Source organism: Pinus tabuliformis, chromosome 1_2 (genome assembly GCF_031772625.1).
Source record: "Pinus tabuliformis cultivar Carrire ecotype Pingquan chromosome 1_2, CPIR1, whole genome shotgun sequence".
Taxonomy (NCBI): Eukaryota; Viridiplantae; Streptophyta; class Pinopsida; order Pinales; family Pinaceae; genus Pinus; species Pinus tabuliformis.
In genome coordinates, this window is record NC_142298.1 from 412761400 (window position 1) to 412905578 (window position 144179).

Below are 144179 nucleotides of genomic sequence, written 5' to 3' on the forward strand. Positions count from 1 at the left end.
TGCTAAGAATATATCCTTGAAACAAGGGATGCCTTTGCATGTTGCCTTGGGAGAAGAAGCCCATGCATGCAAGTCTGTTTTGCTCAGTCTCGGAAGAAACCGGTCAACTCAGCTGCACATGCAAGAGATTGCTGGAGAAAAATGTGCATTTCTGGCTGGGAGTTGCGCTGGTTGGCCAAGAGATTTACGCAATTTCTGGGCAGAGCAGCTGACTGCTACCCAGATTTGTGCAAATCCTGGGCTGAACAGCCTGCTGCTAGGAAAATTTGCCCAAATCCTACTGGGCGGGTTAGCTGGAAGGATGGCGCAATCCTGGAGCACAACAGGTTGTCAGAGAAGATTGCACAATTCCTAGAGGGAAGGTTGGTTGCCCTCCAGACATGCGCAATTTTCAAGGGGAAGCTTCTCAGCCTGTAGCTGGACCAAGTCTGAGTGAGCAGCCTGTGAGGAGAATGGATCAACTGTGATCGACAGGCTGCCTTTGTGCGAGGAAAACACTGAAGCTTGAGTACTTGATGAAGCAAGACAAAGTGTTGTGTAAGGTTCGTAGGGAGGATCCAAAATAGGCTAAGGAAAAATTTTGGAGGGTGGTTGTAGCCGCTACAACACTTAGCAACACACTGGAAGAACTCCAACTCTCTGAATGGACCTTGTTCGTGAAACGCAAGTCTAACACCTCCAGAAGTATTGTTCAGTTTTCAGCTCATCTTGGTTTCACACTGACTTGATTGTAAGATGTAGCATCTACCAAGTCCTTGGTCGATTGACACACATTCCAAGACAAGGAAACACAATTGTTTCGATTAGGGTTGAGGGGTATATAGGTGCACGAGCAGTATAGTCATCAAAGTCTTAGTTTCATCTCTTGTGTTTCTCCACTACCAGCAGGTCTGGATAATACCCCGGTGGAGTCTCATAGGAACACAAGCATGGATCTGCTACCAACAAGCATGGTCAATACCCTGGCGAAGTTACTTGAATCACCTCCCTCCACAAGAAGCCTTTCTTTTCTTTCGCCTTATTCATTTTTCATTTTGATTTTTTTTTTTCATTTTCATTTTCACTGTGCATAGCACTTATTCATTTCAGAGGCGGAAGAGGGATCGCGACTTATTGAGAGAAGAGGAGGTTGTTCCAGTAGAGAAGTAGTTTATTATATCTCTAATGTGCCTATTGAGGATTTCCCCCTCACCTTACTCTACTTGACTGAGCTGACAAGGGTTAACCCAAAAACAATCTACAAGAGAAGGTGACACTAGTTAGCATGCAAGTGTTGTGTTTACACCAAGGTTCACTTCGAAGAGTACGTATTTTCCTTTGACGTATCACAAACTAAGAGTAACAAGCTTATCATACATAGGCAAGATGATAGATAACCAAGCAGTGATAATTGTAGAAGTCCTCTTGTATTTTACCTAGCTCGCTTAAAGAGTCATACATGGTTTCATGCAAGGCTAACCTACAAACGAAACAAACAAACCAACAAACATCAAAGAAAAGCAAAAGCAAAAGCTAAAGTGAAATAAAAGCAGGTAAGTAAACAAGCAAGCAAACAAACATGCAAACAAAGCATATAAGCAAACAAGCATGCAAGTAAACAACTAAAAGCAAACACTACTCCTACTCCTATACTAACGGTGCATGGGCCTGATCACGTGAAGTGATACTTCCAATGCAGCCACCGACGCATTGGTAGACCCATGTTGGTGAAGGCTTGGTCCGCGAGCAACCCAGTGGTGCGAACCAACAAGCAAGAAAGATATAACAATGAAGACAACCACACTTCGTGTTTCAAAGTGCCCACGTGACATAAGTGAGTGCAGGAGCATGATGGACAGTCTGTGGACTTCTCATGGTGCTCTGTGACACTACGCGCAAATTTGAAGCATAAGCACACTCTTGACTGTGACATTCAAGCAAACGAAAGAAACAAAGAAAACTTGTGTCGCGAACAAGTGCTTGCAATGTAAGACACCTCCAAAGCATGAGCAATGGGATCATGCAGTTCGAGTGGAGGAAATGTGAACTATGTGTGAGAAGGATCTTCAATGCATACAGATGAGTGACGAGGACCCTTGTGTGATTGAACGATTTCATGATCAAAAGTGAGAATAACCTCAAGAGAGTGAGGGCCTGACATAACCATCAGCTCAAGCTGAAGTGCCTTGACAATGTGTGGGTTTGTGACTTCGTTCATAGATGGATATTCGTAGATCAATGGATTAGACGGATTAACAACGAGTGAATCAACGTCGTGATCAAATGATGAGGTGAAGAGATCACGACAACCAATATCAGAAATTCCAGGATGTTGGTTGGCATCCTCATGGTTGGATGAATCACATAGAGGGGCAGATGAAAAGTGAACAAACTCATCCTCTGTGTTTCCGGAAATGACAGATGGAGGATCAAGTGGATTTTCAACGAGTAACTTATCCTCTCCGTTGTTGAATGATGGACTAACATCCAGTGAGTCATGCGAGTGATCAACAATGGGTGCATCCTTGGATGAAGATACACATGCAAAATCATGGATGGTAGGTTCACTAAAGAGGTTAGGAAAGAACAAAGGGGACTCGGACGGAAGGGAGTCATCCTTTGCCGAGTGTTGATGTTCAAGCTCCCACTCATACTATTCATGAATGACAACGCATGTTGGTTGTGCAACACCGACTTTGTCAGTGAGTTGTTCCTCGTTCGCAACAAGTGAAGAGTCGGGAATGGATGAACACAAGACAACATCACCCGAAGGAACACCTGAGTGTAAAGACTAAGGTTGAAGAAAAGAATGCATATGAGAGATCAAAGGACTCATAACCAAATCTGCGTGAAAATCGAGTAGAGTGATGTTGGGAGAGTGTGAAGGATGAACAGGTGTGTGAGCATGATCCTCAACATCACTGGGCAGTGGTGGAGCTACTGAATGAGAGGGAGGCGGAGAGTCAATTGAGACAATGCCCGCTCCCACATGAGATTGCGTAGTTCCATCAATGAAGAATGTTGAGCGAGGCTTGATATCAATATTCCTCTTGGGACGGGCAAATTTCTTAAGACAATACTCGAACCAGTTCCAAAGATAAGCAAATTTCATCTGGCTCTTCGAAGCTTGAAACTGCAAGCCACGGAAGCACTGCCAAAAATCAATAACGGATTCATGCGGAGCCCTCCATTACTGTAACAGTTTCCAGTCAAGATTATCTGGATCAAAATGATAGAACATGTCTTTAATGAGACCATAGAAGTGCTCAAATGAGTGCACGGTGTCAGTCGGTAAGTTGAGCACCCAAGGAAATGGAGATTCGCGAAGTGTGTATGCAAGCAACAAACGACCTGTTCATCAGAAAACTCATCTTCCTCCTAAATCATGAAAAGAAATTTATATAAGTGCTCAAGCCAGGCCACTTCACCTTCACCATCATATGTGTGAGTGGACAAGAGATCAGAAAGCTTCCCTGAGATGGAGACATCTTCACGATTCGAAAAACACCTCGGGGGAAGTAGAGTGCAAGACTCCATGAAAGATATCCAAAGGTTCAAAACTAGATGAGAGGACATTGCTTGTCATCAACCCCTTCTTCTAGCGCCAAAAAGGTTGACGGTGCTGGACTCGCCAACATGTTAAGGGGATATCCCCGGTAAGAAGTCCCAATTAGACCTCAAACCATTTGGTGTAGGAATCCCAGCAGTGGGTCGTAAGGTACTGGCTTAACCGCGATGTCGTACAAAGGCAAGTAGGATAACTCTGTCAACAACAAGGGTGTGACTGGTGAAGTGAGTCAAGGAAGGTGTATGAGAGGTTCCAACACTTCAAAGGGGGAAGGAGGTGGAGATGAGTTCTAGGTTGAAAGGGATCAGTCCCAACTTAGCTAGGAACACACAACACAAAGGACATGCACAGCTTTCGGCGGAGCAGTCCACTTGGATGTGGCAGTCACATCATACAAGGTAAGATAACACATACAACACTCATGGATCAGTCCGAGACAAGTGTGACGGTTGTTATAGCAAGGTTCAAGTGAAAGGTTTGTCTGATGTCCGACAGAGCAGTCGACACAAACAGTGACAACATTAACAACATATGCAACACATTAACAACAAGATTCATATAATTGCATGTGAATTAGTTCATACACAAGTACGTAAGTTAAACAACACATATCATTAAAACAACCGATGCAGTCCAACTACAATAACAAGATATGCATGAAAATGTTTTGGCTCTTATTATATAAATAAGTGTAAGTCACAATCATACGATACATCCATGTAAACCTGCTAGCCCCAACAGTGGAACGTTACAACCACATCCGCCTGCTCCTCCAAAGTGATGTACTAGCTCCATGCAGTGGAGAAGCTAAGGCACGTTACAATATTGTCCAACCCTTTTTGAAGATAGTCTTAATAGAAGCTTGGCTAACCAAAGGCCATTACAATGAGTTATGAGAGACTATTTATAGCAAAGGGTGGGGTGACCCTTGACATTCCCCTTTGTGACAGTTCAACTACCCTCATGACTCTTCACCTACTCTATGACTGTTACATCCAACCATTGACACTTGACTTACACTTTAAATGACTCAACATTACAATGCACATGTACTCATTGAGACAACATGGCTTGAGCAAGCCTTGCAAGACATCACTGACTCTCGGTCTGTTGTGATGAGACCAACTCTTTGATATGCTTGTGATGGTGAAGGTAGTGAGTTGATTCCGAGTTTGGTCGTCCGTGATGGTGTGCATGCACCTCATGGTGACATCTTGTTGAAGCAAACTTTGCCTCCGTTGTAACCTGTGCATTGGTTCGGCCCCTTCATCCAACTCGTCTGCTAACATGCACATGGTCTTCTTGGGTACAGTTGGACCGGCAACACACTGATGCATAGTGTCTGTGTTGATCTTCAAGTGTGTGTTGGTGGTCCTACGCATCAACTTGTCGAAGTACATGTTTAGCCCCAGTTGGACTTGCTTCTTGTCTTCGCCTTGGTGAGTGTGCTGAATGGGTTGGATTACATGCATGCGCTCAACGACATGCATGCTGCTGAATCCATTGCATGCGATCAACAACACTACTCACCATGTTTGCTCTATGTCAGCTGCTGGGATGGATCCTTAGCTTGTACGGGCACAGTTTCATCTGTGAGTGCATGTTGCGCCCACTGTTGTTCCTGCTCCTGTTGTAACTCATTCGTCTGTCTGTGTAGCTTCATGTTCTTCCTGAGTTGCTGCTTCAGCACATGCAACTCCTTCTTTGTTCCATCTTCTGCCTTCGCGCAATCTTCATGTCACATCGTCACCTCATAGCCTGAGTCTCCAAAGTTGCCTTCATTATCAGTGGATCCGCTTGATCTTGGCAACTTTGTTATGCCTCTGTGTGTCAACAACCTTCCTCTTACATTCGTTGCATTCGCTGCATTCGGTATGTTGCCTTAAGTTGTTGTTCATGATGATGCTTCTTATGATGTTGTTGCTTGGTGTCCTTGCCTATGAATAAATTCATGTCTTCGTGAGTAGGCAACCTCATAGACACTTGATCGACTACATCCCCAAGCATGCTCTAAACGGTGTCTTCGTCTCTACTCTCCTGGAAACCATTGTACCCATACTTCTGAGAGGCAGATGAACACCTGCTATACTTGGAGACATGGAAACACTCATAGCAAGCAATCTGTCAGTTGAAAACCAAAATGAACATGAGAACTGACTTGCAACATACCTGGTTAAATGATCATGAAGGTTGCGCAACTTTGGTTGGGAGGTTGGGAGATCGACTGCCAAGACTGCTCAAGGCACAGTCTGGGCTACTTGGAGACTGGCTGACTGTTGGAATTGCGCAATGCACAGTCCAGTCTAGCTGCTGACTGTTGGGATTACGCAATGCGCAATTCCAGCTGGTAAGGACTACTAGCCTAGGGACAAATTTGCGCAATTTATTGGGCCAAGCAGCCACTGCCCTCTAGAAATGCGCAAAACAGTCATGGAGGCCAGTGCTGGGTAGGAATGCGCAAATCTGGAGAGGAAGGTGAGCCTTCCTTCCCCAGATTCCGCAATACAGCCTTGGTGAAGGTAGAGTTTGGGCTAAGGTTGGCCCAACTCGCCGACGGGTAACTAAAAGCAACTAAGACAGTAAATGCATGTCGACACTAAGTGATAACAGAAGTGATTGATAATGCATGCAAAAAATGAATGAAAGATTCAACAAACAGATCAACATGCAAGTGGATGAGGGAGTTTGCCAGTTGGGTGAACGTTCGCGCAAAACAGTTTCATGCATGCGACAGTAGTGAGATAGCAACGAAAATTGAAACAGAGCTAGGACAAGCTACTATATATGTAAATGATAGAAAGCGTTCAAAGAAATCAAGCAAACAATACTCCCACAAGCGAAAACACAAAAAGCGACAAAAATGCAGCACAAGGCATGGGAAGCGGGCTTACCCCAAAACAACTGAGTTGAATGTGCCGACTGCTCCTAGATGTGATGTGGGATGTCAGAGCTACAAGATTGATGTGAGGAATGAGCTCTGTAGCGTCTGGTTGATGAGTTTTGATAACATCAAGGTTGTGACGTGCATGCCACAAATCTAGGGGAAGCAACACTTGGTGGGAGGTTTATGAATTGCTCCTTGCATGTAACCTCCAATTGCTAAACATAGATTCCTGAAACAAAGGAAGACTTTGCATGCTACCTTGGGAGAAGCAACCCATGCATGCAAGTCTGTTTTTCTCAGTTGGGGAGGAAATCGGTAAACTCAGCTGCACATGCAACAGACTGCTCGACTGCTTGAGAAAAATGCGCATTTCGGGCTAGGAGTTAGGCTGGCTGCCTAGGAGATTTGCATAATTTCTGGGCAAAGCAGCTGACTGCTACCCAGATTTATGCAAATCCTGGGCTGAATAGCCTACTGCTAGGAAAATTTGCGCAAATCCTGTTGGGCGGGTTAGCTGGAAGGATGGCGCAATCCTGGAGCCCAGCAGGTTGTCAGAGAGGATTGCACAATTCCTAGAGGGAAGGTTGGTTGCCCTCCAGAAATGCGCAATTTTCAAGGGGAAGCTTCTCAGCCTGTAGCTGGACCAAGTCCGAGTGAGCAGCCTGTGAGGAGAATGGATCAACTGTGATCGAGAGGCTGCCTTTGTGCGAGGAAAACACTGAAGCTTGAGTACTTGACGAAGTAAGACAAAGTGTTGTGTAAGGTTGGTAGGGAGGCTCCAAAACAGGCTAAGGCAAAATTTTGGAGGGTGGTTGTAGCCACTACACCACTTAGCAACACACTGGACTAACTCCAACTCTCTGAATGGACCTTGTTCGCGAAACGCAAGTCTAACACCTCCAGAAGTATTGTTCAGTTTTCAGCTCATCTTGGTTTCACACTGACTTGATTGTAAGATGTAGCATCTACCAAGTCCTTGGTCGATTGACACACATTCCAAGCCAAGGAAACACAGTTGTGTTGATTGGGTTGAGGGGTATATAGGTGCATGAGCAGTATAGTCGTCAGAGTCTTAGTTTCATCTCTAGTGTTGCTCCACTGCTAGCAAGCCTGGATAGTACCCTGGTGGAGTCACATAGGAACACAAGCATGGCTCCGCTGCCAGCAAGCCTGGTCAGTACCCCAGTGGAGTTACTTGCATCACCTCCCTACGCAGGAAGCCTTTCTCTTCTTTCTCCTTATTCATTTTTCATTTTGAATTTTTTGACTTTTATTTTTTATTTTTTTCATTTTCATTTTCATTGTGCATAACACTTATTCATTTCAGAGGCGGAAGAGGGATCCTAACTTATTGAGAGCAGAGGAGGTTTTTCCAACAGAGAAGTAGTTTATTATATCTCTATCGTGCCTGTTGAGGTTTTCCCCCTCATCTTACTCTACTTGACTGAGCTGACAATGGTTAACCCAAAAACAATCGACTAGAGAAGGTGATCTGAAAATCACTCGTGAGTGATCTCAGTTAATTAATTAATGAAGGTATTACAAACTCATGTGCTGGTGTGTGTCTATGTTATCTTAGGCAACAGATCGATCAGATTGTAAAATACACAGACACTGGAAAATGGAAAATAGTAAGAGAAACACAGTAAACAAATACAAGAACACAACAAATTAATAAGGAGTTCACCCAATCCTCCTAGGCTACGTCTCGAGTCCAGCTTTCAGTGGTGGCCTTCTTTTATTATGTCTTTAAACAGAGTGCTACAATGAGGAGCTCAATTTGAGTCTCTGGGAACAGATGATGCTTAGTATGGTGGTTCTTGGATTCCCCAAGCCACTAGAGTGCACAGACTCTTCCTTACCAAGTCTCGACCTCGACTGGTCTTAATGGAATGAGTCCAATTTGGTACTCAGTTCCCGACAGATATCCTCACAGGGATTACTTGAACCTCTCAAGCCTTCTGTCTGCTCGATGTTGCCTTAGCTTCGCAGGTCAGCTCGACTCTCTATTCTCTGCTTCACTTTCTGTTCGGTTTCTGTGGCTCATTGTCTCCATCTCTGTTTCATTCTTTGTCTGTTCATGGCTTAAGGCCAATTCGTCCCTTTGATTGTTCGCTTCCTCTTCCACCTCTTCGGATCACCTGCTGATGTTCGCTTAGAATTCCCTACCTCTGCGTCTTCTCCACTGTGTAACGTCTCACAGGGAAGTGGCCACTTGTCCTTTCACGAACTGAGCTAGCTCTTCCTCAAACGGTTTGGTATTTCGGTTAATCTGTGTAATGATTCATCTGCCAACTCAGCGATCAAATCGGACTTCAGACTTTTATACGTCGCAGCTTGATTCTCCCTCCAAATCCGGTCATTCATCAGGTGCAATCTCCATTGTTAGATCTGGAGCCCCCAGATCCTACGGTGTTTGCTCTTATTGCGCGGTTGACTTGCTCGGATGTTAGCTCGCGATGAGAGGTGGTTTTCTCTCTCATCCGTCGGACACGCGTCGTTCGCTGTATGGAATCGTTGGGTCTCCTGACAATTCCGCTCACCGCCCAAAATGCCTCCGATATTCCACCAGTTTTGGAGCATGGGACCCACCTGTCATTTTAGCGCTTTTCCCACAGTTTTTGGCTTTCCTTGTGACCGAGCGCTCGGGGCTATTCCTTGTCGAGGGGTTTTTCCCAGCGATGCAGCGCTAATCGCGCATCAGAAACGGTCTTCGTTTTCCGATCCAAACTTTCTAACTGCTAGTTTGCGTCCTGCGCGGTCTCCATGGGCCTTGGTCAGTGCGCTTTGACCAAGGTCCTCGTCATTCCTTGCTGGCTACAAACTGCCATTGTCCAAAAGGTCCTTCCTGATAACTCTTTGTTCACAAGTTTTTGAAGTCTGTCATGATTTAATACAGTCATAAAACTTTGATAATTTTCCATGGATCCAATTCGGATCACGACCTTCCCACTGAAAAAGATTTTGGACCAACAAAAGTTGGTTTTCAAGCATCGACTAAGTGAGGGTACAATTGTCTCACTTGTCCAATCTCTATCCACTTTGCACTGCTCGACTTCGAACCCTTGAGCCCAACTCTGAGGTACTCAACATCTCCCCTGCGTGTCATTCTCACCTTCCTATCCAAAACTGTGTCTTCCTACAATTCATTAAGATATTTAGGTAACAGGTCATCAATAGAAGGCAATTGACTCTACTCTCCGGGATCCTCAATTAGTGAAGGTTCAAACAATCTCAAGCGATCTGCATTCACGACTGAGTAGATGTGCATGTAAGCTGGTAGATCAAGGCGAAAAGCATTCTCACCAATTTTCTCAAGTATCTTGAAGGGTCCATACCTGATAGGCTTTAGCTTTTTACCTTCACCTTGCATTCTTTCCTAGTTGATATACAGCTAGACTTGGTCAGCAACTTGGAAACTATGCTCCATCCGATGCTTGTCATGCCTTGCCTTGTACTTGGCTTGGCTCTTTTCCAGCTATTCCTGTACTGCCTGGTGGATCTCTTAGATTTGTTCATTGAACCTAGTTGCCCTGTCCACATCACTGTGTCCCTCAATTGTGGTGTCTTTACCAAAGAAAAAATCCAAAGGAGATCTTGGTGTGAAACCAAAACAGGTCTCAAAAGGAGATCTCTGTGTAGAAGAATGTTTTGCTCGATTGTAATCATGTTGGACATAACACAAATGTTCATCTCAAAGCTTAGGATGTTTGTTCTAATATCCCCTGAGCAACTGGATCACCGTCCTGGTTACTACTTCTGTTTGGCCATCGGTTTGTGGATGGAAAGTTGTGCTTTTCTTCAGTTTGGTTTCCATCAATTCCCACAGACTTGACCAAAACTTTCCCACAAATCGGGTGTCTCTATCAGATACAATGGAAGTGGGTAATCCAAAATGAACCCATACATGTTGAAAGAACAGTTTTTCAGTTTGTTCAACTGTAATCTGTTTATTACAAGGTATCAAAATACACATTTTGTTGAACCTATCCACAACAACATGCAGATAATCATGACCTTTCCTAGATTTAGGTAGTCCTCCAACAAAAGCCATGGAAACATTTTTCCAAGGGTGAGAAGGAACTGGTAATGGAGTGTACAAGCCTAGTTTTCTATTGCTAGGTTTGCTTTAAGCACACATAGTACACCCTCTTACATATCTAGAAACTGTCTCGTTCATTTTTGGCCAATAACAAAATCTTTGCAGCTGTGTAACTGTTTTACTTACCCCAAAGTGACCTAATATTAGAGAAGTGTGTGCTTCTCGAATTATCTTTACTCTTTCAGTTTATGGAATGCATAGCTTCCCACAATGATTTAAGAGCCGGTCCTTTACATGATAATCCAATTCTTCTACTCGTTTGCCTTGACTTAAAGTTGCATATACATCTTTGAAATCTATATCATGAGCATATTGTTCAATGTAGCTCCCATGTAACACAGAATTATGCTTAAGTATAATAGATGCATTTATAATGGTCTAGATAACATATCTGCAACTTTATTTTGTATGCCCTTTTTATATCTGATGACTAAATGAAACTGTTGTAGAAAACCCATCCACTTATAGTGTCTTGATTGCTGCAACCTAGTTTGGGAGTGTAGATATTGAAGTGGTTGATGATCAGTATGTATAACTGTCTCTTTGCCCATTAAGTAATGTTTCCACTTTTTCACACTTTGTACTAATGCATACAATTCTTTATCATATGTGGGGTAGTTAACTACAGCAGAATTAAATGTCTCAGAATGATAACATATGGGTTTACCGTGTTGTGTCAACACTGCTCCCATGGCATAGTCACTGGCATCCATTTGGATCTCAAAAGGTCTTTGAAGATTAGGCAGTGCTAGTACAGGAGTTGTACTAATCTTTTCTTTCAAGGTGTCGAAGGCTTTCTGCTGTTTGCCTCCCCACTGAAACACCTTGTTCAATCCTGTTAAAGCATGTAAGGGAGCTACAATTAAGGAAAAGTTAGAAATGGAACTTCTCCAATATTGTGCTGCTCCTAAGAAGCTCCTAACTTCTGTAGCAGATTTGGGTTTGGGCCAGTTTACAATCACTGCCACCTTAGAGGGATCTATCTTCAATTCACCACTCCCTACTATATGTTCCAAATAATTCAAAGATGCTTTGCCAAATTCACATTTTGAGAGTTAAACATAAAGTTCTTCTCTTTTCAAAACATCTAGTGTCTGCTTAACATGCTTTAAATGTTCTTCCCATGTTTTGCTAAATATTAGGATGTCATCCAGATACACAATAACAAAATCATCAAGAAAAGGTCTGAGTACATCATTCATTAATCTCATGAAAGTAGTAGGAGCATTAGTTAAGCCAAAAGGCATAACCAGCCACTCATACAATCCCTGCTTTGTTTTGAAAGCAGTCTTCCATGCATCTTGTTCTGCAACTCTAACCTAATGGTATCCATTATGCAAGTCTAACTTGGAAAAATAAACAACGTCTTTCAATTGATCTAAGAGATCATCTATGCGAGGAAGGGGATAACGATTTTTGATTGTTATCTTATTCAGTGCTCGATATTCAATGCACATTCTCCACGAGCCATCTTTCTTTCTCACCAAAACGATTGGTGATCCGCATGGTGATGTGCTAGGTCTAATGAACTCCTTCTCGAGCAACTCCTGCACCTGCTTCTTGACTTTTTCATTCTCTAAAGCGGACAACCTGTACATTCCAACGTTAGGCAATGGAGCATCTTGCTGCAAAATAATATCATGCACTATTTCCTTTTTGGGTGGCAGACCTTTAGGTTCTTGAAACAAGATATCATACTCTGAAACAACCTTTTCTAAATCAGCTTGCTGTTTAGCATTACAGCCCTCAAATACATTGGTTTTATCAATTTTCTTTTCCTTTACAACCATCAGTAAGAATTGTTTGCATGAATTTATCATCCGTTTCATCTGCCCTGAGTTTATGAGAGTATAATTATTTTTGAGCTTATGAGCTCTTACAAAGTATTCAATTCCATCTTTAATGAGTAGATACTTGTTTTCAGCTCGATAGAAGATAGCTTTTCCGTCATACAAGTAAGGACTTCCTAAAACAATTCCACATATATCCAAAGGAATTATGTCTAACTCAACCTCATCTACAAATGTTGATCCAAAAGAAAACTTGAGTTTGCATTGTCTAGTCACTTGTAGTTGTGCTTTATCATTTAACCATCCTAATGGGTATGGTTTCTTGTGAGGTGTAGTCAGTAATCCCAACTTCTTTACAATTGCTTCAGAAATTAAATTTACTTGTGAGCCACTATCAAACAAAGTATCAATCTTTTGATGTTTGGAAATAACTCGAATATGGAAAAGCTCATGTCTTTTTCTCTCATTTTCTTCATCAATAGTAGATTGTGCAGAATTACTAGTAGATGCTTCAGAATTCTTACCTTTTATACCTGTGGCTGCAATGGTTGTTTCATCTCCTGAGTCTGACCCCAAATCTTTTTGAATAGTTGCAACAGTCTTCTTCTTCTTGCCCTCAAACTTCTTAGGTCTTAGCTCCGAATGTAGAATCCAACAGTGCTCATCATCATGCCCATCCTTCTTATAGTGAGTGCATGAAGCCTTGCTTTTCTGTGCAGTGTTAGCCTTCCTTGCTTTCCATTTCTATTTTCTTTTCTCCTTATTCTTACTTGCAGTGGATTGGGATGATCCCCCAACTTCTATATTTCCATACTTTCCTCTAGCTTCTAGATGTGTGGCTTGAACAGATACCTCATCTATACTAGTGGGATTAAACATAAGGATAGTGTGCCTCATGTAGCTGTGTAGACCACCAATGTACTTCAACAGAGTCTCAGGTGAGTCTAATGAGATTCCTAGAATCAATGCTCTCTTTCTAAATTCTTGGGTGTATCCTTGTACACTTTGCCCTTTCAACTGTCGAAGAGTTTGCCAGCTCATCATGGCTTGCTGCATGTAGGCCAATGGATAGAACTGCTTTTTTATTGCAGAAAAAAATTCACTCTAGACAGAAATAGTCTTACCATGTCTCTTCATGTCAACTTGGGTCCTGCCTTCCCACCAAACCAAGGCAGTGCCTCCAAGGCGTAGGCTTGCCAGCTAAATCTTGCTCTTGTCTGAATCAATACTCTGCACTCTGCAATAAACATCAATTTGTCTAATCCAATTGTCCAACTTTTCTGCATTCAACTCTCCATCATATATTGGTAAATCAAATTTAACATCTAGTTTAATCAAAGATGTCTTCTTTTTATGTTCAGGGCTATTAGGAGGTGTGAGAAAGCTTTCCTCTTTCCCTTTGCCTTTTGAGTGGTCATGGAGGAAAGAATCTTCTTCTCTTTTATCTTGTTTAGAGCCTGATGAGTCTTCATCTTTATGTTTTCTAAAATCCTTATACATTTCCTCTACCATGGACCTTATGGCTAGGAAACTATCTATAAATTGAGGTTCTGGCCCCACAAAACCTTCCTTTGACATTGTCTTCTGAGGATAGACTCTCCCAATTTCAGGATTAGTTTCGACCAACTCTCCTTCTCCTAATTTGAGCTTTGATCTAGTTAGCATTCAACAGCTAAATCCAACACAAGCTTGTCTAACCTTACAACCTAGAGCTCTGATACCACTTGATCTGAAAATCACTCGTGAGTGATCTCAATTAATTAATTAATGAAGGTATTACAGACTCATGTGCTGGTGTGTGTCTATGTTATCTTAGGCAACAGATCGATCAAATTGCAAAATACACAGACACTGGAAAATGGAAAACAGTAAGAGAAACACAGTAAGCAAATACAAGAACACAACAAATTAATAAGGAGTTCACCCAATCCTCCTGGGCTACGTCTCTAGTCCAGCTTTCAGTGGTGGCCTTCTTTTATTGTGTCTTTAAATAGAGTTCTACAATGAGGAGCTCAATTTGAGTCTCCTGGAATAGATGATGCTTATTAGGGTGGTTCTTGGATTCCCCAAGCCACTAGAGTGCACAGACTCTTCCTTACCAAGTCTCGACCTCGACTAGTCTTAATGGGGCGAGTCCAATTTGGTACTCAGTTCCCGATAGATATCCTCACAAGGATTGCTTGAACCTCTCAAGCCTTTTGTCTGCTCGATGCTGCCTTAGCTCCGCAGGTCAGCTCGGCTCTCTGTTCTCTACTTCACTTTCTGTTCGGTTTCTCTGGCTCACTGTCTCCTTCTCTGTTTCGTTCTCTGTCTATTCATGGCTTAAGGCCAATTCGTCCCTTTGACTGTTCGCTTCCTCTTCTGCCTCTTCGGATCGCCTACTATTGTTCGCTTGGAATTCCCTGCCTCTGCGTCTTCGCCACTGTGTAACTTCTCACCGGGAAGTGGCCATTTGTCCTTTCATGAACTGTTCCAGCTCTTCCTCAAACGGTTCGGTATTTCGGTTACTCTCTGTAATGATTCATCCGCCAACTCAGCGGTCAAATCGGACTTCAGACTTTTATATGCCGCAGCTTGATTCTCCCTCCAGATCCAGTCATTCATCGGGTGCAATCTCCGTCGTTAGATCTGGAGCCCCCAGATCCTATGGTGTTTTCTCTTATTGCGCGGTTGACTTGCTCGGACGTTAGCCCGCGATGAGAGGTGGTTTTCTCTCTCATTCACCGAACACGTGTCGTTCGTTGTATGGCATTGCTGGGTCTCCTGACAATTCCGCTTACCGCCCAAATGCCTCTGATATTCCTCCAGTTTTGGAGCGCGAGACCCGCCTGTCATTTCAGCACTTTTCCCATGGTTTTCGACTTTCCTTGTGATTGAGCACTCGGTGCTATTCCTTATTGAGGAGTTTTGCCCAGCGATGCGCGTCGTGCATCAGAAACGGCCTCCGTTTTCCAATCCAGACTTCCTAACTGCTAGTTTGCGTCCTACGCGGTCTCCATGGGCCTTGGTCAGCGTGCTTTGACCAAGGTCCTCGTCGTTCCTTACTGGCTACAAACTGCCACTGTCCAAAGGTCCTTCCTGATAGCTCTTTGTTCATAACTTTTTGAAGTCTGTCATGATTTGATATAGTCATAGAACTTTGATAATTTTCCATGGATCCAATTCGGATTAGAAGGTGACACTATTAGTGCGCAAGCGTTGTGTTTACACCAAGGTTCACTTCGAAGAGTACGTATTTTCCTTCGACGTATCACAGACCAAGAGTAGCAAGCTCATCATACAGAGGCAAGATAACAGATAACCAAGTAGTGATAGATCTACAAGTCCTCTTATACTTTACCTAGCTCGCTTCAAGAGTCATACATGGTTTCATGCAAGGCTAACCTATGAACGAAACAAACGAACCAACAAACATCAAAGCAAAGCAAAAGCAGAAGCTAAAGTGAAAGCAAAGCAGGTAAGTAAACAAGAAAGCAAACAAACACACAAACAAAGCATATAAGCAAACAAGCATGCAAGCAAACAACTAAAAGCAAACACTACTCCTACTCCTATACTAATGGTGCATGGGCCTGATCACGTGAAGTGATACTTCCAATGTAGCCACCAGCACATTGGTAGACCCATGTTGGTGAAGGCTTGGTCCGCGAGCAACCCAGTGGTGCGAACCAACAAGCAAGAAAGATATAACAATGAAGACAACCACACTTCATGTTTCAAAGTGCCCACGTGACATAAGTGAGTGCAGGAGCATGACGAACAATCTGTGGACTTCTCATGGTGTTGTGTGACACTACGTGCAACTTTGAAGCATAAGCACACTCTTGATTGTGACATGCAAGCAAACAAAAGAAACAAAGACAACTTGTGTCGCGAACGAGTGCTTGCAATGTAAGACTCCTCCAAAGCATGAGCAATGGGATCGTGCAGTTCAAGTGGAGGAAGTGTGATCTGTGTGTGAGATGGATCTTCAATGCATACAGATGAGTGATGAGGAGCCTTGGGCGATTGAACGATTTCATGATCGGAAGTGAGACTAACCTCAAGAGAGCGAGGGCCTGACATAACCATCAGCTTGGGCTGAAGTACCTCGAGAGTGTGTGGGGTTTCGACTTCGTTGATATATGGATCTTCGTAGACCAGTGGCTTAGACAGATTAACAATGAGTGAATCAACATCGTGATCAGATGATGAGGTGAAGAGATCATGACAACCAAGATCAAAAAATTCAGGATGTTCATGGTTGGATGAATCACGCATAGGGGTAGATGAAAAGCAAACAAACTCATCCTCTATGTTTCCGGAAAAGACAGATGAAGGATCAAGTGAATTTTCAATGAGTAACTTATCCTCTCCATTGTTGAATGATGGACTAACATCTGGTGAGTCCTGTGAGTGATCAACAATGGGTGCATCCATGGATGAAGATACACATGCAAAATCATGGATGGCAGGTTCACCAAAGAGGTTAGGAAAGAACGGAGGGGACTCGGACAGAAGGGAGTCATCCTTCGCCAAGTGTTGATGTTCAAGCTCCCACTCATACTCTTCATGAATGACAACAAATGTTTGTTGTGCAACACCGAGTCTGTTAGTGGGTTGTTCCTCATTCACAACAAGTGAAGAGTCTAGAATGAACAAACACAAGACAACATTATTCATAGGAACACCTGAGTGCGAAGACAGAGGTCGAAGAAAAGAATGTATATGAGAGCTCGAAGGACTCACAACCAAATCTGCACGAAGATCGAGTAGAGTGATGTTGGGAGAGTGTGAAGGATGAACAGGTGTGTGAGCATGATCCTCAACATCACTGGGCAGTGGTGGAGTTGTTGAATGAGAAGGAGGTAGACGGTCAGTTGAGATAGTGCTCGCTCCCACATGAGATTGCGTAGTTCCATCAATGAAGAATGTTGAGTGAGGCTTGATATCAAGCTTCCTCTTGGGACAGGCAGATTTCTCAAGGAATTACTCAAACCGGTCCCAAAGATAAGCAAATTTCATCTAGCTCTTCGGAGCTTGAAATTGCAAGTCACGGAAGTTCCACCAAAAATAAATAACAGATTCATGGGGAGCCCTCCGTTATTGTAACAGTTTCTGGTCAATATAGTCTAGATCAAAATGCTAGAACATGTCTTTAATGAGATCACAGAAGTGCTCAAATGAGTGCACGGTGTCAGTCGGTAGGCTGAGCACCCAATGAAATGGAGATTCACGAAGTGTGTATGTAAGCAACAAATGACCTGTTCATCAAAAAACTCATCTTCCTCCTAAATCATGAAAATAAAGTTATATAAGTGCTCAGGCCAGGCCACTTCGCCTTCACCATCATACGTGTGAGTGGACAAGAGATCGGAAAGCTTCCCTGAGATGGAGACATCTTCATGTTTCGAAAAACACCTCGGAGGAAGCAGAGTGCAAGACTCCATGAAAGATATCCAAAGGTTCAAAACCAGATGAGAGGACACTACTTGTCATCAACCCCTTCTTCTAGCGCCAAAAAGGTTGACGGTGCTGGACTCGCCAATATGTCAAGGGGATCTCCCCCGTAATAAGTCCCAATTAGACCTCAAACCGTTTGGTATAGGAATCCCAGCAGTGGGTCGTAAGGTAATGCCTTAATCGCGATGTCGCACAAAGGCAAGTAGGATAACTCTGTCAACAACAAGGGTGTGACTGAGGCAGTGAGTCAAGGAAGGTGTATGAGAGGTTCCAACACTTTGAAGGGGGAAGGAGGTGGAGGTGAGTTCTAGGTTGAAAGGGATCAGTCCCAACTCAACTAGGAACACACAACACAAAGGACATGCACAGCTTCTGGTGGAGCAGTCTACTCAAATGCGACAGTCACATCATACAAGGTAAAATAACACGTACAACACTCATGGATCAGTCTGAGACGAGTGTGACGATTGTTATAGCAAGTTCAAGTGAAAGGTCTCTCTGATGTCCGACAGAGCAGTCGACATGGACGGTGACAACATTAACAACATATGCAACACATCAAAAACAAGATTCATATAATTGCATGTGAATTAGTTCATATACAAGTACGTAAGTTAAACAACACATATCATTAAAGCAACCGAAACAGTCCAACTACAATAACAACATATGCATGAAAATGTGTTGGCTCTTATTATATAAAGAAGTGTAAGTCACAATCATACGATGCATCCATGTAAACACGCTAGCCCCAACAATGGAACGTTATAGCCACATCCTCTTGCTCCTCCAAAGAGATCTACTAGCTCCGTGCAGTGGAGAAGCCAAGGCGCGTTACAATATTGTCCAAGCCTTTTTCAAGATAGTCTCAATAGAAGCTTGGTTGACCAAAAGCCGTTACAATGAGTTATGAGGGACTATTTATAGCAAAGGGTGGGGTGACCCTTGACATTCCCCTTTGTGACAATTCAACTACCCTCATGACACTTCACCTACTCTATGACTGTTACATCCAACCATTGACACTTGACTTACACTTGACATGACTCAACATTACAATGCACATGTACTCATGTGAGACAACATGGCTTGAGCAAGTCTTGCAAGACATCATTGACACTCGGTCCACTGTGATGAGACCAACTCTTTGATATGCTTGTGATGGTGAAGGTGGTGCGCTGATGCCAAGCTTGGTCGTCCATGATGGTGTGCATGCACCTCATGGCGACAACTTGCTGAATCGAGCCCTGCCTCTGTTGTTACCGGTGCATTAGTTCGACCCCTTCATCAAACTCATTTTCTAACATGCGCATGGTCTTCTTGGGTGCGGTTGAACTGATAACACACTGATGCATAGTGTCTGTGTTGATCTTCAAGTGTGTGCTGGTGGTCCTGTGCATCATCTTGTCGAAGTACATGTTCAACCCCAGTTGGACTTGCTTCTTGTCTTCGCCTTGGTGAGTGTGTTGAATGGGTTGGATTGCATGCATGTGCTCAACGACATGCATGCTGCTGAATCCCTGGCATGCGATCAACAACACTGCTCACCATGTCTGCTTTGTGTCAGCTACTGAGATCGATCCTTAGCTTATACAGGTGCAGTTTCATCTGTGAGTGCATGTTGCACCCACTGTTGTTCCTGCTCTTGTTGTAACTCATTTGTCTGTCTGTGCAGCTTCATGTTCTTCCTGAGTTGCTACTTCAACACATGCAACTCCTCCTTTGTTCCATCTTCTGCGTTTGCGCGATCTTCATGTCGTGCCATCACCTCATATCCTGAGTCTCCAAAGTTGCCTTCATTATGAGTGGATATGCTTGATTTTGCAACTTTGTTCTGCCTCTGTGTTGTCAACAACCTTCCTCTTGCATTGGCTACGTTCTTTGCATTCGGTATGCTGCCTTCAGCTAATGTTCATGATGCTGCTTGGTGTCCTTGTCTATGAACAACTTGATGTCTTCTTGAGTAGGAAAGCTCCTAGACACTTGATCAACTGCATCCCCAAGCGTGATGTGAACGACGTCATCGTCTCTGCTCTCCTAGAAACCATTGTACCTGTATTGTTGAGAGGCATATGAACACCTGCGATACCTGGAGACATGGCAACACTCATAGCAAGCAATCTGTCAGTTAAAAACCAAAATGAACATGAGAACTGACTTGCAACATAACTAGGTAAATGATCATGAAGGTTGCGCATTTTCGGCCGGGAGTTTAGGAGACCAACTGCCAAGTCTGCTCAAGGCACAGTCTGGGCTACTCGGAGACTGGCTGACTGCTGGAACTGCGCAATGCACAATTCAATCTGGCTGTTGACTGCTAGGATTGCACAATGCATAATTTCAGCTGGGAAGGACTGTTGGCCTAGGGACAGATTTGCGCAATTTATTGGGCCAAGCAGCCACTGTCCCCTAGAAATGCACAAAACATTTATGGAGGCCAATGCTGGGTAGGAATGCTCAAATCTGGAGAGGAAGGTGAGCCTTCCTTCCCTAAATTGCGCAATGCAACCTTGGTGAAGGCAAAGTTCAGGCCAAGGTTAGCCTGACTCGTCGATGGACAACTGAAAGCAACTAAGACAGTAAATGCATGGCAACAGTAAGTAATAGCAAAAGTGATTAACAATGCATGAAAAACATGAAAGAAAGATTCAACAAACAGATCAACATGCATGTGGGTGAGGCAGTTCGCTGGTTGGGCGAACATCCGTGAAAAACAGTTTCATGCATGCGACAATAGTGAGATAGCAACGAAAACTGAAACAAAGCTAGGACAAGCTAGTATATATGTAAATGACAGCAAGCATTCAAAGAAATCAAGCAAACAATACTCCCACAAGCGAAAACACAAAAAGTGACAGAAATGCAGCACAAGGCATGGGAAGCGGGCTTACCCCAAAACAACTGAGCTGAATGTGCCAACTACTCCTAGATGTGATGTGGGATGTCAGAGCTGCAAGTTTGATGTGAGGAATGAGCTCTGTAGCATTCGGTTGATGAGTTTTGATAACATTGAGGTTGTGACGCGCATGCCACAAATCTAGGGGAAGCGACACTTGGTGGGAGGTTTTGGAATTGCTCCTTGCATGTAACCTCCAATTGCTAAACATATATCCTTGAAACAAGGGATGCCTTTGCATGCTGCCTTGGGAGAAGCAGCCCATGCATGCAAGTCTGTTTTGCTCAGTCCTGGAGGGAACTGGTCAACTCAGCTGCACATGCAAGAGATTGCTCGACTGCTGGAGAAAAATGTGCATTTCTGGCTAGGAGCTGGGCTGGCTGCCCAGGAGATTTGTGCAATTTTTGGGCAGAGCAGTTGATTGCTACCCAGATTTGTGCAAATCCTGGGCTGAACAACCTGCTATTGGGAAAATTTGTGAAAATCCTACTGGGAGGGTTGGCTGGCAAGATGGCGCAATCCTGGAGCCCAACAGGTTGTCAGAGAGGATTGCGCAATTCCTGGACGAAAGACTGGTTGCCCTCTAGAAATGCACAATTTTCAAGGGGAAGTTGCTCAGCCTGCAGCTAGACCAAGTCCGGGTGAGCAGCCTATGAGGAGAATGGATCAACTGTGAGCGATAGACCGCCTTTGTGCAAGGAAAACACTGAAGCTTGAGTACTTGACGAAGCAAGACAAAGTGTTGTGTAAGGTTGGTAGGGAGGCTCCAAAACAGGCTAAGGAAAAATTTTGGAGGGTGGTTGTAGCCGCTACAACAGGCTACTATTGACCCTTAGTTCGAACTTCTTTGCACCTTTCTCACTCAGGTTGCTTTGACCGAAAATATTGTCTTTAGTGAGAGTCGAGCTACCTATTTATAGTGATCTACTCATGAATATAAGCCGACTTGACTTGGAGACTAGGCCAACATGCCTTTTGGAGATCATCTTGAGGCCGACTTCTTGGAGGAACTTGAGATTGGTCTTGGAGGGTCTCTTTGACTCTTTCAATGACTTACATATATTGTAACATGCCCAAGAAGGGTCCTTCATACATGAAATTGATTCAATTTGACTTTTATGACTAGATGACAAAACCTAAAGGTTCACAATTGGAACCTTCACTAAAATAAAATTCCTTGATCATGAAACCAATGATTCAAGTACTACAAAAATAAATTTATTTTCTTCTTTTCATCAATTACATAAAATCACAATTACACATGTCATTATGAAGACCGAACCTAGTTACACTTGTTAACAAAATCAATTTGCAGAAGAAAAACATGTCATGAGTAGGATTTGAACTCAAGTGGGGAGGATAACAATTTATCCTCTCAATCACTTGAGTCGAACGTAATTAACATGCACATAAACACACCTTTTGAAGTGGGATAAAACTAATCACATCCTACCTCATCCATTGACTACTTGAGGTAGGGTGGTCAAGAGTTTGGCCTTTTTTTAGTCAAACAAGAGTTAAAATCACCATTGGATGCCACAATCATATATTGTGATAAAAACCACTAGAGTTGTCATCCTGCAATATGAGGAGTAACACCTATCTAAAGAGCTTAAGCAAGAATGAGATTGATGTACCCTCACCAATGTAAATCAACCCATGAAAGGCATACGTGATATGAGTAGGATTTGAACTCAAGTTGGGAGGACAACAATTTATCCTCTCAACCACTCGAGTTGAACACAATTGACACACACACAAACACATTTTTGAAGTAGGAGAAAACCAATCTCATCCTACCTCAACCTTTGACAAATGTCTTTAATGCAATGGCTTGGGAGGTCATTGGAATCCTTGGAAGCTTGGTAAATGTTTGTCCCAAGGTCATTAACACCCTTTGGCAGGTTACCACTCTTATTAGACGGCCAGTGCCTTGTGAGTTTTTTTGACCCTAGTAAGCCTAAATGTAGTCAACCAACCAGAACAATTTATAGACTTACTATGGTCAAGAGTAGATTCAGTGCAATCACCATGTTAGAGCCCTTTATTCCTCCCCAACCAAGTCATCTTTGAGGCTCCCTAGGTTTGGATCTCTTGCAAGTTCCAACTCAATTGAGCTCAATGCCACACTTGACAACAAGATGCATAACCTTCGTTGTAGTTTAATCTCTCTCTCTCCCTCTCTCTCTCTCTCTCTCTCACACACACACACACACACACGTGCAACTATTGTGATTTTTAGAGGCATAACCTTTGTTGTAGTTTAATCTCTCTCTCTCTCTCTCTCTCTATATATATATATATATATCTCTTTCTCTCTCTCTATATATATATATCTCTCTCTCTCTCTCTCTCTATATATATATATCTCTCTCTCTCTCTCTCTCTCTCACACACACACACACACACACACATTATTGTGATTTTTAAATTGGTTTGAAAAATAAAAATCGATTTTAAGAAAAAGGTAAACTAGCTTTATATTGATCTTAACCTTAGGTCTATCTAATGTCAATGAGAATCAAATTCCTCAAAGTGAAAAGTTTATGTTTTTGTACCCTCAAAAAAAGTTTGCACCTTGAGAATTTGATCTCTCCCGAAATGTGATATCTTGAAAATAATAGCAACAACAACAAAAAACAACAATAATATATTTTAAAGATCATATCCTAATCAAATGCCATATTGATATAAGAAATGATCATGTTTATAAAATTAAATAAATTAATAATCAAACTGCTCACTTTACAAAAATACACATCTTTCTTTTTCACGTGAATTGGTAACTTCAAAGGATGATTTTGGGTAAGACCCAAAATTGAATTACAACAGCTGTCACTATTCACCTCAATGTCAAGATATTCAATTTTTTTGCCCCTTCGAGTTTATTGGAATTACCTTAATACCAAGATATTCAATTTTTTTGCCCCGTCGGGCTTATAGGAATTACTCATCATGATTTTCAACTTGTTCAAAATTTTGCAACAAAAACTAACATGTCTATAGAGAATAGAGCCCTAGTGGAGAGGGAATTAAACTCGCTAGCTACCACTAAAGCTATTATCCTTTTACTATAAAAATACACATATTATAACCCCCAAAACTCGTTTTAAAATAACACATCAATTAATTAAAAAACAATTCTTATTAATGATAATCACTAAGGAGCAAAGTGTGCCTTGCAACTTAGTACAAATGATGGAATATATATATTGGCCTAGTCTAACTTATAGACAAAACGATATTTTTTCACGGAATCTCGCTATAACATTTCAAGCAAGATTATGGTATTTTGTTGTTTAAAATACATTTTTGAATGCATAAATGGATTTAATACCATGAAAACCCATGGGACATTGGAATTCTATAGATTAAACAACTTAAACTCAAGTTTTTAAAAATCTCTATATCCATGAAATATTTGTACCAGGTAGATCAACTCAAGTTGGGAGGACAACAATTTATCCTCTTAACCACTTGAGTTGAACACAATTGAACAAACACATTTTTGAAGTAGGAGAAAACCAATCTCATCCTACCTCAGCCATTGACTACTGTCTTTAATGCAATGGCTCAAGAGGTCATTGGAATCCTTGGAAACTTGGTCAATGTTTATCCCAAGGTCATTGACACCCTTTGGCAGGTTAACACTCTTATTAGATGGCGAGTGCCTTGTGAGTTTTTTATGACCCTAGTAAGCTTAATTGTAGTTAGCCAATCAAAAACAATTTATAGACTTACTATAAGTCAAGAGTAGATTCAATGCAATCATCATGTTGGAGCGCTTTATTCCTCCCTAACCAAGTCATATTTGAGGCTCCCTAGGTTTGGATCTCTTGCAGGTTCCAACTCAATTGAGCTCAATGTCACACATGACAAGAAGAGGCATAACCTTTGTTGTAGTTTAATCTCTTTCTCTCTCATTCTCACACACATACACGTGCACACGCAACTATTGTGATTTTTAGAGGCATAACCTTTGTTGTAGTTTAATATCTCTCTCTCTCTCTCTCTCACACACACACACACACCCCCTGCGATTATTGTGATTTTAAAATTGGTTTGAAAAATAAAAATGGATTTTAAGAAAAAGGTAAACTAGATTTATATTGCTCTTAACCTCACGTCTATCTAATGTCAATGAGAATCAAATTCCTCAAAGTGTAAACTTTATGTTTTTGTACCCTCAAAAAAAGTTTGCACCTTGAGAATTTTATCTCATGCGAAATGTGATATCTTGAAGATAATAACAACAATAACAAAAACAATAACAATAGTATATTTTTAAGATCATAACCTAATCAAATGCCATATTGATATATAAAATGATTGTGTCTATTAAAAAATAGTTTTTTAATAATCTAACTGCTCACTTTACAAAAATACACATCTCTCTTTTCACACGAATTGGTAACTTCAAAGGATGATTTTAGGCAAGACCCAAAATCAAATTACAAAGGTTGCCACTATTCACCTCAATGTTAAGATATTCAAAATTTCTTGCCCTTTCGAGCATATATGAATTACCTTAATACCAAGATATTCAATTTTTCTTACCCCCATTAGGTTTATGGGAATTACTCATCATGGTTTTCAACTTGTTCAAAATTTTGCAACACAAGCTAAAAGAGCTCTAATGTAGAGGGAATTAAACCCGCTAGCTATCACTAAAGCTATTATCCTTCGACTATAAAAATACACATTATAACCCCCAAAACTATGTTTTAAAATAACACATCAATTAAATGAAAAATAATTCTTATTAATGTTAATCACCAAGGAGCAAAGTGTGCCTTACAACTTAGTACCAATGATGGAATATATACATATATACTGCAACTTATAGACAAAATGTTTTGTTTTGTTTTGTGTTTTTTTTACGAAATGACCATATAATTTCAAGCAAGATTATGATCTTTTGTTGTTTAAAATACATTTTTGAATGCACAAATGGATTTAACACCATGACAAATCTCTAATACATTGAAATTCTATAGATTAAACAACTTAAACTCAAGTTTTTAAAAGTCTCTAATAGACTGAAATTCTATAGATTAAACAACTTAAACTCAAGTTTTTAAAAATCTCTATCTCCATCAAATATTTGTAATAGACAGATCTACTCAAAATAATCACTTCCTACCACGTCGCCTAACCCAAACAATTAAACCCATAAAGACTATTAATTCAACTAACTCTCCCACCTATTTTTATATTCACAATAAATATATATATATATATATATATATTTTTTATATTCACATGAATCAGGAATTTTCAAGCAGGAAAATTCAAGCAGGAATTTCCGTTAAAAGGAGAGAAATTGAAAGTTGAAAAACGGGATTTTTTTTCCTTCACGAGCATCGTGTAGGGTTTTAGAGGATTTCTGTGATTTTGTTTTCCTTTGCTTTGTTTTTTCGCTGAAGCAAAGGTCACTCCCCTCAGCCATGGCAGGACTAGTTCGCAACAAGCGAAAACCTGGAGCTTTGCAGGGTCAGCCCAAAGCCAAGGCCAAGAACAAGAAAAACAACACTGAACACCATCACATTGATTCGATTAAAGTTCAGAACAACCAAAACAAAGACCTGTTCGACGACGAGGACGGCACCTCACCCTCGGCGAGCGAAGAGGAAATGCACGGCTCTGGCTCTGCTGATGATTCCTCCGATGCAGAACCGCTTAGAGACGATTTCATCGAGGGGGACTTGCCTAGCGATGACGATTCAGATGAAAGCAAGTTCTTTGAAAGCAGTTTGTATTGGTCTTGAGAAGAAACTCACTGATTTAGTTTTGAAGAAGCTGAACGTTTGTCAATTAATGCACAGGGGACAGCGACGAAGAGGAGGAGCTTGACATAGAGAAAAAATCTCGTATTCTGGACGCTGAAAAGGAACGAGAACAGGAGGATGCAGACGCCGAATTACAGTTGAATATCCAGGAAGAGCCTGATGATTTTAGATTGCCTACTGCAGAAGTAAGTAACATTCACGCGAAGGTCTCCTTTGAAAATTGATCTGTTCTGGCTTAAGCAATGGCCGCCGAGGTGAAATTAGGGTTTAAATTGTTCATGGAATTAGGGTGATAACAGCCCTCTTCTTAAAATTTATTTCTGTATGAACGGTTGACTGATGTGCAGGAGCTGGAAGAAGAAGGAAAGCAGCCGCCTGATCTTCAGAATCTGAAGAGGAGAATAAAAGAGAGTAATGCTTTGTTTTAAACTATTATTATTGTTATTATCATTGTATTTTTATGTAGTTTACAGGTGTCCATTTATTTCACCTGGTTGGGTTCACTCTTTGATGTTGGCTCTGTTACTGAATTGTTCATTTTGGCCAGTTGTTCGAGTTCTATCCAATTTTAAAGCTTTAAGGCAGGAAGGGACTATGCGCAAGGACTATGTTAACCAGCTTGTTGCAGATTTGTCTCTCTACTATGGCTATAATGAATATTTAATTCAGACTTTCCTCGAGGTTGTGAAGCGGCCTCTGAGAATTTCCTTGGCTTAGCATTTTATTTATTTGCTAGTAGTGCAGTTTAGTAACGTTTAAATGGCGTTAAATCGTTATTAAATCTTTGTGAACCGTGGCCTCTGAAGTTCAGATGTTTCCTGTTGCTGAGGTGGTAGAACTGATCGAAGCAAACGAAATTAGCCGTCCTACTTGCCTTCGTACAAACACTTTAAAGGTAAACCACGTGAATCGTTGACATATAATTTTGAATGAACCGCTTTTTGCTAGCTCGGATTGGGTCAAGGTTAGAACTGTCATCAATCGTTTCTGTTGGGAGTATATCATCTGGAAATTCGGAAAATCTTTTGAATGCATTGTAGAGTCAATCATAGGTTGTATCCTAAAGGATGTTGCTTGGAGAGACTTAGTTTTTATGCTTTTGGTAAAGCATGAAAACTTTTCACACTTGCAGCATGTTAATTTTATCTGGCATATCTCATATGAATAAGCTGGAACATATCTACAGACTAGAAGGCGTGATCTTGCTGGCGTTCTGATCAATCGAGGGGTGAACCTTGATCCTCTTGGTAAATGGTCCAAGGTAAATTCTTCTCAGTTTTCATTTGTGCTTGCATTGAGTGTTTTACTTTCCATGTAAGCTGATGTTACTTGGGTTCAGGTTGGGTTGACTGTATATGATTCTCAAGTGCCTATTGGTGCTACTCCAGAGTACATGGCTGGCCATTACATGGTAATGATGTTGCAGTCATAACCGCAATGTTAACTTAGTTGCTTTTCTACTTCTTTAATGACTACTTAAGAGTGGAAAACTTATCTCTTGTTAATGAAATTTAATAATTTATATTGGTTGAGCTAATTCGTAAGTTTGCTCCATGTCAACAGCTGCAAAGTGCTAGCTCATTCTTGCCGGTAATGGCACTGGCTCCTCAAGAAAAAGAGCGAATTTTAGATATGGCGTAAGTACAATGTTTGTGGTAGTGTAAAAGTTTAGCTTATACATTCTTTGCTGTACATAGATACTTGTTACGTTCTGCAATTATAAATTGTTTGTCAAGCAAATCCTTGAATGAGAACGTTGATTGCAGTAAGTTTTCCTCTTTTATTTCCAACTCAATTTATTTACAATGGAAGCTTTTCCATGTGAAGTATACAAAGATGTTGAGCATTGAGTGCTTGAAGCCTAGGATAATCCATCACCAATTTGGTAGGACATTGCATTTAAGATATGATAATACAATAGTTTTATTCATGTCCAATATAAGACTGCACAATTATGTCAAAGGAACTAAAAAGGTACATCTAGTGTTGGTACAAAGTACCAACATAGAACAGTGCTAAAAGTAGAAAGATAGTAAGATCTAAGATCTAAGAGCCAACTAGAGACTCGCTGTTAAATTCTAGCTAAAGAAAGCAGAGACTTGCTATTAAGTTCTAGCTAAAGAGAGCTTAGAATCCCCCATAAGATCTTTACAACTATTCTTCCTCCCCTTTCACAAACTCCCATTTTGCACTAGAGCCAGAGAAAATGAGTGGCATAAAAATTGAATCACTAACTAGAAAAAATTCACATGGTTAGTACATAGACCTATGTCATAGGCACTGTTTTAAGAAACGACCGAGTCGAAACCGAAACGACTGAGCCAGATCGAGCCAGTGCCTGGTTGGGTTGGCTCGGTGGCCGAAACGATTCGTTTGGCTAGGTTGTTACCGAGCCGGTGACTGACTCGGCCAGCTAGGTCACCGTGGCTAAATTGCGGCTTGCGGAGTTTTTTGGGGGGGGAAAAGGACCCCACAACCAATTCTAATTTGGCTTAGGGTTATTTTGAGGTCCATTTACCTCTCCCAACCCTATAAAAGCTACCCAACCCCTCTCATTTCCTCACAGCTATCTCATTGCATTTGTGTGAGAATTTGTGAAGAGTTGTGGAGTTTGTTTTTGGAGCAGTAGTGAGGAGTCTTGGGCAAGCATTGGAGCAGCAGTGAGGAGCTTCTTGGGCAGCCATTGGAGCAGCATTGAGGAGGCGGTTTGTGCCTAGAGGTATTTTTTTTCACTTCTAAAATCTGTTTTTGCTTATTTTTTTTTTGTGCAAATCTGGAAATTGAAAAGAGTGTTTTTTGTAAAAGAAATGAACATTGAAGCAATGCTATTTTTTTTGTTTTCATTTTCAGATTTTTTCCTTTCATTTCCAAGTCAAAAAATGGCTCCTAGAGTGAAAGATGCTGCTTGGGCATATGCTGAAATGGTTGATAATCAAATGCATTGCAAATTTTGCCATAGAAAAATTAAGGAGGGTCCTGGGGGCATTCATAGGTTGAAACAACACTTGGTAGGTATTAGAGGCCAAATTACTCCATGTGAATCACCACAAATTGGGGAGATTAGGAAGGAGTTGTTAAATAGCTTTGAGAAGTTTCAGGAAGAAAAAGCTAGGCGAGGAAGAGGAGTATACAACAAATGATGGCTACTGTCAATTAGGAGGTAACTCCTCAAATGTAATCATATTATTCATTCAGGTTGTTTATTATTATATACAAGAGGGAGTGACTGTTCAGTTCATCTCTCGATGACTCTCCATTTCCTATATTATTTATTTACACTAATTACAGTTGTTCACCCAATTCCTATGATTAGGTGTCAACATTCCCCCCTTAATCTGAAGGGATGTTGGTGAGTCCAAGCATCGTTCTGAATCTTTCAAGCTTTTCTCTTCCAAGCGCTTTGGTGAAGATGTCTGCAATTTGCTCATTAGTGGAACAATGGCGAAGATGGATTGTTTTGGCCTCAACATGATGTCGAATCAGATGATATTTTGTATTGATGTGCTTTGTTCGATCATGGAACTTTGGGTTCTTGGCCAACTTTATTGTCGAGGTATTGTCAATCATGAGTGGAGTCGATTGTACTTGTTTTACTTGCAAATCTTCAAGAATTTTCCTGAGCCACACAATTTCTTTTGTTGCCTCAGCTGCTGCCACATATTCTGCCTTTGTTGTGGAATCTGCTGGAACTGATTGTTTGCGTGATCTCCAGGAGACAGCTCCTGATCCAAGACTCGTAGCATAACCCGAAGTAGATACCTCAGTTTCTTTGTCTCCATCGAAGTCTGAATCAGACTATCCAATCAAGCTGAAGTCACCCACCTGTGTATGCTTGATTCCCAAATCTTGAGTTCCCTTCAAGTACTTTAGAACTCTTTTTGCAGTTGACCAATGTCCCTCACAAGGCTTTTGCATAAACCCGGAGAGGATTCCAACAACAAACGAAATGTCTGGTCTGGTAGTAGTTAGGTAGTTGAGACTTCCTACAAACTGTCTATACTTTGTTACTTCCTCAAATTCTTTTCCTTCAATGGATGTGAGCTTTAAGTTTTGTTCCATTGGAGTAGTCAGAGGATTGCATTCAGTCATGCCAAATCTGTTCAACAGATCTCCAATGTACTTCTTTTGAGAAAGGAATATGGACTTCGGATGTTGAGTTATTTCAATACCAAGATAGTAATGAACATAGCCCAAATCAATCATTTCAAAACCTTTCCTCAATTCCTTCTTTATGGATGCAATGTAGCTCTCATTGTTCCTTGTCATCAAAAGATCATCTACATATACCACAAGATATACAATTGTTTTGCCAACCTTCTTGATAAACAAAGTCACATCATCAAGATCATAATGTTTGAAATTGAATTTCAGAAGATGCTCAGTTAGTTTTTCATACCAGGCTCACGGTGCTTGTTTGAGGCCATACAAGGATTTCACAAGTTTGCATACTTTATGTTCATGTCCTTTTACAACAAATCCTTCAGGCTGGGACATAAAAACATTCTCTTTTAGATCTCCATTCAAGAAAGCAATTTTTACATCCATTTAATGGACTTTCCAATTGTTCTGAGCTGCTAGGGCAAAGAGTGTCTGGATGGTAGCCCATTTTGCTGTGGGGGCAAAAGTCTCCTCATAATTGACCCCTTCCTTCTGTGCAAAACCTTTTGTCACAAGCCTGGCTTTGTGCTTGTCAAGTGAGCCATGCTCTTTATACTTGTTCTTGTAGACCCACTTGCAACCAATTGGTTTGGTTCCCAATGGAGGATCAACCAGCTTCCAAGTGCCATTCTTTATCAAGGCATCATACTCCTTTTGCATTGCTTCTTTCCATTCATCATGAGAAGCAGTTTCTTTGAAGGAAGTTTGTTCAAAATTTGTAGACAAATCCAATTCACAATCATAAAAAACATCCATATTAATAGTTGAATCAGAGTCATCTACATCACCTCCATTTTGCCAGGTTGAATTTATAGTTCCTGTCTTTCCAACCTCATCAGGATGAACACTTTCAAGTGTCTTTGTCAGCCACTTTGGGGGACCTTTCTGAGATGGTCCAGGCTGCTCCGTTGATTGAGTTGGGATTGAATCAAGATTGAGTCTCCTAATTCTGTCAATCACATCACTCAAAGTATCATCCATTGTTGGAGTTTCATGCAGGGGAGAGAGTGCTTCAGAAGAAGATTCCACAGGTTGATCTAGTATAGGAATCCCCCCTTCAAGATGTGGAATTTGATTATCAAATTCTTGAAATGATTTTGCATTTGCGAATCTATCCAAGCGATCAAGTTGCCGCTCAACAACATTGTCAGTTTTGGATGATTCAAGAAAGATTACATCTCTAGATACAAAAAACTTTTTATTGACTTCATCATAGAGACGATATGCTTTGGAGGTGTTTGAATACCCCAGGAAGATACACTTACGACATTTTGCACCAAGTTTGTTTCTATGTACCTTTGGTATCAAGGCTTAACATGTGGAACCAAAGACCCTGAGATGCTTTACTGAAGGAATGTGCCCATACCACATTTCATAAGGAGTCTTGTTTCTAATAACATTAAATGGACATCTATTATTTACATATACAACACATAAAACTGCGTCAGCCCAAAACATCGATTTTACATTTTTGAAAAACATCATGGAGCGCACCATATTTAAGATTGTCCTATTCATTCTTTCAGCTACTCCGTTCTGTTGGGGATTATAAGGAACAATTGTTTGATGTTTGGTCCCATGTTGGCGAATATAGTTTTCAAATTCATTTGAAGTGTATTCTTTTCCATTATTAGTGCGAATAGAGCCAATATGAGATTGTGCATCATTTTCAATCCATGTATGAAAGTTCTTGAATGTTTGAAAAGCATCAGATTTGTTCTTCAATGAATAAGCCCAACACATTCTGGTGTAGTCATCAATAAATGTCATCATATATTTATTTCCATTTGCAGAAGGAACATGCATTGGACCATATAAATCTGAATGAATGTGTTCAAGTTTTCTATGTGCTCTGGAATGTGAATCATGAAAAGATTGTTTGCTATGCTTTCCTAGAATGCAAGGATCACATTGCTTAAGTTTCCTAGGAATTGTAGGCAAACCAGTAACACCATTTTTTTCAATAAGCAGAGGCTGTCATAGTTCAAGTGTCCAAATCTAACATGCCATAATAAACTTGATGGAAATGTACCTTCTTCACAATGAGAATTGTATGAGAAATTTTGTGCATGAGCAGAGGTGCCCTGCAGCTTGAGAAGCCTTTCTTCTTCTATCCCCGTCATGACAAGTGAGTGGTCTGATGCTTTTCTCACCTCAATCTTGCCATCAAACATATGAATGGAGTGTCCTTGCTGGCGGATGTGGACCAAGGACAACAAGTTTCTCCTCAATTGTGGGAGATATAAAACATGAAGCAGAAGAAAGTCTGGAAGACTAGGCAATTTAAGCCTGATTGTACCAAAGCCCTGATGGCTTGAGTTTTGATTTGTCTGCAAAGTACACTGCTCCATCAACATTGTCAGTAAATTCTTCAAAAAAATCTCCTCTAAAAGTCATGTGGCAAGTTGCTCCTGAATCAAGCAACCAATCATTTTCCCAAGAAGTAAGTGAAGCATTAAATGAGTCTTCATTTACTCCAATATTACAGTGTGCCACAACATAGTGAGTGGATGCAGATGCTTTACCTTTCTCTTTGTCATTAGTTTTACCTTTGGGTTGGTTTCTTTCATGCTCAATTCTGTCCCAAGGCAACTTGCATGTGGATGCATCATGTGATCCATCTCTTTTGCAGCGTATGCAGTGCAAATCTGACTTTTCTCCTTGAGAGTGTCTGTCCCCCTGCCTTTGAAATTTCTTCTTCTTCCTCTTCGACCACCTCTTCCTCTGGAAGAATCTTTTCTCTCTATGTGCACGGCACACAACCTCTTCAGAAGATTGAGGAGTTGTCTTCTTCCCAAAAGCTTTCTCTCTTTCAACGAATTTTTTCACAAGGGAGTCAAAGGTAATATCTTTGAGGTTTCCATTTGCTTGCAATGACTCAAGATAATTTGAGTAAGTGGGATAAAGTGCCTTGAGAAAAGCTATCAGAGGAATGTCCAGTTCAACATTAGTGACTTTGATATCATGCATAATAGATTTTACTTCTGATGCAAGAGCAAGAGGATCATCATTTTGTAATTCAAGGGTGAACAATTTAATCATGAGTTGAACAACTTCAACTGCAGAGTGTGAGTCATAGAGTTCCTTCAGTTTTTTTAGGGCTTAGAAAGCATTTGAAAATGGCGAAATATGGCGATTCACCTCTTCATTTACTGACGTTGCAATCAATGCATAAGCCTTATTGTTGTTATTTTCTCAAATGGCGAATTCCTTGTCTGAGGTACGTTGTTCTGGCTCTTTATCTCCGTTTCCAACACACACTCCTTTCCACAACTCATTAAAAATGAGAGTGTGTTTGATTTTCTGAGACCACTCAGGATAATTTTCCTTCCCATTCAGGACTACTCCCACAATTTTCCGAGACCACTCAGGATAATTTTCCTTCCCATTCAGGACCACTCCCACAATAGATATTAATGAGTGCATTTAAAAAAAAATATACTTTTGCTGCCAATAAGCTGTAAGAAATTGCAGTTCTGTTTGTAAAAAAAAAAACTACAATTTTAATGTATATAACAGAGGTATGGACATGCTCACAAAACCCAACAGGTGAGTACAAATGTAAGGCTTCCACTTCAGAAGGTTTGATTTAGAGATGGTCCACACAAAAATTGAACCTCAATGTCTAACTATCAACAAAGCACACATTCAAGACCTGTATCTCTGATGAAAACAAGCACATTTTTGACAAAATAAAATGTCTCTTTCAAAATTCACCAGTACAACCCACTTAAAAACATCCTATACAGGACTCAAATAAAATGCCTCTTTCAAAATTCACCAGTACAACCCACTTAAAAACATATTAGAATAGATAATAAGGCATGTAATCTACAGGTTTTCTTCACGGTCAATCTGAGAGTCACAGTCTAAAACTCCGTGTCAAAGCAAGTACCCATGAATTTTTTTAGGGAAGGCAGAGGGCCAATACCATGGAGCAGTTGCCTCACATAACCAACCGAATGTCTGCAGCAGTTGCCAGAGAGGGGAAAACCTGCAAAACGGTTATCAAATTCTTGATAGAGGCACACCTGTGGAGTGGTTACAAGAGGTCAGTTCTGCAAAATAGGCAGAACATAGGCAGAATAGGCAGAAGGGAGTTACAAAGCAGAGAGGGAAGCCAAAAATGGCGCTGGCTCTGATACCATGTCAGACCAGGAGGTAACTCCTCAAATGTAATTGTATTATTCATTCAGGTTGTTTATTATTATATACAAGAGAGAGTGACTGTTCAGTTCATCTCCCGATGACTCTCCATTTACTATATTATTTATTTACACTAATTACAGTTGTTCACCCAATTCCTATGATTAGGTGTCAACAGTGACCAACCCCCATTTTGATTTTGAGAGCTCTTCTTCTATCCCTTGTATTGATGCATCCAACCCCTTCCACTATGTTCCTCCCTCTTTGGAGTCCATGCAAGAAAAAAAGGGTAAGGGTAAAATGAAAAAGAAGGGTGATATGAATATCAAAAGTTATTTCACTGTCACACTCTCCTCTCCATCAGATGCACATGGTCCTCAAGCTAGTAGAACTTTTGTAGAACTTTACAACCCACTTTAGATGACCATTGGAAGAAAGAATTGAGGGAGATTGCTTGTGATTACATAGCTAGATGGTGGTATGATGCTGATATCCCCTTCAATGCTTCCCGTTCACCATATTATGAGCCTATGTTTGATGCCATATTTGCTGCTGGAAAGGGCTTCAAAGGCCCTACTATGCATGAATTAAGGGGGTCTTTTTAATTTTAGGTATGTTCTATGCTTAGAGCAATTGTTGGACACCTAATCCTCAATGGGTTAGTGTGGAAGCCGAATGGACAAAAGGAGTTCAAGAGACCTTGGGATGTGGAACCCAACGGTCACATATTGTACTATAAATGTAAATCATTTGTTAATAAAAATTGTACTATCATGATTTATCCTTCATATTCTATTGCTGTCCATGTGTGTTTAACATGGTATCAGAGCGGGCGATCTCCTGCCCTGCTCAAATGTGAGCCGCTTGTTTTTCTGTGGCCTTTTATGTGCATGTCAGTCCTGCACCTCTACCCATAATCCTGAAATAGTAAAATTGGTGTGCTAGGTCTGCAAATTCAAATGTTTTATATCAGCCTGGTCTTCATTACCTGTGTCTGAGCTGCCTTGAATAGCGCTGACATGGTCTTCATTACCTATGTCTGAGCTGCCTTGAATAGCGCTGGCCTAGTCTTCATTACCTATGTCTGAGCTGCCTTGAATAGCGTTGGCCTGGTCTTCATTACCTGTAACGTTCCATGCATACTTGACGCTACTGAGCACCTTGCCTTCCTGCGGCCTTCCTGTGTGTCAGAACTGTCATTACTATTCCTGGAAAGACTGATTCCAGTGCTAGAAGAATCGCGCAAGAAGAAATCTTCGTTGGATATACAGGACATTTTTCTCCGCCTGAATTTTGATATCATATGTTTTGCTATAGTCGGTAAAGACGCCGGATTCCTGCTACCGGATCTTCCAGAGGTTCCTTTTGCCAGAGCCTTTGATGAAGCCATCGAGTCGGGCACTTACCGTCTCGTTATTCCGCCATTTATAAAGTGATGAAGTTTCTCAATGTTGGATTCGAGAGAAAACACAGAAGAGCCAAGGGTATAATACTTGAATATGCATTCTCCCGCAACTCTTTGTTGTAGAGACATTGCGGCAACTTTCCTGGGTTGTGTGCATACCAAGGAACCTTTGTTGGCAAACCCCGTGTCTGCAAGATACTGTACCAACTCAGTACTCTTTCCAGAACCTGTCTTTCCAATCAGTATCGTTACCTGGTGCATGTGGACTCGCTGAATGGCTTCCCATCTGCTAAAATACATGGGCAACGCCGACTCGAGATGACTGCACTCCATAAAATTGGAAACACATTCCAGAGCTACTTTGCCGTTTTCAATTTCATCAGGTTTGGGCCTTTTTTAAAGTTTGTATAGTAGCCACCTGCAATCTTTTGTAGTGAATGGAGGGCCCAACCGGGTTTGAACCGGTGTCCTCTTGACATCGAGATATTTTGAGGTATTTTGATTGATCTCTTGTCAAGCACTCTGCCACTGAGCTACAGGCCCTGCGACGCTACCACCCATAACCGCATATTCAGAAACCGGAGAAATTCCTTCGAGGTGCTCAAACCCAGGACCTACTGCTCATTCTTGGACACGAGAACCGATCTGGAGCTGGTGAATCAGTTGCCGGATTGCTGCCCAACTGCATTCATTGTTGTAGTGACAAAGAGGAGTAATAGAGGCAAGTGTATTTTTGGCTTGAACAGGATTTTCTATTTGTCCAATGATTCCATTATGTGACTGCGTTTGAGATTTCCTGAAAAGATTTTCTCATTCACTGTGGCATAATAACAAAAGAAAATATTTACTCTCGTCCGACTGTGTCTAGTAAATAATTTTGGGACCATTCTGGCTACGAAAGGAGGAGAGGTGGATTTGATTTTGGCATTCAGAGAATGTGAAAAATTTGATGGAGTAAAGGAAGATGATTCAGTACTGATTCTTGTTGGTATCATGCTGCTGGAACGCTTTTAGAACGCTGTTGGTGTCAGAACGCTGTTGGAACCTCCACCTTCCTTACCACTCTCACGCTGTCCTTGGTATCGTTATTATTGTTTGTGTGTTGACTGCATATACGTTGTTTGTACTACACATATGCTGACTCTCCCATAGTCCCCGGTGGTATTCCCATATTTCATCGTTGAATATATATATGTATTACCCTATTACGCTGTTCATATATCTATACGTGTCCACCTGTAAAATCAATACATTACTTGCTTCAAGTTTGAGCCAACCTGGACGTAGTTTAATACCACCATTCTGAGTTAGACCGACACCGTTCTAATAACACTAGTTTTCAAACAACTCCCAAACTAGTCATACGTTCATCGTGTTACCAGAGTCTATCAAATGCTCGACGAATTTTACCAAGAAGCATATTTTTTAGAATAGAAAATATGCACAAAACATTAGCATTTGGGGGCATGACAGGCAGAGAGCAATTAAAATCATGATAGAGCGCAAAGGGTTCTAATGGAGCTTCAATATCCGAGAGCTTGATAGCTAGAGGCTCAAATTAAGATTCATATTGACACAATGTTGTTGTGACTATTTTGCAAGGGTGGCAAATGTGTTCCTGTATATCTCGTGTGGAAAATGTCCATGCTAAGAACGCTGCTCCAGCGACAGGAGGAACATGACCAGAGATATGTGCTCCACCATTTGAGTTTGAATTGGAATTATTCTCCATGTATGTGAACCGAGAAGGGCAAGAGGCATCTTGTACTGCTGTAGTTGCACTTGAAGGAATGCTAGTAGATGCAAGTTCTTTTGGCTTTTGATCATAAAGATCCTCCTTTGGCTTAGTTGTAAGCCTTTTTGACACCAAGCTCACCAGTTTTATTTCCAACAATTCTCTTTGCTACCAGTGGTTTTTTAACTGTACTTGCAATAGCTGGAGGTGGAAGACCTACTTCAGCTTTAGAAGGAACTGCTTGAGGTGCATCAATTTCATCATTGAAAAAAAAAATCAGTTGCTAAAGTTGAACTCTTCCCAACATTGTTTTTGAGTTATTTTGGATATAACTGCAAACAAGTTGTATGATTGTTTGGTTCTTTTTCAGAGACATTGCTGCAGTTTTTTGATATTCTATAAGACTTATATTCAAGAGATAGTTTTGATGAGCTAACGAAATTGGGTGCCAGAACTTGGTCTATTGTAGATGCTATTACTGAGATTATATGACTATATCAGGTGTTGAGATATAAAAGTTTTCAATAAGAACCAATCTGCATTATCTAGTTTGTTGACTCCTTGCAAATTTTGAGAAAGAAAGAATTATAGTGTTGAATGAATACTTAAGTTGCTTCCTGGTATGCTTCAAGACTTTCTTGGCCTACTGTAAAGCAATTCAAGTTGATCCGGTTTCAGCATCTTCGAATTCTACCTGTTGCTTCTTGTTGCACACTGATCATTTGCTGCACATTTATAAGGATATTGCTGTGTACTGTGAGTGGGTATTACTTTTCTGCATTAAGTAGTAGTTGTGATCAGTTTTTAAGGTATAAATGGCTCTAATTGGTGAAGTATTAGAGTTCCTCAAAACCCTGATACGATGTACTGTTGAAGACACAGTAAAAATCAGCAAAGTCAATCTTGCTCATGTTCAAATATGTCTACAAAATGCACAAGAGAAAATTGATTTTTTACAGCTTGAATCTCAGCTTCAGCAAGAAGAATTAAAACAGAGGAGTCATCATTCTGAACATGTTTCTGTTCAGAACATTGAGACTGCAACCCATCAAAAGCAAGTCATTAATGTTACAGTTGGTTCAGATTTAGATGCAGATGCAGAAACTCAGTCTGCACTTCCCAAGCCCATCATCAGACCTTGGGAACAGCTTGTCCACAACAAGCACAAAACTGGTCTTGGATATGAGAAGGACTTGTCCTTTCATATTCCAGACTACTCAAATCCCATTCAGTTTCAGAGTGCTGGATTCATTCATGACAGTTCACCTGCTCTTCATGACAGTTCACATCCAGCTGTTCCAGACTCTGCGCCTCTTCCACAGCAAGAACAACAACAACAACAGATTGTGAAATGCCAACACTGTGACCGAGTTGGCCATTTGAAAGATCATTGTTTTGATCTTCATCCATGTAAGCACTGTCATAAAACCAATCATTCTTCACACAGATGCTTCAGAAATAAATGTCCTGCAAGAACAAAGATTCATCTTGGATGGATCGCTTCTTGGCAATGGGCATCAACAGCCAAGAAGATATTCCAAACACATGTCAGAATTTGTTCCAGAGTATTGAACAGTCTTGCAGTTGAATTTTCTCCGTCATCTCACCTTGTATTTGACAGGGGGAAATGATGGTCATCTACAAGCTTCAAAGTAACATCAAGCGAGCCTGAGCCACAACCTGCCACACCAGTTTCAGAGTTGTAGCCAGAGACAAAGATGCCCGTGAGCATGCCTTCAATTGGCAATCTGGGACACTTCCTCTAGCAGAAGATTGCAGCTTCTTGCCAGTTTCGGAAGAATTCCAGGAACAAAATTGAGGACACTTCCTCTAGCAGAAGACACCAGCTTCTTGCCAGATTTGGAAGAGTTCCAGGAATTGCATTAAGCATTCCAGAGTTGTTGGTCATCCTTAAACCATCACAGGTTGAGACTTCCCTTTTTAGGTTGAAGTTCTCCCTTTTATGCGGGGTGAGACCTCCCTTTCATGGTTGAAGGTTTCCCTCTTCAAAACAATAGGAGCACTTCCTCTAGCAAAAGACTTCAGCTTCTTGCCAGTTTTGGAAGAGTTTCGGGAACTGCACTAAGCGTTCTAGTGTTGGTGGTCATCGTTAAACCACCGCCCTTTATAGTATATACCAACATTTCAGAGAGCATATTCAACCTAGTGTTGCCATGCATTTTTGCAGATTTTGAATTATAGCTCTCTTCTTGGACTCATACATAACCCTTTGGATTAAGGGGGGGAATGTTGGACACCTAATCCTCAATGGGTTAGTGTGGAAGCCGAATGGACAAAAGGAGTCCAGGAGACCTTGGGATGTGGAACCCAACGGTCACATATTGTACTATAAATGTAAATCATTTGTTAATAAAAATTGTACTCTCATGATTTATCCTTCATATTCTATCGCTGCCCATGTGTGTTTAACAACAATTTATTTCAATTTTCACAGTTAGCTCAATATCTTTTCCAGATTAGCAATCACATCAGCATTAAAGTAAATTGCAGATAGAACATAAACATAAATTGCAGAAGACAAGCCAAGATAAGAGGACACAAGATGTGGCGCTAGCTAGGGACAAACCCCAATGTAGGGAAACCCTTGATCAATTCTTCTTATATGTTCTTCAATAGTTCAGTAGAGAGAGAGAGAGATAATACATTTAATAGATCATCTTGAAGAAGATGATATGTGAGATCAGTTGAAGACACGCCGCTTCAACTGATTCTCCAAGGTGATTCCTTCACCTATCATTGCGCTGAGTTTCGTCATTATGTTGCACCTCACCATGCTGCACCCATCATCACTATGTTGCATCTCATCATGCTTCACGAATCATGACTGTACCATGTACCTGCTGCACCAAGCATCATTGCTGTCCCAAGTACTATTGTTGCACCTAGCTGCACCATGTACTTGTTGCACCTTGCTGTTGCTACTATCCCATTGTGCCATTGCTGCACAATATCATTGTTGTCCCATTATAGTTCTGTCCCAACATGTTGCTGTCCCATCAATGTCATTGCTGTCCCATCATAGTTCTGTCCCAACATGCTACTGTTCCATCATTGTCTGAAGCTGATCATGTTGCCACACAACTGTCTGAAGTGGTATGTTGAACCATGTTGACACACAACATGTCTCATGTGCTTGCAACACCATGCTTGCCTTAGCATTCCTTTGCTGTCCCATTTACTATACAGTTGTCCCTTGCCACTGCTGCCTAGATATATAGGTGTAGCTGTTGTCCCTAATAGTCATGCTATACCTTGCTGCTATCCCATGTGTCTTAGCAACACCATGTAGCCTAGCTGTCCCATTTATTAGCATTGCTGTCCTGGGCATGTTTGAGTCCTCAAACTCTCATGCTGTCCTTGTTTTGAGGGTCACCTACAACCCACCTTTTCAGCCGTATTAGGCCTGCATCTAGGGCACCGTAGGTTAGCGTTAGGGCTCCCTTTAGACTACGTTAGGGCTGCCTTTAGACAGCATTTAGGGCTGCCCTTTAGACAATGTTTAGGGCTGCTCTTAGACTGCGTTTAGGGCTGCCTTTTGGACAGCGTTAGGGCCTCTCTTAGACTGCGTCTAGGGCTGCCTTTTGACAGCGTTTAGGGCTGCTCTTAGACTGCGTTTAGGGCTGCCTTTTGGACAACGTTAGGGCCTCTCTTAGACTGCGTCTAGGGCTGCCTTTTGACAACGTTTAGGGCTGCTCTTAGACTGTGTTTAGGGCTGCCTTTTGGACAGTGTTAGGGCCTCTCTTTGCTGTGATAGGATTCTTCCAAGACTTCGGCTAGGGCATGCTTCCTTGACAACATTTTTGATTTCTTCTTTCACAGCGTCTAGGGCTAGGGCTTCTCCTTTAGGGCAGCTCCCTTAGTCTTTTTTCCTCCATCGTCTAGGGCTTCCACTCCTAGATTTCTCTTCCACTAAAACCCAAGACAAGTAGAGAGAAATCAAGATAGAAGTGTGTGTGAAATGACTCTCAAGTCATCTCTTTTTATACTAAAATGTTGAGCACATGTGGGGTTTATTTGGTTGCTGGCCGACCTTGACGAATTGTCTTATAACACAAATAAATTCATAACTCCATGAATACTTATCGGAATCGGATGATCTTTAGATCAATCCTACACCCTCTTGATGAGAGGGATCCAAGAAAAATATCAGTTGCCATAAATAAGATGACCACATGGAGTTTGGCTGGCCCTAGTTGCCAATTTTAATAGGTCTCGTTTGCAGAAAGAAATTTCCTCAATTGATGAGTATTTGAAAGATTTCAAAAACTCATGGGCAAAACAGGATGTACCATCATGTCAGATAGATGCACTGATTTAAGGAACCGTACCATCATAAACTTTCTTATCTTTTTGCCCACATGGAACCATGTTTCTAAAATCAGTTGATGCATCTGATAGGGTGAAAGATGGACAATTGTTGTTTCAGCTATTGGATGAGGTTGTTGAGGAGGTGGGGGTGGCTAATGTTGTTCAAGTCATCACAGATAATGCCTCTAACTATGTTCTTGCTGGTAAACTATTAGAGGAAAAACACAAAACCATCTTTTGGACCCCATGTGCTGCACATTGCATAGACCTCATGCTTGAGGATATTGGCAAATTAGATTGGGTCAAGAACACTGTAGATCATGCCAAAAGCATAACAAAATGTATCTACAATCATTCATGGATTTTGAGCCTGATGAGGAGACACATAGGGGGCAGAGATATTATTAGGCTTGCCATCACTAGATTTGCAACTCATTTTTTGACATTGCAATCTATGCTTTCCCAACATAGAAACTTGCAAAAGATGTTTTCCAGTGATGAATGGAATCAAAGCCAGTGGTCTAACAAATAGGATGGCAAAGATTTGAAAAAGAAAGTTAATGAAGAAATATTTTGGAAAAAGGCAGCAAAGATTGTGAAGGTTGCTGAGCCACTGGTTAAGGTGTTGTGGTTGGTGGATGGGGAAAGATTGGCTATGGGCTTCATTTATGAGGCTATGGATCAAGCAAAGGAGTAAATAAAGAGGGCATACAAGCATAGAGTGGCTAAGTATGGTCCCATTTGGAAAATCATTGATGAAAGATGGAACAATCAACTCCATCGCCCTATACATGCAGCTGGGTATTTTTTGAACCCAAAGTATCATTATAAAGCTCTGGAGGTAGGAGCTTTGGGTGGGGAGGTTAGAGATGGATTGATTGACTGCATTGATCGCATGATCCCATTGGAGAGTGATCAACTGGAGATACACCAACATGTCACTTGTTTCAACAAAGCCACAAGTACCTTTGGCAAGAACCTAGCAAAGATTGCAAGGGAAGCAGATGAGCTAGGTAAACAAAAATTTCAATTTTCAAATTCTTATTTTGTTAAATTGTTTATAATTTGAAAGTTGATTGTTGGATATAATTTGTTGAGCTAACTCTTTACACTACTATGTTTTTTGTAGCACAATGGTGGGAGGCTTTTGGTAGCCATTATCCTCAATTGCAGAAGTTTGAAATTCCTATTTTGAGTCAAACTTGTAGTGCTACTAGGTGCGAGCACAATTGGTCTGCCGTTGAGAGGATTCAAACGAAGAAGAGAAACCGTTTGGATAAAAAACGGTTAAATGATCTAGCCTATGTCCAACACAACCTCCGACTCAGACGCAACCAATTGCTGAACAAAAGACCTGATTTAGATCCCACTGTGTTGGAAGATATTGATCCAACATTAGATTGGTTAGTGGAGAGTCATCCAACAGAGTTTGATTCTGATGAGGATCTTGATTTGGATTTGCAGATGGAGGCATCACTTGAACATAATGTTTAGTTGAATGCAAATCCACTTGTACCAGCCTCAGGCTCAGCCCCAAGTCCTCCAGTTGTAGGCACTTCCTTTGCTCAGCCAAGACAAAAGCGCATATCTCGTCTATCTCAGTGTGCAGCTACTGCATAGCCTGCTAGTGCTACCATTTCTACAGTTGCAGTTGGAGATGATGATGAGGAGGAGCCATGGGTTTCCCTGTCTGACTCTGATTCAGAGTCTGAGCTAGATGATGTTGGCTCCTCTAGCAGTAGCTAGTAGTACTGGTGACTAGTGATGTTTTACAATTTACTTTTGTTGTAGAGGCCATTTAGAGCCTCCTTGGTTATGTGTTTTTGTTTTGATCTCTATATCATGTATGTATTGGACAGTGCACTGGGTGCCATTTTGATATAATGGATATATTCATGAGCCTACTTTGATCATATGTTGTCTTCTCTCTATATTCTAAAGCTTTGTGTTTGGAAACATGAATGAAAATCTTAATTATTATTATTATTTTTTTTTACCAAGTTTTGTTTATCTAATTATTTATTTATTTAATAAAAATGAATATTTAATGTATTTTTTACAACAACCGAGTCATTGAAATCAAACCGGCCGAGTCGATACCAAGTCGAAGTCGGAGTCGGAGCCGACCCTCGGCCGTTTCCGAACCGGAGTCGGAGTTTTAAAACACTGGTCATAAAAAACTGTTCATAGGGTTCATCGAATTTGAACCTTGAGGTTCAAAATTTGGTGATCCTAAAAAAAAATAAATAAATCAAATTTGTTCAGGTTTGCCAAAACCTCAATGCTGAATCTCAAGGCCGAACCTTAATGTCGAAAACCCACATTTTGTAACCTCTATTGCACACAATGATTCATTCCACTACACCATCGACAATCCTACACAACCTTCTCCAACTTACCTTGCTCAAGCCCCTTAGCCTTTAGAAATCTGTAGCTTGAAATGAAATCCTTTGTTTTGCTCAGATGACAACCGTGACAGGTTTGGGACTCAATTTAATGTAGTTTGGACATAAAATATCACAAGACTCATGACTCGAGTGACAAGGTCTGCTTGAATCCTCATGTTAAGTAGTATGCACTTTAGTCATAATACCATGTTTGTGTTGGACCTGTGAGAAGTACAATTGAACCAATTGAATTTGAATTGTAACCAAACATGTTGGGTTAAATGCTCACCTATTGGTCATTTGAACTTTGATTTTTTTTCCATTAAAAGAAAAACAAATTATTTTTAACTTTATTATTTATGTCGATATTTTGGTTTTCCTTTTAACAATGTTATTATAAGTAGGAAAACTTACATGTGATTCAACAAAAAATGTTAGTGACCAGGGCTCCCCAAAAGAGGTTGGTGTGAACATGGTTGGAATTATTTGCATGTGAACATCTTCTATGCAAAATCCATGATGATTTTATGTCAATTGGGTTTAGCTTGGTTGGTTGGGCGGAATAGTTGTTATTCTCCCAACCTAGGTTGAAATCTTGTAAGTTGACATGTTGACGCTTTGGAATAGAGTAACTTTGTTGCGCTCTTAAGTGAGTCTATATTGAGGGCTGGCCTAGTACCAACAAACTCTCTTTTGCCTTTGGGCTGAGAAGGAGGTTGACTTTCTTTCCTGAGTGGTATCCAGTGCCCAAAATTTTTACCTTGGAAATATATATATATATCTTGTTGATTTTTAGTAGCTTGGGAGGTACTCCAAGCCTTGAGGATTGAGGGTTTGGAGCAAAGAGCTCCACAAGTTCGGGTTTTGCACTCATCGATGTTTGGGCCAAAATCGTGACGAGATTTTGAGATGTGATGGATGGAAATGATAGAGGATGTTGAGACGAATCCAATGCATCATCGAGAATCATCGAATTCCAAGCTGTCAAAGTAGAGTTATGAATTTTTGAAGTTTACATGTAGGTTTGTGCACCATAATACAAGTCTACCTTGTTGCTGGAGAACCCAAGAGTGGGCTCGACATTGCACATGGGACATGTATAAAAAGAGGTGACTTAGACCTCATTGGAGACATATCCTAAGGGCAAATCATATCTAGTATACCTCCGAAATATCGCAGGATTGAGGCAGCCAAGTGAAGGGCTAGAAAGGACGAGTTTTGTGAAGCATCTTCCTGTTGGATATTGAGAGTTTCCTTGGAGAACAGACCACAAATTTCAGAGGCGTGTTGATGCTACAACAACATGTGTGGAGACTTGTTGGAAGGTCGAGAGGCCTAGTGAGTGTCGTCTCACCTAGCCGCAACTTCCAAGAAGAAACTACAGCCTAAACAGGGGGTGTCAACCCTTGTTCAATGACTCGAACTCCTTGCTGTAGAAAATCCGAGAATTGTAGGGTGTCTTGAGGTGGATCCTTAGGCCCTACAAAGGGTGACATGTGTTTGGACCAATGTTTTAAAAATCGGAATTGGCGGAACCGGTTGAACCGGGACTGGTTAGGTCTAAATGAATCGGTTTTAGAAAAATACATTAAATAATTAATTTTTAATGAAACAAAACTATTTTTAAGATTTAAAACCATGATTCCAAGCCAATAGAGACAAAATATGCAAATTTTGCTCATTTATATACCATGTAAGGGTGAATATATCGAAATGGCACCGAGTGCAATACAACAAAATAGTAAAATACACAAGCAATGAGGCTCTAAATGGCCTATAAAGTCCAAAAACAATGCTTCAAGCTATGAGGCCATTGGCCTACTACAAGTCTACAGTGTACACATGATCAATCATCAAGTTCATCACCACTACTAGACACAGGATCATCATCAGGAGCTACATAGACATCATCTGGTTCAAAGTCTGAGGATGCCTCAGCCTAATTTGCAACCTCAGTAGCAATGCCACCAATAACAATAGAAGTGGACCTAATGGAAGCACGAGTTTGTCGACCTGCACGACTAGTGCCTTCCATTGGTTCTTTGCCTTTCCTTGATGCCGCTACTGATCCTGGTTCTGATGCCGCCACAAAATCTGCTTCATCCCCCGCTAATGCCATGTTGATATCAAAATCAACATCAAACACAGGATCTTCAGTCTCCTCCACCCATTGTGATGTTGGATCAATATTGTCCAACACAGTGGGATCTAGATCAGATGTTTTGTTCATTATTTGGTTCCTCCTTAGTCAAAGGTTGTATTGCACGAAAACAAGATCATTTAACCGTTTTTGTTCCAAACGGTTTCTCTTCTTCGTGTGTATGCGCTCAAAAACAGACCAATTGCGCTCACAACCTGAAGCATTGCAAGTTTGATTGAGGACTCTAATTGCAAACCTTTGCAATTGAGGATACTGGCCACCAAATGAGTCCCACCAATGTGCTACAAAGAAAAAGACATTAATTAGTAACTTAGTTTATAATTGAATTGTAAAGAATGTAAACAATTTTAACTTGAAAAGAAAAACAAATTGGAAATTGGAATTGCTTACCTGGTTGATCCACATCTCTTGCCATCTTTGCCAAGTTTTTGCCAAAGGTACCACTTGCCATATTGAAAACAGTAAGTTGTCTATGTATTTCCAACTGGTCTGCATGGGTAGGGACCATGCGCTCCAAGCAGTCAATCAATCCAGCTCTGACCTCCCCATCCTGCAGATCTCCTAGCCGATCTTTATAATGATACCTTGGGTTCAAAAAAGACCTATCTGCATGTATAGGATGATGGAGTTGATTGTTCCATCTGTTATCAATAATCTCCCATATACGACCATATTTAGCTAACTTGTCCGTGTAAGCTGCCCGTATCTGCTCCTTTGCTTGATCCATAGCCTCATAAATGTAGCCCATGGCCAATTTTTCCCCATCCACCATCCTTAACACCTTAACAAGGGGCTTGGTAATTTTCCTCGAGATAATGTAAAAAATGGGTATCTCTTCTTCATCAAAATCGACTGGAATATCTTTGGATCTCTTGTAAGCTACATTCTCATCAAAGATTACATCCTTGCTTACTTCAATACAACGATTTGCTTTAATGTAGATTTTGTACGCCTTTGATGAAGCATTATAGCCAACGAAGATGCCTTTCATACTGGTAGGATCCAACTTCTTCCTCTTGTCCTTTGGAATATGTATATAAATAGGACATCCAAATATTCGAAGATGATCCACACTAGGCTTCTTTCCTGTAAATGCTTCTTCTGGAGTCATGTTGTTGAGAATCTTATGAGGACTTCGATTCTGCAAGTAGACAACTGTTACACATGCTTCTCCCCATAAGAATTGAGGGAGATCTTGATCATGTAGCATGGCCCTGACACATTCTTCAATTGTTCTGTTTTTTTCTTTCAGCCACATCGTTTGGTTAGGATATTAAGGAATAATTAGCTCCCTCATAATCCCTGTTTCCTTGCAAAATGCTATAAGCTCTTTGGAGGTATATTGTCCTCCATTGTTAGACCTTAGGGTTTTGATCTTTCTTTCAATTAGATTTTCTACTTCATTCTTGAACTCTTGAAACTTCTCGAATACCTCATCCTTGTTCTTGAGGAGGTATAACCATGTTTTCCTTGAGAAATCATCGATGAATTTCACATTATATCTATGTTGTTAAAAGCGCGAGCGGGATTAAATCGGCGCGGGGAACGAATAGGAAAAAATCGGAAAAATCGGGAAAAAATCGGAAAAAAGCGGGAAAAAATCGTTTGGTACAAAAATATTCATTTTTTTTCAATTTTTTTAATATCTAAACCATCTACAACATAAAATAAATACATTGACACATAAATATGATAAAAAAACTAATATATAAGATGTTTAATATCATTTCTAGCGCTAAAATCACACATAACATTGAATCATGTCTTGAATAGTAAGTCCTGACTCCTGAGTCCCAACTCAGCCTCAAAATATCAACAAAAAATATGATAATGTATCTCATCATGTCATGACTCATAATGTCATAGACAATAAAATGAAGTCTAATCCTATTGATTTCCTCTGCCCCTCTTGCGAGAAAATGCCACAGCTTTCCCTTTCCCTCTAGATGTAGATGTTGGTGCCTGTGCTGGTGGAGATGGCAGTGGAGTCTGATGTGCTCTAGAAGCTGAAGAACTAGAAGTAGGAGCTATAGGAGATAGACCACGTCCTCTACTGGTGGCAGGGGTAGCCCGAGCAGGTGGTGTCACCTGGAAACATTACGATCTCCCAATCCTGAAATCCTGAAAAACTGATAAGTCTGCTGGATTTTAAATGAAATCTAAAATTCTACTTTCTCCATATGAAATCCAATGAGGCTGGAACCACTCTCAAACATCCTGAGTCATTTCATGGTAATGTTAAAAATTTAAGTAAAAGGATGAAAATGAAGATTAAGGAGAATGTCACTTTTACTTTAAGAATTTAACATTACCATGAATAGCATATCCATACTAGGGCCTAGACTTTATCATTAAGCTGTCCCACTCAAAAATTATTTGTTTCTTTCAAAAAAAATTGCATGAAAAAACCCAAATGACCAAATGAAAAACCAAATTTTTTTTTATAAAATCGCGCTGTCCCAATCCCCCGCGATTTTTTCGTTAAAAATCGCGATTTTTTTCGAAAAAAACGCGATTTTTTGAAAAAAGCGCGATTTTTTCAATAAAAATCGGCAAAAAAAAAGGCGATTTTTTCGTATAAAAATCGCGATTAAATCGGCAAAAAATCGCGATTTTAACAACACTGCATTATATTGATGATCTTCAAGGGACTTTACTGCCATAGGACCACACACATCGGAGTATATGAGATCTAAGATTTCCTTTGATCTGGTATCACTTCTTGTAAAGGGTTTCTTTACATTCTTGCCTAGAGCACAATCCTTACAGATTCCTTCATGTTCTTCCTTCAATTCGGGGATGCCATTGACCATTTTGATTTAGACATAGCAAAACTTTATAGTGAATATGTCCATACCTTCTATGCCATAGTTCAGAAGGGTTCACATCTAAGTGTACTAGGGCTTGAGGGAGAGGAGTAAGTAGTCCATACAAAGTTATTTCACGAATCCTAATAACTTTTGCATGATCAATATTAGAGTCCTTTCCCCAAACCAAAACTCTGCCATCAACAAAGCTATTCTATCACCTTTATCTTCTGGACAAGAAATAAAAAGTAGATTTTTTTTCAAACTTGGAACATACAGAATATTATTGAGATGAATGCTCCCACTAGTCTTTAGCTCCAACGAGGTAGTTCCAATTCCCGTCACTGGATAGCTCTTCTTGTCTCCAAGTTTGACTGAATAAGAAGATGTTCCTTTTGATAGAGTCTGGAGTTGACTGCATTCACCTGTCATATGTCTGGAAGCTCCACTATCTATAACCCATACATTATCATCCTTGAAAGTGCCAGAGAGAGCGGAGAAGAAACTTCCATCCATCACTTCTTTTGCTAGCTTGGAGATGATCTTCAAGATGCTTTCTTTGATAGTTACAACAAGGTTCCCAAGAAACTTGAAACCCTTCTTCATAATCCTTGCCATTGAGAGAGTGCCAACTAAGATGTGATCTTCAGTCTCCTCCTTGCACCTTAGCTTTGATACCATGTTGGAAAATCAAGAATCTTGTATGTTAGGATTGACTTTTCTTTCTTCATAATTACTTGTGATATTAGTTGGCCTTTTATTACTTATTTTAGTTTTTGTTCATCAAGCAATTACCAAAACAATGAAGATCACAAAGAGACAAAGTACACAAGATATAGGCTCCAAGCCAGGGCAAAATCCCTCAAAGGGGAAAACCTAGAAATAATACTTTTCTTATATAATCTGTTCAAAATGAGAACTTCCAAGACCCAAAAACCAAAGTCCAGAATCCTCCCAAGCACGAAGTTAGCCCACCAGTGAGATCTCCTTCAAAGCAGCGTTAGAACTTCGACTTGTCAACTTCACTCTAGAATTTCGACCCTGCAGCTACACTTCAGAAACTCGGCCTTGCAACTTCGGCCCCCTGCAACTTGCAGCTTAGCAGAAACCCTAGCGATTTCACACATGTGGACAGAAAGAGATGTTTCTTCAAGAGACTTCTTCTTCTTCTTCTTCGTCCTTCCAGCTCTTCTCTCTTCTTTGCTATTGCAGATCGAACTTGTGATGAGATGGTGCTACAAATGATTTGAGCTCCTCTTATTTATAGCCTTCTTGAGGGGTTGAATAGCTCTCCTTGGGCCGACTTCATCTTGACTGGGTTGACTTGGTCTTGGAGGATAAAATGGCTTTCCTTTACTCAAAATAAATAATTTCTTTTGTTACAATGTGTCCAAATGAGACTATAATACATGACAAAAAAATCTTCTTTGATCAAGAAAGACCTAGAAAGACCTAGAAGCACGAAGAACATGCTTTTGACCTAAACTGGAGCATGAAACCCATGCTTTAAATAAAATAAAATATATTTTTCTTTCTTTATATACAAAATATACAATGTCATGATTACAAAGGTCATTATGAAGACCGAACCTAGCTACAATTTCGAACAGCTGGTACATGTATGCACCATCCTTCAAAACTTGAAAACTGGTAACATGTAGGCAAAGTTGCACTTAGTTTCCCGCAAAACCTTACATTTTCCTTGCCCTAAAAACAAAATATAGTAAACAAAATGCATGTGTGTTGTCTGGATGTTTTGTATGGGAAGAAAATAATGAATTTAACTTGAGGCTGAGATGTGCCGAAGAATGCAAGAACTGCAATAGTGTGATCAATTGTATATACTATAACATGCCTCTTTTATATTTAGTAAAGACGTTTTGATTTACAAAACAAAAAACTTGCTTGTTTTCGTCCTTTTTAATTTCTTTCTTCAAGATGAATTAGATAGGAAGCCCTTACCACAAAATCTTTTCTGTTAATTTGAGGTCTACGTTCAAATGTCTTTGTGAATTGAAAGTGGAAGCTGTGAGGTAATTTTATTTTATTTTATACCATCGCATTCTAATTTGACAACTACATATTGTCATGATCAGTGCTGCACCTGGAGGCAAAACAACTTACATTGCTGCTCTTATGAAGAACACAGGTAAGGGTTTCAGTGCTATCATGGTCCCATCTATCATTTTAGCTTTTATTTTCATCAGTATGTATGAATCCTGCAACAAACCACATATTTTGGTAACTAGGTGTGACATGGTATCTAGAGTGAGCAATGTTTATAAATTATACTTGAAAGAATTCTCATGTGTACTTGAATCAACTGTTTAGCATCACAAATTTTTCCTATGTTACTTGTGACGTATTTTCCTTGTTTAGAAATGATGTGCATTTTCATCTTGTTGCATTCCTTGTTGATTAACACATCAATGTTGCAGAAGCCATGCGCTATACGTCAATGTGAAATTGTGCTGATTTTCTCACTTAGACTGAAATGCGGGCTTCTTATATACAGAGTGAACTTGCTGTTGGATACACACACATAAGTTATTTTCAAGATCTGTTTCCTGTACCTTTTTGTATTATAAACATAGCTCTTCTATCTGATCATGAATACATTTTCACAATATATTTGAGTAATGTCCCAGTCAAGTATTCTCATTCATAGTGGATTCCTGAATAACTTATAAGTCAGGGTCATTGTGAATGTGTGGGTGGGATGTCAAAGTCTTCATTTCAAGTGTTCAAGATGTTTTCATGTATTTTAGTTTAAATGACATTTCACTAAACACATACTTCTTTAACTTCCTTTTATCTACTTTCTTTGCTAGTATGAATTCAATATTGGAAGATGGAATGCCATCCAAGAAGATTCTGGGTGATGATTCTTCCACAAAGCTATGTAGCAGGAAACACCTGCCCAGGCTGTGTACCAGTACTGGAAACACAGAAACCAGTACAAAACAACTTGCAAACGTTGGTAGCCGTATTGTATGGCATTTCCTGATTTGGAAACTTTGTGTGGTACAGCATAAAAACACTTAATAACTAATGAAAACATTTAATCACTTCACAAACTTAATTAACTGAATTTTAGAGTCTTTTGGAAAAAGCAAAATTTAAAATTCTCTAGAGATCAAAATAGCCTATTTAATTTTTAATAAGAAAGCACTTTGTTCACTCATTCCTTGCACTTTCTTGAGCAAAAAGAGCTTCCTACAGCTGCAGCAAGCATTTTGCTTGTGTTTTGGAGGATTGGGAGCAAGCTTCGATGCATTTCTAGCAAGAGGACAATTGTAGGCAGCAAGAAGGAGGGTGTGGGGAATGTTGTTAAGCTTTGTTTAATGGGGAATGATGTTAAGCTTTTTAGGATGGATAGATAAACCCAACTTCATGAATGAATTGTGAATTGATTGGACTCTGGAGCTTTAAAGTTTAGCCAACTAATCCATTGGGACTATTTGTTGACATTATTTCATGGAATTTTTGTTTCTGTTTTGGTCATTTGTGCATTACTCTAACTTCTTCACCATTTAGTATGGGATATTTTTGTGAGCATAGTGTGCAGTTTTGGAGGTGGCAGTGTTTTTGTCTTCTCAAGGGAGCATTACTGTAGTTTGTCTTGTTTTGGAGATAGAAGGGTTTCAAGTTTCTCTAGTGGGCATTACTGTACCTTGTCTTGATCAAAGTATTTGCTGTTAACATTTTTCTTTTGGTACCTATCAATGAAGGGGGGATTTTGATGTAATATGATGTGGTCCTTCAAGTCGAGTTTAAGGGAGGATGATGGAGCCTTGTAGTTTGCTAGTAAACCCAACTTGTTGGAATTGATAAGTGTTAGAGTCTTAAAATCACTGATGCTACCAGACCAAAAATCTCAACCATAAACTACTTTGCACAGTGGAAATATAAAGCAGTAAATCACATATGCACAAATATACACTGTTTTAACAAAATTGTACAATATGTACAATCACCAATCTTTGTTATATTAAACCAAATTCTGAATAATACGACAGTCTATGGTATACAAGATACAATGACAACCATCGCTACAGCTTCTATTTCGTATCTTGTCCTGCCAGTCCTTCGCTTCCATACTGCTCACTAGTAGTGCCTTAGTCCATCAAGGCTACTACACATTGAGACTCTAGGAGGGCTGCCACCTAACACTGCTGCATATCACTTCTGCTGCATGTACACGGGCTCATCAATCTGCTCTCTAGGTTGGCCAATTCCCGAACTTCAATCTGTCTTCTGGTAGCTTCTTTCATCCATCAAGAGCCACTCATAAAGCTGCAAACTTCACCCAATCTTCAGCTATCTTTGTCACTTCAAGACTGCTAGTCTAGGGCTATTTTGGACATCCACACGCTGCCCTCCAACAGTCCAAAGATGCCCAATCCACTCACTGCAAGATCTGCTCCTAAGAAAGGCTTCTAACTCTCCACGTCAGCCCTTCTAATTGGCTCCCACAGGCTGCAATAATTCTGTCCACACTAGGACACGATCCAACATCAAATCAATACAAACTCCTCATCAAAACATACCTTGTGTTAGGTCTGTTCACCGCTGTTTGAATCTTCTCCTGGTTAGGGCATCTGTCACTAGGTAACAGCCCTACCAGACTTGACAAGACAGTCAACTGTTGAATGCGGCCTCCCTTCCTCACTTTGCTGTCATATTTACTGTGGGATAGGGCTCAAACCAAGGTTGCACGAAACGGGGAAACGGGTACGAGTTTCCGAAACGGGAAGCGATACGAAACGCGACCTCCCCAAATTTTGGAAACGGGGAAACGCGAATATATATATATATATATATATATATATTAGGACATTTAAGAAATATGTGCAATCATAAAGCATATATGATACATTCTAATTTATTACATTATGATAACTATAAGTATCTAAATTTACATCACGTTTACTCATGAATAATCACATAATGAAAATAGAAATATCCAAAATCAGCCACGAGAAATTTCTAATTTTTTGTCTCGTGCTTGATTGGGAGTCTCCTCCTACATGGTCGAATGACCTTAGTGCTCTTGATTAAATACAAGTTTCATACCCTAGTACCCTACATTCTCTTGATTATTGGGAGTCTCCCCTGCATAGAGGGCTTTGTTCTCTCGATTAAATACAAGTTCCATACCCTAGTACATGATAAAATCCAATGGAAACACTGCAATCCCCCCAATCCTGAAATCTTGAAAAACAGAAAGTCTGCTGGATTTTGAGTGAGATCTAAAATTCTACTTTCTCCATATGAAATCCAATGAGGGCGAAACCACTCTCAAACATCCTAAGTCATTTCATGGTAATATTAAAAATTTAAGTAAAATGATGAAAATGAAAAATAAAGGAGAATATCACTTTTACTTTAAGAATTTAACATTACCATGAACTGCATATCAACACTAGGGCAAAAATTAATTTTTATAACTTTAGACAGGCATCTGGAAGCAACTAGAAGTCACTAGGCTAACGTAAGAATAGATTAAAAAAAAAAAATTAAAAAAAACACAAGTAAATGCTGAAACGTGGGTCGTATGGCCCTGAAACGCGTTTCAGGCCGTACTGGCCACGTTTCAGTTTCGTGAAACGTGGCAGTACGGCCTGAAACGCATTTCAGGGCCGTACCAAATGTGTTTCAGCGTTTCTTCTCGTTTCCGTACGGAAACGCCCTCCTACCCCACGTTTCCTGCAACATAGGCTCAAACTAACCCCTCCAACAAGCCCATAAATGATCCTTGTTCTCTCTGTGGTGGGCTGCGAACACTACAGCACCCTTGGCCTTCTTGAATAGGGAAGTTCAGGCCTATGGCCTACCACTTTGACAGCTAGTGATGCGGCCTAACAAGGGGAGAAAACTCTCCTCAAACCACACTCAAAACAGTCCTCCACTCCACTCTGAAATGCGGCCTCCCTTCAGCGACTAATGTTGGACCTGCAACGAAGAAAACTAGCCCAAACAACCCTAAATTCTCCACTCCTTATTCGCCTTTAACTACATCCAGTTCAGAGATGAATTGATGATGACTTGATGCTCTTGGATGCTAAAATGAATCTCATTCACCCTTTATTTATAGCCAATAAAGGGGCTCCAACGAATAGATGAAGAGACACATCTATTGGACTAATTTACATCAAGCCTACATGACTTGAAAACCAATAATTAATTGTCAACTTCAAAAATTCATTTCTCCACTTCTACAATTCGGAATTCGACGATTCTTGAAGCGTTGGATTCTCCTTTCCACCCTCTATCATCTCATGCCATCTCATGTAGAAATGTGCCTCTGGAATTGCCCCAAACGCGATTGGGTGCAAAACCCCATACTTGGGTTCCAAGATCACAAGTGATCCTTGTGGCACTTTTCCATCCAATCTTCGAACCGTAGGGCTTGGTGTACCTCCCAAGCTACACAAATCAACACTCCCTCTTAGCGAGGGAGGTACTTCCAAGACTAGGAAGTACGTCGTCATCGTCATCACTGCTTGCAACACTTGCCCACTCCTGGTGCTCACAATCGCAACAATCCCTATACGATGAACTACGCCCTTCTTAGAAGTGTCGCTGTACTGCTGGAAGCACGTTGCTTCTTCTTATTATCCTGTAACATTTTCCACTCTCTCCATGATTCCTTCTTGGCAGTTGTAGGAGCACTCTTGTTCCAGGAGCACTCTTGTTCCTCACTGACCAGACGCTCTTCTTGGACTACAGAGTCTCCCTTTGAATCTGCAAGCTCCCTCTCGAATTCGACTCCCTTTGAGTCTTTGGAACCTGGACCTTCTTGGGAAGGTGTACCTTTTTCGCGGGAACCTGTACCTAGTCCTCTGAAGCCTGCACCTACACCTACTCCTGCTTCTCTGGAACCTGCACAGGCTCCATTTGCTTCTTTCTTGATCCTCAGGCTTGCGTCAACTTGTTGAGACCATGCTCTCTAACTCCGAGTACAATCCCATTGGACTTAGAGCCTCTGGGCTTGAGTCTTGCCTTCCCATCCTGGAACAAGACCTCAAACCCCTTCTTCTCGATCATCAAGACAAAAATCATGCTATATCTGAGTCTTGGTACAAACAATACATCTTGGACCCGCATCACACGTCCTGTCTCCATTCTGAATGGCACAACACCTGATCCTCGGATCTCCAACTGACTCTTGTCGCCCAACACCATGTGCAACTTTGAGTCCCATTTAGCTAGAGTCTCAAAAACTTCTTTTGACCCTATCATATGCTTTGTCGCACCATTGTCCACGTACCATCCATCCTCATTGAGACATCATAGCAAAGTCCTCTTCTTCCAATCTCTTGGAGAGATCATCTATCTAAGCTAAAGTGGCAACACCGACGACCTGCTTTCCTTTCTTCTTCTCATCATTTCCCTTCTTCTTCATTGGACATCTTGACGAATAATGACCCATCTCGCCACAGTTGAAACACTTGACTTTACTCAAGTCCTTCTTTTGCTTACCCTTCATCATCTGAAGCCTTCTTCTTCGGATGAAGATCCTTGTCTCGCAACTCTTCTTGAATGAAGTCATCCCACAACCTATCCCAGTCTAGCAGCTTCTCCCTGGCAACGATCCCTTTGATGAAGGGCTTCCAATCCTCGGTGAACCCTTTCAAGGCAATCCTTACCATATCTCCATCTGAGGTAGACACACCGATGGCAGCAAGCTCATCTTTGACCTGAGACAATCTCGTTAGATACGAGGTCACGCTTTCACCCTTTATCATCTTGGTGGACTTCAACTTATCCTCCAATACCAGTACTTGGTTCTCGTTCTTATTCTGGAACAAATTTTGAAGAGCCATCCACATCTCATGTGCATTGTTCTTCCCAGACAAATGAGGTATTAGGGCATCCTTCACACCATCTAGGATGATCAATCTCGCCCTCACATCCAAATCTTCATATATTTCCAGCTCCTTAGGGTTGGTTGGCTTCTTGATCTCTTTCTCGGCGAACTCCCAGAGCCTGTTGACCTGCAAGACCAACTTGATCCTTTCCTTCCAAGGACTATAGTTGGAAAACCCCTCCAACCTGTCCTCATACCGGAGACCTACTTGCAACTTCAACATTGTAGTGAGCCCTTCACTTACAATGTGACCAACTCCCTCTCACGTTGTACTTCACTGTGCACAACTCTGATTTACTTACTTCCAAAGTAGCTCAGACATGCTCCAATACCATGTTGAATTTCCACGACCTTGGGTCTAGGTTAGAGTCTTAAAATCACTGATGCTACCAAACCAAGAATCTCAAACATAAACTACTTTGCACATCAGAAATATAAAGCAGTAAATCACATATGCACAAACATACATAGTTTTTAACAAAATTGTACAATATGTACAATCACCAATCTTCGTTATATTAAACCAAATTCTGAATAATACAACAGTCTATGATATACAAGATACAATGACAACCATCACTGTAGCTTCTATGTCGTATCTTGTCCTGCCGGTCTTTCGCTTCCACACTGCTTACTAGTAGTGCCTTAGTCCATCAAGGCTACTACACATCGAGACTCTAGGAGGGATGCCACCTAACACTGCTGCATATCACTTCTACTGCATGTACACAGGCTCATCAATCTGCTCTCTAGGCTGGCCAATTCCCGAGCTTCAATCTGCCTTCTAGTAGCCTCTTTCGTCCATCAAAGAGCTACTCATAAGGCTGTAAACTTCACCCAATCTTCAGCTATCTTCGTCACTTCAAGACTGCTAGTCTAGGGCTACTTTAGACATCCACACGCTGCCCTCCAACGGTCCAAAGCTACGTTACCGGATCCGCTGGGGGCATTGGGTGATACCTCGGATCCCCGAATCCGAAACGGGTACGGGTACGGATACGGTGGGATCCGTACGATCACTAAACAAAATGTTCATCACGCAGTTCAGTTGGGTTTTTTTTTTTAACATATATATGATATACGTTAACATATATTAATATAAGTTTGTAACAGTTGGGTTTTTTTTTTAACATATATGATATACGTTAACATATATTAATATAAGTTTATAACATATATGCGGTAGGTTTTATTTCTGTTTTATTTTAATTTTTTTTAACATATGTGATATACGTTATACGTTATCACATAACACTTAGTCCAGCGTGCTCAAAAAACATAATCACTAAAGTGTGGGTTAAATATTAAATTTTTTTTTTATAAATAAAAATTAAATATGGTAGGCCCGTGGGCCGTAAACTATATAGTATATTAATATAATTTGTAAGTTATAAATAAAATTTAAAAAATATTTTAGGTTTATAACTTTATTTTTATAATTTTATTTTAATAATTACAATTTATATCAATTATCAATTATTTAATATGTGTATTGTTTTTTTATTAATATTTAAATTTTATATGTTTATTAGTTTTTAAAATTTTAAATTATGTATATATATAATATTAATAATTTAATTATTTATTTATTTAAATTTAAATTTTAAAATTATTTATTATAAAATAATAATTTAGAGTTTTATATATATATATATATATATTTTTTAATTTTATTCTAATTATTTTAGTTCTAATGTTGTGATTCATGAATGGTTTTGATTTTAAACATCAAATGTATTTTTAAAATTTTTTAAAAATATTATTATATATTTTTGTACTCGCCGTATCCGGATCCTGGCTTTTCAAAAATCCAATGGATCCGTATCCGTATCCGGATCCGTATCCGTATCCTGGTAACTTAGGTCCAAAGATGTCCAATCCACTAACTGCAAGATATGCTCCTAAGAAAGGCTTCTAACTCTCCATGCTAGCGCTTCTAATTGGCTCCCACAAGCTGCAATAATTCTGTCCACACTAGGACACAATCCAACATCAAATCAATACAAACTCCTCATCAAAACATCCCTTGTTATAGGTCTGTTCACTGCTGTTCGAATCTTCTCCTGGTTAGGGCATCTGTCACTAGATAACAGCCCTACCAGACTTGACAAGACAGTCAACTATTGAATGCGGCCTCCCTTCCTCACTTTGCTGTCACATTTGCTGTGGGATAGGGCTCAAACTAACCCTCCAACAAGCCTAGAAATGATCCCTGTTCTCTCTGTGGTGGGCTGTGAACACTACAGCACGCTCGGCCCTCTTGAACAGGGCATTTCAGGCCTGCGGCCTACCCAAACTTTGACAGCTAGTGCTGCGGCCTAGCAAGGGGAGAAAACTCTCCTCAAACCACTCTCAAAACAGTCCTCCACTCCACTCTGAAATGCGGCCTCCCTTCAGCAACTAATCTCGGACCTGCAATGAAGAAAACTAGCCCAAACAGCCCTAAATTCTCCACGCCTTATCCTTCTATAACTGCGGCCAGTTCAGAGATGAATTGATGATGACTTGATGCTCTTGGATGCTAAAATGAATCTCATTCATCCTTTATTTATAGCCAATAAAAGGGCTCCAATGAATAGGTGAAGAGACACATCTATTGGACTAATTTACTTCAAGCTCACATGACTTGAAAACCAATAATTAATTGTCAACTTCAAAAATTCATTTCTCCACTTCTACAACTTGGAATTCGACGATTCTCGAAGCGTTGGATTCTCCTTTCCACCCTCTATCATCTCATGCCATCACATGTAGAAATGTGCCTCTGGAATTGCCCCAAACACGATTGGGTGCAAAACCCCATACTTGGGTTCCAAGCCCACAAGTGACCCTTGTGGCGCTTTGCCCTCCAATCCACGAACCCTAGGGCTTGGAGTACCTCCCAAGCTACACAAATCAACAATAAGTCGACTGGGTGCTTTTGAGTTGATTAGGTCCACTTTGGGTAGACGTAAGTTGTAACCTGACTATGCAGGTGTATTGGGTCACTTTATGTGGGAAGTTACAGGATTTGGATCCATATTTTGGGCTAATGGGTTCATACTTAAGCTTACATATGAGAATCTTTGCTTGATTTGAATAAAAGCATCATGCAAGATATAAATTAGCTTTGTGAGCTTATGTTGTGATTATATCATGTTCCTAATGATTATTAGGGTATCAAGGATATCTTGTTGTTGTGTTCTTGGCTCTTTTTATGTGTCTATGCTAAGTTATGGTTAAGTTATGTCTGAGTTATATATCAAGTGTGAAACTCTAGCATTTGCTAGATTGGCTGCTTAACAGAAATTTTTTTTATGGAGCTGAGAATTTACTATTATATCACAGAGATGTGAGCTGTCTATACTATATAGAGTTGACACAACACGGTTTCAAATATTGTGAGTTTTGAGGGTTGAAATTGCAGAAGTCAAACCTTTGGTTGTGGAGATTAAAAATATAATATAGAATATTATGGATTTGGGACACTTTTCCTCATTCAAAACACAGAATGTAAAGCCAATCACACTTCTATGTAATGTAATATGTAAAGAAATAAATAATGTATGGTTATATGTACTAAACTGACTTGCTTCATATCTTGCACACGTTAGTGCTTTTTGAAGTTTTGATTCTGAGAAGAATTTAAAAATGCCACCTATTACGTACTATTTATCCCCAGAAAGCTACCACCATAGACTATATGCAGTTTGAGCTATACTTTTAAAGGTTCCTAAAGATAGTATGATATATAATCTTTATCTTAGTGATATGGTGTGGTTTATGTTATTTGGAATCATAACTTGGTAACAACAGACTTTTCTAAAGTTTCTGCCAGCTTGACATGCAAATGCATTCTAGTCAGGTATGTTGGTTTCTGTTGACATATGGCGGTGATAGTTTTCTTTTTGGTGATTTGGAAATAGATAAAGGTTTTGTATGTTATTTAGGGGTCAATGATTTTGTGTGTGATTGATGTCTATATGCCTTGCAAATGTCAAAAATTTATGAGACACGGTCTTGAGATTTGCACACATCTAAAACACGTGAAGTTGCTGGTAATTTCAGTCAATGTAATGATAGTGAAATTGTCTTGTGTTTTTTTTAGTTGTATCATGCTTATTATGGTGCATTTCTCTATAGCAATTGAATCTGGTTCATCAATTATGTGATTGTTGCCACTTTTTTCCTCAATCCAAATACAGGAATAATATATGCTAATGAATTGAAAAACTCGAGACTTAAATCTTTGTCTGCAAATATTCATCGAATGGGTGTGACAAACAGCATAATCTGCAACTATGATGGCAAAGAGGTCAGCATTTTCTATAAACATGATTTCTTTGTGTATTTTAGTGTAGTTATTACCATGTATTGCTTGCTTCAAATATACTTTTGACGAGGAAGGAATTTCTAAAATTCAGATACTTCTGTTGAATGCTAGAATCTCTATATTAGAACTAACAGATGCATTACTCAATGATGCTACATTTCATAACTTTTCCCTTTTTGACTGCAGCTGCCAAAAGTGTTGGGTCTGAATTCACTTGATAGGGTGTTGTTAGATGCACCCTGCAGTGGCACTGGTGTAAGTGCTACTGGAATTTTCTTTTAACTGAAATCTAATTCTTAACTAAATTTTCTACTGGAAGCTGCTTTTTGAATATTTCTACTGCTTGACAGAGTGTCTGGACTCTGGACCACACTTTGTTTCCCATTTTGTTTGCAGATCATTTGGAAAGATGAAAATGTGAAAAGTAAAAAGAGTGCGGAGGATATAACGAAATGTGCTTTTCTGCAAAAGGTATGCAATGAATGTGTTGTCTATTATTGGTTCTGGTTATTTAAATTATGTTTTCTTTTAGCTGTGGTGAAATCACATATAAACTCACATGGGTGAACTTAGTACTATTCTTTACTAAAGTTGTGGAGAGTCGTGAAACCTTTTTTATTAGATGTCCACTTTACTCAGCGGTCTATAAACAAAAATATTTGATTAAAATTAAGTAAATCTAAAGCTCAGTCAATGCTATGTGAAAATTATACCATCATTTTACGTTCCACTGGATGATTTTGAAGATACTTGCTACAATCTATAAGAGTCTGTGCCCTACTCCAAACTACCTAACCTTGTATTACAAGGGTATCGACTTCAAATGACCATCAAGATTATGAGCTGGAACCTTTGATCAGATTAGGAAATCTAAATAGAACTCATGCACTATGATCATGGCATCCCCTCATTTTGTATTTGTTCATTTGTGAGGTTATATTTATTTCTTATCAGCTATATCCTTCTGAAAGGAAAAAAAAAACTTCTGGTTTCTAGTAACGTTGATTCAGTGTTGCTTTCATTTGGATATGTTTAGAAAGAATTTTGAGTGTTTTAAAGCAAACCTCATGTGAACTTTGTTAGACCGTTGACTTCAACTAACTGATAGTGACAATTAAAATAATCTGGCTTCAACAGACTGATGATAATTTGACTTCAACAAACAGATAATAACTCACATATTGTGCTTCTACAATTCTGAATACAAAAAAATAGATTGGCATAACTCTGTTATTGATAATTATTCTACAGACTAAGTTGAAAGCATTGTGGACAAACATATGCATGGTCCAAAACAATTAACTGCCCATGTCAAAACTAGCATTGGCTGTTGTTTTGATCATTGTATGCTGGGATTTCAAACTTTTGGCAAAGTGGTATGTCCAAACAGAATGCAGAATTGGCCTGTAGGCTCTTTTCAACAAAATTATGTCGTCTATCTTTTGCCTGATTCACCTTCCTCTCATCTATAGTTTGAGAAACAACTGGTATAAATGGGGATTAGGTTCCATCACAGAACTTGAGTTTTGGAGAAACTTGAGTTTTTGACTTTATCAGTATTTCCCCATTCCGGTGCTGTGCGTGAATATCCACATTGACTGTACTTTCCAACTTATGGATACAATCATTTTTTGTTAAGTGTATTCTGATCCTCAACATGTGGACTTTATGAACTAGTTCAATTATGTTTGCAACTTTGCATGCATATTAACCATAATTTTGATTAAAACTGTCAAGCATCCAAGATTTAGTGTCTGTGGTTGAGCATTTCAGTCATGGAAATTCTTTGTTCAGTTTAGTTCCCGCGTATCAAGATCAGTGTTACTGTTACATTTATTGGTGATATAATGTCCTTATAGTGATATATTGTTAGTTATTCCCCAAGCTGATAATACTGGTGATAATTACTGTGAGTCAAGGGAAATTATTACCCTGTACAGATAATCTCAGCTTCTAAACATATTCTTTGTCTCTCACTTTGCAAAAGCGAGGTAGGGGACTGAGCTTTGAGGATACTGTGACCAATTTCCATCAAACAAACAAGGGGAAGTCCATTGTTTTCATTGCCATCATTTATCTCATGAAATACATCTATTTTTGTTTTGAAGTGATGTCATCTCATCCTGTCAGGATTTATGTCTCAGGACAGATATCATATTTCAGCAGACGTGTGATGTACCACTTGACATCTTACACATCTTATATATCAGTCTTAATTTCATATTTATCTAGCAATACGTTTGTTTGATATTGTTGCTGCTTTAAATGTTTTAAAACTTGAAAAATGATTATTTTTGTGGATAAAACTTTCAGGAAATAATCTGTGTAAGATTTAGAGGTGTCCACTGTTTTGAATGGACACTCCACTCATCATCAGGGACACATAAAGCTAAGATTAATGAGAGAAAAGAGTACTGTGTTTAAAATTTTATAGGGTGAAAAATATTAGATGACATTGTGAAATTTGAGAAAAATAATGAAAATTGAGTAAAATAATAAAAACTGAGCCAAATAATGAGAACACTATGGCAAAATAATAAAAGTTAAATTAATAGAGTTGTATTTTTTTCAAAGTTTCCCGATAATTTCTCATATTTTCCCCGACATCGCCTATAATTTATATTCTGAACCCTTGGCGGTAAATTAGCCGAGATGATCAATGTAACATTGAGATACAAGGTAATCTGGAGAGAGTTTTAAGTTTTAACTAAATATGCTTGTGTATTATTTCTAATTGGTTTGTAGGCTGGGAAGCTGAGCAGAAAGTGTTTTTCATCTTCCATGCCTTGTATTCTATAGGTTGGATTGGTTCCTTCTTAGTGGGTTTTGGGTTGTGCCCATTGTCCTGTTTCACTACGTAGGTTGTGCAAGTTTGTCCTAATGTTGCAATGTTTATTTATTTATTCTATTTTTTTTTGAAATTTTTATTTTTAACCCTCCCAGTTTATTACTTGTTTTATAAAGATATGGTTTTCCAGGTTATGGTCGATGTCTATTTGTAGTAAAGTCATTTCTCCTCACATTTTATAATGTGGCAATTTCATGTCTTTTCTTTGATTGTCTTATAGCATTGTTAAGAGTTGCTGAAGTCCATTGTTACTGGACTTGGAATTAGCAAAAAATTGGTGAGGCAAAAGAGCGAAGAGTCTGAATTGGATCACAAAAAAATTGGCAAATACAAAAAACAAATATATGCACATATTTTGAATTTAAGAAAACATTTTTCATTGTTATTCAATGAAACTAATGTCCATACAATGCAAAATATCAATAGATCGCCAAAATTTCATGGATGAATAGGTACCTCGTATATAATATGACTCTAGACTCCAAACGGAGAGCTGGAAGCATTTGTGTATAAAAGTTAATAGTAAACACTGAAGTCTGATACCAAATAGTAAAAAAATGAAGAAGCAGATTCTCCCATGGCTGCTTGACTCTCATGGTTCTCCAAGTTCTCAAGGGAGAGAAGAGGAGCCTCCTCCAATTGAAACCAATAGGATGTGGGATCTAGTTCAGCCTCCTTCAAGTTTAGGTCGATACTTAAATGATCCAAAGCTGTCATCATCATTACACACTGAAATTTGAATTAAAGTTTAAAGTTCAAACTTCAAATCAATCCTTCAAATTTAAATGATTAAGCCTTAGATAAAACATGAAGTGAGCCAAGCCTCGTGCTTCTTAGTGTCTTGCCAAGAAATTGCTGGTTGCGAATCCAAAGATTTTAATGGACAAAACCCAGGTCATTTAAGTGCTTTTGTGTTAATTGGTTGTGCTTGGTGGAATGTATTTTCTCAAACATGCTCCAGCTGTGCTTGCAACTTGAAGCACCACAGGTTTGATTTAAGATTTTAATGGCAAATTTCTTAAGATTTAGCGTGTCACTGCAAAAGTTTTGTCACCAAAGACCGAGCAAATGTCAAGGGTTCAAGAGTCACTCTGTTTGTCACTTGGCAGAGGAGAAACTAGTTCAAACACAGGGAAAAGTTATTGAGAACCCACAAAAACTGTATTTTACAAACAGGGGTCCAACCTGAGTTGAATTGTGAGTCAAAATTGCCAAGCTGATTCAAATCACGATTTTGATTCAGTTGACTGAGTCAAACTCAGTCAATCTGAGTTTGATTTGGGAAGGTTTGAATCGGTTTGTTCAAGGGTCAACCTGAGCCAAACTCACTATTTTCCAGTTTAAATAAGTGATTCCTGTTTCACTGGTGAAAGCCAAAGTGTAATGAGCAATATTTCACTACGCAGGTTGTGCAAGTTTGCCCTATTGTCACTGTTTTTTTTTTATTTGTTTATATTTAATATAATTATTATTTCTTTTCTTTACCCTCCCAGGCTGTCACTTGTTTTATGAAGATCTAGTTTTCTGCGTTATGGTTGATTGCCTATTTGTAGTAAAGTCACTTCTTATTGCTTTCTATATTATGGCAATCTCAAGTCTCTTTTCTGATTATGTTTTCTGGCATTGCCAGGATTTAGTGGAAGCCAAAGTGTAATTAACAAAGTCTTATCATGCACCCAATGATGTTTGCCTTTAAAATTCGGATAGTGCCTGTTTAGTACTGAACTAGGCATTTTGATGCCTAGAGAAACTAAATTAAAGCTTGGGGACAAACACTTTTCGCATATCTAAAATATTTGAAGTTTGTGATGTTCTTCGTAAAGTGGAAACATTTAGAACTCAGTGTATATTTAACTACCCAATGGATAACTGCAGCGAGAGTCACCAAAATAGTGCAGAAAGTCATATTAGTGGATGGAATATGCAAAAGCAAAAAAGGTAAATATAACATTTAAGTATTAATTCTTACATGTTTGATGTAGAATGTGCGTGCGGTCAAAAGGATTTGTTTGATATTTGGTTGCACGTCTTCTTAAGCTTTTTAAAGAACCATCTTCATTGAAGGTTCACATGAATAAAATAAGCCCGTGTCATATTCACTGAACACATGTTGGTGTCTGGAATTTTTTTTGGCCCATAGCATGTATCTTTTTTTCTCTGAGGAAATATTTGGGCAGATCCACCCAAAGGGATCACATCCCGCCAGCTTATTAGCAGAGCCTAACCCCGACGGTGTTGAGGAGAATTGACCCCGTGACCTCCTATTACTGAGGAGCTTAAGTGACGGGAACTCGACCAATTGAACTAACCCTTGGGGCTTGCCCATAGCATGTATTAAAGCCTCTGTCATGCTATTTCAAGCAGTCTACAATGGTGCTTATGGAAATCTGCAGCTTGCTACAAGCATTTGTTTCTAAATTCTTGCTAATTCCCTGCTTGAGAATTCCTTTATGTTTATTCACTTTCGTGATGGAAAGTTTTTCCCATTTTCAACATGTGATTTACTGGGGTTAGGGCAAAACCTTATATATACTTAGTTAAGACGCTCATGAAACCTGTAAGCTAATCCAGCATACTAACCGTATGATGTTTATCATTATTGACAACATAATGATTTATGTAGCATGACCCGGTAAATGTAGATCAGTTTTTAAGCTTTTTGTTGGTGGTAAAAAGTTACAAACATTTATTCTGTCAGAATATTTTATAATTGAAACTGCAATTTTTTTTTTTTTCAATCCAAAACACTTAATTGTTTTTGAATTTCATTGCAGCAATTACTTCTTGCAGCAATTGACATGGTGGATGCAGGCTCAAAATCAGGAGGTTATGTAGTATACTCAACTTGCTCAATTACTGTTGCAGAGGTATGCAGATCAAGTATGATAGTTTGTTTGATGCTGATTTCTTGTTACATTAAGTGCCATCTATCAGTTGCTTGTATTTGTTGTGCCCATGCACAGATCAGTAATTTTTTTTTCAGAATTTCGAGTTATAGTTGATTTTTTGAGGTGTTGCAGAATGAGGCAGTTGTGAACTATGCACTTAGCAAGCGTGATGTAAAAGTTGTCCCATGTGGTTTGGACTTTGGTCAACACGGGTAGGTGTAATGTTTACAACTTTCAGGGAGGATTTGAGACAACTGTTGATTTTTTTCAATTGTTGCTTTGCACTTTAAGTTCCAATTGAATTTTCTTTTGACAGGTTTATACGTTTTAGGGAGCACCGCTTTCACCCTTCTTTGGAAAAGACAAGGCGTTTCTATCCACATGTTCATAACATGGATGGCTTTTTTGTTGCAAAGGTAACAACATGATCATTTCTCTATAGTATAATTTGGTTGATTTACATTAATATTAACTCCTTATTCAAAAGGTAGTTGACTTTTTTTTTCCCAGTTACATGTCCTGGAGAGAATCCTTGGGCAGTTTCCCTTAGTCTGAAGATGGTACCCAGGGTAAACCCTAGATTCTTCATGGCATAAAGCCTGGTCAACAACAATGCTCAACAATATACTCATCATGAATTCAATATGTCACTTTTGGGAGTAGAACCTCGGTGGGGAGGATAACACTTCATCCCACAACCACTCTAGCTATACCCAATTGACCAAAGAGTAGTTGATTTGTTTTCTCAAGTCTTACATAGAGAAGACTCAAGTGAATGGTGTGGGATTTTGAGAAGGGAGAACTTAAGCAATAGAAATGTAATTGATCAACTCCCTGTTGAAAGAAAACACATGCCCTATTTTCTCAGTCTTACATATAGAAGAGACTCAAACGAATGGTGTATGGTCTCACAAGTGATACATTATAGCAGTAGAGATATACTTTAACCACTACATGCACATTGTGCTTGTTATGTTAGTTTTAGGGGTAATGTTGTTAAGTAAAAACACCCAAGCAATTCAATATGTGATATCCCATTTTGACAAAAGTGAGGAATTTATAAACTACATGTTGAGAATTATAGCTCAGACAAGAACTTCTGCACGATTTCTGTGTGAATGTGCGAGAAATAGCTTGAGATATTTTTGAAGAAAAAAATCTATTTTGTAATTTACTTTAGTAAAAAATTGAAAGTCTTATATTTAACACTCGAGTCTAAAAGTGTATCTGATGCATGATTTAGATTAGGAGTAATCTTAAAAATAGATTCCTATCTAAATGTATAAAGATGGTTCAAGGAATAGGATTTCATCATACTAAATTGTTAAGCAGGTTGAGCGATTGAGAGAGAGGGACAAGTAGCTAGGTAAAGGTCGTTTCTGGCCAGCGCACAGTTTTGTACAGGTGTATGGGCAGTGCCGTACGAATTTGTATAGCCTTATGGTCAGCCATATGGACATTCTTACAGTGATACAAGGTGGAGGTTGTACAGTTCACTATACAGTCTGTACAGTAGGCTGTACATTATGGGTAGTCGTTCCACTCAAGTTTGGGGTGATTTTGGCATCTGTGCAATGCTGTTTTTTGTGGGTAGCTTGCGCAGGCTTCTGTGTAAGTGTTTTGAAGGACTGGAAAACTGATTTTGAAGGATTAACTATATGTAAATGTGTGAAACTGTTTTTATTGTTTTGCTATTTAATTTATAGCTATTGTGTGATTGATGATGTTGTCAAGGATCTATAGTACCACAACAAGAAGGAGGTGAAATTAAAGTGGATGATATTGGATGTCATAAAGGATCATCTAATCCCTCATATATCCAAGAAGAAAATGACGAAGGAGATGTTTGATGCCTTGTTTAGTCTTTTCTAGAGTTAGAACATAAGCAGGAAGATATATTGTGGAACAAACTCAGATCTAAAAAAATGACCAGATCAGACAGAGTCACTGGTTACCTTGTGAAGATCACATAGATTTCTGATCGACTTGCAACAGATGGGGAGAAGGTTGAAGATTTAGAGCTAGTGAACATAGCACTAAATGGTTCTCCAGCTTCATGGGAACCATTTGTCAATGGTATTTGCACTCGGGGAAACCTTCCTGACTTTAGGAGGCTTTGTGATGACTGTATCTAGGGGGAAACTGAGATGGAGTCAATGGATAGCATAAAGGGTGGTGATGAGAACCCATCTCCATTTAGTCAGTCAAATAAGGGTAGAGGTAAAAGACCCAACAAGTGTGACAGAAAGAGTAAGGAGTCAACTTCACAGCCAGGAAAGGACTTGAGTAAAATCAAGTGCTTTGTTTGTCATAAGCATGGTCATTATGCATTGCAATGTTTAGAGAAGATGGGTAGAGGGGAGCGACAACAAAAGTAGGTAGCAGTCTCTATAGAAACCTAGGTGAACAAGTTTGTTGCCAGGTTAGAGAAGGATTTCTTGATTATATCTTATCTTTCTACCAATGCAATTTTGAGGGCTACATGGGATGTGGACAATGGGGCATCTTAACATATGACATCAACCTGAAAATTGTTTTGTAGTTTGAAGGAGCAGGACCTAGGAGTACAAGTTGAGCTTGGTGATGATGTCAAGTACCTACAAACATCTGTGGGTACTATTACCTTCTATCTTGAGTTGGCTAATTCTTTAGATTTTGATGATGTCATTAGGGGAATTTTGAGATCTAAAATGGGCCTCCTAAGGAAAAAAAATAAAATAATACTTGAAATAATAAAATAAGAGTTAAGAACTTAAAAAGAAAAAGAAAGAAAACTACTTTTTTTTATTGTATTTTCGGCTTTTCTCAAGTGTGGCACAAAAGGATGGGGCACTTGTATCACATGGCATTGCCAATTTTCAGGGAGATAGTCACAGGTTTTTTAGAATTCAATATTAAGCAACATGGTGTATGCAAAGGGTATGCAAAGGGTGCACACTTTGCAAGTATGGCAAGGCTACTTTCCCAAGCCACAAACATAGGTCTAAGGAGATCTTAAATCTAGTATATTTGGATGTTCATGGATTGATGCTAGTAGTGTTCATAATAGGAAGCATGTATTTTGTTTCATTTATTGATGATTTTTCTCACAGGACTTGGATCTACTTCTTAAAGACGAAGGATGGGGTCTTTAGTAGCTTTTAGGAGTTCAAAGTTCTAGTTGAGAACTAAATAGGGAATATCAAAGTTTTGAGATTGGATGATGGGGGAGAATATATCTCTAAGGAGTTTGAGGGTGTTTGCAAGGAGGTAGGAGTCAAGAGGGCATTGAAAATTTTGTACAACCCACATTAGAATGGGGTTGTAGAGCGGAAGAATCAATCCATCATAGGGGTTGCTAAGGCCATGATACATGACTAGAACTTTGCCAATTCTTCTTTGGGTGAAGGCATGCAACACAACAATCTAACTTCTAGAACTAATGTCCTCACAAGATCTTGGAGGACAAGAAACTGAGGAGGCATTCACTAGTGCGAAGTCAAAGGTGTGTCATTTTTGCATCTCTAGTTCAATTTATACCCATGTATTCCTAGAAGAGAGGACCAAGTTGGAGCCCTTGAGCATGAAAGATTTATTTGTGGATTACAATGAGACTTCAAGGGCTTATAGGGTCTTATAATCCAAAGTAGGGCAAGACAATAGTTAGTTGGGATGTAAAGTTTGAGGAAGACTTTGGAATTAGGAAGTCCCATGAGCTTATTCTAGTGAACAAAGGATGAGGGGAAAATCTCCAAATGTTGAGTTTATATCACCAGTGATTGCTAAAGAAGTACACCATCGTTTAGGTGGAGAAGGGGAGATGGTGGTCCCTTGCATTTTTGTCAGGATACCTCAATGGTTCACTCAAATATTAAGGGATGTTGAGGAGCATGTTGAGACTTGTAGGAGCACATCAAAGAGGGAAGACCTTTGAGGAAGATATATTAGATTGGATTGGCAGTCAACATTTCAAATTTTGAGCCATCTAACATTCAATAAGCAATAGACTAGTAGATATGGTGGGATGCCATGGTGGAGTACACCTCCATCACGAAGAATGATGTTTGGGACATAGTGCCAAGACTAGAGGGAAGTTAGTTGTGAGTTCTAGGTGCTTTGACAAGATTATGCATGTTGTAGATTGCAACATTGAGAAGTTCAAAGCAAGGTTTGGTGAGAGGGTTCTCCTAGATAGAGGGAGTGGACTACGAGGAGACTTTCGCTCCAATTTCCAGACAAACTTCTATTAGGGCTATTACGTCCTTGGTTTCATTTATGGGATGGAAGATACATCAGATGGATGTGAAAATAGTTTTCCTTAATGAGATCATTGAGGAAGAAGTGTACACAGAGCAACCTCAGGTCTTTCAAGTGAGTGGGAAGGGTTTCCGTGTTTGTTTTCCAATGAACAACTTTAACTAGTTCATGGTGGAGCCAAGGTAGGAGCATTGGGTACTAGCAAAACATGTGTTGAGGTATTTAGGGAGCATAATGAAATATGGTCTAAGATATCTTAGAGATGGTGAAGTGAAGATGTAGGGGCATTCTAATGCATATCAAGTAGGCAGTACAATAGATAGGAAGAGCACCTCATGGTGTTGCTTTATCTTGGGATCATGGATGGTCTCTTGGTTCATAAAGAAACATAATTCTATAGCACTTAGCTCAACATATAATAGAGATCACTTTATACAAGATAGAATATTTATGGGAGATCACTTCATTAGGATAGGATACATGGCTTCAAGACTGGAAAGAAAATCAATTGTGAGTTCCAGGTGGCTCTACATTGAGTAGTTCAAAGCGAAGTTTGTGGTGAGAGGGTTCTTCCAGAGACAAGGAGTGGACTACTGGGAGACTTTTTCTCCAATTTCTAGGTACACTTTTATTACAACTATTATGAATATCTTAGAGATGGTGAAGTGAAGATGCAAGGGCATTCTAATGCATATTAGTTAGGCGATACAACAAATAGGAAGAGCACGTCATGGTGTTTCTTTATCTTGGGATCACTGATGGTCTCTTGGTTTAGCAAGAAGCAGAATTCTGTGGCACTTTGCTTAGCAGAGAGTTGAAATCACTTCATACGAGATAGGATACTTATGGGAGATCACTTCATTAGGATAGGACACATAGTGCCAAGGCTGGATGGGAAGTCAATTGTGAGTTCTAGGTGGCTCTACAAGATCATGCATGCTGTAGATGGAAACATTGAGAAGTTCAAAACGAGGTTTGTGGTGAGAGGGTTCTCCCAGAGAGAGGGAGTTGACAATGAAGAGAATTTTACTTTTGTTTCCAAGTACACTTCTATTAGAGCTATTATGTTCTTGGTTAATTTATGTGATGTAAGATACTTCAGATGGATGTGAAGATAGTTTTTCTTATTGGGATCGTTGAGGAAGAAGTGTACATGAAATAAGCTTGGGATTTGAAGTGAGTGGGAAGGACTTCCATGTTTGTTTTGTACTGAACACCTTGAGTTAATTCATGGTGAAGTCAAGGTAGGGGCATTGGGCACTAACAAAACATGTGTTGAGGTGGCCGAAGCAAGAGCGTTGGCACTAGCAAAACATGTGTTGACGTACTTGAGGAGCACAATGAAGTATGGTCTAAGATATCCTAGAGATGGTGAAGTGAAGATGTAAGGGCATTCTACCACATATTAGGTAGGCAATACAAGATATAGGAAGAACACCTCATGGTTTTGCTTTATCATGGGATCATTGATGGTCTCTTGGTTTGGCAAGAAGCAAAATTCAACGTAGAGTAGAGATCACTTCACATTAGATAGGATACTTATGGGAGTAGTGAAACTCTAGTATATTTCCATGGATCAGTGGGAAGTTGATATTCTGACCAAGTCCTCGGTAAAAGGGAAGTTTGAAGCATTTAGATATTGACTTGAATTGGGGAAGAATTCCTTCCTCATAAGAGGGAGTGTTGAGAATTATAGCTCAGACAAGAACTTTTGCATAGGTAGTGTGATTGTGTGAGAAATAGTAAAATTATTTTTTAATAAGTTATTCTGTTTTTGACAAGTAATTCTATTTTGTAATTCAATTAAGTAAAAAAGGTGAAAGTCTTATATTTAGTAGTTGAGCCTAAAAGTGTATCTTATGCATGAATTAGATTATGAGTAATCTTAAAAATAGGTTCCTAGCTAAAGTATAAAGACAAGTCAAGGTAGAGGATTTCATCACACTTGAACAATTGAGAGAGAGAGATAGAGAGATCATGCAACTAGGAAATAATCATTTTTGGGCAATGACTAGTTCTGTATGGATCCATAGAGTTATATGGACAATATTCATACACTATGGATGTCCATATAGTCGTATAGGGTAGAGGTTGTACAATTTGTATAGTAGGTTGTATGGTCTATACAATACGTACTTCTTAGGCAGTTGGTTCACTCAAGTTTGAGGTGCTTTTGGAACTGTGCATTGTTGTTTTTTGTGAGTACCTTGTAGAAGTTTCCTTGTAAATTCTTTGAATGAAAATTTGATTTTGAACGAGTAATTACTTGTGTATGTGTGTAGCTGTTTTTATGATTCCGCTATTTAATTTCTAGCTGTTGTGTGATGTTATGATCTGAAATTTAATTTCAGCATTAATTAAATTCAACAATCTACTTGTTTGATTGAAATCATAAGGACATTAGCCACTCAGGCTAGAAATTTTCACACTAATAATCATTCATTTAAATAATCACATCAAAATGATATATATCTAAATGAAAGAAATTGTCCCTTGATAAAGCAATTTGAGTATCATAGATGTAAGTTGTTTTTTCTTTTATTATATTATTATAATTATTATTATTTTCTTCTAAGTCAGACAACTTTTATTTTACTATGCAAACAAGAAGCATACAATGTGCACTATGCTTATCGGTCTACCACTGGGGAAACTAGACTAGTAGCATAATAGAAAAATGTTTGTTCATTTAAACAAATCTAAACTTAATGGAAAAAACTATAAAGACTTTAAAGTTTGAAACAATTTGAACCTTTGCTAGAAAACTTAGAGCTGATTTCACCTAGGATTGCAACAATGTTGCCACTACCGCATATGACAAAAATGGAATGAAAATGCATCTATCTGGATGGTGAATCCACCTGATTTGTATCAGGGACTTCATCCTCCTTTTTGGAGGTAGAAAAAGTTTGCAAGATTTTTGGCCAAAATCAACATGCTGTCGATGAGCTTTCTTGTCTACTTTTGCATTTCATCTATGCACGATAAAAAATTTGTTGGCCTTCAGAGCATTCAACTAATACATTGCCCGTGATGGTCTTCAATTGCCATTTTATGTCAATAATTTGCATATATCTTATTTGTCATATTCTTGTGTTCCCTGTATCAAGAACCTAGCCTCTAACCTCCTCCTAAACCTCAACATCTTGCTATAAACCTCCTATATATTATGGCTTTTTTTCTTCTTCTTGCATTTGTTTGAATTTTAGATGTGGTAGATTGCACATAAACAGTAGTCAAACCTAAGTTGCACGATACGAGGAAGCGGGTATGAAACGTGACCCCCTTTGGAAATGGGGAAATACTATATATATGTTAGGAAATTTAAGAAATATTATGTGCAATCATAAAGCATACATGATACAATATTACATTGTGATTAAATTGTCCAATGTCATTGCATAAACTACAAGTCTATCAATTATATATGATGATGAAACAACTGCCTAAGAAGTACTCGTGAATGATCAAATAATGAAAGTAGCTGAAGTCATTAAACATATCAATAGGTCTCCTCTGAATTTATGGAAAGGGATGCTTATGAAAGATCCCCTCACATAACAATATTGGAGTCATCAAAGTGATGTAGGTGATAAACTCATTCTCTAAAGATGCAGTGAAGAAGGTCACATATTCTTCATGAAAGTAAAAGGGTATCAAGGATGTAGGATATCTTCATAAGATCCCATCTACAAGATCTAGGAAGGAAGATAATCATCATCGTTCTAACTGATAGGCAAGGTAACAAATGTCCATGAACAAGAAGGTTACCTCATTCAACAACTTGTTTTTCTCTATCTAGATAGAGAAAAACAAGTTGATGGCAGAAATATTGAAGGTTAAAAGAACTCAACCATGTGCAGAAAGGAAAGGCAAGGTTGGTCCCCAAGCAAGACAAAATAAGTATAGTTAAGATTCAATGCTATAGAAAGATTTTGGAAGCTCATATCACTGAAAGATGGAGGAAGCTGAAGAAAAGGGCCAAGGAAAGAGGGAGTAACAAATCTCTCCTATGAGTAAGATAGTATCCCTCACAAAAGGGTCCTATCATAAGCTCCTAAATCTTGTGTTAAAAGATATGACAATGATAATAAGATGCATCATGGCATCATGAAAGCATTAGAAACAAGAGCTCGTAACATCTTCATAAGGATCATGAAGGACAAAAATCCATGGCAGACAACATGTAGGATATATAGCTCTTGGGAACCTCAGTGGACATTGAAGGAAAGAAAGGAGTCATCTAAGGCTCATCATACATCAAGTCAAAAAGGAAACATCTACCAGTTGGGGATATACAAGATCCTCAAAATTCTCTGATGGAATCCTCATCGTAGGGTTCACTAATCTAGAGAGGAAGCAAGTGTTTCAACAAGAACTCCAACATATGGAATCCATGAGATGATGATATGACATGAAGCAGATCAAGGGATTGAAGATCTTTTCAATCAAGGAAGCTGTTGGAAGAAGCCTCGATGACCTAAAGGTAAAATAAGGTATGTATGATTGTGTTTAATATTATAATGTCATGTCATATGGTTGCAGGTAACATGGATCATTGCTTCTATCTTAAGAAGCATGATAAAGAGAAAAAGGATCTCCTCCTCTGAAAAGATGCAGGAATGCATAAAGTCACACTAAGATGAAATCAACATAATATGTCCTCATATGAAGTATGAGGTGGTTGACTACAATTAAGAAACTCTAATTGAAAGCTTGTGGAATGGAATGAGTAAGGAAGGAAGAGATTGTGAGATATGCAACCATGATGAAGGCAATCAACATCCAATAGACCAAGAAGATTTGACCAGGAAATCTCCCAGAAGGATATGAAGACTCTAATGAAAGTCTGAAAAAGATGGAGACCCTTGACAATGGATATCTTTGGGAGATGTGTCAACATGAATGCAGGCTGCTGATGCCTACAGAAAGATGTCATGATGAAGAGCCATCTGGTAAGGTACGATTTGATTTAATGTTATGTTTTGATTTCTTGAATAATATCTGGATGAGTGCATGCAGGGCTACTAGAACAAAGGAGTGACTATTGCGTTTTCCCATGTCATGTGACATGCACTAGACCAGGAGTAACAACTGTAAGTCTAGATGAAGGCCATGAATGGAAATGTATACACATGGTAGACACAACATTCTTGTCTTCACTTGGGAAGAAAGAATGGGAGGATTGGGTAATCATCTGGCATCTGACACTCTTTGAGGATGTGTAGGTCATCCAAGACAAGAGTAGGCAAGAGGACCGATATTCTTTGATGGCTAGGAACCCAAGATAAGAATAGTCCTGGAAGGTCATACTTAGTGAACACCCGGGTGGGTATGTACCTTGAGAGACAATGATGAAGGTGTCTATAAATTATTGGTCTCACAAGCATTGTATCTCATGGTCTTGTGGAGAGATGGAGCTATTAGTCAAGGCCTTGCACTATGACAATGCTGATTGATATGATGCTATACAGATGGGATTACCAATCCGATTCTTCTTATGAGAAATTCTTCAGATTGAGAATAACCAAGTACCATTTTAAATACCTCCCTAGTTAAGAGGGAGTGTTGAAGAAAGTGTAACTAGGTTCGGAATTTACAAATGTAATTTTGATCTTTGTACTTGTCAAGAAAAAGAAATATTATTTTTTATGAATTATAAGAATGAGTTTTTTGCTCATTCCATAGGTCTAGTCAAAGAGTCAAAATCATGAGCTCTTCTTGAGCATATTTGTAATGTATATGAAGCTACCTAGTGTCTAAGAACAACCCTCCAAGACCAACATAATCCTCCTGAAGACAAGCAAGCAAATCGATGGAAAACTCTGTCACGTTGGCCAACAAAAATAACTTAAAATGAAGTCATGTCGGCTAGCTAAAAGGACACAATAGATCACTTGGTTATGTCGGCTCATTATGGAGGCATGACCACTATATATACCCACCTAGGGTCACTGCATATAGGAGGAACATGATCTCGCATTCTTCTGAAGCAACTCGGATAAGAACTAGGTTTGCAACTCCGCATACAAAGAAGAAGTATATTCTCGGATGGGATAATCTGGAACAGGATTTCGGTGATAAGGTATAGTAATACCTTCGCATTCTACTCTGGAGATCTCAGTTAAGTTCAAAGTGTTGGAACTTGGATGGGTACAAAACTATGTCTCTTCGCATAAGGAGAAGTCTTCAGACAATATCTCTGTGATCTCAGATAAGAACTATTATAATGATTACCTTCTCAACATAAGTCTAAAGACAAGGATCTCGGTGCTACTCTCTGCGGTCACAACCTTAAGCACAATGATGATCTCAATGGTGACTCTGTCTCAAAGATATAATCTCAATAAAGGGGCAGCTATGGTGAAAACAATGAAGATCTCGATGGTGCAGACACAATGATGATCTCGGAAAAGGCACAGTGATGATGATGATTTCAACAGTATGAAGAAGAGGATTGATGTCTTGGTCTTGGAGTGGCTCAGTCAGTCAAGGGTCATGGTCTTGGTGTTCGTCAATGAGAATCTCTATAAGAAGAATTATGTGCGGGTTTTCCTCTCCAAGAGGGAGAGGTTTTGGCCCTGGCAGAATGCCACTTCTTGTGTTCTTGTCTCTTTGTTTTGGTAGCAATTTGATGAAGCAAACACACACACTAATAATAAGAAGAAGATCAAGCTAAGATAAATTGTAAAAGCACTTCACAAATTGTTATCATGCTAAGAAGAATCACTCTAACTCTAAGTGCCCTAGATTCTTCAACAAACTTGACAGTGACAGTAACTTAAGACGTGACAGTGATTTACTTTGGCAGTATTTATGATAGTAACTCTTGTTGTGATGTGATGATTTGACTTGACTTGACAGTGACAGTAACTTAAGATGTGACAGTTATATATTTCAATGTAACAATGACAATGTTCAATGGCATTATTGCAGTGATTTGTTATGACTTGATGACAAAAATGTTTGACATTCGAGGAGTAAGAGTGTGGCAGTATTGTGCAACAATCAATTGATGTTGATAGCCAGGGCTTGTGGTATAGTTTGAGCAGAGGCAAGATTGTGTTTTGTGCTCTGGTCAGTTTGAACAAAATTAAGCAGTGAGGCTGCCAGGATTTGACAGTGATATACATTCCAAGTAGAGCAATAGAACTTTCATTACAGTTTCTTTATATTGATTTTGAGCATAGGGGATCCAATTTGAAAATTGTGAAACATGGTCCGCTTGTTGATCAAGGTGGTAGGGTGGAGCAAGGAAGGAGAGTGGAGGCTCCTTCAGGTTGGAGCCTGAGAACACTTAAGGGTGGCAAGGTGGTGCTAAGGCAGGTTGGAGCCTGCAGAAGGCATTGGAGCGTCCATCTAGTTGCAATTGGTACATAGGGTGTTGGAGCATCTGTCAGGTTGGAGCTTGAGATTTAGGGCGTTGGAGCGTCCTCCCGTTGCAGTTGGTATACAGAGTGTTGGAGCATCCTATAGGTTGGAGTTGAAAACTTGATGTAATTATCTTTGAAAGACAAATATTAAGAAGTGTTTGGTGGTTTTTGAACCAGAGGGGGTTTTCCACCTAAAAATCTTTGTGTCTATTGTCTTGATTATTGTGCATTGTTGAATGGTATTGCTTACTGTTGATGAATGTTTATATTTATCTGATGTTAATGTATTTCCCTCCTCTCAGTATTTCCAACGTTTGACTTATTGATGACCTTTTGCAAGCCAAAACTTTTCACTCTAGACCTTACACCATCCAAAAAAACCTATAGAGTGCAAAGCCTAGCAATATGTCTATGTATTTAAAAGATTTGACATTTTAATGTATCGTTCTCATAGTCCAAAGGTTGTGTCCACAATATCACTAGAAGACTTGATATGTCACATATACACACTCTCCCTCATCATGTCTCTCCATGAAGGCACACCCTCTCGTGAGACAACATTTTTCGAGGAATTAAGTAGAGTTGTTAGTTAATTGCATTTTCTAGCCTTCAAATTATGTGTAGATGCAAACTTTATTTTTTCTTTTGGCCTTTGTGTTATGTACATGCATATTTTAGGGATTGAATTTATCAAAGCAATAAATGCATATGGATCCTTTGTAAATCAATAAAGCACTGTTGTCTGTTGAATAATGGATAAACTTTCTATCCCGTTCTCTCTTTATTTATGGTTTTTGTTCATGCTTGGGGTTTTCTCTAGATCAATTAGTATGCTTCACTTATATTTTGCATTTTTTTTTTACATCCGAGGCACCTTTGTGCCTCATCATTTGGTATGAGAGCCTGTGATTTAGGGTTGTTCTTTCGCACAAGCGTTGCGTTCCTTGAGGTCTACCCTCTGCCCTGACAACACTTGCCTTCAGCTGGTTCTCTTGGCCTAATGCCCACTCAGGACAATCCTCTTTAGCAACATTCTGTAGATTGGTTCTCTTAGCTCAAAGCCCACCCATGCTACTCAATTTTCAATAGCACTTTCGGTTTTTTGGAGGTCACCCTCTTTTGTAGATCTGGTTCTGTATTTACCCCAAGTTCTTATCTCTTATAATATTTATGGTTTTCTTGTAGGCCACCCTCTGAACCAACCACTCCCTCTTGATTGATGGGATTGTTTGGCGTTTGGCGCAGTCAAATATTCATGCAAGGGCTATTTTGGTTTGATATTTAAATCTTCTTAGCAGCACATTGTAGTGCCATCATCTCTTTCACGCGATGCCTCCATGTAGAGACCGAACTTAATCTTTCCAACATGGGTTCAAGAATAGGCTAGTGCATTCACAAAGGCTATACATTGCCAAGCCCACCCCAGTCTTTTAACTTGATACTTGAATTTCCTTGTCTAAATTTGTTGGACAAATGCATGAACTGTTAGAATATTGGATTTGTAGTTTAGTAGCCTATTTCTAAACTTGTATGGACATCAATGAGCTACTTGCAGACAACCAATTAGAAGGCTTTGCAAAAGCTTGGTGGTAGTGTCAGACTACATTTGTAGAGATCTACATCGAACTCATTGAGGGCCAATCATCCAGTTCGACTTTTGGGCATATCACCACATGGATGCATTTTCCCAGGCCCTTGGAAGGTGTTTTCACCCTCTTGGGTTTTTACCAAATTTAATGTGTAGGTGGTTCTAGCTTTGTCAAACACTAGGTCAAAGTGTATAACAACTTATCAAGCTCTTCACCAAACTATGACTCGAACTCGAGATCAAAGAATCTGAAGAGAAACTTCGCCTTAAGTTTAATTTTAGTCTGTTGGTTACTTTTTCATCGTGAAGTATCATTGTTTGGGAGCAACTCCCCAAATCAAGCTTTTCTTCATGTCCTTGCTATGGAACTCAAGTTAGAGAAACGTCCTCACTTCATTCCATCTCATAACCCTCACCTTAACCTTAAATGTAACCTTATCCTTCCCCATAACACTTGTGATCTATAGGTTGAGGTTTTTCTCATGGCTGTTTTCATTGCTGCATATTTGTGCACATGAATAACATATTCTTTCCAACACAACACCTTGACCCTAGGTTCAACATCTTTGTAGCATTGTCATCTGTAGGCCATTGGTAATGTGCAGATCCTTGCAACAATGGACACTTAGTTTCTAGGAATAGCACTTATCTCCCTACAATTCCACCTCTTCTTTCTGATCACTCCTTAGAGTCATTCCTAAATCAAGAGGAAAGTGGGGACACTTTTGATCTAAACTTAGAGGAACTGATATGGCACATGGACGCCCTCTTCCTTGACATGTTTCTCCATGAAGGCACACCCACTCATGAGAGTGCATTTCGAAAGGAATTAAGTAGAGTTGTTAGTTTCATTTTCCAGCCCTTGAGCTGTGTGCATATGATACTTTATTATTTCTTTCAACTCTCAAATGGTATCCATGCATAGTTTAGTGAGTGACTTTGTCAAAGCAATAAAGACAAAATGGATCCTTTGTAAACTTGTAAAAGCTATTGCCCTGTGGATGATGGATAAGCAACTTGTCTTGATTTCTCTTCATTTTTGGTTTCTATTCATGTTTGGGGTTTTATCTAGATTAGCTACTGTGCTTCATTTCACTTATGCATTTTTCAGTTTTGTGACACTTTTGTTCCTCAGCAAGATACCAATTGAATAGCTTTTGATAAACTCTAGCTTAGATTTATTTCCAAATGAACTCTAGTGAATGTGATAGTATCCCTTGCTTACAGTTCTACCTTCGAGTCAATGCACTTGCCAAGGGTATTCTCAATATTTTCACAAACCTCTTACAACTAGTGACCGGATGACAATTTTGGAAGTTGAAATGAACTCAAACATTGACTATTCTATTGTAAAGATGTCATTGGACATTTATCGTACTCGTCAAATCTTTTGCATCTATGACATGGGTGTAAATAAGTGATTATTTTTAATTTGGTTCATATCTATATGAGTCAAGTCTAGTCAGCCATTAAAGTATTTGCTTCATAATTTGATGTTACGGATCACCTCGGAGCAGGAACAACCAACGTGGGACCGTTTTCTTCGTTATCTTGCAAAGCAGTTGTATTTCACTCACACCTTACTCCATCAGAGCTAGAGATAGGAATAGTGGGATAGCCAGAGCAGGGAGAACAAAGAAAAATGGCGAATGAGATCAATCTAACAAATGAATGAATGTGCTAGATTGACAAAAGTCTAGTTGGATCGTCCTTTCGTACACACCTTTTAGTCATAGAAATGTCTCCATATCGATCAGAGGAGCAAGATAAGCTCAAACGGGAAAAAGGCAGTGCAATTCCAATTCCAATATGTTTATGGTGGAGTGAACAACCAACCATGACCAGGCTGACTAATCGATCTTGAATTCTTTATTCACTCAGTTTCCTTTGAAAGAATTTCAACCAATGTTCCACCAAGCCTCCAATGTGGGAAGACGCGGGTGCGGGGAGACGCACAGGGGGGACGTGTGGGAGTACCCTCAAAATTTAGGGAAGTTTTGGGGTGCATGGGGACATGGGTATATATATATATATATATAATTCAAGTTCATACGCAATAATGAAAGCATAAATAGACTAATAGTAATACATTGATCTCCACATAAAATTTAAATTCATAATTGAATTAAATAGTAACATACATTGATCCATTCTTAGCATTCATTTTGATACCTACATCATTCATATGACATACTCATCATTCATCCATACCACGAGATTCAATAATAACATTCAATAATGAATTATTCAAATACAGTGATCCATATCATTCATCATTCTATAATCTACATTGATTTAAAAATTAAATTCATCAATACAGACTAATAGTAATACATTGATCTCCACATAAAATTTAAATTCATAATTGAATTAAATAATGACATACATTGATCCATCCTTAACATTCATTTTGATACATACATCATTCATATGACATACTCATCATTTATCCATACCATGAGAGACAATAATAAAATTCAATAATGAATTATTCAAATACATTGATCCATATCATTCATCATTCATTATTCTATAGTCTACATTGATTTAAAAATTAAATTCATCATTCATCATTCTAGAAGAGCTTTATGGCGGGCAAAAGAGCAGAGCTCGACGACGACAGGAGAGCGCAACTTGATGGTGGGCAAGAGATCCTAGCGCGACGACGACAAGAGAGCACTCAACAGAGCTCGACGACGGGCAAGAGAATTTGGGAAATGAATAAGTAAGTTAACCTAGGTAAGTTTTAAATTTTTAGTTTAGTTTTATTTATTATTTTTTTTGAAGTTTAGTTTTATTTTTTAGGTTTTTTAGTATCTGAATTTTCATTTACTTATTTTTTTTTTTTTATGTTAAGTGTTATTAGACAAATTTGAGGGGGGACACACCAGGGGGATGCCCAGAAGCACCCCTTTTGGGGAGTTGCGTCCCCCACACCAGGGAAATGCACCCACCCCCTGCGTCTAGCCATGACTTCCCAAAGGGGTGCATGGGGAAATGCACCCCCAGACGTCCCCCCGGTCCTGGGTGCGTGCACCTGACCCTGGGGGCGCGTCCTCATGGAACATTGATTTCAACATGAGACATTCGTAAGGTTGATAGGCATAGCTCTAATTCATCATGGCTTCTTCATCTCGTTAGTTATCAAAGCAATCCCTTTTGCAGCTGCTAAAATTCCTCTTGTTAAAGGCACAACAGAAACTTCTTGACTTGCTTCTTTTGAAACTTGTTCAGAGCATTTCTTTCATTCTTTTTATTAATCTACGTCTTGTTTTGGAAGTGATTTCACGAAACATGCCCCAAGGGGTTGTTGGAAATGTATCTAGTTTCGATCTTCATAATTGTATCCTATGTAACAAACAAAAGAAGAAAATAAAAAGTTATTATTATTAAAGCATGGGTTTCATGCTTCTTATTGATGGTCTTCTAGGTAAAAGCATGTTCTTCATGCTTCTAGGGTTTGTTAGGTCTTAGGATTTATTGTCATGAGTCAAAGGAGTCAACAACATGTTTGTAAGGCCCTTTCTGGAAAAATGTAATTGGAAAAAAAAATTATTTTGAGTCTAGAAAGTCTTGGAAACTCCAAAAGTGCAAGTTGCCCTAAAGAAGGGAATTCAACCCCTTGAGAAGTTTATATAAAGGAGTAGTTCGACCTAATTTGCTATTCACTCACTCACGAGTTCGATCTCAAGAAGGGATTTCGATCTATAGTTAAGAAACTGAAGAAGAAGAAGGCAAAGATCTAGAAGAAGAAAGGAAGGACGAAAATCTTGTTTTTGGCTTCTATCTTTCTCACATGTGCGAAGGATGAGGGTTTCTGCAGCTTCCAATAAGGGACAAAATTGCAGATCCGAGTTGTAAGGGATTGGGTTGCAACATCAAGTTGCAGGAAGAGCGAATACATTATTTGGACCTCGTTGCCTTTGAAGTGACTTGTCTTGCTCAAGGAAGAGTGCTGGAGGAAGCAGTCTTAGGGTTTTACTACAACAACTGCAAGGTCGAAGTTGCAGGTCGAGTTGCAGTACTGAAGCCGATAGGTCGACATTGCAGTTTGAAGCTGGTTGGTGCAAAATCAAGGACTTGTTAGAGGGTTGACTTGGTACTTGGAGAAGGACTTGGTCTAGGGTTTGGGTCTTTGTTGTCTCATTTGAAGCAGATTCTATAAGAAGAGAAGAGTTTTCTGGATTTTCCCCTTGGAGGGGTTTTGCCCTGGCTGAGAGCCTAATTTCTATGTCCTTTGTTGTTGCTGTTTCTGTTCTTGATATTTGTTTGATGAAAATATCTAAATAAAGAATACAAGAAGACTAACTAAGTTCACAAGCAAATATTAAGGTTAAGGAAAATTGAAACAATAGCTGCCACTTTGCAACAAGGGTATCAACAAATGATGAACTCTGTGGGGTATCTATTTCATCAAGTTCACTTTGGTCTTGCATCTAGCATCATGACTTTAAAACTCATGCTAGTCATGTGGGTATGCCTAATGTGAATGGAACCCTTTCAGATGGCTTAGAACTCCATTGGTCTCACCATTGAGCCGACACCTTGTTAGTATCTTTTTTATTCTTTAGGTTTGAGAGAAAACCACTAATGAAAAACATTAAAAAGAAAGAGGAAATATGCACCATCAATTTTTTCTATATGGATCTTTCTCTACTTTTCATATCAGTGAATAACTTATTAAATTCAGCCCCTAGTGATTCTTGTCCTAAAATTTGCTTACATTTTTTGCAGTGCTTTGTGTCTTGTCTGTTTGATTACGAATGTGAGCTATGTGTTTCATGTGTTCATTGTCATTTAACAATCAATTTACTTCCTGTTATGCATATGGTATTTTCTCATTTTGCCCCATTCCCTTAATCTCATTGTAGAAAACTATACTATAGTAGCTAATTGACATCGAGGAAGGAACATTTAGATGAAACTTGTTTATTTTTTCATGGTTGAATAAATTCATCATACCTCAGACCAATACAAAACAATGGTCCTATAATTAATGGGTATTGACAAATAAGTTCACAGTTATTAGCTTAGTTTGAAGTAAAAGATCATAATATATAGAATGTTACTCGAATCCCTTGTTGACATTTTCCATATCTATTGTGAATGCTTGCTGTCTAGAATGTTACTCCAAATACTTGTTGACATTTTCCATTTACTTGCTTTTGCCCATTAAGTTGCTATTGTTAATTAAATATTGCAAGGGGTTAAACTAAAATATAACGAGTTTCTTTGCCTTGCAAACAGTGTTGAAGTATCGTGTGACAAAATGTCTTAAAACCCAGGCTCGGAAGTGGTCAAGGGTCAACTCAGACTTGAAATCAGATTCAAATTCACTTGAATTGATCTGATTTTTGTGATTCGGTTTACTAAAAATACATTAAATATTTAGATTTTAATACATAAATATATTTTAAAGATTTCAAACCTACTGAGAAAAAAATATGCAAAATTTGCTTATGCATATATCATGTAAGGGTGAATATATCATTTTTTTAAAATGGCACCAAGTGCAATACATAGCAACAACAAAATACTTAATCATTGAGGTTCTAAATGGCCTCTAGACTCTAGAGTTTGAAAGACATGCTACAACCATCTCCCTTTGCCCAACCTCATCTTCAAATTTCGTAAGCTGGTTTTGCAATTCCAATTTAATCTGTCCAATTTCCTCTAATTGGGCCATTTATGGGTAACCTAGCCTCTTATACGAGACAAGGCCTATGAATCTGCCCCCTGCACCTTTTATGCATTTTAAATTTTCTGCAATATTTGCAATAAATCTCCTAATCTAAGAAACCAGATTCACCCCCCCTCCCCCTCGTGCCTTGAATCCTACGTGTCCTGAATCCCACGCTTCTAAGACGATTCTCGAGGGACATGTGCCCGATTCATGGCTTGAGCATGTCTGGACACATGGGATTTGTTGGACACGCGAATCAGATTCGACTAGCTCATGAATCAGATTCGACCAACTCGCGAATCAGATTTGACCAGCCGCGAATCGGATTCGACCAGCTTGCGAATCTCGATTTTGGGACACATGTCCCTCTGAAAAGCATGCCGCGGGTCTTTAGAAACCTGATTTGGTTCGATTTTTCCCTCATTATTTTGTCTCTCTCTTGCTTTGGGTGTGTGGGAGCAACTAGCAAAGGGTTTGGGAGCGTTTTGGAGGTGATTCAAGCAACCGTAGGTGCAATTTGCTTCCATTTTTACTGCAACAGTTTTCCTGTCCATTTTGTTTACATGCTAGTGCCTTTTTTTTACCAACATTCATGGCTCAATCAAGGGCAACATGGAAGGGGAAAAAGAAGGGGAAGACTGTCCCCATTGGTGATGCCCCTCCTGTTCCAATTTCATCAGGGTCTGCAAGTGTTCCCTCCTGTTGGAAGTGGGGCTGCAACAACAACTTCAAATGTTGAGGGCATAATAAATTTAGAGAGACAACAGGCTCAAGAAAGTAAATATCCCTTGTGGAAGTAATGTGAAAAATCGGAAACTCGATTCCTATTGCAACAACTGGAAATAATTCTCCTAATTGTTAAATTAATTCTTAACAATTTATTTACTGTTTGCTACAACAAATACTAAATCAATCACATTGCAACCTACACAAATTAAACTGTGGAAGAAATAAACATTGGAGGAAATACTAGCACACACACATAAAATGACATGGTTATTTTGGACCAATCTCCCCGAAAAAACCCAACTTGTGAAAACCGGTGCAACCGCTGAGGATTTTATTATTATGCAATAGTGAAATAATCAGAGTACAATTGGATGTCGAAACTGGCAATCCTATAGAGAAATACTGGCAAGAAAAATCTAGCGAGGAGAAATTCCTCACTCCACAGGAAAATCTGGGCACTGACCTCAGCTCAAATTGAGCCGTCCAAATTGCCTTTATGCAGTCACTGCGTCACCCTAGCGCAGTTGCTACTGCACTTGGCTCAGAACAACTTCTCCTCAAGCCGTCTGATCAACTGCTCTCTAGGAAAACAAGAGAGTTCACAAGTCTATCCACAGTATGCTTCAAGTTTGTCCATAATAGGGCTGAATTTCAACTTACAGTTCAACCTCAGTCCTCACATTTCACAGAGATTGGTGATCCACAAAACCTTCGCATTACACAGAGATGTACGAGCCTCAGTCCTTCGCATTACAGAGGGATACGAGCTTCACACTGTTGCATGAGCTTCAGATCTTCGCGTTGCAGAGATATATGAGCTTCAGACCTCCGCATTACAGAGAGACACAAGCAACTTCATATTACAAAGATACATGAGCTTTAGACCTTCACACGAGCTTCATAGATAATGATCATGAGTTGAAGTGCTACTTTTGGATGAGGACGAGTAGGATATATATATATCCTTTTATCCATGCGAAAGGGTGCCTCTCTTGGGCAGGCCGACTTGACAATTGGAGGCCCGACTTGACCACTTGGGGCTCTTAAAAATTCAATTTTTCTTTTCTTGTAAAGGTCATGAAAAACATGCCCTTCATATTTTCTTTTGACCAAAATAAATAGCATGAAGAACATGTTTAATTCAAATAATAATACAAATTTTCTTTCATGCTTTTCCATCAAAATTAGTGTTATTCCAAGCACATAAATGTTTATGAAGACCAACCATAGCTAGATATTTCAACAATAATAATGTGCTTTTTCCTAAGTTAGACTTGGGCTTAGTTCCATTAGCAACTTGCTCATGTTAGAAAATGGATAATGACAACTATTATATCTTATTTTCCTTAACCTTGATAGTACTTGTGAATCTTTAGTTATCTTTGTTAACTTCTTTAGTTAGATCTTTCATCACACAATATCAAGAACAGCAGTAGTAACAAAAAGAGGACATATATGTAGGCTCTCATCCAGGGCAAAACCCCTCCAAGGGGAAAACCCAAAACTCTTCTCTTCTTAGAATTTGCTTAAGATGGGATACAAAGGCCCAATCCCTAGACCAGGTCCCTCTCCTAGTCCCAAGTCGACCCTTTCTCGAGTCCTTCCCTTAGTCTGCACCAAACTGCTACACCCTTCAACTTTGACCTGCCAGCTACAATGTTGCTACTCGACTTGCAACTTCAACCCAACAACTTCATGCTTGCAGCTTCTTGGAAACTCTAATATAGCCTCATTTTGAGACCTAGTTAGAGAAAGACAACTCTCCCAAGGTCAACGAGGTCAAGATAAGGGTTTTCCCTCTTTTAGCTACCAAATTTTGCACTTCGTCCTACTGCGACTTGAACTTGCAACTTCGACTTGTCTATGCAACCTAGAAACCCTAGAATTTCGTACGTGTGAGAGAGATAGAGCCCAAAAGAAAGAAATTTCGTCCTCCCAGCTTCTTGTAGACCTTCGCTCTCCTTTTTCTGCCCTTCCCAGCTACAGATCAAACTCTTTCTTGTAGATCGAACTTGTGTATGAGAGTGTCTCAAATGAGTTTGAACTGCCCCTTTATATATCCTTCTCAAGGGGTTGAATTCCCTCCTTTAGGTCGACTTGATGATCCTAAGCCCGACTTGTACTTTTGGTGATTCCAAGACTTTCTAGACTAAAAAAAATTCTTTTTACAATTACAAATTGCCCGAAAGGGTCTTATAAACATGATGTTGACTCCATTGACTCATGACAATAAATCTCAAGACCTAACAAACCCTATAAGCACGAAGAACATGTTTTTACCTAGAAGACCATCAACAATGAACATGAAACCCATGCTTTAATAATAACTTTTCTTTCTTCTTTTTCTTGTTTGTTACATAGGATACATATTGAAATGAATACAACAATTATCATATTGTGATGACCAAAACAAGTTACATTTCTCAACAACTCACACTAGAGCAAGTACCTAAGGAGACTATGGATGAATTCTTCATGCCTAGACACATAAGCATTTTCAGAATTACTTGCCTGAGCTACAAACATCAACACTCCCTCTTAGCGAGGGAGGTATTTCCGTGGCCTAGAACCGGCTCCGAGCCTAGAACTGGCTCCGACCATGGACCTACATCTATTGCCATGGCTGTGCCCTCTAAACTAGAAGACTTCCTTGCTATCATCCTTGAAGACTCGCTTACTATGAACTTGTTCCTAGAAGCCTCCTTCTCCTGAACATCGTGTAAGGTCATCTCGTACCAAGAGAACTTCTTGATAGATTGGGAGGAATTTGTTGAGAAATCTAGAGTAGAGAAACAATTAGGGTCTTTTAATTGATTTCTCTTATTTTGACAAGTCCTTGTGATGATTATTAGCTTAGTTTTTCTTCTTATTAAGTTTAGTTCATCATCAAGATAAATGCCAAACACAACGAAAACAAGAAGACACCAAAAATAGGCTCCAAGCCAGGGCAAAACCCACTAAGGGGAAAACCCAAAGAACTCTTCTTATAGAATCTTTATCAATGAAGACTTCCAAGACCACAACCTAAACCATCCACCAAGAGACCAAGCCAGCCACCCAAAAAAAAGATTGCTTCTTCAAACAAGATTGCTGCTCCTTACTGCACAACTTCAGACCTGTGAAAACCCTAGCTTTTCACAAAAAATTTCGGTTGCCATGAGAGAGAAGAGTAGACCAAAACCAAATCAAGGGAGAGAAATTTTGCTGCCTTCTTCCCAGAATTTCACACTTCCTATCTTGCCTTAGATCTGTCTGAAATATTCGATGCTCAAGTGTGTGTTATGGAGGTCAAATTCTCTTCTTTTTATAGTCTTTCCAGTGGGTGCAAGGGCCTCTCCTAGGCCGACTTCAAGGGGCTGGCCGACCTAGTCAAGTTGATGGTTTCTAGACTTTTTCCATGACATAAAATATTTTCTTTACATTGATACATGAGCCCTCAAGGACTTTACATCATGAATTTGACTTGACTCAATATACAAACTTTGAGCACACAATGGGTGCTTGACCTAGGACCAAAAACCATGGCCAAGAAACCCATTTGCAAATAATTTTTTTTTCTTTTACAATTTTTTCTTTCTTATGTACAATGATAAGTCATGACATTATTATTACAATTATGAAGACCGACACTAGTTACATTTTTCAACACTCCCTCTTAACTAGGGAGGTATTCATAATTGGCTATAGGTGCAAGGACAATACTTCCATTGAAAAGTTTTCATAAGAATAGTTGGATTGTTAAGCCATGTTATAAGCTATCTTTTTAGCTTATGTCAGTGCATCTCATCATATTGATCAACATTGTCATATAGCAAGGCCTTAACTAACAACTCTATCTCTCCACTAGATTAGATCACAATGCTGGGGAGACAATGATTTATAGACACCTTCATCATTGTCTCTCAAGGCACATACCCCATCCAGATGTTCACAAGGTATGTCCTTTTAGGACCATTCTTATCTTGGATTTATACATCCTCAAGGAATTTCTTCTTCGACTACTCTTACCTATTGGATGCCCTACCTCATCTTCAAAGAGTATCAGTATCAGTCTTAGATGCTTACCCAGTCCTCCATTCATTCTTCATGATGTGAAGACAAGAATGATGTGTCTATCTCTCCCTCTTAACTAGGGAGGATCTACTCATTCCTTTATATGAAAGGAATATACCTCAACTCCCTCTTGACTAGGGACTTGTTTCCAACAACTTATCTGTTCTATGGTGGAGATCATGGCACTATCCATTGCTTGTAGGGCCCCTCCTTTCTGCATCATCATGTCATAGACTTCAACTTCTTCATCATGGAGCCATCTTCTTTCACAACTTCTAGTAGGGCTTCGACCACCTTTCTCATCACTTTCCTTTCCATCAATCTTCATCAGCTGCATATTCACGAATCAATCATCATAGAGCTTGAATCTTGCTCCCTCTGAACATCGGCAAAGTGATCTTCTAGAGCATGACCATTCAGCTATCAACCTGCTACCTTTCTTGTCAGCATCCTTCATGGTGTACAATGTATTTCTAATTCCTCTGGACTATGTACCAAAGTCTTCCACTCAATTCATGGAATTGAGTCATCATCAAAATAGTATGTCTTGTATAGTGCATCTCTTTAGGTAGCATAACGAGCCATCAAACATCATAGTCATCAGGTAGCTTCTTCATAAGATGTCATGTCTTGTCTTCATTAACATCCCGCGTCATGATCTTCCATCATGCATCCAATCATCAGGTAAGAGGAGTTATCTTCACATCAGGTTATTTTGTTAGGGTTTCTGTAGCTCCTTTTGAAGTCAACAACCTTTTGAGACCATATTGGACGTTGATCACTATCATCATGTTTTCATTCGGAAATGCCCAAAATAGTACATCCTGCAATCTGTTCTTCATGCAAACTGAAAACATGAATTAACTAAATCAAAGGAGATTCAAAACATGTATACGTTTTACTTTAATCGGACATATGGTCTGCTTAAAACCACTGTTTTAAAAAACGACCGGCTCAGAACCAGGCTTCAAAAAATATGACTCAGCCAAGGATTCGGTTCGGCTAGCTGGGTTAATACTGAGTCGTCTGAGTTTCTAACAACTCGGCCGGCTTGGTATTAACCCGATCGGCTCGGCCAAGCCCGCTCTAACTCAGCCGAGTTAGTGTCAGCGGCCCAATGAAACCGGAAACAACGTTTTTAAAAAAAATCTTCTTTTTGTGGACTCCAAACCGGTTTTAATATTGCCTATTTGGTCTTTGGGGTCCATTCCCCTCTCCCAAACCCTATTTAACCCACTCAACCCCTCTCATTCTCTCACAACCATCTCATGCATTTGAGTGAGAGTTTGTGAGGAGTTGTTGAGTTTGTTTTTGGAGCAGCAGTGAGGAGTCTTGGGCAAGCATTGTAGCTGGAGTGAGGAGCTTTTTGGGTAGCCATTTGGAGTAGCATTGAGGAATGGGTTTCTTGGAGCAAGCTTGAGGAGACAGTTTGTGCCTGGAGGTATTTTTTTTCACTTGTAAAAATCTGTTTTTGCTTATTAAATTTTATGTGCAAATCTAGAAATCCTAAAGAGTGTTTTTTGTGAAAGAAATGAACATTGAATCAATGTTTTTTTTTTTTTTTTTTGGTTGTCATTTTCAGATTGTTTGCTTTCATTTCCAAGTCAAAAAATGGCACCTAGAGTGAAAGATGCTGCTTGGGCATATGTTGAAATGGTTGAAAGTCAAATGCATTGCAAATTTTGCCATAGGAAAATTAAGGAAGGTCCTGGGGGCATTAATAGGCTGAAACAACACTTGGTGGGGATTAGAGGCCAAATTACTCCATGTACCTCACCAGAAATTGGGGAGATTAGGAAGGATTTGTTAGCTAGCTTTGAGAAGTTTAAAGAAGATAAGGCTAGGCAAAAAGAGTTAGAGGCTGAAATTGGGAGGAAGAGGAATATACAAAAAATGATGGCTACCAACCCCCATTTTGATTTTGAGGGTTCTTCCTCTATCCCTTGTACTGATGCATCCAACCCCTTCCGATATGTTCCTCCCTCTTTTGAGTCTATTCAAGAAAAGGGAAAGGGTAGAATGAAAAAGGGTGATATGAATATCAAAAGTTATTTCACTCCCTCCTCTCCATCAGATGCACATGGTCCTCAAGCTAGTAGAAGTCAAATGCAGCCCACTTTAGATGACCATTGGAAGAAAGAATTGAGGGAGACTACTTGTGATTACATAGCTAGATGGTGGTATGATGCTGATATCCCCTTCAATGCTTCCCGTTCACCATATTATGAGCCTATGTTTGATGCCATACATGTTGCTGGAAAAGGCTTCAAAGGCCCTACTATGCATGAGCTAAGGTGGTATCATTTGCAGAAAGAAATTTTATCCACTAATGACTATTTGAAAGATTTCAAGGACTCATGGGCAAGAACAGGATGTACTATCATGTCAGATGGATGGATTGATCAAAGAAACCGTACCATCATAAACTTTCTTATCTTCTGCCCACAGGGAACCATGTTTCTAAAATCAGTTGATGCATCTGATAAGGTAAAAGATGGGCAATTGTTGTTTCAGCTATTGGATGAGGTTGTTGAGGAGGTGGGGGTGGCTAATGTTGTTCAAGTCATCACATATAATGCCTCTAACTATGTTCTTGCTGGTAAAATGTTAGAGGAAAAACACAAGACCATATTTTGGACCCCATGCGCTGCACATTGCATAGACCTCATGCTTGAGGATATTGGAAAATTAGATTGGGTCAAAAACACTGTAAATCATGCCAAAAGCATAACAAAATTTATCTACAATCATTCATGGATTTTGAGCCTCATGAGGAAACACACTGGGGGCAGGGATATTATTACGCCTGTCATCACTAGATTTGCAACTCATTTTTTAGCATTGCAATCTATGCTTTCACAACATAGAAACTTGTAAAAGATTTTTTCCAGTGAAGAATGGAATCAAAGCCAGTGGTCTCACAAACTGGAAGGCAAAGAATTGAAAAAGAAAGATAAGAAATATTTTGGAGAAAGGCAGCAGAGATTGTGAAGCTTGCTGAGCCACTGGTTAAGGTGTTGCGGTTGGTGGATGGGGAAAGATTGACTATGGGCTTCATTTATGAGGCTATGGATCAAGCAAAGGAGCAAATAAAGAGGGCTTACAAGGATAAAGTGGCTAAGTATGGGCCCATTTGGGCAATCATTAATGAAAGATGGAACAATCAACTCCATCGCCCTATACATGCAGTAGGGTATTTTTTGAACCCATGATATCATTATAAAGCTAAGGCGACAGGAGCTTTGAGGGGGGAGGTTAGAGATGGACTGATTGACTGCATTGATCGCATGATCCTATTGGAGTGTGATCCGCTGGAGATACACCAACAGGTCACAACCTTCACCAATGCCTCAGGTACCTTTGGGAAGAACCTAGCAAAGATTGCAAGAGAAGCAGATGAGCCAGGTAAACAAAAATTTCAATTTTCAAATTCTTAATATTTTTTTGTTAAATCGTTTATAATTTGAAAGTTGGATATAATTTGTAATTTTGTTGAGCTAACTCATTACACTCCTATGTTTTTTGCAGCACAATGGTGGGAGGCTTTTGGTAGCCATTGTCCTGAATTGCAGAAGTTTGCAATTCGTATTTTGAGTCAAACTTGTAGTGCTACTGGGTGTGAGCGCAATTGGTCCGTCTTTGAGAGGATTCACACAAAGAAGAGAAACTATTTGGATCAAAAATGGTTAAATGATCTAGTCTATGTCCAATACAACCTCCGGCTCAGACGCAACCAATCGCTGAACAAAAGACCTGATTCAGATCCCATTGTGTTGGAAGACATTGATCCAACATCAGATTGGGTAGTGGAGAGTCATCCAACAGAGTTTGCTTCTAATGAGGATATGGATTATGAATTATAGACGATAGCATCACTCGAACATAATGTTCAGTTGAATGCAGATCCTGATCCACTTGTACCAGCCTCAGCCTCACAGCTAGCAAGTCCTCCAGTTGTAGGTGCTTCCTCTGCTCAGCCATGACAGAAGCGCATATCTCGTCTATCTCAGCTTGCATCTGCTGCACAGCTTGCTAGTGCTACCACTTCTATAGTTGCAGTTGGAAATGATGATGAGGAGGAGCCATGGGGCCTTTTGTCTGACTCTGATGATGATCCAGAGATTGAAGCTAGCAAGTCCTCTAGTTGTAGGCACTTCCTCTGCTCAGCCACGACAGAAGCGCATATCTCGTCTATCTCAGCTTGCATCTGCTGCACAGCTTGCTAGTGCTACCACTTCTATAGTTGCAGTTGGAGATGATGATGAGGAGGAGCCATGGGGCCCCCTGTCTGACTCTGATGATGATCCAGAGATTGATCCATATGATCTTGGCTCCTCTAATAGTAGCCAGTAGTACTGGTCACAGTTTACTTTTGTTGTAGAGGCCATTTCTAGCCTCCTTGGTTATGTGTTTTTGTTTTGATCTCTATATCATGATTCATGATCATGTATGTATTGGACAGTGCACTGGGTGTCATTTTGATATAATGGATATATTCATGAGCCTACTTTGATCATGTGTTGTCTTTTATCTATATTCTAATGCTGTGTGTTTGGAAACATGAATGAAAATCTTTAAAATTATGTTTTTTTATAAAAAAAATAAATATTTAATGTATTTTTTACAACGACTGAGTCATTGAAATCGAGCTGGCCGAGTTGATACTGAGTCAAAGTCGACCTTGGACCGAGTCGGTGTCGGAGTCGGAGTTTTAAAACATTGCTTCAAACTGCCCCTCATCTTGAAGATGAGACTTCATCATGCTGCATTTGTATCAACAAACTTCTAGGAAGTTTGCCCTTAAATCTGAGAGTAGAAAATGTCTTCATGTTCCTTCTTCTACTAGGTGAAGAAATCTTCCTATGAATTCATCTAATGGAGGATCCTTAGTTGCAACATGAACTTCTGCTATAGAAGAATAGTGGATTTTTCTTAGTATGTTGTGGTAGATCTTTCTTTTCATCAATCTGCTCATAATGACGATTTTCTCAATTAGGTATCTATACGACATTTCTTTATATGTATCAGAGTGCCCAAGGATCTAACGTGTTTACCAAGTTATCATTCACATGGTTCTTCCATTTCCCTCCTATCATGCTCACCAAACCATAGGATTTGTTTTCCTAAGCCATCTTCCCTTGCTTTCTTCATGATGATCCCCTGTAATACTTATTAACAAACACAACCAAGAAAATATATGATAACAAAAGCATGATGTCAGTCTGACAATCTAGGGTTTCCATGGAATCTAAGAGGATGGACTCCTAGCGATTTTCAAATACAAATCTTAGCTTACGAAATTGTCACATCCATCCATACTAGGGTTTTTCATATACCCTAAACTACCTATAAACCCTAGAAATAAGGAGTTAGGGTTTTAATGAGGGAACAATCAAGTTAAGTTTCGGGTTTCCATATGACTAGGGTTTTCCTGTGCCATCTAGGGTTTATAATCATAGATATTAACAACAATATCAAAAACTAATAACAAACCTTAGAAATCAGAGACCTTCAAACAATGAAGTCTACAAACGTAGAATCATGTAAACAACTAACCCTACAGCTCATGTTAGACCCCTAGCCAAATGAAGATACTAGACATACCTCCTGATTATGTACCTCTGTACTTCATGATTATAGAGGTTGCCATAATGCCTGCTGCTGGATGCCATGCTCTTTTAATTGTTCTTCAAGAGTGAAGATTTCAGATTCATTTATAAAGGTACTGCAACTTTGATCTTCAACGCCATCCAAGTGCTACAGTATTTTGAGCTAGGCTTATCATTTTTAGAAGCTCTTCCTTCTTATATGACAATAGGTCGGAGATGACATATTCCTTAGTAAAACCTTGTAGGTGTAGCCTGCTTCTCCCATTAAGATAGAGACAATATATAATGAAGACTCTCCTTCCACTGCTTGTAGCTTATCAATGTAGACTAGATCCTAGATCCAGTTGATCAAATAATCTTTAAATAATGTATATTTGCAAGGGAGATAAACTTTGTATGTTGTTAAGTAGACTTCGAATAATCCTCTACTGGGGCTTTAAAAAAGAGCTAATATATATATATATATATATATAGAATCAATTAATGAGTGTACTTAGGATGATCAAGGGTGTTGCTTCAAATATATACACCCTTGCTTCAGAATGACTATATTTATTTATATTTATCCAATTTTAGGTTCACAGCCAAGCCAGACACCAAATTGGTGTATGAGACCCCCTTGTTTGTGGGACAAGGGACCCACCTTTGCACTTTGACTTCGTCAGGTCTACGAAGGCATACATACTCTACCCCCCTCTAGTTTTGAACTTGTGACCTCTTAGGAGGAAACACATGCTCTTAACCATTAGGCCCACTCAAATTGTATGAATGCTCTTGACAACCACTGAGGTGGCTTCAAAAGCCGTCCTGTTATTAACTTATTTACTGTCCAAACTTTGAATTGTGTGTGTGTGTATATATATATATATGTGCTCAGAATGATTGTTCTACCTTTCAAAATGAGAATTCTTATAAGAGAAGAGATCTTCAAGAGAAACTGTTATGCCTTTGGCAATTGCTGAGGTTAATTTCTCGTTACACTTATATACTCAACTTCCAAGGTCGACTTTCTTGTGATTTCTTACCACCACTGTACAAAAATGTGTCTTTCTCTTTAAGAAGTATGATTGTAACTTGATAAATAACCCTCCAAGATAGGCTTAGAGCACCTCCAAGCAATTCGATCTATGATTCTTATGTGCATAGGTCTATAGTATGGTTCTCGACCCTCTTACAAGATGATAATGGCTAAGTTCTAAGCCCTCCAAACAAGGTATTTGTGCTCAAAACTTTTCGGCTCCCTTTCCAAGTGATTGAGGCTTCAAATCAAGCTTTTTGAAAGATACCTATGCCCAGAATTTAGTAGGAGACTCAACTCCTCTTGTAGGTCGACATTCATTGCTTACAACCTTTTGAAAGAAAGTTTTTTTAAGTTGGTTTGCTAAATAACTTGGAGAATGTTCATGGATAAATGGGTAAACAAAATCTCGCAAAGGGTTTTGAAGGAAAGGAAGGCTTCCAAAGGAATGAGATACCCCTTCACCTTATACTAACACAAGTTCTATTTAAGAAGTGGGTAGTTGCCTTTGTCAGACCATTCCCCATGCAAGTAAGAAGAATGAAAGTTTGAAATAAGATTTCCTACTTTAAAATATGTTACTATGTAATGTTCCCAAGGGACAAAGTAGCCCATTGATCCCCGTAGGCTATAGTCCTCGATAAAGGGGGAACTGCAAATTACCCAATGTTTGGGCAAGTTTGGGGCAGCTGGGGTAGGAAAACCCAAAGTTGGTGTTTGATGTGAATTTCACTCAATTAATTAAGGAGAGAATCCCCTCAAGGAAATCTATAAATACAAGAGGGTTGAATTCATTTGGATCATCATTGGATTGGATCATTTATCTCTTTTTTCTTGAGCTTGAGGCTTTGAGGGTTTTAAGACCCCTTTTCTCCTATCAATTTCGGTGGTGAAAGATTCCACCCTAGTTGATAAATTTATTGTCTCTTTTATATTTCTTTTTTCTATCTTGTTGTGGCACAGGGAATTCTCGGTCAAGGAAGCAGTGAGTCAAGCTAAGTCTCCTGAAGTTGGGCAAAATTTCTGAGGCAAATTCATGATTAAGGTTGAAGTACCAGAGGCAGCCTGAAGTTAAACAAAGATTTCCTAAGGCTATTCGAACCTGTTCTGAGGCAAAAGAACAACTCACCCTGAGGTAGAGGTGATGAGTTTTGAAATAGTGGCATCCTGAGTCAAGATAAGTTTGTGGCAGACCAACGAATGGTATCCTGAGTCAAGATAAGTCTGTGGAAGACCAACGAGTGTCTCCTAAGCATAGTGGTTCCGGTCTCTGGAAGATTGACAACTCAAACGAATCCATTCTAAGGCAGGTCGTACAAATTGTTTGGAGGTCAGACTATAGTGTATTTCTTGGAGTCAGGGCTGAAGACCTTCGAATTTTCTTGCGATAAACAAAAGATTCCTTCTGAGACAGATTGATTATCTTGAGGCCCAGCGAAGATCTGATTCAAGGTTTTCTTCACTGTACAAAGGGTTCTCTCCATGCAGTGGCCAAGTGAAGATAGGAACCAAAGGTTTCTGTGATTGTACAAAGGGACTTTTTGTGACGTCTGACATGGTTTATGGTAAGGCAAGCTCCTTGAAATAATCCCGTGACAGGCCGAGTTTTCTGAAGTGTCTGCAGGTGATCCGAGCCTCTGAGGTTGAGCGAGGTCCTCTGGAATCTTTTCGTGGGGGTCTGGAGGTAGACTGGGCAATCCCGAGCAAGGTTACTTGGGAATGGGGAGTGACATTTTCAAAAGCTCCGGTTTGGGAGCGAATTTTTATATAATATATATTTTATATATGTTGATGCATATATGTCAACAAAAGCATGTAGAATGATGAATTAGATATAAAAGGCATCAAAACATGGATTGAACCATATAACATCCATCATCTAGAAGTTGTAATCCTCATCAACCATGTCCACAAGCTATTAACATACAACATATCGAGTCTTATGATTCATCAATCTTAAAGTTTCAAGATTTCAAAATTCGATATATAACATTTATCATCATTGATCACTAAAGTTGTAACTTGTAGCCATTACCATTACCAACTAACCAAACAATAACAAAGAATATCTAACATGAAATGAAATGTTTCAACTTTCAACTTTCACGAAGTATCATATTCATAATTCATTACCAATGAGTTATTGCCAACTTCAAACTTCAAGCTTAAATTGTCATATATTGATTACAAAAGATATTATAATAAATATGAAAGAGTCAACAGTTATAAAAATTACTAGAAACTAGAAAAGACAAGTAAATCTATTATCTATTGCTAATGCTTGGGCCTCTTGCCACCACGAGAAATGTCTAATTTCTAGGAGAGCATGTAGAATGATGAATTAGTTATAAAAAGCATAAAAACATGGATTAATAAACCATATAACATCAATCATCTAGTAGTTACAATCTTCATCGACCATAGGTCCACAAGTTACAAGTTTTGATTTATTTCAATGTTTTAAAACTCCGACTCAGGTTCGGAACCGGCGGAGGGCCGACTCAAACTTCGACTCCGATTCGGTATCGATTCGACTGGTTTGATTTCAATGACTCAGTCATTGTAAAAAATACATTAAATATTTTTTTTTTTATGAAAAACATAATTTTAAAGATTTTCATTCATGTTTCCAAACACAAAGCGTTAGAATATAGAGAGAAGACAACATATGATCAAAGTAGGCTCATGAATATATCCATTATATCAAAATGGCACACAATGCACTATCCAATACATACATGATATAGAGATCAAAACAAAAACCCATAACCAAGGAGGCTCTAAATGGCCTTTACAACAAAAATAAACTGTAAAATATCACTAGTCACCAATACCACTAGCTACTGCTAGAGAAGCCAACATCATTTGGCTCAAACTCTGAATCAGAGTCAGACAGGGAAACCCATGGCTCCTCCTCCTCATCACCATCTCCAACTGCAATTGTAGAAGTAGTAGCACTAGCAGGCGCAACAACTGCACACTGAGATAGATGAGATATGCGCTTCCGTCGTGGTTGAGTAGAGGAAGTGCCTGCAATTGGAGGACTTGGGGTTGGGCTTGGTACAAATGGATCTGCATTCAATTGAACATTATGTTCAGCAACAACTTCAACTAATGCCTCTGTCTGTAAATCCAAATCAATACCAAAATCCTCGTTAGAATCAAACTCTGCTGGATGACTCTCCACTACCCAATCTGATGCTGGATCAATATCTTCCAACACAATGGGATTTGTATCAAGTCTTTTGTTCAACAATTTGTTGCGTCTTAGTCGGAGGTTATATTGGACATAGACTAGATCATTTAATCATTTTTGTTCCAAACGATTTCTCTTCTTTGTGTGAATCCTCTCAAAGATAGACCAATTGCGCTCACACCCAGTAGCACTGCAAGTTTGACTCAAAATACGGATTGCAAACTTCTGCAATTGAGGACAATGGCTACCAAATGCCTCCCACCATTGTGCTGCAAAAAACATAGTTGTGTAATGAGTTAGCTCAACAAATTATATCCAACTTTCAAATTATAAACAATTTAACAAAATAAGAATTTGAAAATTGAAATTGTTTGTTTACTTGGCTCATCTGCTTCCCTTGCAATCCTTGCTAGGTTCTTGCCAAAGGTACTTGTGGCTCTGCTGAAACAAGTGATCTGTCAGTGTATCTCCAACTGATCACTCTCCTTAGGGATCATGCGGTCAATGCAGTAATCAATCCATCTCTAACCTCCCTAGTCAAAGCGTCTGCCTCTAGAGCTTTATAATGATACCTTGAGTTCAGAAAAAACTTAGTTGCATGTATTGGGCAATGGAGTTGATTGTTCCATCTTTCATCAATGATTGCCCAAATGGGCCCATACTTAGCCACTCTATCCTTGTATATTGCCTTTATTTGCTCCTTTGCGTGATCCATAGCCTCATAAATGAAGCCCGTATCCAATCTTTGCCCATCCACCAACCACAACACCTTAACCAGTGGCTTAGCAACCTTCACAATCTCTGCTACCATTTTCCAAAATATTTCTTTATTAACTTTCTTTTTCACATCTTTGCCATTCTGTTTGCGAGACCGTTGGCATTTATTCCATTCATCACTAGAAAACACCCTTTGCAAGTTTCTATGTTGGGAAAGCATAGATTGCAATGTCAAAAAATGAGTTGCAAATCTAGTGATGGCAGGCCTAATAATATCTCTGCCCCCTGTGCGTTTCGTCATCAGGGTCAAAATCCATGAGTGATTGTAGATATATTTTGTTATGCTTTTGGCATGATCTACAATGTTCTTGACCCAATCGATTTTGCCAGTATCCTCAAGCATGAGGTCTATGCAATGTGTAGCACATGGGGTCCAAAAGATGGTTTTGTGTTTTTCCTCTTAACATTTACCAGCAAGAACATAGTTAGAGGCATTATTTGTGATGATTTGAACAACATTAACCACCCCCACCTCTTCAACAACCTCATCCAAAAGCTGAAACAAAAAGTGTGCATCTTTGACCCTATCAAATGCATCAATTGATTTTAGAAACATGGTTCCCTGTGGGCAAAAGATACGAAAGTTTATGATGGTACGGTTCCTTTGATCAGTCCATCCATCTGATATGATGGTACATCCTGTTTTTGCCCATGAGCTTTTGAAATCTTTCAAATATTCATCAATGGAGGAAACTTTTTTTTGCAAAAGAGATCCCCTTAACTCATGCATAGTAGGGCCTTTGAAGCCCTTTCTAGCAGCAAATATGGCATCAAACATAGGTTTATAATATGGTGAACAAGAAGCATTGAAGGGGATATGAGAATCATACCACCATTTAGGTATGTAATCACAAGCAGTCTCTCTCAATTCTTTCTTCCAATGGTCATCTAAAGTGGCCTGCATATGATTTCTACTAGCTTGAGGACCATGTGCATCTGATGGAGGGGAGGGTTTGAAATAACTTTTGATATTACCCCTCTTTTTCATTTTACCCTTACCCATTTCTTGAATAGATTCCAAAGAGGGAGGAACATAGCGAAAGGGGTTGGATGCATCAGTGCAAGGGATAGATTAAGAGCCCTCATAATCAAAATTGGGGTTGGCAGCCATCATTTGTTGTATACCCGTCTTCGTCCCAATTTCATCCTCTATTGCTTTTTGCGTAGCTTTTTCTTGCTCAAACTTCTCAAAGTTATCTAGCAACTCCTTCCTAATCTCCCCAATTTGTGCTGATGGTGCTTCACATGGAGTAATTTGGCCTCTAACACCAACCAAGTGTCGTTTCAGCCTATGAATGCCCCCTCCACCCTCCTTAGTTTTTCTATGACAAATTTGCAATGTATTTGATTATCTATCATTTCAACATATGCCCAAGCAACATCTTTCACTCTAGGAGCCATTTTCTGATATTTGGACTTGGAAATGAAAGGAAAAAATCTGAAAATGAAAACAAAAAAACATTGCTTCAATGTTCATTTCTTTTACAAAAAAGACTCTTTTCAATTTCCAAATTCGCACAAAAAAGAAGAAGCTAAAACAGATTTTAGGAGTGAAAAAAAAATACCTCTAGGCACAAACCGCCTCTTGAATGCTGCTCCAACAAACCAACTCCTTAATGCTGCTCCAATGGCTTCCCAAGAAGCTCCTCACTGCTGCTGCAATGATTGCCCAAGGCTCCTCACTGCTTCTCCAAAAACAAACTCCACATCTCTTCACAAACTCCTCACAAATTCTCACACAAATGCAATGAGATAGCTATGAGGAAATGCGAGGGGGTTGGGTAGCTTTTATAGGCTTGGAAGAGGTAAATGGACTTCAAAAACACCTAAAACCCTATTACAATCAACTTAGGGGTCCGTTTCCCCCGCCAAAACGGTCCGCTGGGCGTGATTGGCCAAACCGTCCGGTTTATCTTGGACTCAGCCGAGCTGGATCGACTGAGGGCCGAGCCGGCTGGCTCGACTGTTTTTAAAAACACTGATTTATATAGCATGTAAGGGTGCATATAACCTAAATAGCATCGAGTGCATTCCATCTCTAAACCGAAAATACATCAACAAACAGGGTCTATATGGCTTCTATCATCCAAAAATAATCATGCTACAACAAATACCTACATATCATCAAAATCATTGCATATCTTGGGATCTTTGTCATTAATATCATCCTCTAAGCATTAACATAAAATAGAAAAACGTAGCATGTCAAGTCAAGATTTTGTTTTAGTGATGGGTACATTTTTACTAGGGTGATGATAGAGGAGTTCGACAACCAATGTCACTAACATCAAGGTACATAGAGGGATTGGTGCTCTTGACGAGTTCCATACCCTAGTACATGACAAAATCCAATGGAAACATCACAATCCCCCCAATCCTGAAAAACTGATAACTTTGCTGGATTTTGAGTGAGATCTAAAATTCTACTTTCTCCATATGAAATTCTACTTTCTCCACTATTGAACTTATCAGGGTCTGACTGGATTTTCATCTATTGCATTTTGATTATATGGGTTGTTGGAACGGTTGAATTACACTGTTTGATTTATTACATTATTCGGATCAGCGCTGCTTATTGAAGTTGTATCATTGTGCTGAATAAATTGTTTGTTCCAAAGAAGAATTTGTTATGGAAAAACCCTAGTCACCTTAGGAAACTCTAGGGAAAAATTACCCTAGACCATTCCATACTAACTGGGTTGAAGCAACACCTGTTGCAAGTTGCACTACACAAACAATGACATAATTTATTATGAAAATGTTATCATAAGGTTTGGATGTTTGTCGTCATTGCTTTTATAGTGCAAGCAAGAAGATTGAAGGTCTCATATGAGATTTAAAACAGAGTATGCTACTAAATGAGATGAGGCAACAACTGTGGTTTAGGAATAGCTGTAAAGTCTATTTACTAGCTGTAAATTCTATTTAAGAACATGTCGTTGAGTCCTTCAGATGATGAAGGATAGTATTAGAGTGAGATTCAAAGGAGCCTTTGTCCAAGAAATATAAAAGAAGTTTGACTCCTGCCGTTATCCTTACAGCCTTGGAGTCAAAAGGGACAGCCCAAAGAATGAGTTATTTCAATTAGACATGGAGGATATCTTAGTAGTTAAACAACCCTAGAGTGTAGAAGCAAGCTTGTCACAAATAATACAACTGTATTAGGGGCTTAGGGGCTTAGACTGCCGTTAGTAAAGATTCAAACAAACGCCCAAGAATTGATAACTCAATAAGATATCCCTGAAGGGGTTGAAAAAGCCCAAGAGATGAGGACATAATGAAATGATAAAGGGTTGGCAAGGCCCAAGAGCAGACAGCCTAACTGGATTATTGCATTGCCTAAGTTGACAAACGAGCATGGCCAGCCTTTTAGGAGGATGTCGACAGAGATAGGACCTGACATGGTAAAGGCATGGTTCCAACAAGCTAAATACAGGTTTTGCTTTCTATTGCTGAGGCTGAAGTCAACACACATCATATGTTGAAATGTAACTAGTGTCGGTCTTCATAATTTGTACTTGAGTCATGACTTGATGTGATTATTGATGTACTTGTCGAAAGAGAAGAAATGGAAATTTATTTGTAAAAAGAAAAGATTATTTTATTGAAATAGGTTTCTTGCCCATCATGTTGTGGTCCTAGGTCGAAGCACCCATTGAGTGCACTAGGGGTCTTGTTGTCAAGTCAAGAGTCAAGGTCATGATCATATGTACTAGCCTTGGAGGGCCCATGTAACAAGAAGGAAAAATATTTAATGTAATATGTCATGTCTAGAAGCCTCCAAGTGATGAGTTGGCCAGCCCTCTTCAAGTCGGCCTAGAGAGGCCTAATTTGCTCTCATGGAGGCCTATAAAAAGAAAAACCTCACCTCATTTGATACACACATCTTCGCTCTCATGGAGGCCTATAAAAAGAAAGGCCTCACCTCATTTGATACACACATCGAACAACAAGTTATCTCTGATCCTAATGAAGAAAAGAGAGGTCTGATTGAGCGAAATTGTGTGGGAAGAAGAGCAAATTCTTGGGAGGCCAGTGATTCTGTGGAAGGAAGTGATATTCTGTATTTGTTGCTTACACGAGCTTGTTTGAAGGAAGAACTAGGGCTTCCTCAGTCTGGTTTCTGCGGAGACATCTTTTGGGGTTTCGCTGACTCATCACTTGGGGGTTTGGTCAAGGTCAAGGTCTTGGAATTCTTCATTGAAATTCCATAAGAAGAAATTTTCACAGGTTGTCCTCTCTAGGAGAGGTTTTGGCCCTGGCTAGCAGCCTACATCTGGTGTTCTTGTGTTTGTATTGTGATCTTCTTATTGGCATTTGTCTTGATGATAAAACAGAACTAAATGATAATAATAATGTCACAAGAAAATGTCATGGATTAAAGGGAAATAAAATGTAAAATAACCCTAACTATCACCCCCTAGATTTCTCAACATGACAGTGGTGCGGGAAGGAGAGAAATATGGGACCAGCGAAAAAGGAATTGTTGTAAGCCCTTACTAAACACCAGTAAGTCCACCAATTATCAGTGAAGGGTGGAACCCCAATACAATGATGGTAACTGTGATTCCCATAATATGTGGATGATCCAAGTTGAAAAATTCTAAAGGGAGATTAAATACCTTGTGAATGTTTGGAACTATGAAATTATAATGTTGAAAGGTCAAAATAGAGAATCATTTTAATCGAGAATATACAAAGGATCAAGTCGAAAATTTCTGTTGATATCACTATGTTGATAGGTATAATTCAGATGACATTAACTATTATAGAATACTTCTTTTGAGAGATTCACGAGAACTTCGACAAAATCTTTCCAAGACCTTGTTAGAGAAATTTGAGGACAAGGATAAAAAGGAGGGAGTTAAAACTGTGAGAAAAGGGAAAATTCTTGAGTGCAAAGATGAGTTAACAGAAAATCATTCATCACCAAGTTAGATCTATTATAATTCCTTGAAGTTGATATGAATACAGATCACATGTAGATGGCCAATAAAGTTATATTGCCTTCGAAAAAACATGTCATATTGTTCAAGGAAATGTTGTTGGCAGAATCTTTCCAAGACCTTATTAGAGAAATTTGACGACAAGGATACAATGGAGGGAGTTAAAACTGTGACAATAGGGAAAATTCCTGAATGCAAAGATGAGTTAACAGAAAATCAATTATCACCAAGTTAGATCTATATTATTATTCGTGGAAGTTGATATGAATACAAATCACATATAGATGGTCAATAAAGCTATATTGCCTTTGAAAAAAACATGTCATATGTTCAAGGAAATATTATATTGTTATTGCAAAAGTACTGAAATAAAAGTACATTAACGGCATAGAAATAAAGTGATCATTATGCATAAAGTGAATTCTTTGATCTGTCAACGTCATGAACATCTCTGGTAATTTGCCCCCTACCTTCCTTTTTCAGCTCCATTTACCCATTGTTCAAGAGCAAAACTCTGAAGAAAATCATTGCATTTGTAAAAAGGAAGCACTTTTAAATAATTTCAAGATTTGTTCATAACTTTGGAAGATGCAACTCTTGTGCAAAATGACATTTCAAAAAAGTTCATGTTTGTTAAGATTACAACTACCAGGTTCTTAAACCCAAAAACAAACATATCAATCAAGTGCCACTGTTTGTCGATATAAAGAGGCAGTCATCGTGCTAATGCCTTTTAAATTTTGAAGATCTCGTAAGAGTCATAGAAAATAGAAAATAATCAAGTTATGGATGGAGTTGCAGTGTTTGAAAGATAAGTATAATAATTCATCTTAGAAATCCAATAGCAAATTCAATGGTTTCCACAAGTCAGACTAACAATTCAACCTATAAGCTTTACAGCCTACCATGCTTTTTAAGAGGACACGTGATGTATTATAATAAGTTAATGATGATTATGGTGTTAATAAGATGAGATTTTTTAAACGATTGTAAATCTAAATGGAAGGCTTTTCATTAACAGCAATATCAAACAGTGATAAATTATACACAGCATTGTCAGAGATTTACAATGCACTTTATATCCTCATTTCTTTAAGATTCCAGTGTGAACAAAATATCATTAGATGCTATGTGTTGATTTCATTTCTTATTATGTGGTACAGCTGAAAAAGATGAGCAGCACCAAACCAATTCCTAAAGCAACTGAAGCTGAAGAGAACATTCCTAGTACTGTTGAAGATGAAGACGGTGAAATAAATGATGGAAATATTGTAACTGATCAGATTGAAATATTAGATACAGAAACTGCCCTGATCAGTGAAAGTTCCAAGACTAAGATGATCAAAGCAAACAAACATGACAAAAGGCAAGGCAAAAGGAAACACCCATCGAAAGAAGAAATTTCCAAGTCCAGGTATTTGAGCCAGTTATGTCTTGTATGTTTGAAGCATCTTTTGTTGTCAATTGAGTCTAAAATTTATATAATATTGCATCTTGATACTTGTCAACAGAGAGGAGAAAAGAGAAGCCCTGAGGAAAGCTAAAAGTGATGGAGAGGAAAAGGAAACCGATAAAGAACATGGTAAACTGGATGAAGCGTCTGAGCAGTTGAATGGGACAGACGCACAAGCTGGGAGAAAATTAAAACGTCCAAAAAGACAGCATTGAAATTCTTTAGATTACTTCACTTAATCAATAGGATTGCTGGGCATTTTGAATTGCTGAGCCAAGAATATTTTATTAGTGCTTTTTTTCTAAATTTAAAGGTGACGCAGCTCTACTTCATGGCTTCATGATGGTAGGATGTTCAAGCAGCATCCGTGTTCTTGCAGGAAAATTCCTTCATGATTAGCTAAATTAAACGCCCTCGTAATGGGATCCCTTAGAAACAACCAAAAACAAACGTAATCAACTTTTGCTGTTGGCAAGCTCAGAAAGCTGCCAGCTTTTACCTTGGTGGCCCTGGCCAGTTGAGTTGCTATATGCTGTTTCGTCCATAATTTTGTATCATAATGGATTTAGTCATTTGTAGGTGTTTACAATTTGTAACGTGCATGATATCTAAAAGCCATAATGGGTTGACGTTGTACATGCCAATCCATCCTACAAGTGGAACATGGTTGTACAGACCGTGGCCGCATGGATTGTGCCATAACTCAAAATGAAACTCACGAGGCTTTTTGAAATATGGGTCATATCCAACATTATTTTGTCAGCATATGAAACGTATTTTGCCCATGAACGATTAACATATAACCACTTGGCCTATTGTTGTGTATGCATAAAGCTATTGGCCTATTTTTGATTTATTATGTGGTTCATGTATCAAACTCATTTTGATTGTAAGGTAGCTAGCTACATGACAACATTCATGTCATGTACTTTTATTAAATTAGACTTGTAAAATAGTGGTTAATATAATATAGCTAGACCTTGAACAGTGGGGAAGGAACTACCCATCAGTATGGCTAGCAAATAATTTGAAATTAATTTGGCATGTAGGACAGTGTAATCGAACAAAACAGTCAATTTAGTAATCACATATCAAGCCTTTTTACTAAAGAACTAAGTTGATCTTTAGCCAATTTATGTCAATGATTTCGCTGTCTACAAAATTTGTTGATTTTATGGGGCAAGTTTTAAAATTTAGGGTCAGTCAAACTCAACCACTACAGGAGATGGTTTTGATTTTCCCTTATGGCGAAGCTGTAAGGTTTATGCTATATATATGTAAGAATATACGTGTAAAGTTGGGGGTATTATGAATATATATTCAGAACTTTGGGCTAGTGGTATGCTTTGTCCCCAAGGGTGGGTTGTATGCTTGGCGTTTCCTAAATTAATCGATATCTGGTTGAAGGTAAGGTGCTTCAATTTGGAAAACAACATAATTACATCAAGTAATTGAACAAAGGACAAATCAGTGATACGTCATGGCTGTAAGATGTTGGTGCCAGCTGCAACACCATTTCTTGCAGCCAGCAGATTCTGTTAGCGCATACTATTTGAAATATTTAGTTTCGTATATAGATATGAATAAAAAAAGCAGCATTTGAAGTTAATTGTCTCTATTGTCAGATCGGATTCACTTTCCTATCGATTACTAGTGATCAACACGATGTTGTTATTTTGCAGGAGCACAGGAAATTTTAAATTCGGTTATACTACGTTGTTTAGCCTGATAAGGAAACCTAAATGAGTATCACATAATATCAATATCTTGATTTTGTAATGCCATTGCGTTTTTATGGTGTTAAAGGTCAAGGTCGTAATGTTTGGAATCTGGATAAATATTTTTAGTTTGAAGACACGTAAGAAATCAAAATTAGTGGTGTTAAATAACACTGGGCATGCCATTTAAAAAAAACGTCACAAAAGTTCCTATTTCTAAACAATAACACAAGCCTTTTAAAAGGTGGAGGATGTTTACCTGAGTAAATTTGTTTTTCTAGATATCGGTTGTGCTGAAATGCAAAGTGAAATGAGAAGAACGTGGGGGGATTACATTAGATTGATTCCTCTTCCTGACCTATTCCAAAGAGATGAGCATTGAGTTTGATTGATGCAGTTTTAATATTCTTATTTTTGAATATCATCATGAGTGTTTTGAAAGGGGTTTAATTTTGATATGAGTTTATAATGAATAGTTATTGGTGGTGGTTCTTTTGAGATAAGTAATGAGAGGGAGGGTTGATTTTTATGATTCTTTAGCTAATCCAAAGGACATGGTGGGTTTTCCACACTTTAACTATGTCCAAGAGGATGGAGAGTTTGATTTATAGGCTTCTTTATGGTTGGAATGTTGAAACATATTTCTTCAAGCTTACGGAGAATCTTGTTTCTTTGAATCAGATTTTGTCAAATGTAAAATTAGCGCTTATGGGGGTGAATTTAAAATTAAACTAAATTAAATGTCAACTCATAATAATATCCAAAGGTTCTTGTAACAAAATGACAAAGTGCCAAAGAGGATGACAACAATAGACAAAGTGCCAAAGAGGATGAGAACAAGTTACAATGGACAAAGTGCCAAAGAGGGATATTATTTATTTATTTATTTTTTTCTTATTTCTTTTGAAGAAAATTCATAATTTTATTGGAAGTGCCAAAGAGGATGATGAGAACAAGTTATAATGGACAAAGTGCCAACGAGGGATATATTTTTTTTAATAAATTTCTTTTGAAGAAAATTCATAGTTTTATTGGAAGTGCCAAAGAGGATGACAACATGTTACAATAGAAAAAGTGCCAAAGAGGATGAGAACAAGTTACAATAGACAAAGTGCCAAAGAGGAGGATTTTTTTTTTGATTTCTTTCGAAGAAAAATCATAATTTTATTCAACCTGAAAAACAAGGAACAAAATTAGATTCTGCAGATGCTCAAAATCATTTGATCATGTCAGCCTTCCCACTGATGCACAAAAAAATAAATAATAATAAAATCACATAAATTTGTTGGAGCTAAGTGATAAAATCACTTAGCTTCTCCCTTTTTCCTTACTTTTCCCCACCTTCCGCCTGACACCTTGATTGGGAGTGGCTATTACTATTGCCAATTGATTGCCATCTGTTTATGGGGGGGATTTTTTATCCGAGTCCAAGCTCTAAGATACACGGGTTCTCTTTATGCCTCCTGCTTCCTTTTCAGTGGGTGTTTTCGCCTTCTACTGCTTTGTTACTGTGATCTCTAACACTCGTGTCCACTAAAAGTTTTCATGTTTTAAAAGAAGACAATCAAGAATACCTTGTTGGAAATTGTAACTAGTTTCAATCTTCATGTGACCTTTGTAATCATGACATTGTATATTTTGTATATAGAGAAAGAAAAAGAAAGGAAAATAAATATTATTTTATTTAAAAAATGTGGGTTTCGTGCTTCTGTTTAGGTTAAAAGCACGTTCTTTGTGCTTCTAGGTCTTTCTTGGTCAAAGAAGAATTTTTGTCATGTATCATAGTCCCATTTGGACTCATTGTAAGAAAAATAAATATTTATTTTGAGTCAAAGAAGGCCATTTCATCCTCCAAGACCAAGTCGACCCAATCAAGATGAAGTCGGCCTAAGGAGGGCTATTTGACCCCTCAAGAAATCTATACATAAGAGGAGCTCGACTCATTTGGAGCACCATCTCATCTCAAGTTCGATTTGCAATAGCGGAGGAGGAGAAAGAGCTGGAAGGACGATGAAAATAAGAAAAAGTCGAAGTCTCTTGGGATAATATCTCTTTCTGTCCACATGTGCAAAGCTGTTAGAGTTTCTGTGCAGCCAGTTGCAGAGGGCCGAAATTGCAAGGCTGAAGTTTTGAAGTGTAGTTGTAGGGCCGAAATTCTAGAGCAAAGCTGCAGAAGGTTGAAGTTTTGACGCTGCCTAGAAGAGATCTTGTTAGTGGGTTGACTTGGTGCTTGGGAGGTTTTTGGGCTTTGGTCTTTGGGTCTTGGAAGTCTCATTTTGAACAAATTCTATAAGAAGTGAAGTATTCTTTTTGGGTTTTCCCCTTGGAGGGGATTTTTCCCTGGGTTGGAGCCTATATCTGGTGTACTCTGTCTCTTTGTGATTTTCATTGTTATTGGTAATTGCTTGATGAATAAGAAATAAAAGTAATAAAAGGTCAACTAACATCACAAGTAATTATCAAGTAAGGAAAAGTCAAACATAATATACATGATTTTTTATTTTCCAACATGGAATTAGAGCTACGGAGCAAAAAGGAGACTGAAGGTCACATCTTAGTTGACACTATGAGGAAGAGCTTCAAGTTTCTTGGGAACTGTTGAGAAATTAAGGGCAGTTAGATTAGGGTGATTTCTCTTAATTTTGATAACTACTTGTGATGTTCTTTTACTTAACTTCTTTTTCTTGTAGTTAGCTTCTTCTTTACTTGATTATTATAGTGTTCTTTTATCATAAAACAACTACCAGACCATGAAGATCAATAACACGAGGACACAAGATATAGGTTGTAACCGAGGGCCAAAACCTCTCCTCTTGAGAGGAAAATCCACAAGAATTCCTCTCTTCTTATAGAATCTTCAAATGATGAGTTCCAAGACCTAAGACCCTTAACAAAGACCCCTCCAAGACCAATTCAAATTTCTCCTTGATGAACACGCTTATCACAAAGTCAACCTAAGTCAAACTTGCTCCACAACCGTTGCAACTTCTTCCTTCGATCACAGTTTCGAACCTGCGACTTATGACTGTAATTTTTGGCATAACTGCAGAAACCCTAACTTCGCACGTGTGGGAAAAGAGGTGATAAATGTCTCTTTCTTCTTTCTCTTGGGGAGCCGCTTCTTCCTTGATAACTTGACTTTCAAATTGATCCTTTTGAAGCTGTTGATGGTTCTAAATGACTGCATCAACATTTGGGAAAACTAACAGGTCGGGACCTTAGAAAAAATCATTTTCCGTTTGGAATGACGGTTTTGACTGGAATTATGGGACCAATTTTCCTTTCTATAAAACAATAGGAAATTGAATAAATAAAGATATAATGCTATAATATGACTGGAAACTGAAATAGAAACTAAAATACTACTATTTATCTGGGTAAGCTGATGGTATATGTGATTATAAAGATTTCACAATTATCATAACAATAGATCATCATGTAATTATGAAGTTAACTCAAAGAAATAAAACTAATTTAATTAAATTAGTTGGTTAAATCGCCACATACACAGATCTCATTCACATATAATTTGAAATTTCAATCAGAGACATCAATAGTGATAATGAGAGATTGCTTTAACACATATATTGTGAACAAAACATAATTCCATTCTACTCTAAGCAAATAAACAAATAAAGGATAATAGTACCTAAAACACCATGGATCTTCTTATCATAGAAAGACAATGGTTTAGCTTGAAATTAAGAAAAACTTAATTACAGTGGTGCAACTTAAGTTTCCTCTTACAAAAATTCAGAACCCCAGTGTCTATCTAGGAGAGAGAATTTATAGTTTCTTAACAAAAGATAAAGATAGAAAATCTAATAATAACTTCAAGCGGTCTTAAACAGAAAGTAACTACAAGGAACACATTTGGAATTAGTTACAACAAATTTTCTATTCTTGGGAGAAACACTGTCCTCTGATGTGCTGTTGCAACTCAAAAATATCAATCATATTTTTCAGTTTAGGTGGAGACTTTGGTTGAGTTCGCATCTGACTCATGAAGAGGACATCTCTCAATGCTGGCAGCGTCTGTATGGTGGTGTTCGATAGACATCGAAGCATTAGCCATTCACTGTGTGGTTTTACCAAGAAATGCCAATGATGCTCTAAGTTAATCTTGGTTAATTGATCAATAATCTCAACCCTTTTCTTGGAACATTCTTGCCACGTCTTAGTCAAAAGTTTGATATTGGGTAAAGTGCCCTCAAGACAACTCAGAATGAGATTATATTGGAGTAAATTATCACTAATTGCCTCAATGATATTGCTTGAAATGTCCCGAGCCTGGTAAACTGCTGCTTCTGTTTGCTTTATGTGAATCTCCCATTCTCTGAAAACAATTTTCTTATGGGCCTCTTCGATTTTAGGAAGATTGGTTGATCTTCCTTCCTCACTTTCTTGCCAGGTTAAGAAACTAGAAATCTTCTCCTCCATCTCTTCAAAGTAGTTTTTCATATTTGATAATTGATCTACTAGAGAGTTTTCCGTCTTGCGTTGATAATGAATAATTGTCAATTTTTGGCAAAATGCTATCTGCTATTGGGCAAGAAGAGTATTTAACTCTTTAGCCTCTTTCTTGAATTCTGCCAACTTTGGATTGATATTCAGATGTTTAATTCTTTTCTATAGCTCCTGAATCTGTGCATCTTTGGCTTGTGTATCTATATCATAATGTATTATGAAAGAATTAAATCTTCGCTGAAGCTCTGTCACTTGTGATTGCCAGTGCTTTGTTACCTTCTGCTTTTTTGCTTCAATACTTTGTTCCAATAGTGAAATTTTCTCCTCTTTCTCCTTGAGCATTTGTTGTACCTCTATAGCTTTATCAATGGTGGTTGAGGCACACGCACCTGTAAATTGAGTAAGTTTGCCCAATTCCTCTGTTGGAGTTGTTGTGGAGCCTTTTCGTAATGCTTCTAAAGATGCATTACCAAGGACTAATGTCTGGCACTGATCGAGCTTTCTCTCCCTCCTTACTACAACTTTGTGCTAAGGGCTGTAGAAAATGTCCAATGGAGGAATCTCCTCAATCTTTAAAACAACTTCAAAAGAAGGAAATGCTGGTATAATTTCTATATCCTTGTCATCCAAAGGCTTCTCAGGAACCTTCATTGTTTTAGGAGTTTGTTTAGGATTCTTTAGGGTGTCCTGAACCTTCATTTATTGAGTAGTCTTAACAGCCTGAGACTCATCAGTCTTGGAATTTAGAGCTTGATTATATTCTTTCCAAATCTCTTCTAACCTAGCATTAGGCACAAATCCTTCTACCTGAGAAGAAGAAGAGACAATTGCTACTTTTGTTTGAGAAGAATCAACTGATTGTGTAGAACCAATAACTTTAGCATCATCATTAACAATTTTCTCTTGAGGAACCTGCAATGAATCCATGGGAAGTTTCGCTAGCCTGGAGGCTCTGTATTGCATAAATTGATTCATTTCTTCAAGGGTCAATTGTTCCTCTGCTCTTTGTGCCACCAATGAATAAGAAGAAGCCTTTTCAAATAAATCATCAAATTTATCAGGCTTATCAGGCTCATGAACAAACTGTCTGATATTTTGTGCAGCTGTGATCTTTTTAACCACATGATGGGGATCATACTACCTATTAGGTATAGTAGGAAAACCAAGAGCTTGAATAGCCTATATTTCAATTTGTGCATGCTTATAATTGTCTAAAGCAAATATACCAAATTGAGCTGGGAAAGAAGGCCATATCTTTTTGTTGGATTCTTTTAGGACTTTGCAAATACCATTACCAACAGTTTGATAGGCTATCTCCCTACTCATAAGTATATTTGGGATGAACCATGGTAAAACATGAGGGTTTGCTAAACTTCCATGTACCCTGATATAGGTAAATGATTCCTCACCAAACCAATTCCCCACTCATAGAAGATCAGATTCAGCTTCTGGAGACAGTCAAGGTGCTTTTGTATCAAAGATACCTGATAGGTTGGTAATATGACCCCATGGCAGATTTGATAGAAACGTTGATAATATTTTGAGTCCCATAAAATATCATGATAAACATGAATGAGAGTCGGGCCTTGCAGAGTACACTTCCAACCTATAGAAGAAAAGTCCATAGAAAAACATAAAGTATCCATAATATAGGAACTCATATAGAAATGAAGGATTATATTTTCAGAAACTTTGTGTTTACTTCTAAAGGCTAAAATATGGGCAACTAAATTGTCTGAAAGCATAGTGGCCCAATCAAATATAAACCCTTCTGAAGCTCCATCCATTAGAGGTACCCATTGATCAAGAAATTTCTGTACATTTGGTAGTGCATGAAGCCTACACATCATAGTAGCAATTTAGGAATAAGGACCAAGAAGAGATTCAACAACATACTTACCACTCTCTTCCCTTTTGTGTTTGTTTGATTTCTTTCTCCAACCTCTAATTCACTCCGATGCATGTCCATGCTCTTTAAGAAATGCCTCAACATATTCCTTGTCATATTTGCATTATGGTTCAGGTAGATGATACATTTTCCACAAATCCTCACTGGTAAAAGACCCAATGACCGTGTGTTTTCTTTTAATAATCCTCCTATCAACAATATTTTGATTATTCCCAACCCACATAACCATATCAATATAGGGAAGAAGTCTCGGTCTGATTGCAATTCTATGTAGAAAAGAATTTGCCACATCACTGAGAGTTGTATTTGAAACTAGGGTAGAATCATCAGCGATCACTGTTCTCTGAGTAACCTTGGGTTCTTCATCTTCAAAGAATTTGTACACTGTTTCCCATGAAGAATGCCCAAAATATTTGGTATAAACTGTATCAGAAAACAGTCCCAACGTAGCAATGTTTTCTTCAATATCTTCTATTGAAAGAGCAGCAGATTGTTGCTGTGCTGTAGCTTTCTTCTTGACTTTTTTTGCATTTGACATTTCTTTGTTATTACGACAATCAGAGCTTACCTGTATAGAAAACACAAAGATAAGTGAAATACTCTCTTTAGCCAAGAATTAGCGCAAACAATGCAATTTATAATAGTAATGTTTTTTTATAAGCAAATCTTCACAATATCGAGGTGAAATGAAAGAAGGAATTTAGAATTTCGAGAATCATAAATCCACATTATCAATCATTAAGTGCGCAAGTGAGGGATCACGTGGGCTTACCATGTCAGCTCATCGAAGGATTATGTTGAAGAATTATGATAAATTAAAACTCTGATGTGAGAAAATTCCAATAGAACAACGATTATGAGGGATTCTCGAGTTAAAAATTTCTGATGAAAGAGGCAAGAGGAATATCAAGTGAATTATGTCAGGAGGTTTAATAAAATACTTCTGATGGAGTAGTTCCGATAGAAAAGTCCCGATGAAAACATTGAAGGCTTTTAAAAGGATATAAGAGGAAGAGGATATCATAGATGCAATTAAAATAGGACTCCGATATGTGATGGGAGATATAATAAATAATAAGTTGTGGGGTCGACGACAGGTTTATAATATTATTTTATGGAAAAGCGTGCAAGCCTTTTATTAACAAAACATTTTATATGACTCTTTCAATAAAACAAGCATCAGGGAAGAGCTTTATCGTAACAATCTTTAAAAGAACATTACAATATAATAGAACTCCGATATGAAATCTTGTGATATAATGTAAACTTCAAGAGTAGGGCCCATCAGAGTTTTGGGTTCTCGTAATATGTTTTAAATTGTAACTCTGATTTGAGAAGTTCCGATAAGGAAAACAAAACCTCAAGTTTCTTAAACTTTGTAACTAATTCGAATATGCTCCAAATTTATTAAAACCAAAAACTTTATTAAAAGAAAATAAAATATAAAAAGTAAAGGGTCCCCATTATTTATTGACAACTAAGTATAAAAAATTGGGGGGGGGGGGTGGGGGGGTTGAATGCTACAATAGAACCCCAAACTTCAACCTTCTATAGTGACTGCAATTTCGGTCTTGCTACTAAAAAATATGCCCTAGTTTACTCACACGTGTGAGATGATGTAACCCAAAATAGTCTAAAAAATGCTTTGATCTTTCTTCCTCGAGTTCTCCTCTTCTTCGCTTGACTTTAGTTTTCTTTTCTTTTCTTGTTGTGAGCCAATTGGATTATCCTAATGTGTGGTCAAATTCATTTTATATATAACCTTTCCTTGGAGCTCGAACTGCCATCATGAGGACGACTCCTCTTGTAGGCCAACTTGGTCTTGGAGGGACTTTATGACACCTTTTGACTTACAATAAATACTCTTGACTTGATGCAAGATGCCTAATAGGGTCTTTTACATATGATAATGAATCTGACTCCTAGATTTTATGACAAAGCGCTAGAAGCACACAATGGGAGATTGACCTATATAAATAAGTTAACCTTGAGCACGAAACCCATACTACCAAATAACAATAATATTTTTTCTTCTTGTTTACATCTAATACATAAAATCGTGATTACATAAGACATTATGAAGACTGAATCTAGTTACATATTTCAACACTCCCTCTTAACTAGTGAGGTATTCATAATACATACGAGGTACATGGACATTCTCATACTGAAGAACTCTCATAAGAAGATCCGGATTGGTAAGCCATCTTATAAGCTATCTTATCAATTTATATAAGTGCATCTCATCATATCAACCAAAATTGTCATATAACAAGGCCTTGACTAACAACTCTATCTTTCCACAAGTTTAGAGCACAATGTTGGGGAGAAAAATTATTTATAAACACCACCATCATTGTCTCTCAAGGCACATACTCTGTCCAGATGTTCACAAGGTATGTCCTTTTAGGACCATTCCTGTCTTGGATTACCACATCCTCAAGGAATTTCCTCTTCGACTACTCTTATCTATTGGATTCCCTACCTCATCCTCAAAGCGCATCGATATCATTCTCAGATGCTTAGCCAATCCTCCATTCTTTCTTCATAATGAAGACAATAATTATGTGTCTATCTCTCCCTCTCAACTAGAGAGGATCTACTCATTCCTATAAAAGGAATATACCCAAGCTCCCTCTTAACTAGGGACTTGCCCAAGTTCCCTCTTAACTCGGGACTTGTTTACAACAACAACTATCTTCTCTTTGATGGAGATCATGGTACTATTAGTTGCTTGTAGGGCTCCTCCTTTTTGCATTATCATGTCATGGATGAACTTCAACTTCTTTATCATGGAGCCTTCTTCTTCTAGAAGAACTTTGTAGGGCATCGACCATCTTCTTCATCACTTCCCTTCAACAAAACAAAATGTTGAACCATTAGTCATGTCATCCTTCTCTTCACTGGGAAGTGAACTTGTTACTCATCATCTGGTTAACCTTCATACTTGTACCTTTCCCAAGTCATATTTCTCTTAATATCTTCCATACAATCTTATGTGTATTAGTTGTAGATGAATTTCTAAAACCCTCTTTCAGTAGCCCTATTACAACCTAACAAGATGCTTTCTTTCAAAAATAAAAAATGAACATCAAATCAACATGTTGATGGTGCTGGACCCGCCAACATGTCAAAGGGGATTTCTCTGGTAAGAATTCCCAACTAGACCTCAGGCCGTTTGGAGTAGGAGTCCCAATAGTGGTTAGTAAAGTTATGCCTTGACTGCGATAACACACAGAGGTAAGCAAGATATCCTTGTCGTAAGCATGTGTGTGACCTTGTAGCTAGTTAGGAGAGATGCATGGGGAGGTTCTGACACACGGAGGGGGAAAATAAGTGTATCTGTTAAAAGCCTGTAATAGTACGTAGCCTGAAAGGAATACACGAGTTAGATGGCATAACAAAATGGAAAGCAGAATAGTTGACAATCCAAAGTGATACGTTAAACCAACAACACGCTTCAGTAAGATTCATACAATCACATATGGAATAGTCTATACATCAATGCGTAAGTAAAACTACATACATTGCTAAAGTACCCAGAATAATCGAACTACAATAACAACATATGCATGAAACATGTTGGATTTGTTATATTATATAAAGTGAAAGTTCCATCCATATATACAACCATGACAACCACTAGCCCCAATAGTGGAACGTTACAGTCAACACTGCCTATTCCTCCAAAGAGACATGCTCTGCATTGTGGAGAAGCCAGGGCTCGTCGCAATACTCTCCAAGCCCTCTCTAAGAAATGCCTAGCAAAAACTTGGCTCCCAAAAGCCTCTTCTATGAGTTATGAGGTTCTTTTTATAACAAAGTGGGGGGTGACCTTTGAAATTCCCCTTTGTGACTCTTGGACTACCCTCATGACATTTTATTGTTATAGTATTTTTTTTCTCGAATGTGTATGAAAAGAAACCACTTAAGACTTTGGATGAAAAACAGTCTCAACAACATAAATGGCTACTAAACATTGTAAATTTGCAGCAAATGATAGAAACAAAACTTGCCAAAGTCCTGATTTTTGCCACAATCATAGTTAAACAACAAAATGAAATAGTAATAAATGCGGGCAACTCTAATAATCCAATGGAAACCAGATATACAAAGAATATATTTTATTAAATAACACGTGAAGGGAACAAATAAATGTTACCAGTCCCCCTCTATGGGATGGGTTCTTGGCTATCCTCAAACATCTTCAACTTTTTGATAAAGTCTCTCTCCTCTATAATGTGTAAACCCAACAAATAAAATGTTTGAGCTCAATGGGAACTCAAATGGAAAGAAAAATGGTGTGCGACAGTGATAATAATCAGAGTTACAACAGTGAGTGCAACAATGAAAATAATCGAAAGTGAATAATGAATGGAAAACCCTTCTATTTATAACAAAATATTGAGTTATCCTCGAATAATGAGCAATAATAAAATATTATTAACCCCATTCTAGAAATAACCACTTGGAATATTTTATTATATTTGGTTAGGAGGGAAAAAGTATTTAAACTTTTATCTAAAAATAATAAATAAATAAATGATTTGTTTATCATCTCAAGAAATATGGTTAAGGAATAATAAACAAATATTGGTTTATTTAATTATTCACGAGGGATTTAGTCAAACTTAACATGAAATACTAATTAATTAGTGATTAATTAATTATTCCTAGAGAAAAATAAGATAATTAATAATTTATCTGTTTATTTTTCATAACTGGGTCAAATATGACAAGGAATATTAATTAATCAATGGTTTAATTAATTATTCCTAAAATAAAATTAAATAAATAATGATTTATTTAATTATTCTTCATGAGTTTAATTATAAATTACTTAACAAATGTGGTTTATTAAATAATTTCTCACAACAAAAGCAATTTTACTATGGTAAAATTGGCCTTACATGGTGTTCTTCGATCCATATAGTAAATTAGGCTAGATGATCAATTTTTTGGTGATAACAGATTGTCCCCCAATGTATGAGTGTTAGGAGAAAAACGTATGACCAAAGTACGTTGTAAAGACACAATCACTAGACAACAAAGTGGAGTTAGAGAGAGAGAGAGAGACCAATAGAGCTGAAGCGAAAGAGGATAGGGACATATGCAAGTCTCCTTTTATGTTGTGGTATCAGATCTCAGTGAGGTAGGGGAGGCATACCTATTCCCTTCAAGATAACTTAGTACAAAAATAATGATGCACCCAGAAACATAAAACTGAGCAATGAAGTACACGCTGAATGGTACATGACACGTTGGCATAACTGAGCCAGAAAATAATACAATGTGTCCCATATACATAATGCACTTGGAAAAATATGAGCCAGGACTGAATACAATAATATCTGAGTTCATGAGATATAAAGACCTTTCTCTCAAAAATGGGTTGGGGGGGGGGGGTGGTGGGTAGAACAACCGAAGAAGCCTTGCTGAACAGGGAAGGGCTCTGTAAAACTGAATGGATCATCTGAAGGAGACGTGCATGTTATGAACACTGCGATCGGTAGGAACTGAACCCATCAAATCTGCGGAACTGCATCTGAGGCTGTAGCATAATATGAAGGCATCTGGGCATGTGGGGGGCTACCTAAAGGGCCACCCCCTCATGAGGGCTGAAACATCTCACACACACCTAGAAATCGTTGGTACAATTTGCTGCATCACTGGACCATCAAGTGTATGAATTAGGAGCATGAAACAACCAAGTCAAAGGGAAATAATGAGTCCCTTTGCTTGATCCGAGGCACCGAACATGAATGGAAGCTAGAACCAAGATACACCACCCTCTAGGCCGTTCTTCTGGAATAAATGAGTTGATGTCGACAGAATAGGGCTTGCAATAGATGAGGCAATGAGGATTCTCACAACAAAAGCAATTTTACTATGGTAAAATTGGCCTTACATGGTGTTCTTCGATCCATATAGTAAATTAGGCTAGATGATCAATTTTTTGGTGATAACAGATTGTCCCCCAATGTATGAGCGTTAGGAGAAAAAAGTATGACCAAAGTACGTTGTAAAGACACAATCACTAGACAACAAAGTGGAGTTAGAGAGAGAGAGAGAGACCAATATAGCTGAAGCGAAAGAGGATAGGGACATATGCAAGTCTCCTTTTATGTTGTGGTATCAGATCTCAGTGAGGTAGGGGAGGCATACCTATTCCCTTCAAGATAACTTAGTACAAAAATAATGATGCACCCAGAAACATAAAACTGAGCAATGAAGTACATGCTGAATGGTACATGACACGTTGGCATAACTGAGTCAGAAAATAATACAATGTGTCCCATATACATAATGCACTTGGAAAAATATGAGCCAGGACTGAATACAATAATATCTGAGTTCATGAGATATAAAGACCTTTCTCTCAAAAATGGGTTGGGGGGGGGGGGGGTGGTGGGTAGAACAACCGAAGAAGCCTTGCTGAACAGGGAAGGGCTCTGTAAAACTGAATGGATCATCTGAAGGAGACGTGCATGCTATGAACACTGCGATCGGTAGGAACTGAACCCATCAAATCTGCAGAACTGCATCTGAGGCTGTAGCATAATATGAAGGCATCTGGGCATGTGGGGGGCTACCTAAAGGGCCACCCCCTCATGAGGGCTGAAACATCTCACACACACCTAGAAATCGTTGGTACAATTTGCTGCATCACTGGACCATCAAGTGTATGAATTAGGAGCATGAAACAACCAAGTCAAAGGGAAATAATGAGTCCCTTTGCTTGATCCGAGGCACCGAACAAGAATGGAAGCTAGAACCAAGATACACCACCCTCTAGGCCGTTCTTCTGGAATAAATGAGTTGATGTCGACAGAATAGGGCTTGCAATAGATGAGGCAATGAGGATTCTCAACTAAGGCATGAGGGAAAATAGTAATGCGACTGATGGACTGAGACCAGGGATAATGGAAAATGATGGGACCGAGGGACAAATAGACGACTTCCCTTGTTAGAACATAAAGTGCATGGTTGACCTGGCAGCGACTGACTCGACTCCAAAGGGGATGGGGGACAATATGACTGGAGGTCAAAATGGGCAACACGAGATGAACGATATGAAAATATGGATGGAATAATGTGACATGCTATAATGGGACGTGAAACAGACTCCATCGATGCAAAGGCGACTCATCACGAATGCTCTCAATAAGGGTGACCCAATGATGCTGCCACATAGAATAGGCCCGGTGGGGACCATGAAATCATGAGTAAATAGTGGTTACTCATGACAAAAATCGACATGTGAGATGAAAAGCGCAAAGGAAAGGTGGTCCCCAAAGTACAAGTATCGCATAATATGAAGAAATTTGATTTTGAGAGGCGACAAAGTGACCCTTCTTGGAAAAATGGCTTCCAGGTGAAGTATCAAATCATCAAAAAGTGAGAAAGACCCATTATAGTACTCAATGCGAGATTTCCAACAATGCTGACAGTTCGTCAAACTAAGCTATGATTTGGTCGTAATGGGCGACATAAAAATTGTGGGTTTTCCTATAAAAGGGAGTTTTCCTTCCAATTTGAGAGAAGGAGAAGGCCCTAAATCTTATGGAGATCATAGCGGACAAACCGACCATCAGAATCAAGATCTGCGACTTTCAGGCAAGTGGCCTTGTCTAAAGATGGCCTTACTGCTTCTTGGAACGATGGTTCCTGGTGAAGAATTAATAGAAGAGGAAAACGAGAATGAACTGCTAGAGGAGGTCTAGAATCATCCTCACCCACTAAGTCAAACATGGGGACTATATGGTAAAGGGGGTATGACGTAGAGTATAATATTTGAAGATATGGTATCAAATGTCTATGATATGTGATGTGAATATGGCTCGCCAGAGAGGCCGATAGGACAAACTATCTAATGAATGGGAGGATAATCGACCATACCTAGATTCGGTGGGATCTAAGCCGAGACTTATGTTAATCAATTGAGAAGATGGCCAGGGGAAAACCATCATGGCCTTAAGAATATGTGATGGAGGGCACTGATCTGGTATGCAAAGGTGGGAATGATGCCCCCTAGCAAGAGGAGTTTGTGGAGCACCATTGTGTTCCGAGCGATCGAAAAAGGGATTCAAGCATATCGGCCCAACTTGGCACAAGATCCTCCAAAGGATGATAAGGAGATGTAGGGGCCTATGTGCCCCCTAGTATGTTATGGGCGTACTGTATTTATTTAGAGTGGTGGACTCCAAATATGGAAGGAAGTATGCATGATGGTGCATATCGTCCCAAGGATAATCAGGGGTAGCCATGGCTTCCATGATGTCCTCATCAGAATGGAAGATGGGGGGACGGGAGGAAGATTGACTACATGATGTGACGACTATACCTAGTGCATCAACCTGAGAAAGAAGGTTCACATACACATCATTTGGAGTGGTAGATGACGAGGTAGTAGATGGAGGATCTACGGATGTTGAGACCTAAGATTCTATAGAAAGAGGTTCGATAGAAGTGTGCACAAAAACCTCAGAAAGGTTTTCCTACGAGGAACTCAAGGATGATGACAAGTAAAGGATATGGCCCGTGGAGTCCGTCATCTCGACATCGGGGGGAGGGATCACGATGGTGGGACTAGAGTCCCCCTATTCTGGTTTACTAGTGGTACAAAAATCCACGGGTAGAGGAGTAGGACAGCCACTACGAGTGGTCTCGTATTCGCGAAGCACCTCAAGGCAATCACAAAATTTGTCGAGATGAGGGAAACAATGGGAATAATGACCATGATGATTGCACAAGGCACAAGGGTGATTTGTGCGTAACGTTATGAGTTTCTTGGCTGGACCTGGTAAGGTAATTTGGACCTCAGGGAGATTTGACTTAGGGAACGTTTCATGAAATAAAGGTTTGAGATGAGGGAGTTCAGGTTAATTATTGGTGGCGTGCCCAAAAAATTTACACAAAGTGCATAAAAGTGACGACTTTGGGGCCTTGGGTGCTAGAGGAGCTCGGGGAGCCTTGTCCTTAGGTTCTTTCCTCTTGGCTTTGCCCCTTTGTCTGGATGCTTTTGAAACAGGAGTGGGTTCATGTTGAGGTTGTGATGGAATTGGAGCAACGACAGGGGCTGGTTGAGCCGGGGTCAAAGCATGATAAGGTCTTAGATGACTAGGCAGAGTGCTTGCAGGGGGATCAATGTACCATACTGGGATCCCCAAAGTCATGTTAGGGAGGACCAATGAAGCCATGACAGGGACATAAAAGATTCCCGGAGGAGGAAACAAGAAAGGTATCTGGCCTGCAGGGTAATGTCTCGACGGAACAACTCCTGGATGGTTGAGACCTGGAGGAACAGTTCCTGGTGGGAACATAGGAGAGACACCCACAAACAGAGGAGGTCCTGGGGGTTGGATCCAGATGGCTCGACTGAGGTGGGAATAAAAGGGTGCTAAGGAGAAGGATGTTGTTCAAATGTACCATACTGCTTGCGAGCAGCCTATGATGCTTGTAACATGAAAAGACTCAAAGAGCCAGGCTTAGAGATGAAAGGGGGAGGACCAGGGAAAGCACCCAACAATGAGGAATCTTTGTAGACTCCAGGTGAAACACTGGTGAAAGGAGTGGAAGACTGTTTATCTGACATTAACAAGATAATGGACTCAGTGAAGGTCACGGATGCCGGATCGTAGTATGTCAAATGATCAATGGTGACGATCTTCCCTTCACGGGGGAAGCACATCTTGCAGAAAATTGCAGATGTGATGACTAACATGGCATATGTGTAACTACGACCCGAGAGAATGTTCTAATCTAAAGGGGCATCAATAACCTCAATGTCTACATGAAATTTCTTACCCGCAAAAGTCACTGGATAATTGCGGCACATGCTGAGAGGCTGGGAGGAGTGATCATCCGAAGCCTACAAACTTAAGTTGTTTCCAAATAACAACGGACATCACACAGATGGATGCACCTTCATCAATAATGCATTGGGAGATGATGGCATTACGGACTTGGACTGGTATCTGGAAAACAACAGATGAAGGTATTTGGGGGATGTTCTGATATATCAACTGGGAAGACAATCAAATGATTGTCAGAAGGATCTATTGCACCCAAAGCAGTTAGTAGAGATTTATTTTGCTATGGGCACGGCTTGAGGACTTCCAGCGTCGACATGGATGTAGGTAATTGCACCAAGTTTTCTACTATACTCTATGTATGGGCAACTCGGTTAGAAGCCGCATTACGACGTAATGGTCCCTTTGTGATCTTGGGAATTACCTCAACTTTAGGCTGAGGGATATGTAACAGGCCATTTGGTGGTGTAAGAGGCTCAGTAGAAGCTTTGGTTTTGGATTCAGTGGGGGAAGAAGTCGATGGCTTGTCATATTGACGCGACCGAGTTTGTAGGTTGATATTGAAGGGATTAACCTCATCAGAGTTCATCATGAGGATCTTGTAGTAACCAGGACCAAAAGGTTGGGGGGATGGGCTGCTTGACCTAGCTGAGGTTAAGCAACAACAAATCCTTGCTGAGGGAAAGGATTTGTAAGCACTGCTGGTTGAGATGGCGCAGGATTTTGAGGCGATTGTTGGATGGGTGGTTGACCTCTAGAAGCTGCTTGAGCTTCCCACATTTGGTGCATCTGGGGTAAGAGAGGACACTCGTGTATAATGGCCATGTACACCAAAACATGCACAAGGCTTGTTCATATGAATAACCTTGTTCTGCTTGGGTTGACTTCCCTATTGCTGGTTGTTGGTGTTAGGCTGGTTCCCCTGGGGTTCACTAGATTGATTACCTTGATTACCTTGGTTACCCTTGTTACCCTCCCCCTTATTCTTTTTTTTCTAATTTTGGGGATTGGTTGCACTCTGCTATGAAACAATTGACCCTGAGGGGGTGGTGGATGCTGGCGTTGAGGATGCATGGGAGGCTGCAACACTAATGCCTTGGTGGCACAATGGTGGCAAGACACAAGTGACACAAAATGGTGAAAGGAGATAAAAAATATGCCTTTGTCTCTGTGTGGGGAGATAAATTAATTATGTTAAGTCTTGGCTTGGCGGTGTAAACCAAGCGCCCTTTGCTTAAGGTGTGCTTGTGTGTGCTGTGTTTATTAATTAAGCCCAGATCATATTTGAAGAAAGAAAAAAGATTGTTGAAAATAAACTGAAACTCAAAATAGAAAATGAACAACAAATCAATTAACGAAACCCCACCCAAACTGGGTTTGAATACACTGTGCTGGTTGGTGGCGAAATCAATTTAAAACACACTAAAAGTCAAGAGATCTAAGAGTCGGTGTGACTAGGATCAAATGACACTAGGCTGTTGGAAAGTGGTGCAACAACAACAAAAAACCAGAGAGGAAGATCACTGTAAAAAGATAGGGAGATGGGTGCAAAACCTAGGGAAACCGATGGGACCCTAAGGTCAATGACTAAACAAGGTTTAATATGGAACTTTGGATGGAAACAACCTATCATTGAAGATTTGAAACAAAAGGGTACATATTTGGAAAATATGGCTGAAAGCGCTGTAGAAACTCAGACTTCTTACTGAGTCAACTAAACTCCTCCTATAAAGGTGGAAGCGTATTAGAAGCCCTAAGGGACTAAATTCCACTTTGATGAGTAAATTAGAGTAGATCAAGGCCTAAGCGAGATAGGACAATGGTCAAACAACCTAGCAGACAATTCTTGACAAAACCGAGAAATAGATCTGATAAAATCCTGAAAACCATAAAAACCAGAGGCACTGACCTTATTTCAGGGTGATCATACTTTTTGGGCTGAAAGGTGCACTATGGACCTCCATATCACACTTTTGGGGCAGAAAAGTGCAATTTCTGCTCCTTGATTTCCGGTCGGCAAGTCTTGGAAAAGACCATAAAACTTCTGGAAGTTAGGAATTTGACAGATCTAGGGTTAGAAAGCTAGTAAACAACATTAAGATACTGAAAAAATAAGAAACCTTAAGTTGAAAACTGAAGGTCACCCAGGTTTCTGGATTTGAAGTAAAAACCCAGTGGAGTCGCCAATTTTGTTATAGTGTTTTCTTTTAGAATGTGTACGAAAATAAACCACTTAAGACTGTGGACGACAAACAATCTCAACAATATAAATGAATGCTAAACATTGTAGATTTGCAACAAATGATAGAAACAAAACCTACCAAAGTCCTGATCTATGCCACAATCATAGTTAAACAAACAAATGAAATAGCAATAAATGCGAATAACTCCAATAATCCAATGGAAACCAGATATACAAAGAATAGATTTGATCAAATAACACCTGTGAAGGGAACAAATAAATGTTACTAGTCCCCCTCTATGGGATGGGTTCTTGGTTATTCTCAAACGTCTTCAGCTTTTTGATAGAGTCTCTCTCCTCTATAATGCATAAACCCAACAAATAAAATGTTTGAGCTCAATGGGAACTCAAATGGAAAGAAAAATGGTGTGCAACAATGATAATAATCAGAGTTACAACAGTGAGTGCAACAATGAAAATAATCAAAAGTGAATAATGAATGGAAAACCCTTCTATTTATAACAAAATATTGAGTTATCCTCGAATAATGAGCAATAATAAAATATTATTAATCCCATTTTAGAAATAACCACTTGGAATATTTTATTATATCTGGTTAGGAGGGAAAAAGTATTTAAAATTTTATTTAGAAATAATAAATAAATAAATGATTTATTTATCATCTTAAGAAATATGGTTAAAGAATAATAAACAAATAATGATTTATTTAATTATTCCTGAGGGATTTAGTCAAACTTGACAAGGAATAATAATTAATCAATTATTCATAGAGAAAAATAAGATAATTAATAATTTATCTGTTTATTTTTCATAACTAGGTCAAATATGAGAAGGAATATTAATCAATCAATGGTTTAATTAATTATTACTAGAAGAAAATTAAATAAATAGTGTTTATTTAATTATTATTCATGGCCTTAGATATAAATTAGTTAACAAATGTGGTTTATTAAGTAATTTTTCATAGTGACAACAGTTTTACTATGGTAAAATTGACCTTACTTGGTGTACTTCGATCCATCTAGTAAATTAGGTTAGATGATCAAATTTTTGGTGATAACATTTACATTACATATGACTATTTGTATTCCACTAATGACACTTGGAATTTCACTTTACATCATTTTTACAAAAATGATACATTTTCCACATACCCATGTGGGATAAAATTGGCTTGAGTCATCCAGACAAGACAACACTAAGACTCCGATGACTATGGAAAGACCAACTCATCAACCTTCTCTTCGTGATCATCGGTGATGAACTGATACCATACTTGATAGTGTGCAATGGTGTCCATGTACTCTTTGTTGAAGTCCTTCTGGAAACGAACTCTTGCCTCCATTTCTTCTGGGTATACTATTTTGGAACCTCGGTCCAATTCATCTTGTAACATGCACAACTTAGTCTTGAGCATGGTCAAATCGACGATGTACATCCACATGTTATTTGTGCTGTCTTGCAAATCTGCATTGTTGGCCTTGAGCATCAACTAATCGAAGTATGCATCGAGCTCCAGTTTGGCTTGGTTATTCTCTTTGGCCTTGGTGAGTGTACCAATCAACGGGGTACCATACTTCCTCACCACAACATCCAAACTCCTGTACAACTGTGCATATGATGCCTTGATACTAGTGATGAGTGGCGGGAGTTCCTCATAGTTTCGAATCTGACTTCGGATGCATGCTTTTTCCTACTCTACCTGTGGCTTCATCATCTTGTGAAAGTGAAGTGGGGCTCCCTTGTATCTCATTGTCCATGTATGTACATGATATACTACGACATGTATGTCAGCGAGTGTTAACGCTATCTTGGTGCAGTGCTGCTGATGACCATGTAAGTTGACAATTTCCTTGTGCACGGTGACGAACCTATCATACAGTCTCCACGTGACTGTCTCAAGAGACGATACTTCAGCAAGTATGACCATCTTCATCTCTGCTCTAGAGGATCCTGTTGATTATTCCTCTCTCTGCCTGACCGCTTGCAATTCCTTAGCCATGCGCTCATTTTCTGTTATCAAGAACCTAACACTCAAGCTGGTGGCTTCGACATAAGCCTTTGTAGCATCAGCCAAGGCAGATGGATGTCTCCATACATATGACACAATCACCCATTCTTCCAAGTGTGTAGGTGATGCATGCTCATCTGGGGTGTGTGCTCTACGTGCTTGTACAACTCTGTGTTGCGACTCATCAAAGGTTATGTTGTACATCTCTATCCCCGGATGGTCCCCAAGGAGAATGGTATCCCCTTGTTCACTCGGGACTTGCTCTGCTATTGGAGCTGGTGAAGCCTGTGGAGTGACCTCGACTGTTATTGGCATGAGGTTGGTATCCTGATCCTATTTCGACTGCTCCACTTCCGTGTCCATATGCTCTATTATCTGTTCATCCTATAGAGAAAGTTCCTATTCCTACGAATGATCACCATGTTCCTCATCTGCTACTGGTTCAGAGTCTTCAACCTGTATTGGTGTAGCTTGTGCTGTCTGTGTGCCTTGCACTTCCTCCTATTCTGGTTCCTATTCCTATTCATGCTCATGTTGTGCTTCCTTCTCTCTTTTGCGCAACTCTTGTTCTTCCCTGAGCTTCTGCGAGACTTCTTGCAACATCCTCTCAGTATCTTCCAACCTTTGCTTCTCCCTTTTTTTTTGCGCAATCCTCCTGTCTTGCTGTCGCCTCTTCAAGTCTATCTCCAAAGCTACCTTTTGCACAAGTGGGTCTTCATTAAACTTGTCGCTTTGCTCCGTCTCTGTGTTTTCAGAAATATTCCTCTTGCCTTTGTCTTGCACAGGTTTCCTTCTTACTACTACTGTTGTTGCTGCTCCTTGTGGTGTTGCTACCTTGAGTGTTGCTAGCCACTCAACTGCAATGCTGACTGGTTCATTGAGCCTAGAGGAGTTGTAACAATATCTCCATGGGTCTTCCTCTGGCCAATGACATGCCCTGTGGATCCAAGGGTAGTATACTCTCGCACAATGGTCCCTGCATAAACCATGTGGGTCATACGGGTTGAAACTCCTGGTGCCAAACTTAAACTTCTTGAAGTCTTCTACTTCGGCATTTGCTTCTTTCAAACTCCCAACCACATACAACCCAATTCACATAGGAAGCGTGGGCCATGGTGCCTTCTTCTTCCTGTGCAATTCAGCTGACAACCTTGTCGAGATGTGGTATGCAACCTCCTGCATGACCAACTTGTCCGTGGCGAACCTTGGCAACACATGCGAAACTTTCTTCGCGCTGTACATTCTGATGAAGGTTCCCTTAGGTGAGGCATACCAATCTGCAATGTTTAGCAATGCCTCCATTGTTGCCTGGGACATGCAGGGTGGATCTTGTTTAAAGATCATCATGTATAAAGGGGTGATTAAATGGTCACATATTCTGTCCATGACTCCTCAGTAGCTACAATCTGAGAGGTGTCGATGCCCAACCCATGCTAGGGAACTGTTGACGGGCACAAATTGCGTCAAGAAAATATGCAGACATGAAGAAATTCTCTTGCTGATCCTTGGGCAGACTCCGAGCATTAGACAGATGCACTTTCAATTGGAGATCCAACGGGTTGGACTAGTTGAATGGTTTTCCTTCATTTGCCATCTGATCCAACATAGAAAACCAACTCTGTGGGAAGGTCTCTGTACTCCCTTTTCCATACAAGTGACATGTGAAGATGACCAAGAACTGATATGCCCTCCTGAGTGTCTTTGTCTTGTATATCTAGTTGGGTGTCGTCCTGAAATTTGGTGGCTCCTTTACCCAACGCTTCAAGATATCTCTAGTGTTCCTGCTTCTGTTGGGAGTGTAAAATGATGCATCCATCTTGCTCACTGAGAATGGAAAATGATATATCTCCCGATACTCTTCTGTCCTAAAGGAAGTACGCCTCGTTCCACTAAAACTTCTCATTGTCATTGTCTCGGGATCAATATGTGAGACAATCTGGTGGATCACATCTCCGCAAGGGAACACTGGAAACTTGCATGCAACCTTGTATAGTCCAGACTTGTAGATGTTCACATAGACCTGTCTATCCTCCAGATTCTCCTCAAAGCTACCTGAAAAGATGGTTTTGATGTCTTGCCATGTTATCTTGACATCTTTCTCGACGAACATGTGTTTGTCTGTGTACATGGGCAAGCTCATTGACCCCTGTTTGACCACGCCCCTCGTACTGATCTCAACTGTGTTTTTTGATCCTGCTTTCTTGGAAGCCATTGTACCTGTACTGCTGAGAGATTGATGGAAAACTGTAGTACCTAGAGACAGAGCAACACTCATGGAAATCAAAAATCATTTGAAAACCATAAGAAACATGAGGAATGACATGCAATACACCTGGTTGACCGGCTTAGGAAATTTGCGCAATTCTGTCTCAGAGAGGTTGGGAGACTGACAACTGAAAATGCGTAGAGCATAGTCCAGGCTCCTAGTGAGCTGACTGTCTGCTGAAATTGCGCAGAGCACAGTTTAGCTTGGTCTGCCAAGGACTAGAATTGTGCAATGCATAGTTTCAGTCAGCATGACTGCTGCCCGGGAAAAATGCACTGTGCAATCTCGGGGGCCAACTTGACACTGTCTCCCAAAACCGTGCAAAGCACAACCTGGGAAGTGAGTGGGAGGGAATCTCTGCGCAATTCCTGGGAGCAAGGTAGAGCCTTCCATCCTAGAAATGTGCAGTGCAAGCTGGGAAAGGAAAGGTCCGGGCCAAGGCAGCTCAGACCTGCTGACGAGCGATTGAAAATCACTTAGGATTGAATGCATGTGAAAAAATGGTTTAGATCTGAGTGAAATAAACATGCATGTGATTGAAGCGAGTGCAAAAATAAATCAATCTACAAAACCAAGAAGCTCAAGAAGGAAGTCGTGGAAACGATGACTATGAGTGTAGAAACAATGTTATGCGTGTGACACTAAGGAAAGGTAATGCAAAACTTGAAACAACACTTCTAAAAGCTAAAATGCATTGAAACGCCAATGGTCATTTAGTAAAATCAAGGAAACAACACTCATACAAGCCGAAAACTAAAAAGTGACAGAAAAAGCGGCAAAAGGCATGAAAAGCAAAACTTACCCGGAAAAGCTACGTTGACTGTGCCAAAGGTTCCTAGAAGCCTCAGGAATGCTAGAGATCCAAAATTGAATGTGAAGAATGAGATATGACACATCGATTAAATAGATTTGGAAAATTAGGGTTTATGACGTGCATGCCACAAATCTAGGTAAAAGCGACACTTGACGGGAAGTTTCTAAAAACGATTTTGCATGTAACTCCTGCTGCTAAAAATAGATCCCTAAAATCTAGGGATTCTTTTTCACTTCTCTCTTTTTGTTTTTCCGGGAAAAGCTCCCCAACATGCAAAGAAGGATTGTGCAGTTCTGGAGGGAATTGGACAACCTGTCGCAACATGCAACATACAATTGATGAGGGAGAGCTTTTGTGCTATCTTTGGACTGAGGGGCCTTAGCTGACTAGACAGCTCTGTGCAGTTTTCGAGAGCAGTGATGTTGGGATGCACTACGTATTTCTGGAAGGCCGTGTAGCTGGGCAGTTCTGCACAATTTCGGAGAATAGTGCAGCTGGCCTGGTTGCTTTGCGCATTTCTGGAAGACAGTGCAGCTTGGTCAGTTTATGTGCAATTCCTGGAGGCAGTACAATTGGATGAAACTGCACAAATTTCTAGAGTAGTGTCGGCTGGCCTACTCTGTGCAATTTGCAGAGCAATGTTGGCTAGCCTGCGCAGCGCAATTTTCAGAGCCAGGTTGCCTAGCCTGCTCTGCGCAATTTCTGAGTGCAGGGAAGCTGCTAGGCTTATTTGCGCATTTCTGGAGAGGAAGACAAGATGCTCTCCAGATTTGTGCAGTTTTTCTGGATAGCCGGTGCGACTGGATGTGGACCAATTGCTAGGTGTGCTTATGGCTGATTGACAAAACACATGAGTTATACACAAGCAATGAAATTTTAGATGAACTCAAATAAGCACAAGTAACAGATCAATGCAGGGTAGGCGACACATTGGCAGAACTCTAGTTCTCTGTATGGACCTTTTTCGTGAAAAACGAGTCTAACTCCTTGAGAGGTATTGTTTGATTCTTCGATTGTCATGGCTTCAACACTAAGCTTGAGTTAAATATATAGTCCCTTACCATTCTCTTGATCAGTTAGCACACATTCCAAGCCAAGTCAAGTCAACTGTTTTGATTGGGAATGAGTGGTATATTGGTATATATCTCTCCTGACTAGCTGCAAGGTCACACATATATGATACCATGTTAGGGCCAGGCCCCGTTGAGACTACAAGCACTAGGAAAAATGTCGGTCCGAAGGAGCTATTCCAAATGTAGTGAGCATGGAAACTTCGGCTCTTGTGCCTATCACGCTGAGGTTGCCTAGGCCAAAGCCTACCCCTAGCAAGAAACATAGAAGCCAAAGAAAGATTAGTAGAAGAGGCCCGTGCCAGTGCGCGAGTCACCCAGGAAACATACCGCAACTTAGAAGTAGATGAAGGACAAGCAACCTCAGAAGGTTGTGGATTTGGAAGCTGAACATGGCACCGAGGATATAGACGCCGAGGGAGCGGAGCTCTTCACCAAGTTGCCTGAATTCCCTCTATGAAAAGGGAAGGTGAAGGTCCCCAAGGACCCAAACTCGGATAAGTTCCTCATTCATACACCCCTATTTCTGGATCAGATGGATTTTCAAGGTCCGCACCTTGCGTGGATTCCCCTGTTAAAAATGGAGGATTGGGACCTGGCCGACCATGAGCGGTTCCCTCACCTTGCGACAGAAAATTATATGAGGCGAGTGTATTACCCAGACTTAGGTGTCACTGAGTTGGAAACAATTGAGTGGATCTGCGGGGTGGAAAACTTCGGGTTGTTGAACCTGTTGTGGGTACCCCATTATCAACGCACTAATATTAACACCACCTGTGTGCGGCAATTACTTACTCTCGTGCACGATGGGTGCTTATGGCTTGGCGCGCCTATACCCATCACAAACATGCTCATCCATAGGATCACACACCTGCCGCATGAGGGTTTGAATCTGACCAAGGAGTTTGGCGGAAAGGCAGGAGAAAGAGACTTGGTAGATAAAATGAAAAAGGAGTTTGAGCTTGTGAAGAAGCCGCACGGCTATTCCATCACGTCCATCAACGATCCCGTGATGAATATTGCCACCCAAATACTGGCCAAAAAGGTTATGAGGAAGTGTTGCACGGACGAGGTTCTGGTGCTTGTGGTATCGTTAGCTGCACAATGCGCGAAGGGTATGCAATTTAACTGGTCGTGGTACTTATGCAGTGAATTCCTTGTGAATTGTCGCGAGGTCCAGGATGAAAACAAGACCTTCCACTATGCGTGGCTGCTGCTCTCCATCGTGTTGGTTTCATGGGAGCTACTAGAGGACAACTAGTTTCCTCCATTGAAGGCAGGATTGTCGAAGGCCGCTTAGTTCGCCTCCCTCTGGGACATGAAGGACCCCGCGTGGGTCACAGAAGCAAATATCTTTTGGATGTTGATGGAAGCGATCCTCCACATGGCCATCAACCAACACCCAAGGTTGTCCCCAACCTTGTATGAGAAGCTGTTTTCTATGCAACATTCAAGGCAGATTTCCATCGCGTCTACATTCAGGCATGCAAGGACCCACAACAGAAATGGTATGATTGACCATAATTGGTCATAGACCATGACATTCAGGAGGTGATCAAGCGCTGACGGGCACAATGGCACGCCCCGTCAAACTTTGAGGCAGGAACTAGAAAGGGCACGGGCAACTCAGCGAAGAAGAAAAGGAAGGATGCAGAAAAGTAGGCTGTGCAAAAATTGGTCGCGTAGTGGAAAAAGGAAGCCGTCGAAAAGACTTAGATGGAGCAGGAGCGTGCTGAAAAGGAGAAGGCCGAGCAAGAATAACATGAATCACAGAGAAGTCCACGTGCCACAGAGGAGAAGGAATAATCTGAATAGGGTGGAGATGGAGATAAAGGGCAGAGCACCCCATTTCGGCTAAGGAAGCTCGTGGAGCAGCAGCAGGAGGGTTCCCGCAAGAAGCAGAAATCAGACAGAATGCAGATGGATTCCATAACCTTGATAGAGGGCGATCTCGATGAGATCAGTGACAAAGTGTGGGATACTACAACTGAACTGTTGCAACAAATTGAGAAACAATACATGCAGATGCTGGGTAGCATCCAAAAGGATCTGCGCGAGCTGCAGATCCAAACTAGCAGGATACAGGTCAAACGAGTCTGGCACTAGGGACAAGTCAGGTTGCAGAGTTAGTAAGGTCATTGGACCTTCAAATAGTTTCTCTACCGGAAGGGTCCCAACATGCAAAATCAACTGATGACAAGATCATCATAAGTACCTTTAAAGACATCGGTTTGAACATTGTAGCGCTCCCCAACAAAGTTCTTCATGCACTGTAGGCGGGGGTAGCAGAGGAATTGAGAGATCAAGAGCAACACACTCTCAATCTGATTAGCGAATACCAAGTGAAGAAAGAAAAAATGTTCGTTGAGAAAACATAGGCATTGTAGGAAAAAGAAACCTTGTAGGCACAGAGTTCCAAGATGGCGGCCGTGATTTCAGAGGCATGCATAACAATGCTAGAACTACACATTCTAGAGGATGCGCAGACAGAAGCCAAGATTTGAAGATTAGCTGTAGGAGTGCGCGACGCAAAGGCAGAATTTGGGTGAGTTCAATTCGAAATCAACATGAAAATCTTGGAGTTGCAGCTCAAACTCCAGCCTTCGACTCTGCTCGAGGTTAGGGAACAATGCAAAGCCACTATCAAAGAAGGGATGACCACATTGGATGCTACAGTTGCTAACTGCTTAGCCTTATTCCAATAGGTGATGGAATTGTTCACGACTCTGTAGGAGGACCCAAACCTATAGATGCTCAATACAGAAGTTCACGAGCTGTACAGGCAGTATGATGAGGTCATGGCGACAACACACTTAATTTCTCCAACGTAGCACCTTGCCAAGTTGCAGGAGGGGAAACAACTTTGCGTACAGGTTGATGCAACTCAGAGAAAGGAAGACACGATTAAAGCAAGGTTGGGACCTTGGTTAGACAAGGCTTACCAAGTAATAACCAACATTTAGGAGAAGCTGACGGGCTTGCAGAAGACTCAACAAACCATGAAGCTGGCCACAAAAGGACTAGCTACGGAGAAGCTCATGGAAGAAGTCAAGCAGGCAGCTACGCAGAGTACTGCTGAGGTCGTAGTAGTGCAGGTGGAGCTGGGGGATCTTCACAACAAGATCTCCACGCCAGTTGAGTAACTCGAGGGCGAGTCACAACCTTTATGTTGGGGGCCTGTTGGGATGGGGTCTCTTGGGTCAGTTTTGGGGTTAAAAACCCAAGTTTTGATGTAAAAATATGTAAAGTCTCCGTGATTTGTGGATGTAGAGCGCGTAGGTGGTTAGGAGTCAAAAAGGGTTTTAACCCTCGTGTATGTAAAGTTATGCCGAATTGTATGTAAAAGGATATAAATAGATGTGTCTTAAAGAGTCTAAGGGAGATAGATAGAAGTCTATGGATAAGAACGAATGAAGTCTTAGAGAAATAGCACAGAGAAGTAAGTCTTAGAGGAGGGAAAGGCTCTGCATCTAAGTGCACAGAGGCCTAGAGTAATATCCGCAGCTGAGTGTGCGGACCCCTGCAATTGAGTGCGTAGCGAAGTTTTGTGTCTGTAACCTTATATTGAAGATCAATAAAGAAGATCGTTGGAGAAATTCCTGAGTTTTACTTGTTTACTTTTGTTATTTATGTTTGTGATATATGCTGTGATGAATTGATGTCTTTATGAAATAACGATGTATTGATGTGCGAATCTATTGGATAAGTATTATTAACTGAACATAATACATGTTAAGTATTCACACAAAGATCATAATATATTCTATTACGTTTATTAAGCACTTTGGTAGACCTATGTGGATTCCGATCTAAGGCTAATTTACAGCGTGCGTAAATAGATAATTCATCTACTCAGGGTCCGCAAAATCCAGTAGTAGACCTACACAGAGGTCTAGAGGCCGGATGAGGGAAGTTACAGTACCAAGCCCTGAGGGCTTATAGATCTGTGCGAAGGCAGTTCTATGGCATAAAAGGACATCACACTAATCTCTGGATGCAGAAACTTGGTTCCAGCATCCCCTCATACTACTTCGGGTGAGAATTCAGTCCGCGCTATGCAGGTTGATGCCGAAAGGGCCAGTAGTGTAGGGTTTTTTTTTGCACAATTAACGCTGAACCTGGGCCAGGACCCCCTAAGCCAACAAATAGAAACAATGTTTTCTAAAATTTTTGAGATGAACCTCCTGTAGTTTTGATCCTCAAGAAAATACAATGTGTTCTTAATTTTGTCAGCGCTCTCTGAAGCATAGTCTAGCAATCAATTTTTATAATCATAACAGTAAATTTAGATTTGATTTCAAGGTTCTTATATCTGGTATTGAAACATAGAGACATGTGGCCCATGGTTAGTAGAGAATGAACTAGTATGTGTTTTAGGATTGCTGAGTATTAACTCTATGTCACTGATGCGATTGTGGCTTGTAAAATAAGTATTGATAATATATATATATATATATATATATATATATATATATATATATATATATATATATATATATATATATATATATATATATAAAATAGGGTCTTATGATATCAAAGTTCGAGTGTTTCATTTTGAGAATTAGTGTGTTACATATGAATCTCAGAGATCAAAGTATGGCTGAATTAGTATTCCATTGGGCATAATGTTAATGAGTTTTCTTACTGAGTATGGTGCTCAAAATATGTATGTTCATTATTCAAAACAAAATCATGATCTAAAGCTCATATTGTTGATAAATGAGATCATGTAGGAATTTACAGGGTAAGACAAATAAAAACAAAGGGAAGAAGACTGATAGACATTGCAATTTTTGTAATCGAGATGGCCACTTAGAATCAAAATGATTTAAGAAGATGGAAGCCTTGGAAGCAGCAATGAAGAAGCATAACATCCATTTGGGGCAATCTTCAACTTCAACTTCATCTTCAGGAATGGCACTTTCTGCATGTGGTTGTCAAGCATCTCGGTCTGGCTATGCATTAAATGTATCTTCTTCTTCTCATTCTCATGAGTGGCTCATTGATTCTGGAGCTTCTTATCACATGGCCAAAAACAAAGCCATGTTTTCTTCTTTAAATGATTGTAACACCAAAAATATATATGTTGGTGATGATAGATCTCTTAGTGTTGTAGGGACTGGAACTGTTCATCTAGACAATGGTCAGTTTAATGATGTATTATGTGTTCCAACCTTATCCTGCAACCTTCTATCTGTATATCAGATAACTCATTCAGGTGAAGGTAAAATTGTTGAATTTTCACCTCATGATGTTGTAATCAAGGACTTAAGAGATCCTAAACAGATTTTGGCTACTGGCATTGCTAATGATTCTACAAGGTTGTATAAGTTTCACAACTTTGGGTCATCAAATCTTCCCTCAGTATTTGTTGCTCATAACGATGAAGTGAGCAAACTTTGGCATGAGCGATTTGGTCACTTAAACTATCGCTCCCTTCAGCATCTATGTAAAGAAAATATGGTGACAGGTCTTCCTATGGTATCTTGCAGAGATGGTGTTTGTTCCGGATGTGTACTCGGAAAATATCATCGGGACAGTTTTGAAAAACGTGCCTCTTGGCACGCCTCAGCCCCTTTACAACTTGTGCATAGTGATTTATGTGGTCCACTTCCAGTTGTGTCATTCTCCGGCTGCAAGTATTTCTTAACTTTCATTGATGATTTCTCCAGACGCACTTGGGTATACTTCTTAAAACTCAAGAGTGAAGTATTTAACACTTTTTTGGCCTTCAAGGCCTTTGTTGAAAAACAATCTGGACATCAAATTATTAAGTTAAGATCTGATAATGGCGGAGAATATGTTAAAAACACATTCATCAACTATTGCACTGAGAATGGAATTCAAATGCAACATACTGTTCCATATACTCCACAACAAAATGGTGTAGCTGAAAGGAAGAATCGCACCTTAAAGGAAATGGCTAATTGTATGCTACAATCTAAAGGACTTGGTCTTAGTTTTTGGGTAGAAGCAATTAACTGTGCAAATTACGTAATAAATCGCACTCCTACTAAGGCTTTAAATAATATCACTCCAGAAGAAGCATGGAGCTCAATCAAACCAGATGTAAGTCACTTTCGTGTTTTTGGAAGTGAAGCGTGGGCCCATATTCCAGATGAAAAGTACAAATCTTTAGAACCTAAGAGTGAAAAATGTACTTTTGTTGGATATTCTGAAGATGTCAAAGGCTATAGACTTATTCCATTTAAGTCCAAAAATGTTATCATTAGAAGAGATGTAAAATTTGATGAAAATATATCGGCCTGTGAGCCTAGTCCGGCGGTTGTGCCACCTCTCCCTATCTCTTCTACTTTTGAAAAAATTTCTTCTTCAGATGATGAAAGTGAGGATGACAAACCTCCCCCACCATCTCAGAATCTTCCTTCAGCTCCTCAGCTTCCAAAATGGGTTCGTTCTACTCGAGATGCAACAGGTGATCTTGCCGGTGATCCTACAGATCAGCGACTTACACGTTCTCAGTTCGAGAGAGCCTCTTCTTTACTGGCTCAAGCTCCAGCAAATTATGATCCTGACACCTTTGCAGAAGCTTCAGGCCATCCAGATTGGGAAGCAGCTATGAATGAAGAATATCATTCATTGTTGGCAAATGATACATGGGATCTTGTTCCTCTACCAAAGGGACGAAAACTTGTTAGATGCAAATGGGTTTACAGAACCAAGTATGGACCAGATGGGAAATTTTATAAACATAAAGCTCGTCTTGTTTCTAAGGGTTTTTCACAGGTTGAAGGCATTGACTACACTGAAACCTTCTCCCCTGTTGCCAAAATGAACTCTATCCGCCTTGTTCTTTCCCTTGCTGCCTCTTTCAAATGGGAAGTCCATCAGATGGATGTTAAATCTGCCTTCTTGCATGGGGACTTGCATGAAGAAATCTATATGGAACAACCCATTGGCTTCATACAAACAGACTCCAACCTTGTATGTCGACTTAAGAAATCCCTTTATGGTCTCAAGCAAGCTCCTCGGGCTTGGTATGCCAAAATGGATAGCTTTCTTTTAGAACCTGGCTCTGATACCATGTAGGAATTTACAGGGTAAGTTCCTGAGACAGAACACCAAAAGGACACCGCTCACAACTAGATCGCAGATCAATACACCAGTATTTTGACGTGGTTAAAACCCTCAAAGAGGGAAACAGTCCACGGCCTGAGCCAACGCGGCCACTTCAGGCAATTTATTAATAAAAGAATGAAAATTTACATATGTTTCTCTCATGCACGGATTACCCTACAAATGACCCTCCATGCGCTTTAAATAGAATTCATGGACCAATCGGGTGTTAAGCCACGGATCAAGTGTCGGTAATACCGAGGAGAGAATGAACCGTCAGATCACTACATATCGTGACCGTCGGATTGTAAGTTACAAAATGTACAACAGTAAAGAAACACACTTTACCCAACTCTATACCTAACTCTATACTAGACCAAGTTGTACTTAACTATTTCCTATGTGTCGGAATATCCTAACATATCAGAGATATAAATCACCCTAATGATGTGCCAGTAGAGTGATCATTGATTTATAGCATTATTTTTCATGGGGTTTTATGTTGTTTATTGGATAAATTAGTTAACAATCAAGTCTCGTTCATTTATGTTGATATGGTCAGTGGTATTACTTAGGGTTTGTGTTGCAGGTAAACCGAGTTTAGTTGCAGGTTTGTAGTGTTAATCATTATGTGATAGAGGCAATGTAGAGACTTTTGGTTGTGATCATCCCAAGTTTCTGCTATTTTTTGACTTATTGCTAAGTTAACATCTCAGTGACAATGTGTGGTGTTAATAGCAGTGATACTAGGACTATTGAATGTAGTGGTTAGACAATGATCAAAGTAGTAGTTATGAAGTACAATGATCAGGTGAATTGACTAAGAAGGATGACTAGTGTGATCTATAATATTCATATATCTTTCTATTTTTAGGGTGGCGGGGTGGTGTTAGGGCAGGGTTGTGCCTATGAAATAAGTTGGTGCTTGCAGGGTGTTGGTGCATCCTTTTAGTGGGAGTTGATAAAAATAGGGGTTTGGTGCCTCCTTCCAGTTGGTGCTGGAGAATCTTGGATGTTAGAGCTTCCTGTTGATGTAATATTTAAGATATATATTAAAATTATTTTGTGGTTTTCTCTTGTTTGGGTTTCCATGTAAAGATATCTTGTGTACTATGTGTTGAATGATACTGTTAATTTTAATGTTTACATGATATTATTGAAATGGTAAAAATTGACCAATAATGATTCACTACCCCTTAGTATTGGTGAATATTCCAACAATTTCTCTTGTGGCAATAAATATGTTAATGATGAACCAAAACATTATTTCCTTAGTTGTTTCTATGATGTCTAATAAAAAGGAGTGGAATCTACCTCATGGGTTAAATTTTGAATATGGTGAAGGTGAACATAAGAAGAATCCCATATTGGAAAAATTGAAGCTAACAAAAGGATTTTGATAAAAAAATTAACAACCATTCAAAGTGGAGGCAAAGATGGACACCGAGCCATATGTAGGTGAGATTGATGATCTAGAATTAAATTTATGGTTAAAATATTCCAAAACCTATTTCAATATGCATGAAGTGATTGAAGCATGGCATATTTCTTTTTCTTACGTAAATATGGAATATCATGCTTTGATATAGTGGGAGAATGATGCAGAGACTCAAAGAGTCCATGAACATGGACCACTAATGACTATATAAGAAATGTTCAAAGACCTATTATATTTATATCCCATTGAATGTGAGAAGGAACAAATGATAAGATAGTTCTATCTTAAGCAAAGATAAGGATAAAATGTGTGAGAATTTGCTATTGAATTTATCAAGAGAGAAATTTAGTTGATAATTTAAGTCAATAACATATTTATATCCCATTGAATGTGAGGGGGAACAAATGATAAGATGGCTCTATCTTAAGCAAAGATAAGGATAAAATGTGTGTGATTTTGTTATTGAATTTCTCAAGAGAGAAATTTAGTTGATGATTTAGGTCAAGAACTGAAAAGTGTTCATTAAATATTTGGGAGACTTGCATATCCATATTTGAAGAAAAGTAATGCCTTTCAACCCAAATATCATCAATGAGGATTTTGTTCAAGATTATTACATGAAGGGGGATAAGAAGAAGATGTGATCTCATGCTCCAAAGAAGACTTAATAATAATGGGAATCTAAGCCAAATTGAAAGAATAAGGTTAATAAAGGTAATAAGATAAAATGAAGATAACAACTATTTCACAACAAAAATGAGACTTTAAATCCCATTCCAAATTTTATGATGTTTATGGAAACTTACAAAACAAAATGTTAGAAGTTGCATTAATAATTGATGAGTCTCGGTATTGCAGCAGAATGCTGCAACTCCCAGGGCTACCAACTTTACTTATCAACCCAGGGTTCATACAAACTTGGGGGTGACTGTGCTATATACACATGTAGAAGTGAAGGTATTGCCTATTGTCACTGCTCATCTGGCAAAAGACCCCAGGGGTTCCAAGCCAGACTTCTATAGGGTCAGAAGAAGCTTGATTTTGATGAAAGGAGAGAAAACCTAGTATAGGGGAGAAATATTCTACTGCAGAAATGAAGAAAACTGTAGGAATTTACAGGGTAAGTTCCTCAGAAAGAACACCAAAAGGACACCGCTCACAACCAGATCACAGATCAATACACCAGTATTTTTGACGTGGTTAAAACCCTCAAAGAGGGAAACAGTCCACG

The 144179-nt window shown here is 39.2% G+C and overlaps 1 protein-coding gene across 1 annotated transcript; it reads left to right on the forward strand.

The window, feature by feature from the left end:
- Positions 1 to 25969: 25969 nt before the first annotated feature.
- Positions 25970 to 108985, forward strand: LOC149206093 (26S rRNA (cytosine-C(5))-methyltransferase NOP2B-like). Its single transcript, XM_089395298.1, has 17 exons — positions 25970 to 26394; positions 26487 to 26635; positions 26798 to 26861; positions 26998 to 27131; positions 27262 to 27345; positions 27637 to 27711; positions 27790 to 27861; positions 28014 to 28087; positions 51675 to 51727; positions 61636 to 61745; positions 61950 to 62018; positions 62160 to 62234; positions 67386 to 67478; positions 67632 to 67711; positions 67816 to 67915; positions 107871 to 108121; positions 108219 to 108985. The coding sequence occupies exons 1-17, from the start codon at positions 26109 to 26111 to the stop codon at positions 108373 to 108375; spliced, it is 1926 nt and encodes a 641-aa protein (XP_089251424.1). The 5' UTR covers positions 25970 to 26108; the 3' UTR covers positions 108376 to 108985.
- Positions 108986 to 144179: the final 35194 nt, after the last annotated feature.

Bases quoted from the DNA above. Each gene is read 5' to 3' on its own strand.
- LOC149206093 (XM_089395298.1), top strand. From the start codon at position 26,109: ATGGCAGGACTAGTTCGCAACAAGCGAAAACCTGGAGCTTTGCAGGGT. The intron at 27,712-27,789 runs GTAAATTCTTCT...ACTTGGGTTCAG, and splicing joins CTCTTGGTAAATGGTCCAAG to GTTGGGTTGACTGTATATGA. The intron at 51,728-61,635 runs GTAAGGGTTTCA...ATCCAAATACAG, and splicing joins TGCTCTTATGAAGAACACAG to GAATAATATATGCTAATGAA.